Source organism: Dermacentor albipictus, chromosome 1 (assembly GCF_038994185.2).
Source record: "Dermacentor albipictus isolate Rhodes 1998 colony chromosome 1, USDA_Dalb.pri_finalv2, whole genome shotgun sequence".
NCBI classification, from domain to species: domain Eukaryota; kingdom Metazoa; phylum Arthropoda; class Arachnida; order Ixodida; family Ixodidae; genus Dermacentor; species Dermacentor albipictus.
In genome coordinates, this window is record NC_091821.1 from 422,281,110 (window position 1) to 422,393,151 (window position 112,042).

The 112,042-nt window shown below is 45.1% G+C and overlaps 3 protein-coding genes across 6 annotated transcripts; 1 reads left to right on the forward strand and 2 right to left on the reverse strand.

Annotated features, from left to right (window-relative positions):
* Nucleotides 1-7,859: 7,859 nt before the first annotated feature.
* On the reverse strand, nucleotides 7,860-34,667 carry gprs (speckle type BTB/POZ protein). The gene is made up of 8 exons (XM_065425309.1): nucleotides 33,445-34,667; nucleotides 32,360-32,691; nucleotides 31,845-31,998; nucleotides 29,498-29,609; nucleotides 25,034-25,191; nucleotides 23,455-23,586; nucleotides 22,680-22,933; nucleotides 7,860-13,562 (listed from the first exon to the last, which is right to left on the reverse strand). Exons 2-8 carry the CDS (start codon nucleotides 32,551-32,553, stop codon nucleotides 13,391-13,393), a joined length of 1,176 nt encoding a protein of 391 aa, XP_065281381.1. The 5' UTR covers nucleotides 32,554-32,691; nucleotides 33,445-34,667; the 3' UTR covers nucleotides 7,860-13,390.
* Nucleotides 34,668-35,206: 539 nt separating this feature from the next.
* LOC135896835 (corepressor interacting with RBPJ 1) lies at nucleotides 35,207-84,679 on the reverse strand. Of its 3 annotated transcripts, none has more exons than XM_065425319.1 (9): nucleotides 84,492-84,679; nucleotides 83,274-83,368; nucleotides 82,511-82,587; nucleotides 80,881-80,953; nucleotides 74,160-74,302; nucleotides 50,347-50,456; nucleotides 45,835-45,926; nucleotides 41,593-41,732; nucleotides 35,207-37,913 (listed from the first exon to the last, which is right to left on the reverse strand). In XM_065425319.1, exons 1-9 carry the CDS (start codon nucleotides 84,561-84,563, stop codon nucleotides 36,592-36,594), a joined length of 2,124 nt encoding a protein of 707 aa, XP_065281391.1. In that variant the 5' UTR covers nucleotides 84,564-84,679; the 3' UTR covers nucleotides 35,207-36,591. The 3 variants fall into 3 exon arrangements, with proteins under 3 accessions (XP_065281391.1, XP_065281401.1, XP_065281408.1); XM_065425329.2 differs by lacking the exon at nucleotides 84,492-84,679 and adding an exon at nucleotides 84,384-84,473; XM_065425336.1 differs by lacking the exon at nucleotides 84,492-84,679 and adding an exon at nucleotides 84,388-84,468.
* A 5,964-nt stretch (nucleotides 84,680-90,643) lies between these two features.
* On the forward strand, nucleotides 90,644-109,063 carry LOC135896851 (uncharacterized). Of its 2 annotated transcripts, none has more exons than XM_065425356.1 (6): nucleotides 90,644-91,014; nucleotides 92,584-92,709; nucleotides 95,896-96,004; nucleotides 105,362-105,534; nucleotides 106,726-106,891; nucleotides 108,419-109,063. In XM_065425356.1, the coding sequence occupies exons 1-6, from the start codon at nucleotides 90,780-90,782 to the stop codon at nucleotides 108,645-108,647; spliced, it is 1,038 nt and encodes a 345-aa protein (XP_065281428.1). In that variant the 5' UTR covers nucleotides 90,644-90,779; the 3' UTR covers nucleotides 108,648-109,063. The 2 variants fall into 2 exon arrangements, with proteins under 2 accessions (XP_065281428.1, XP_065281418.1); XM_065425346.1 differs by having other exon boundaries at nucleotides 90,645-91,014; nucleotides 92,563-92,709.
* Nucleotides 109,064-112,042: the final 2,979 nt, after the last annotated feature.

Genomic DNA, 112,042 nt, shown 5'->3' on the forward strand with positions numbered 1-112,042 from the left:
AACGACGAGGAACGCGGTGTGACGTCATACCAAACGGCGGAGGCGGAAAGGCGCGGCGCAGCGGCGGAAAGGTACGGACACACTAGCGTCAAAACGCGCGCGGCACGCCGCCGGCGGCGCGCCGCGTGCCGCGAAACCTGCCGCGGAACCGGTTTGGTCTGCCGCGCAGAGGATGGGTCGAGGAGCCATTTTCGGCGGCTTGCCGCGTGCCGCGAACCAATGAGAGACGTCCGGGCTTTCTCCTAAGCGCCACCTCTTGGCTACTGCCGAAGTTAACTTCCAGCGGCGGCGGCGGCGGAACCACGATTGACGACCGAGCGCTCCGAGCTAGCCGCAACAAACAGCACTAGTGCTTCGTCTGCGTGCCTTTTGCGCGCGCCGCCGTCGCAACAGCAGAGAACACACAAAGACCAAAACGCTCATCGTCGTCAGAACATCGTCGTCTGCATCTGCCATTGCAGGAATCAACGCGATCAACGCGCTGTCTGCTAACCGAGCAAGGAAAAAGCGCGCGACCACCGCGATATCGCGCCTATGCTCGCGCAGTTCGAAACAAGGCGAGATCAGCGCTGTCACGTGACTCCGCGGCGGCCGCCGCGCGCACAACCGATGTGGCCTCTCTGCCGCGCGGCGTTCTTGCCACCGGCGGCGTGCCGCGCGCGTCTTGCCGCTAGTGTGTCCGTACCTGAACACCTCTGGCTCGGTGCTACTAGTGGCGCATGCGCAGTAGTGACTAGGGAGCGAGATAAAGGGAAATATCCGCGGCGAGGCGCACGTTATGACGTCATGTGCCTCCTCGGAGCACCGCCACGGCGAAATCGCAAGTTCGCGGCCAGTAAAGCTTTCGCTTTAAAATGAAAAAAAGCTACGACGATTACAATACTTCCTAATGCGAAATTTGAGCGCAGCTCTATACGTGTTTTCATTTCGCTTGTCAATATTTTATGATTGCGCAGGCACACGGTTTATATCAGGAAGGGAACGCTCTGAGTAGCGTAGCTGGCGCGGACAACCTGTCTCATGCGGGACATTGTAAACGGAGCGAAGTGTGGCGCGACTGCTCTCTAATAGGGAGATCGCGAGAGGCAGCGCGTGGGTAACGCGTGAGCACGATTCAAAGCAGCCGCCGCGGACAGACCTCCGCTCAGGCAGCGCTTTGCTTATATACGCGCGCTAATCTGGTGCCATATCGCAGTCACTGCCATCACACAGCCCATCTTGCACGGCACTACGCTTTTCTTCTGACGCTTTACTTCCCCAAACGGCAAGAGCGACCCTTCGTCGCGGGGAAATCTTGCCACCGGGCCTCTTTGATTTTCCACTTCTGCCTACCCGCGGGCTGCCAGAGCCAGCCAGAGCGTCTTCGTTTTTCTCGGGTTGCTCCGCCCTCGCGCCACGCACTTTCGCCGGGCGCGAGAGGAAATGTGGGGACTTTTAACGCGATAGCGTTAAGGAGCTCGTGTCGCAGAAAAGCCGGTGTCGTCGGCGTCGGTGTCCGCGGCGTTGACAGTGAGCGATAAATCACGGCAGGCACTTCATAAATAAAAAGCAACTTCCAAGATAGGCTGGGTGGGAATCGAACCAGGGTCTCCGGAGTGTGAGACGGAGACGCTACCACTCAGCCACGAGTTCGATGCTTGAAAGCGGTACAAACGCGCGTCTAGTGAACGCGGTGTTGCCTTAAAAACGTGCCGTAGAAAGTTATACTGTGGTGTATATCGGTAATTATGAGCCTGTAACTTACAGAAGTCGCATTTACACAATAGCGAAGTTTCCGCTATATTTCTTTTGCGCTTACTGCACACGCAGAGCCATCTTGCGGCAAACACAGAAGACCCCCTCCTCTCAATGTACGGCGCTGCCCCGACAGGTGGCGCGCCATACGCGCATTGGGGCTGTGCGCGGTCCGGTTCCCTCTCCCCCGACTCCCTCTCCCCTGACGACGCTTCCATGTGCTCCCACGCGGGTTGCAGAATCAAGCACCGTTCCTTTCTTTAGATTACTATCTATCTATCTCTCTGCCCGTGCCGATCACGACGTTTGGCTGGCGTAGATCGTTTCCCCCTCCGAGACACCGAGTTCTGTGGTTCGTTCCGTTTGCTCAGGCGCACGTTTCGTTGCCGCGCCGAACGCTGCGTTGCTCGACGCTCTCCGTGTGATAGGTGGGCGCAAAGTCCGATGCGGGGCGCCTCGTAAGTGATCCCTGCGCCGTAGCGCATTGTCTTACACCCCTTGGCGGGTCGATGGGAACGCTGTCGCGTTCCACTCTTGAAGGCGAAGCTTAAGCGTCCTCCAATTTTTGACTCTGCCTAGGCACTACGGAGGAGTTTCTTAGCACATGTTGTATGCGCTTGTCCCTAGGCGTGCCGGCGGAAGTTGCCGGGCGCGGTAGTGCTGAACTTTGCATCGAAAGTTGGCGACTCTACGCAATTATATTTATTCAATCGTGTTTTTACTAATTAAAACAACGTGTCATTATTTCGCATTATTGGCGAGTATAAGATCGTCTGTCCGCTATCGCGGACAGCCAATTTTTTATGCGAACACCCCATGGCACGCTTCGGCCTCCGCGGCCCTAACCCACGGCCCGCCCTGCTTCCAGATTTGATCCCCTCGCTACCGCTTGGATGCCCCGGAGATACTGCGCCGCCTGCTTTAATATTGGCGACGAGGAGTTACGGAGTCGCCCTCTGTCGGAAGCGCCTCCCTTGCGTAGTATGAGGGATCACAGGGCGCGCGTATATGCCTGCGGGAGCATATACAGGAACACTAGTTTCGCTTACGGCGCTCAATAAAAACACCCCTCGCGGCAGCCCTCCTGGACATTTATGTAGGTACTCTCATAACGAGGGAAGTTTTTGACTGTCGATATAATAATGTTGGGCAAACTGAAAGCACATAATCGTTTACAGACGCCATGTCTTTAGCGAATACGTACAGTGAACGCCACTGCGCGTTGTCGCCGCGATGGAGTCTCCCGAACCGGTCTCTTGCGTGAAAGGTAGCCAAATGCTGAGAGTAAACTATGTGAAATATGTTCTTATAGTGGGCTGTCTGTATAACCAAATGGCGCATAACAGGACGAAGCGTGAGCACTGTGCCGTGAGCTTTAGGCCGCATCATATGAGCATATGAGCGTTTCACAGTACACTAGCAACCATTGTTGCGTGGACGCTATCAGAATTGTTCAAAAATAATTTCGTTATACAGACGTCGACACCTACGGCGACTGTGATGTGCCGTCGTGACGATTCAATCTTTTTTTGTCTTCTAAATTTTTCGACATTTCAATATTATTTCTCAAGTTGCGTCGCACTGTATGTTTATCGGTCTTCTCAGCACGCGATTTCCCTCTGCTTCTTTTTCGTAATCCAGTGCATTAATTCATAACGCAAAAATGACCATATGCCGTGCCTTTTCTTAATGTGCGTCTTACCGCTCCCTTTCCGTTCCAGTGAACTTGCGAGCATCTAGCATCAACAAGTTCATAGACCAAACAGTCATGATATTAGCCGGGCAGCGGGCGAGCGTCTCAGTGCGCGTTTTCTGCTACTCACCGAACATCGCGCAGTCCCGGCGCCGTAGCAGAAATGTTCCTCGCGTCTGTGCTTGCTGCATACCCAAGTTGTAGCCGATGGCTGTCTGCTGGTTCTAAGTTTCGCCAGCCAAGCTTCACGCAGCTCCTTGCCCTGCGGCTACGCGTGAATAAGGCTGCCACCGGGCTCCGTTGCGTACGTCCGGCACTGCGGCACCTAGCAGTAGCCTACCATGCTGCACGCGTCCAAAGGCAGCCACTACCTATTATAGTACTTTCAGATGTTGTCAAGGGGACACCCAAGCCCGTAAAGCTAGACCACTTAATCAGAACCGCGGCGCAGGTGGGACTAAACTCTCGTTTTCAGCTCGCTTGGGCGCTTCCGAAGCAGCCGCTGTGCCCACGTGATCCCTCATGCCACGTCACGCCGACGGTGGCGCTAGCTTTTCCAGTGGTGGAGCTCGCACCCAATAACCTCATGCGTCAGGTTACATGTGCCCTCCTAGAGCAGTGCTTGTAAAAAATGCAAACTATATATCGTCGCGACTAAAGAAAGCGACCCGCGACTTATACAACACCAGTCAGAACCTTGCCCCTTCAGACACAGGGATCACCAAATTGGGCGTCCGTGCCCACGGCCTGCCTCACCGCGCGGGCAGTCAGCGGCGGAGCGCAAACAAACAGAAACGCACTCCGCAATGCCGGCATGCCTCGGGGACAAACGCATACAACACGCGTCAAGAAACCTCCTCCGTTATGCCTAGGCAGACTCACGTATTCAAGGAGCAATTACGCCCCTAGATTTTCTCTATCGCACCCGCTAAATTCTCGTTCGCACTCGCGCCTGCGCAGAAACGTCAAGCGCCGTGAAAAGCACCACGCCCCGCTGTACGGTTCGGTACGGACGGTTCTGGCTACCGGCAGATTGCTAGAACCAGCCAGGACGATTTTGGTCTGGCTGCCTTCTGGAAGTTCTCTGGCTAGCAGACGACTAAAGAGGTCATGGGCGCTCGCCGCCATCTATGTGTAAAGCCCCTCTATGTGTGGATGACGGATATCAACGCGGGCGCTTGAGCACTTTAAATTTATCTCGTTCAGCCAACTGTCTACGGTCATCTTCGCATTTCCTTACTTCTAGCGTTATCTTGCTAATGCATTGTTACGCATTGCAAGGCGGTGCGATACGAGAGGCGGTGAACCGTTTGAAGCTTTTGAGTGTGTCCCATGAAGGCTTCTTCGCGGCGGTGATTGGTGCGCCGCGCGCGCGCCCCCAATGGGCATTAAACCTCCCTCGGACATCCGGATAAGATCCCGACGTCCAAGTCCAAGAGCAGTCGTCCTGGGGACATCCAGTGGATGTCATGATCGGATTGATTTTACCATCCAGGTGTGCCAATGTCCCGAGCCGGACTTTGTTCGAATTTTAGTAACAAACTGCTCCCTTGCCGAGCATTTCTGCGCTTGCAAATGGCAGCGTAAAACCGGCCTCGAGTTTATTCAAGCTATGCGAACCACATCTAGCTTCGTCTAATATAGACATCAACGTTTGTCAGCGAAATATCAACCAGTCCTCAAACATGCAGCATAAAATGAACCAAATTCGATATAATTTGGCTTATTTGGATATTTTTCCTATGGTGGAGTGCATGCAGGTACCCACGGAGGCAGATTTCTGGACTGGTTCTAAAACAAAGCGCGATTGTAAGCTACCACGCTTGTGAGACCGTTATTAGAATCGAAGGTCGTAGGGAGGAACTTGGGAGGAACGAGGCATACAGCATTTATTTACATATTTACATTAAAAGAAGAGATACCTTTCGACAGTCTAGCGTGACTCCCAAATGGAGCACGTAAGACGAAGCATACAGCACACGAGCACAAAGCTCCAAGCACACCGCTTGTCGAACACGAGCACCCTCTAGCAGCCGACAAACTGCTGCTTGAAAAGCCTCTGTCCTCCCTAGATCCCTAGGGGAGGGAAAACTGCTGTCCAACCTTTGTCCAATCGGACTGTCCAGTCGTTGGGGCATAGTCGACCCGCCTTTGAGGGGGAGGGCCCACACACACACACGTACGTACTTTGGATTCCCAGAACCCGCGTTGAGCGGGTTCTCGTAGCCAAGTGGTCACGCCTGACCCCAGCCGGCGCCTCTTAATTTCAGAGCTGACTTTTGCGTTTTACTTGTATTTGAATAGGCCGTGTCGGAGTTGGCCCGAGCTAAAGCTTCCTATTAAAAAAAAGGAAATGTTTCAAGGTGTGCCGACTGTGTTGTGCCATGTCCCGCTACAAGATCACTAACGTTTTCCAAAGGGGTTTGATCAGCCAACACCTCCTAGACTAAGTGGTGTTGGCTGAGTCCATGTGGAGTGTATGGGCATGTTTAGTTGAAGAGCTGGCCTGCGGAGGGACGAATGGAGGCAGTGCTGAGGTGGTTTAGCATGAACAGCGTAAAAGTCAGTTTACTTGCCCAGTATGTGACTTTGATGCTGCCACAAGTCAGCTGTCGCTTTGTCTTTCCACGTGTCCGCAAGACTTCCAGTTGAAGGTATACTGTACGAAATTTTGATGCTTCTTCCGCATCAATACATGCGGGAAAGCAATAGCGAGCTTTCTTTTCAAAATTTCAACTACTTTTTTATTTGCTCGATACGATTTTATGTGTGAAAAAAGAAAGCATAAAAGGCAAATTATTCTCACGGTACCGCAATGCCAACAAATGCCTTTAACTAGTCACATGCTGGTACATAGAACTGCGAATTCCACATTTTCGTCGATAGTTCTAAGCTACTTCTGCCAAAAATGTCTTTAATGCTCTAATAGAATGGTAAAGATGCAATTCACCTGCGGAAACTTTTCTCACCACAAAAGTTCTTCGGCAACTGTTGAGTGGAAGTGGCTCTTGCCTGGTAATGGTCACACACATGCACACCTCTCTCCAGCTTTGTGATGTGAACACACATACAAAGATTGTATTGAAGTCTTGCATCGGAACACTATCGTTCTAAACTTTTACTGGGCTTCAGCTGTTGAGACATATGCTTCAGGCACAGTCTTAACGTAAATTAAGGAAACCTTTCTGTGTTAACGCACCACAGACTAGCAGCATCATCTTATGATCTTCATGTCGCAGCACCTGCACACCGGGCCCTAGGATACACAGATGGAAAAGCACTATACTCAATGTACCTTAATTATGAAACATACCCTTTGTTTGACTTTTTTCTCAAAGTTCACTTATTCATTTGCCACCTGCACGCAGGGCGGGAAATTGGGGACGGGAGATGCCGTCCAGCTCTGCTCAGGCTGATACGGGTTGATGCCTTATTTTATTCATGTGTTTTCATAGGGCATTGTATATTGGAGGGTGCGTGTTGAACCTGCAAGTATCGGCACCATATTGAGAGTGTTTCGCATCCCATTGACACGTGCGAGCGCTTGTAGGCCACAGAAATACTTGTGGTGCAAGTGATAACTAGTGGGACACCGCACCCTATGCCTGATGCAGTCGATGTTTCTTAATTGTTGCATTCTTGTGTAATAGTTCAATGTTTCTTGTTCCATTTGCATGTAGGATTCAATTGCACTGTCATTATCACTTCACGCGGTCACTATAATGAAATTGATTAATGGGGATATTATAGATATTATAATGCACTTTAGTACACGGCATCACTTATAATGTTAAGCAGGCAATGTTGTTTCTACATGTAATAAGAGGTGGCTGCTGCTGAAAGCAGTGAAGGCAAAAATGAAAATATGTGCTACATAAAAGTGCTTTTTTGAGTGTGAAAGAGGCCTGCGAATACACACAAAATTGTAGCACAACTCGCTGCTCGAGGCACTTTGTGTGTATTTGCGGGCTTCTTTCAGGCTGGGAAAAACTTTTATGTAGCACGTATTAAGAAACAGAAAGCTGTATCAACAGTTTTTCATGTTGCGCTACAGTTTTCTCATTGGCGCTTTTCATCTAAATATACTAACTGAAAGTTGATTAATTAAGACTAATTATCTGCTTAGGCAACATGCAAGATATAATCGGAGTATCTCCAAGTGATGGCAAACATTACCTTGGTTCCGTCCAGCTACATAGCATTTACACATCATAAAGTGTGGCTCAAGTTGAGTGAAAGACCCTGTTTAGAATTCTGCATACATTTTCTGCCAGGTCAGCGAAGCAACCGGCAGTAACCACATGTCCGAAAATTGTCATTTTGTAAAAAAACAAAAAAACAACAATACTGCGCTACAGAAGGCTTCTCCTGAACATGAGTTACGTGTATGCAATGCTGCACTGTATCCAGGGGAAATTCACGACGTAGCTGGGACACTTCAATAGACACACTTTATTGTTACCCTCACATTTACAAAAATACATTTCTGAGGGACAGACCACGACAATTGGGCTACCACAAACATGTGCTCACACAGGAGAAATATGGTGGAGGATGTGGCCATAGGGCAGAACAATGAAGATATGTACTGCACCGTCACAACTTCTATGTGCATAGAGCTTGCGCTTTTTATATTAGCGGATAACATTTACATTCTGCTATGCTGTTTATTATAAAAGCACAGCAGCTCATAACATTACTTGACAAGCACTTGGTCGAACAGGGTATGCCCCACCACAATACAGTCCACCAGGAGTAAAATCATTAGCACAGCAATAACATGACGACAATTTTAACAACAAATGACAGAGCATGCTCTTCTGCAACAAGCTCTAAACTCTTTTCAACAAGATCCGAGTCCAGCAAATGCAACAACATCTGACAACAGCTGCCCTTGCCACTTTTCACAGTCCTCTCAAAATTTTGCTTGCTGGCAAATGGCTGTGGAGGGAGGGCTTATGTGATAACCAAGGTGTAGGAAGGTGCATACATATTCTGAAACACTTTGAAATAATTATCTCATAATACCTAGTGGACTTATATGTGCCACAGAAATAGTGCAGCGATTTTGCCAAACATTAAGCTATGGTTAGTTTTATCGTGCCTCATCACCAATTCATGGTTTTGGCACATAAAACCCCAGAATTCAATTTCGTTGGCTTTAACCATGATGCACAAAGAATTCTCGGTTAATATTCATGCTGCCAAATATATATTATAAGTGAACAAGATGCTTAAACACTCATGGCAAGAAAGTAGAAGCAAGTGCTGCCTTTCTGTTTTCTGTTTTCCAGTTGTGCTGTCAACAAGGGCAACTGCTATGTTAAAGTGCAAAGACATCTAACGGGGGCATTTCTAATGCAACTACTGTTTATCACTTTTGAGTCCTTGTCTGCGTGAACTGCTTCAGCAGCTCGCCAAACTAACAGAGCTACTTAAATGACAGCCACAACAGGGGTAGCATGAACAATGGCACACATGTATTCTACAGGAATGACGAATGAGGGCTGAACACTTGATGCTGGCAGGAAGACACCTCAACTATATTTAACTATATTTCTGTTTGCTTTTAAATAGTATTTCTTTCTGTAGAACTAGTCAGTGATAACGCATCTGCAGACATACCAAACACTGCAGAACATTACTGTATCACAGCATATTGAAGAGCTTCCGATTAAGGCAATGAACTACAACCAGTATAAATTATATTTATGTATATATTATATATATGCATATTTTCTCTGAATGACAAACCTGGATATATTATATGTATTTGAGGTATAACAGAGTTAAAAATAGATTTTTTTTTTCTTCAGAAACTATAGGGTTTGTTCTCAATGTGGCTGCAATACTTGCTGCAGTGTTTGCTGTTGATGTACAACTACTATACGAGTGATGATTAATGCTAGAACATTCCAAGCATCTTACTTCGTGGGGCACAGGGCACATAGATCAACATTGGCTTTTCACATGCTCTTCAAATGGTGACATGGTGTGGAATGTGTATGGTGAACTTTGAGCAATCTTTGTCTTTAGAAATGGGTGGGTTTCTGTGCCAGAACATATAAACCTCTGGCATTTTTAGCTTCAACACAGTGGGTTATCAACAATATCAGCGGAAATGTGGGAAAACATGCAGACTGTGCCGTACACCACTAATATAGAGGAACACACATAGAGGCCCAGTGAAACGTTATGGAACATATATTTCACGGACTGCACTGACAATAACTGCAGAGCAATGTCTTGTCACTGTGGCAAATCCCAAATCCATTGAACAAAAGACTGTGCTCAATATAGCTTTCCTGGCAACAAACTCTGTATCTTACATAGATTGATTTCTCGCTGCCTTATGGGAAGTTCTATGCTAAACAAAATTTGCCCTCGCTAATACTAACAGTGCTACAGTGACACGACTGTCAGTCACATTTTGACCAATGATAATAGCACTGCATGCAGGTCAATACCTTAGAGTGTATTTTAGGTGCATACATTTACAAATAATTAATTATAGAGCCATGAAACTGTACAAACGCAATCTACTTCTGACTAGGAACATTATAAAACAATGTGCACAGTTAAACACAAACAATATGTACTACCTGTCACAAAAGTTACCAGGCCAAAGCACTCACAATCAGACTGGACTTTAAGACAAGTGACGGCACTGTACCTTGCTAACATTGATATGCTTGTTGCGTACAGAGGCCCACAGCAACTTAAACCTTTCAATAACCTTACATTTCTATACTCCGCTTTCAAAAGGTTTCATCAATCCTTGGTACCTCTACAACCTAATGACCACAGTTTTCACAGGCTTTAGTGCTGTCCAGCAATGAGTGCTTCAGTCAGTAGAACTTTTGCAACAGATAGTATATCAGCTGCAAATAAGAGTAAAGTTAGAGGTCAGTTTTCCAGGGTTGTAAAAGCTCTATAATTACTGGTGATTAAATCAGTTCTATTATCAGTGGCTTCCACATTGTAGAAATAGCTAATGCAACAAACATTCTCTGCTTTCTGATACTGCTAAAGTTGAAAAATGCTGCCCAAAAAGTTTATATATATAAAAAAAATATATGTATATATAAGCTCCATAGTATAAACTTTTCATGTGTCAATAACAGAGAAAGGAAACAAAATGGATCCTACTGTTCTTGCATCACCCATCATAACACTTGTATTTGGCAGGAGCCGAGTAACTGCCCTATGCATATTCTCTTCTCTTTGTTGGTTAACTGTCCCCTAAATATTTCTAGAAGTGATTACAGTGCTTGAAACGAAGTGAATAGCTCACTTAACAATCTATTTATTACGACTGTGTTCATATAAGTGACATCACACTCACTTTGCCAATTTGGTTGCCACTACAGGTAACTAACTCTCTTGGCTGGGAAAGAAACCTAATTCTGCTGCACTGATTTCAGCACTTTAAATTACAGAAGTCTCTGTCTGCTGCTCCCAATACACTGCACTTTTTCACTATCGAGGCAGAATATATTATATAAGATTAAGTTATGGGGTTGAACGTTCCGAAACCGCACACTTGTTCATGGGAGACACTGTAATGAATGCTTCTGAATTAATCTTGACCTCCTTGGGTTCTTTAACATGCACCTAAATGAAAGTACACTCATTTACTGCCTGGGAATCATCATTCAGCATACATGATTCTGCAGTAAAATTTTTTGTATTTAACAATAACTGTCAAAATCTTTTTCAGTTTGGCAGAGCTTTCTAAGCATGCGAGATCCTTAGAAAGGCTTAGTGGCACCCCACTAAGCCTTTCTATAAGTAGACGCTGTAGGGCTTGAACTACAGTAAGATGGCAGACATAGCTGCACTCTCTTTACAGTTAACTTCCAACAAATGCAGAGTTTGCTACATTGAAGGGGCACACAACACAAACTGTTTATGACCTGGTGATGCATAGCAGAGCTACATAAGCAGCAGCAACAGCAAACTACAACATCCCAGGAAACAACATGGAGGAAGACAGCCCTATAAGAAAAATGCCATGACTTCTTAATGTTATACATAGCCCACACAAGCCACTCAGTTGTTTTGAACACTCATTTAATGAGTGGGCATATAAATGGTTGGTGGAGAGAATCTTTAGAACAGCTAACAGTCAAGGAAAGTTTCAAGCGACATTCCAAACACTAAAATTGACAGCTGGCGAAGTTTGGTCTTAATTCTATGCACTTAGTCTACTTAGGCACAAAAATGCACATTCCACTTTGAATGCAAATGCGAATTTACAAATATAAATATGTGACACTAATGCCATGGCTGCCAGTCATGTTGTGCTTTTATGGAACCCTAATGAAAATGATGATAGGAGGGACATGCTATCATCTGTTTCTACAGGAGGGTTCAAAACTACAGCTTTCTGGAAAAAGGGGTAGACCCCAAAGTGTTTCGTAGTAACATCAAATGCTCAGTTGCAAGCAGAAAGCACTTGTAGTGCTGTGAAATATTGCCAGCAACATAATGAAAACTACTGTACTTTGTGAAATGCAGAATTTGTGCTGCCAGAACCTGTTATTCTGCAAGAGACAGCTACTGAATGCATTCTTTGCATAAAGATATTGTGGCGCTGTATTGTGTTCATTAATGGCCACAAATACGCAGGCAACAAAATACTCCCGAACTGCAGTGGTTTGCGATTAAATATTAGGAGATCATGTAAGCTAAAAGAAAAATGTAATGGCGCTGACGATGAAAGTTCCCGTCTGTTATTTTAAAGGAACTTCAGTATGCCCATATGGCAGATGATATCGGTGTCCCCACAATGAGGCTTCATGAGTGCGATTTCTGCCAAATGCAACGATTACACATTTCCTAAAAAGAGGCAGGAGCTTCTTGCTCCGTGTCCCGCAAGTGCCAGCCATTGTGGGACATAGTGAACCAGTCCCCCCCCCCACCACAGTGGATGACAAGACAGCTCTGGTGTAAGATTTTCACTTCTTTGACCTCGGCTCACATTTCCTCATCACGTGCACAGAAACAAGCTTTGGGCATTGCTGTCTTCTCACGCAGTATCTTGCTCATTGATGCAAAACTGTGTGTAGAGCATGCAAAGGTGACGTCACGCTAAAGCAACAATTGTGAGGCACCCATGTGTTAACTTTGTTACTGTTGTCTCTGCTTGAGTGCACCAGATTCGCTAGTTTCTGCTTCCCTTCTGTCATACTGATGCTTGACCCAAATTCGTCAAAGAGGCAGTGTGCACTGCTGGGTAAGTCATGAAGTGTTCTGAATGAGCCATGCCCCTGTATCACAGCACCCTGTACATGCGATTAAGGCCCTAAGAGAATGAAAATATTTCGTTGTTAATAGACTTCCAAATATACTATTACAATGCATTCTGTATTCTCTCCAAGTGAAAAAAAAATAATAAAGTCAGAACGGGCATATGAGAATTAACTGGAGCAATGGATACTTTGTTACACTATACTAGCACAGGCTTTGCCTACAGTTATGGCTAGAAAGTAAAAATCCACAGAATTTGAATAAGACACATTTAACACAGCTTCTTTAAGAGCATCAAATATGTGCCTGAGCTTTTAAATTTAAGATAATGTGTATTACTCAGAACACTTGGCTTTCCTGTAATCGTAAATTGACCACTAGGTGGGCTGCTAGTGCAAGCTGCCTACAACTGGGAGTAGTCAAAAGTTAGCAGCTGGATCACCAGGAAACAGAAGGGAGCGTATTCAATGGCAGTGGGCCCACTACCATTTTGGCTACCACTAGCAAACTTGGCTTGCAGAGTCTGACACTGGTGAGAGGGCAGTGTGCCTGTAAGGAACAAGCGGCAAGGCACTGCTCAAGACTCCACGTGACCCATCAAGTTCTGAGCAATCCTGCGAGACCATGACAGTGCCAAGCATGAATGTGCACGGTCGTGAGTCAAGTGAGGGAGAAGGAGGAGGGAGACACTCCTCTGCTGGGAGATGGCCCTTAGCTCTCGGCCAGGGTCTTGCTGCGGCGGTAAGGCCGGGAGAAAGTGCTCTTGCTGCGGCCTCTGGTCTTGGTTTGAGCCTTGTCCACCTCAGCGTTGATCTGGTTGTCGCTTTCAGGTGGCTTCGCGGGAGACGGGTCGGCTATCGACATCGACCTGAGGGGCGACACGCTGCACTCCACAACCCCGACCCCATTTTCGCCTTTCAACAAACACCCTTGGTGCAGGTGCCATGCACGTGGTCGTACACGAACAGCAGGTGCATGGTGCAGAAGAGATTGCAGTTGACAGCAACACTAACAATATTTTGAGACTGAATAGTGGGTGCACTCACCTTCACAGAACATACTCGTGGTTCTGTGACTACTTCCTACTGCTAGCTAGCACGGTGTGAAATGGTGTGAAACTACAGTTATTGACTTCAGAATAGTGGCTAGCCGGGCTTGTTGGTACGAACACATTCTTTAGCAAACAGCGTGAATAACGGGACACAGAATAGAGGCACATGATACAGGTGCGGTGTCGTGTGCCTCTTTTCTGTGTCCCATTAGTCGCGCTGTTTGCTAAAGAATACAGTTATTGCTACAACTACAGCATCCAAGCCCAAATGTATAGTGCTAAGAGGGACATGGACAAGCCACGGCCTATGTTTCTCTGAATGCATATTTGCTGCAATGAATGTACAGACCTCACATCTGTTTGCAGCAATGCGCGAACACATGGCTGGCACTACTGTCTGCACTTTTGATAACAATTGCCAATGCTATTAGTAAGACCACATGCCACAACTGTTACGGCTCAGAGGGTGCCACTTCTATGCTTGGATGAAATGTACAGCAGCCGTTTGACCCGAACCATGAAGACACATTCATAGTGGCTTAATAACAGAAATGGGCTGTAAGGAGCTAATTCCGAGTGCTTTAAAAGGAAGACACATTAAGCTAGCACATTAAAGTGCCTAAATCAGAAATCTCAGGCACACTCTGCAGTAAATGCGAAAAGGTGCTTGAGAAATGTTCCAGTCAAGTATGACAGTGACTATACTGTGTCACTGGTGCTCATAATGCATCCATAATATGGTGATGCCAACAACGTAAGGTAAGCATGAATGATGTGACACATTTTTTTTCGAATATATGTACATGAAAAGTGCCCAAATCATGGCACTTGCCACGCATAACCTCACCAATGACACTCGTGGGTATCAGTAGAAGGCACAGACAATACTGCCAGGCATGTGTTCGATTGTTGTTCAAGGCATGCACAGTCGCATGCAATATGATCTGCAAAATGGTGCCCATGTTCAAAGGGGCCCCAAGACTGCGTGGCGGTGCCAACATACAAATAATTGGAGAACACCATTACAATTACTCTGGGATGGAAGCGGTGAAGGAAGTTTTGGAGTAGCTCTGGAAGCAGTAAATTTAGCACATTGGAGCAGCTCTGGAGCATGAATTGTCCATTTTGGAGCAGTAAATACATGTTTTGGAGCAGCTTGGTAAAGGTCAATATGAGTGAAATATAAGCATATGAAGCAAAGGTGTTCCTTTTTTGACTTTGCAGTACACATAGGTTATGGCAAGTCAGTTCTGTGGAAGCTCGTAAGACCAGTAAAATGCAATACAGGGAAAAACTATCATCCACCGAACTGTAGCATGAAGTTGCAAAAGAAACCTGCGCAGGTTTCTCAGAAACCTCCATTAAATTAGTACATACCAAAGGTTCCAACAAACTGTGGTCAAGAAATAACTAAATGAGGGCTTTCCATGAACAGTGACCACATCATGTTGATAGGCTTATGTTAATGCTAGTAGAGTTTCCTTTTTTTTTCGTTGAGAACAAGCAACTAATATTTTGAGAAACTAACATTTATTACCTTACTTATTCAATAAGATGCCAATGCAAAGGTTGCAAGTCGAGATGTGACCACTAACGGAGCAGATACTGACCTATCGTCATGTGTGGTCCTTATTTCCCGGGAAAAAGAAAAGGGAACAAATGTTGCAAACATTTTTTTTAAAATCCACATGATAGCGCATTTTCGCACCAGTAATATAAGTGGTCTCAGACGCAAACATTGTCATCAGTGCACTGTGTATATTACGAATGTGCAAACCTGGGGCATGGTCTTGCAACGGTTTGGAAAGCGAACCGCTACAATATTGCGCTACTTTGCAATGCTGGTGCTGCTGCGCAGTCTTGTGGCCCTTTTGAACACATGCATCGCGTTGCAGCTTATCCTGCACCTGACTGTACATTGTCACTCACTGTTAGAGGGTACACAAGTAAGCATGGCCGATAATCTGTGGAATGCTGCAAATGTGCGCTGTGGAAACCAATGTGCAGATGCAACAATGAGCACCTTTGGTATGCTGCCCCTACACAACTCATGCATACCTGCACTGCAGTGAGATGAGCTTTGTGTCGCGTACATGACTTATTCTTTACTTTGGAAGGCAGGTTTAAAGAAACATTAAACAGGAATGGTAAATACAGTCAACAGCCAATGTTCCAGACGCCCAATAACTCGGATGCCTTCGCAGCACCGCAACATACCCCACAGAGTCAAAGTATTAGAACGTCTAAAAATTTCTGACACATAAACTCTTCTCCGCCCGACTTTCTGGGATTTTTGCCATGACCGCAGGATCGGAACAGCATTATCGAAGCCACCACCGTTGCCATTTTGATTATGTCTCCGCTTCAAACAGGCGCTCTCGCACGCACATCCACTAGCAGCTGTAGCCACCACTACCGCGGCAACGCTAGGCCTACTTGCTTCGACGTTCGCTACCAAGCTTCTTGCTGTTCGGTTCCATGTTCTTGATTAAAAGAATTCGCCTCTGTCAACAATGGTGATGACTCCGCCTTTGTAATCCTCGCCAATGGCTTCGAAGCTCGGAAGGCAAGACGCATTACACAATGCCGGTTTCTGAAAGTCAGCTTCGCGTCGATACAGGAGTGTTACGCGGTGAAGTAAACTCAAAGTATTGCGGTGAAGCACATTAAGAGTGGGACGGAGGGACATGTCACGGTTCACAGCATGCATTCCTTAATTACACACGTGCGCACCCGCCGTATCCTGCCAAAGCATGAGCAGCGACACGCCTGATAAGTGTACGATACCTAATAAGTAGCAGGCCTTGAAAATTATTGTGACATATTTGTGGTGATTTGAGCCCTTGAGGGCAGTAAAAGGCATGCATTCATTTTTTTCGGGCTGCCTCATTTCTCGGACAAACGTTTTCGCGACCCCTAGGGAGTACGAAAAATCGGACACTGACTGTAAAACTGGATATGTCAGTTGTTCTTACAGAGAGAAGAGCTCTGCTAAGCCACGAAAAATATGAAAGCTAAAGAACTGTGTTGAGCGACATTCTTGAAGTTTGTGCCCCGGCTCCCTACAGCATCATGAATTTCAGCAGCGTGTGCTCCGGGTTTGCTTAGAGCTAAAATAGTACGCTGCATTCCAAAGTAATTAAAAATTCAACTTATCAACTTTTTTTAACCTTCAATTGCACGGATATGGCCTAATTATAGCAAGGTAAGGTAACATTGCTGTTGTCGTGCTGACAAGGAGTTGTGGTTTTCTCATCTAATAACACATCCTTTCTTTTGTGTGTGTTTAAAATCAACAAAATATTTGAAAGGACACTCTACCAGGCAAGGTAGAATTATGTTAATGGTGATCATTGGTGTGCCTTTAACCACTTGACCATTCTGGACGAGCTCAGCTCGTCAATGTAATTAATGTTGCTTTAGCTGAAGCTCAGCCCGTCAACGGCATTAATCCCATCTTCAATGCGATTTGGACGAGCTCAGCATGCCCAGTTAGTTTTTCTTCTACTACACAGATGGCGGCAGTGCCAGTGTTCAAAATCTGTAGTTATTCCGCACTTTTTTCTTTTACTACATGTATGTCAGCACTTTTCAGTGCCTCAAAGGCTGTCTTGATTCTGTCTTTGAGTTCTACAACATAAGTGGCAGCACTCTGTCACTGCCCAAACACTGGGTTTCTTGGAATTGCACACATTTTGCAACTATTTGCAAATTTGGAACAATGGTGTCTGCCACATATACAGGGTGTCCCACATAACTTAAGTCATGAATTTAAAAATGAAATAAGTATCGGAAGCGAATTAAATTGAATGCATACTATATGTAAAAGCCTATAGTAACTCGGACAATTTTTTGTTTTCCCCATAACTCACTAATTAATTAAGTTTATTTACCCAACTCTTTAATTATTGGCCGAGGACCTCTAGTATGATGTGCAAATTTGTAGAGCACCTTCAGAAACCACTGATCGAGTTGTTTCCATTACGATATGTTTTACGTAGTCCTTTATTCCAGGTTGTAAAGAAAGCCCAAGAAATATGAAAGAAGCCACGTGACGGAGCGTTTGCGCAGTGTGTTGTGCTGCTCTCAAGCATGCGTTCAGTGAACAAGGGCAGCTGCATCATGACTGGCGATGGGGAAGCAGCAGGCGTTCTTTATCTCATCGGAAGCGCTCGGCCAGCAGCATGCATTTTCGCCGTCACCCGACGGGAGCCGGCCTTGTTCACCAAACGCATGCTTGAGAGCAGCACGATACGACTGTGCAAGCACTTTGTCATGTGGCTTTTTTCAGATTTCACGGGCTTTCTTTGCAACCAAGAAAAAAGGACAATGTGAGACGTATCGTAAAGGAAATACTCGATCGGTGGTTTCGGACACCCCGTATACATATACAGGGTGTCCGAGCTAACTTTAGCCAGTTTAAAAATATGTGAATGCCACCTAGCTGGGCAGAACCAAGGTAAAGTTGTTTGCCGTTGCTTGGAGATACTCAAATTATTTTTTTTTCATTCTGCCTAATTAGATAATTAGTCTTAATCAAATTCTTGAATATTATAATTAGATGAAAAGTTTCAATGAGAATATTGTACAGCGACATGAAAAACTCCTGATACAGCTTTCTGTTGCTCAATACGTGCTACATAAAAGTGTTTTTCTGAGTGTGAAAGAAGCCTGAAAATGCACGCAAAATTGCTGTGTGACTGGCTGATCAAGGAACTTTGCAACATTACCTGTTTAGCTACGTGGCATTCACATACTTTTAAACTCTGGCTAAAGTTAGCTGGGACAACTTGTATATTGCATAGTGAAGTAAAATGAGGTTTTCACGCTTAAAACATGAAGCAAATTGGTTGAAAATGCTTTAGAAGGGTTTTCGATGAAGTGTGAAACTAAGCTAAAAAGAAGAAAGAGAAGGGGTCACTTTCGGTCAAAATAATAAAACATTTAGGGAGTGAAATGAATGAGGGCAAAAGAGCAAAACTCATGTCATGATAGTGCAAGTATGCTGTGGTAGGGCAGCAGATAGCGCAATGGGACTCTGGCCATTGCCGCACCTACGGACTCATTTTTATTAAGGCATTCATATATGGCACTCCACATATTGACTACCAGCCAAATGCTTCCGAGTTCCTTCAAACAATGGACCGTCAAAGCTCCATTGTCGTTCATGTAGCTTTCTTATCACTTCGACATTTTATTAAGTTTTATCTAAAGCTTTGTTTTTAATCATAAGCTTTCAGTGTTCAGATCTAGTGCAAAGAAAACAGTTGATGCCAAAAAGAAAGCAATATTAGGCATGAAGACTCATCTCTGCCCTTGCCAGGCAGAAATAAAAGAAAATGGCCAACTGCGTTATATCAGATTTTCATAAAAAGTAAGACTGTGTGCCATTAGAAGCACTGTATTGAGTTGCTGCATAAATATGTACCATTAGCAAAGTTTTTTATTCAAGTTAGTATAGACATAGCACAATGGGAAGACATTCACTGTGAAATATACGAAGGAAATAAGAAAATCAAAGTTGCTCTGCAATGTGAGCAATTCTTCCATGCAGAGGAAGCCAGCGAAGAGAACTGCCCAAATCAGTGCTGCAGTGTCACTCTTCAACATGAGAATGCATGTTCTCACTGTGCAGAAATGCCCAAGTCAGACATGGAGGACTAGAACAGGGAATTTTCTTCCCAACTGGCTTAGTCACTAGATTCTGTCCCTTCAGATTACCACTTCCTTGGTCTCTGTTAAGTGCACCATTGGAAGAGCTTTTAACAATGGAGAAGAGCTCCAAAGTTTCCTTGATGACTTTTTTGGTGTGAAGCATAAGCTAGCAGCGATATCAAAAATCTCTCAGTACATTAAGAGAGCATTGTGAAAATTTGAATGGAATAAGAAGTTGAATGATTCTGCGTGTATTTGTGATAGAATAAATTAATAAATAAATTAATAAATAGTGCGAGGGAGAGGAAAAAAAGAATTCAGGCACAAACTTATGCATCAACTTAGCAGATCTGTGCAATGAGTAAGGTAATTTCAAAAGTGTGCTGTTGGGAATGCAGTGTGTGACAGAAAGGCTATATATGCTATGTGTGCAAGATATGCTAAGTGCTGTTAGAAATATGGTAATGGGTATGTAATGTATACATGCACAGGGAAATCATTTCTACTGCTCAGAACTAAGCGCGAAAGTGGAGTTTAGGGATTGGCTCAATCACTAAATGCCAGTCATCTCGATCTTTCAGGTTTCAATATAATAATGGGTCACACATTGCTTAAATCACTAGGGAGACCTACTGACATACCGACTGGTGTTTACCCCAAATCTGAAGTGTCACTTTAGGGGAAGCTGCAGACATTTCTGATCTGCTAGTAGAATATACCGGGCTATTGCAACAAATGTTATCAGTTAGCCTGAGCTAGGTGATGTGCCCTGAGGTCAAATACAGCAGAACCTCGTTCATACGTTTCGGAAAAAAAAGAAACAAAATGTGACCAGAAACATACTAACCGGGAAAACATATGAGCTGAAGTCACTAAAAATATGGCAGACTCAACTTTAGCTGTCATCTCTATAATTCGAAGCATTGTGCCAAGCTGGTTGGGCCTGAGTGGCAGGAGAGGTGCACTGCCATTTTTGTGGCTTCAACAAGCTTGTGTTTACACTCCCCAAATTTGTCCTGGATCAGAAGCTGCTTCAGGTGGGGAATTTTGGCAGGAAGTTTTTATGTGCCCACTCAGCAAGAATCACCCAGGCATGAGACACCAACACGTCGAGTGTTTGGTGCCTGGGTGGTCGAAGACGCTCTTTGTTGTTTTCCTATTGCTTGGTGTTTTGAGACAGCAAAGAGAAACCAAAGCGAAATTTATGTGCAATGCTGGAATATAATGCTACCAGGGCGAAACATGACGCTCACTTCATGCCGCCAGCAGAGAACAACAGTAGCGTTTCGGTTATTGCCTATCAAAAGCGTGCAATACTTCCATCGGCACTAATTCACATGCGCTGCGAGGGTTGGCGGCAATAGCTGTGAATGTGATGCGAGATGACCCTAAATGCGAGCTCACTCTAAATTGCACATGCCTCATGGCTTTTCTTGTTCACATGGAATCTAGTGGGTGGAAAGTGCATCATATGATCACAGTTTGGTGATATACTGAACGTTGGTTTTGAAAGATCGTGTTTTCTGGGAATATTTTAACCAGTAAAGAAGCTAACCGTACTGGGTTATTTTTGTTTTTGTTCTCAATTGCAAGGGTTGGCAGTGAGTAATCGTACGAAATAGGACCGTATCAACGAGGTTCTGCTGCACACCAGCAGATGACAGAAGCCACATGCACAAGTGTGAGAGTCCTTGCAGTGCAATGGTGCGGTGCAGCTAATGTGAAAGTGTGTAGCCAGCCAGAGCTGTAAATTAGCATCTAATGTCTATAAGGTCCAGGGCATCTCCTCTTTTTTAGGTCCAACGTAGCTCATCTTTTCGTATAGTAATTAAACTGCGTGAAACTAGCTTTGAGTGGTCAACCTTAATGCTAGACCATAACTGAACAGCTTCCCTGTCGGTCAGATGCGATTGCTTTACTGCAAGTTGTGCTGGCTGGCATGGCCTAGCTGCAATGAAGTCTGCCAGAATGCTACATATAAATTTCATATCTTTCGTTAATGTTTGTACACACAGGTCAACAGAAGCTGTGTTCATTTAAATTTGTAGCAACTACAAATGTCAGCGACCTGCGACAATAAAATAGGTCTTTGGTTCACTTTTTACAACTGTCCAATATTGGTACTCTCTTTACAGTTTATTCCTACTAAACAGGCAAATTTAAAACAAATTTATGACAATTTTACTTGGAGGTACCTGCTCTACTGTACACATAGGACTGTAAACAGGTAGCTTCTGCAAAACATGCAAGTCTGCCGCAGAGGTGCATTGATCAGGCTTTTATGTAACATTCTGAGCCCGCAAATTCATTTATGCTACTAGAAACTGCATTCTATAAATAGAGTCTTTAAAAACAATCAGCCTACATTAGGTCACCTTAAAGGCCAACTGCAGCCTAATTTCAACTTCAGGTAAAATTGCAAAACCAATGTGGCTAAAATCGTTATAAGTGAGTAGTATGGTACAATGTTGAAGCAACCTCGACAAAGCTGCGTGGCTGGAAAATGCCTAATTTTCTGATTAACAGTCTTTAAATAGCACCTAAGCTGACAATGCACGCACATGGTGATTAGTGTATGTTACGCGATGCAAATCCAGCACATAGCCTCCGAGATCTTCAGCTACTGGCACCACTTCATCTGGGAGGTCACATTGGTCCTCAATGTTCTGGTACTATTTTCAGCAAGCAGTAATGGTGGCATATTTTTCTTCCTTTCTTTCTTTTTCTGTTTTTAGTTTTGATGTGAAAAATGTCTGCTTTTGTGAGCTGTTTGTGATGCATCCATTTGCATTTGAAATAGGAAATTTTGCACAGAGGCTGCTCTAGATATATGTTACGTGAAACAACGCATTTTATGCTATGTGAAGTTTTATTAGAGTTGGTCTTAAAGCTTTGCATTAAAAAAATGTTGGCCATTTTAAAATTGCCCTGAAGACTGGTCACAAACACTGGTCTTAAGGAAGGCAGTGCTTTCCGGGCCACGTCATATGCGTAATTCAATGCAAGAAGGTATCCTTACCAAGCTTGATTATGCTTGTAGCTCACTATAAAAATGCTAAGCACATTTTTACTAATATACTTGCTGTTCATGTTAACTGTTTTCTTTTATGTCTGCTGAAGATACCACACTTACACTATTTATATTGTTTACATTAGTGGTTTTCATTCATGATTACTACGCAGTATACCTTTCATGCATCGCACATCTTGTCTTTAGGGTATTTTTAAATAAATATAGATAAATTGCAGCATGCCAGCCACATGGTGCCCAATGAGACAAATAAGCGTACGCACCTGAATATGGTGGATCGGCGAAAGCGGTTGGGCGAGCTGATCTTGTTCATGTCGACGCTGGAGGGATCTGCCTGGAAGGCGAGTGCATTCATTATGACGTGGTCTGGCACCACGCCCAGTGGGTGCACCTCCCGCATGATCACACCCGCCGGAATCTTGTAGAACTCGATGCACTCAAGAAAGTTGCCCATCACCTCCCGGAGCTCCGCCTCCGGCATGGTGTCACAGTACCGCTTGCTCCAGTGCACAGCAGCCTGTTTCGTTTTTTGAACCCCAGCCAAAGGTAGAAGTGAGCAAATTTGACTGGACTGGATTGCATTACTTCATTTATGCATGATTACTGCAGAAGATTGCATGAAAAAATAGTTGAGTCAACAGTTGAAACTTGGGCAGGCTCATTATGTTTGTTAAAACAGCAGGAAGCAATTCTTACCAAGAGAACACACACACGCACACAGACTTCCCTACCAACCAATTTACAATAGACCTATTTTTATTCCCTGGCTAAAGGAATACTACAGAAACTATGCTTAATGCATTGTAGTGTGTAAGGTACTAACTACAACTGAAAATTGCTGCCTATCACATTTTTTTTTTTGCTTTGACAATATATGTATGAGTGTGAATGCTCCTCAGCATTTACAGCACGTTTCACATGGACTATAGCACAAACATGGGAACAAATGGCCGATGGTCTTCCTGAAACTCATGTGACACAGTTCAGATGTCTAAAAAAAGAGAGAGAGGGGGATGGAAGCAAACAGAGTTAACACACCTGAAATTTGGTGAGCTCATCAGCTGTGAGTTCCTCACGTGCCAATATGAGCCTCACAACATGCTCTGGCAGCAGGGCAAAAGAGCCAAGGCTCAATACCTCATTGCCATGGTTGTCCACAAACTCAAGCACCTGGAACAAAGGAAATACCTTCAGGCTTTCTGCAATAAAAGAACAACAAAGAATAACATTCTGGGTACAATATGTATTATTAAATCAATCTTGGCAAAGATGCATAACTGGTAATAGTCTAAATTGAATTTAAGCAGCACTTAAGTAGACAGCGCGTACACGTGGTAGTTAGTGCATATGAAATGCTAGCCCAGCCTCTGAGATGTTTGACGACTCCTGGGCGCTCCCCGGTATCTGAGGTCATGCGGAGGGAGGTGCCTCACCAGTCCTCTATAGTTTCTGGTCAATTTCTGGTGAGCAGTAATGGTGTAGTGGTTTTTGAAGTTTTGCTATCAAAAATGCCTATTATTGTGAGCTATTTAGGATGCATCCATTTGTACTTAAAATTGTGCAAGGGGGGCGTCCTATATCTACACTATCTGAAACTAGATTTTTTTTATGCGGCATGAAATTTTGTTACAGTTCGCCTTTTAACGAAATCTCACAAATAAGCAACGAATCTCGTGTGTGTTCCTCATATGACCAGAGTTTCCAGCAATCAAATGCTGCCCTTGCCAAGCCTGCATGGGTGTTCCCTTCTTTTCATCATTCCTACCACACTTAAATCTATGGAGCTGTCCATGACTGGAGCAGCACAATATGACCAGGACAAGAAAAAAAAATGCAAAAAAGAAAAAAGAATGCAGCAGATCGAACTAGTTGGAATCTACATACAGTGAAGCTTTGTGCGAGTGCATAAAGAGTCGAGTATGAGTACACGCACACACGCAGACACACACACATACGTACGCCTGCACGCCTGCGTGGGCACACACAAATTATACTGAGTTTTTTGTTAAGCGTAGTTGCTGACTACTAGTGAGTATGACGGATGCCTTGAACACTTTATGGTTTCAGAGGCAGGATGCGCATAAGCATGCAGTGCAATTTGAATCCATTCTATCCGCAAGAACCATTTGCTGATTACCACGCGGCCATGAATACGAGCTTTCTGGTTTTATATATTTTTCATCCTCCGTAAGGCTGGTGCTGCAAACGTGCTCTGCTGTGATTGGTTGGCCTATTCGGCAAGGGAACAGCCAGGCAGCAGTGCCCACAGTCATGAAACCTGGCGAGGTTCGCAAAGAGAGCTTCACTTTTAAAAAGTGACAACATATGCTGTTGCCTATTTTTCTGTGTTGTGGTGCCATTGCTACCATTATGAAAATGCACCGACTTGCCCGGTTCTACATTCTTTAGTGCAGGCGTTGAAAAGCAGTCAGGACAATCCTAATTAGCATGCATTAATGTAACGCAATATAAAGCTTGCTATAGCTAGAAACAAAGCTATGACACAGTCATTTTAGTATCATACTGTTTTGCTTGTAAACACTTTAGAAGTTTCTCCAATGTGAGTGCAATGTTTCAACTGGACCCTGCGTCTGGAAAGTGTGATCACTTAATATACCTTCTGGACAAGTGACTTTGTACACTTGTACTGGATGTAACGTTCTGCTGACGCCAGCAGGGCGCACACAGTGTCAACGCTAATGCAGCATTGGACAAAGCCCATGCAGCCCTTCCTCAATTCTTCCAGTCCATAGTAATCGGCAGCATTCATCAAACCTAAATGACAGAGAAGAAGCATTCAGTTGTGCTATGTAACTATGAGGAAGCCTCACAAGCTTTCAACCGAACAAAACTGGCTTCAGCCTATACAGGGTGCTCCACGTAACTTGATACAAGATTTTAAATATGAAAGGCGCGTTGGACGCGAATTGGACCGAACACATACTATTTGTACTGGCCTATAGTAACCCAGGCAATTTTTTGTTTTCACCATAACTCACTAATTAAGTAGGTTTAACTACTCAACTTTTTAATTATTCACTGAGGGCCGCAAGTATGATACGCAGATTTGTAGAGCACCTTCAGAAGCCACTGATTGAGTTGTTTGCTGTACAATATGTCTCACGCAGTTCTTTTTTTCGGGTTCCAAAGAAATCCCGCAAAATATGAAAAAAAAAAACCACGTGAAGGAGCACTTGCGCTGTGGTATCGTGCCGCTCTGAAGTGTGCGTTCGGTGAACAAGGTCGGCTGCATCGTGACTGGTGATGGGGAAGTGGCAGGGTGTTCTTTATCTCCTCGGCTGCACTCGGCCAGCAGCATGCATTTGCGCTGTCAACCGACGGGAACCGATTTTGTTCATTGAACGTACGCTTGAGAGCAGAACGATACCACTAGGCAAGTTCTCCGTCACGTGGCTTTTTTCATATTTCGTGGGCTTTCTTTGCAACCCAGAAAAAAGGACTATGTGAGACTTATTGTGCAGGAAACAACTCAATCGGTGGTTTCTGAAGCTGCTCTACAAACCTGTGTATCATACTTGGGGTTCACAGCCAATAATTAAAAAGCTGGGTAATTAAACTTAGATAGTTAGTTTAAGGGAAAAAATTGCCGCAGTTTCTATAGGCTATTGCAAATAGTATGCGTGGGGTTCAATTTGCTTCTGATGTGCCTTTCATTTTAAAATTCTTAGTTCAAGTTACGTGCGACACCCTGCATACTACAGTAAAACCTCGTTAAACTGTATTCGCTTTTGCTTAAACAGTAGTTTCGTTTTAAAAGTAGTAAAGTCAGATTCCCAACATGGCGGCCATTAAACATATAACGTGTTTTGTATCCGCATAAACCGTACCAACTTATTGCAAACATCTCAGTTAACACGTAGTGTTTCCACTTTTCGTTGTGCAATCACAGCGGTGCGTCATTCCCATTGGGCGGCCTGTCGAAATAACAAGCCTCAGAGATTGGAACAATGGCCTACAAGCGCCTTGTGTGTTTGCGCGTGAAGCCACATCAACATCATTTCGACATTATGCAAAGAAGGACTCGCGTCATGCCGAAGCTCCGCATAGAAGAAAAATTGGACATAGTGCTATCGAACGTGGCACAAAGAACTTGGCACTGGCATGTGACAGGGATCTACCATTGACTGTGGTGTGTGGCATTTGGAATGCGAAGTTGCTCGGCAGCGCTACTGTGACCCTGAAGAGACGTTGGCTACAAGGTTCGACTTTTCGCCATCGTTGCTTCTGTTGCAGAAGTGTCGCCTAACGACAGTGATGAGGACGACACGGAAAGCAACAGCACCGGCGATTCAGGCCCGACAGTGGCAGAAGCTACGCATTACGTCAGCCTCATTAATGCAATCATCACGACGAGAACAGCACCCCGCAATGAAAAACGTGCCCCACAACTTCTGCAGCGCTACCGTGAATGTGCACGGAGAATATTCAACGCCAACGAGGAATCTGCCATGCGAGTGTTTGCCGAAAAGAGGGGGCGGGCTGAAAAGCTGGCTCGCAGCTGCAGTAATACCGGTGTCACACACTTTTGATCGCGATCAAGCCCGATCCGGATCGGAATTCTCGAGTGAGATTGGCAGCCTCACGCACCTTGCGTAAATTAGCCAATCATGATTGAGCTGACGACAGGCCGCTGCTAGGTCACCGCAGCATCAAACGAAAATAATTAGACTTTTGTCATGCAAAGTGAATAAATAGTGCATTTTTTTGCCCTTTCATCACACTCCGAGTTCCGTTTTTGACAGGTGAGTGGGTGATCTCATGCTATTTCGGTTAAGCAGTAGTACCGTTTAGTACGTACTTTTTCCGAGCTACAGCCAACTATGGTTTAACAAGGTTTCACTGTACTTGATTCATAGATGGAAAGCAATGTTGAAGAAGCTACTCAAGTAGTGTAGTCGCAGAAATGTAACACTCTGTGTGCTTTTTCATAGTGAAGTGGTCTTTGAATTGAGCTTTCCATAGAATAATTTCTTAATATATTGAAAGCACTACATAACAATTGAAGTTAATGTTACGTAAAATCCCATACTGCTTGTATGCCTTCCAGTATGTAATGCACTATGTTTTCGTCACAAATGCAAGTGGCATGCTGTGGAAGCTGTGTGTTAAGTGTGGTTGTGAAAACAAACTGATGTGTCGCTCAGTTTGCCATTCTCTAGTTAATAGGTTAATAAGTGCCTTCTACATGACAACTGTTTCATACATTGTGACTAATGTATGAAGTCAACCTTGTGCCAAATTACTTTGCACAATATGATTTCTTGCTGTAATTTAGCATGCACAAATTTTTTGTCACAAAAGCAGATAGTGCGAAAGGTATTTTGCCCCAGCAAAACGAGGGTGTGCAAGTTCACAATCAATGCAATTAAAATGCCTCAAGTTCCATGCTAGAATAACAGTTTTAGTGTATAGTTACTTAAAATTTCACAGTTCGACAAGTCCGAGTTCAAACATGTTCAAGTGGACCCAAGGTCAGCACGAAGAAAAAAGAAAAATTGCACAATTAGTTTTGTAAATAACTGCTTGCTATTACTGCACTAAGTTATACTAGGTTTACACTTGTGCTGCTTTACAAATATATGTCTTCACACCACTACTTGTAGTGGTGCTCTTGCATTATTTCATTTACTTCCACTGAAGCTGTTGTGATTTTAAATGGTACTTTTTTTAAACAGTTTGCGCGACACTGGATAAAAACAGCCAATATCCAATATGTAGAGTGAATGCCCAAATGCCCTAAACATACAGGGGGAAGTAGGTATCCAAGGTGGTTCTACTCAATGAAACGCAGTGTATGTTGTGTGATTCCAAACAAACAGTGTGATATATGCTTGAATGAAATGTTAACTAGCAATGCATGGCTCAATCAGTCCAAGAATTTTCTCTCAAGAAGCTCTGCATCACAGACGTTTAGTGCAAATCGAGCTCGCACTGCTCAGGGTTGCTGCTGCAATGCCCCAGATTACCTTTTGATAAAGTGGGCATCAATACACTAATGCTGTAACAATGACATTGCATATGTCCTATGTGCTGAAATGCATGTCCCTGCTAGTCAGAGGGCCCCACAGATATAAAAACTAACGTGTGCACAGAGAGTACTATGTATATGTTGAAACATGCGCAGAATGCAAAAGTGGCACAAGAAATTCTAATTATTATAAAAGTGACAATAAGTGCAAACCAGGCATATCTATCAGTAAATTCTACAGTTTTTCTTTGAGTGAATAATGTGGCAACTGCTTGTAAAGCATCTGTGACTGACACACTAATAGTGTTGTGTCACCTGGTATTGGAGCATCCATGTTGCACTGCCACAACCATAATATTACTGAAAAAAATGAGTAACAGCGCAAGAAACGGGACATAGAGATAGACAGATGAAGTGCTTCGCCTACCTCAGTCTGCACGTCCCGTTCTTTGCACTGTTACTGGTTTTTTCAGACATGTACGAACTGGCCCAAGTGAGCCCTTTATTTCATGATATTACTACCGTGGCTGAAACATGTCAGCTGGGATATATCCGCTTTAATAGGTAACAACAGGGCACACAGTTTATATGGAAGCACATAGAACAGCGAAAAATGGACACACCGACACTGGCCGGCATCAAACTGACAATGCATTGTAAGCATGTTGTCACGGTCACATTTTCAAATTTAGCACTAGTACTGCAAGTAGAAACAGTCTTCACTTAACACCCATTAGGAACTAGAGAGCATAGGTGGATGTAGCCACGTTCCCGTGCATCGAACACAGTGCCCCAAATTAGAAAACAACTTGCAATGATTTCCACAGTTTCAGAGAACATTCACGTGCAAGACCTCACTGCGACTGTTTTCTGTGGAAACTTTTGTATTTTCAGTTATTCCATTGACACAGTTAAGAGAGCATGACTACTCCTGCTTTACTTTTAGTTAACATGAATATCAGAAGCTGACAAACAACACACTGAGAGATGCACAAGGTAGGCAAGGTCAAATGAGAGGACATATATATTCACTAGTGCAATCCATTACAATATACTAGAAGAAAGCACAAGAGCCATCACAAGAGCACTTACCCAGGAGTGTTCTGGCTTGCAAGGTAACGCAGCCAGTGTGTATGTACTCAATGAGTTGCCTGAATACATCAGGCTCAAACTCCTCTATGATCAGAGTCTGGTGTGTCTGTGGCTGTAAAAACTCCAATGGTCAGTACAAGGGTTGCACAGCACAAAGATAGTCGCTGCAATGTTCTAACTTCTGGTGTGCACAAGAACTGCACAGAAAGTCTGGAATGAATGTGCACAGGGAAAAGGAGAATAAGAAGAAACTAACTGCACCATGTATGTATTTTCTTTTGTACAATTGCCCATTAAACATTAACTTGACTCACAGATGCCAAATCACAGGGCTAGTGTGCATTAGGAGCAGGCTACTATAAAAGGGACCCTGAAACACATTTTATGAAAGTTGAGAAATGCATTCGAAGTTAAAATAGACTATTTTGCGAAATAGTTTGCAGCAAAAGGTATTTCAATGCATGCATTGGAAGCCTAGCTATTGACAATCAAAGATAGCCTTTAATCCCCTTCACAGTGCTCATGCTGCTTCTTCAATGCCTTGCACTGTGAAGACTATGTGTGGTGGAGCGGGGCAGTGCCCACACTGAATGTCGCTGTGATGTGCAGTTTAAATTTAATTTTGGATGCTCACGTAGGCGCCACTGCTTCCAATTTTGGTGCCTATGAGAAGCGAAACTCGGAGGCTATCCCTAAACTTACAGTAGAGTTGACGGCGTCTCCAAAGAGTCTTATTCCTTCGCACTGCTACAGTTTATGAGATAGCAATGCGCAGCTATGTTTTCTCACACCGAATGGTTTAAGTAGCACATTTTTTCTTGCACTGATTTCTGTGACAATCACACAATTTCTGAGGATTGCACGAAATGTCTTGATGTTCGCTCGTGTGAGTACTATGTCGGCAGCATGCACATTGGCTTAAATGTGCGGATATAGTCCGGCGTACTGTGGACACGAACTAAGTGCTTCTGGCGCAGGAATAGAAGATGTGCAATCTCACACCAGAGCTGCTAGACCAGAGTGCATTGTAAGCAAGCTCAGCTGGCTGGCAGCATGCTGGCCTACAGTTGGGGTGCTCTGAAGTGAGTGAGTGTGCAGAGTTTGCGTGTTCGCCAAACACAAAGTGCTTGCTCGCGACACCACTATTCAACGCACCGAACTATACAGGTGGCAAATTTTAGGTGATCCTAACATCGCCGTTGTGATGTATCGACTTCGCCAGCCGCTGCCTGGCACGCTGGAAATGCTGGACTATGCCTATGCATTAAGCAATTGATGCCGCACTCCGGACTTGCTTTGAAAGGATTCCCACAATGGTTGGGAAGCAGACGACCTGTTCCAGTCAGATGCGGACGCTTGCGATGGCTTACCACACGCCTGGAGTAGTACGTCTACCTGGAGCTACATCACCCACAGAGACCAATCAGGGCATACAGTTGTCCTCAGCATGCCGCAGCGAGTGGGCTCGTTGCCACAGCACCCTGTGGTGCTGCCGCGGGTTGTAGATTCCCCCTTTCCATGGGGAATCTTCTCTAATAAGGTAAAGATTACGTATATTTAAAATTCATGTCACTGAGTTAACAAAACTTCCATCATATTTCATGTTCTGAATTATTTCACAAAACAAGCATTACGAAAGTTACCCACTTTTTGGTACAGAAGTCGTCTGGTACCAGCTGCATCCAAAACCCTAACCTATGATCTGTACTTTGGCTGGAAGAGGGACAGAAAAGCAGTTCAGCTATTGTAACTGGATAAAAATTGCTAGTTCTGTTATAGACTTATTACGGTACAATTACCATATAGACTTGCATAAGGGCCGCACACAGAACTTGGCAGCCCAAATTGGGAAAAAAAAGAATTCCAACAGATACACAACTGCGTTCGGTGCCACGATGCTACGCGTGCGCATCGGCGAATTCTCTTGTGCTGCGAATTTTCATGTGCCACTATTAAATGGTGAGAGCTGCGTGTTGACCTCTGATGCAATGCTACGTCTGGGGTGAGCACAATTTTGTACAAGAGGTTCAGTCCCGCGCAAGGGCCGCATGTCATCAAAACAGAGAAAAAACAAGTGCGGCCCTTATGTGAGCCTATAGGGCAGTACTCCTTTCTAAACATACGATTTGCAATTAAATAAAAAGAAACATGGGTTTATCCACAGCAGCAATAAGCAATACAGGCTACACATTCTATACCGTGCTACAAACATCTATTCTGGAACAGTAGTAAAAAAAAGCGCACGAGCGCGCGCACGAGAGAGAGAGAGAGAGAGAGAGAGAGAGAGGGTTGGTTAAGCTGGTGGCATGGCGACACCTTCCAGTGACCAAAGGAGTGGAATATTTACCTGAGGAAACTGTATGTTCAGCATTGGCTCACTGCTTCTCTTCAAGAACAATTTCAATTTTGTCTCCTTGTTCAGATCTCGTTTTTTCGACGAAGCCTCGCGGTCACGATTTGGAACTCCTTGGAAGCCACCATACAGCATTTTGTGGAATACCCTAAAAGGGGGAGGAAAGAACATGCACAGTCACTACTGGCGAAAGCAAAGGGTGGCTGCTATGTTTTTCAATGAACAGAAAATGCCGACCAGTGCCCCCTAGGTCTGTAAACTAGACGGCAAGGGAGGGTGAATAATGGTTTGTTTTTGGTTGTTCCCAGACCAATGATTGTCAAGGCCTGGGGCAATGCGCAACACATGGCACAAGAGAATGGGGGAAAAAAAAAGAAAAAAGAAACAAAGCCTGAGACAAAAAAAAAGAAAAAGAAAAACAGCAGTCAAGGAAAGCCACAGTAGCAAGGATGCTTTTCACGCAAGCCTTCAACCACTGCAGCTTTTGTCGAAGAGTGTTGCGTGGTTACCTGCTCCGTGCGGCCAGCACGGCCTTGACGGCACAGACGGGCTCTCTCGTGTCTCCCACGAGAAAAGTTACATCACAAAGTTCAGGCATGCTTGCCAGAAACTTCATGTCTTCAGCCAGCCCGGTTTTGTTTTCAAAGACCGAGTAGTCGGGCTCTTCTTCGGAAGCCGCAAGGTCTTCCGCCATTCCACTCATGCTAGCAAGCACGTTAAGAGCCAATCACTTCTGTCTGCCTTTAAGGATGTTCCTTGATATCCTTTCTTTCTTGCCACTTTACTAAAGGTAGGAGAGGGTTTTTGACTAAGGTAATTCTACTAGGGTACAGAAGGTGCCCTGAAAAGAAAGAAAAACGGAGCTCATGTAAGAACGCAAATGCACAATTGGAAATATATGTAAAAACATGCACACACAGAACATTTGGTGCATTTTTTTTTCCTAAAGAGGTGACCTAGTGCACAAAGATGAGACTAAGTACAAATAATATCGCTCAACACTCACCACACAGAAACTGATTTGGGTACGCAAACATCATGATTGTTTCACAGTATTTGAAACTTTGATGTAAATATGGTAGGATAACAAAGAAAAACGTTCCGGGTTTATAGAAAGTTAATGAACGAACAAGCCCTTACATTAACACAGCTCTCCAAGCCTGCACCAGGTACATACAACTAGGCATGTTCTGAGGGCACCTTATGGAGTCCTACTGACACATTACACCCAACAATTCCCCTGTGAGAACATTTCACTTCAGCACAATCATAATAATTAAAAGCACCGAATTTTGCAACTAGCCAGAGGGCTTCAATATGCTACGTATGCTAGTTTCAATGGGAGTGAACCCATTCGAGCCTCCCTGGCCCCGGCCCACGCTCTTATCGCACCCGGGCCGCAGAACACAGCTTGGCCGCAGCACGTCGACTCATGCACGTATCGTCACTGCCGTTCGAACGTCGGGCGCGCTCAACACGCCCGCGGTCGCGACAGACCATTCGGCGACGGCGGCTGCGGCCACCTGATGCTGGAGCGCGGGCTGCGGCCAAAGCGACGGCAACGGGGCATTACGCCGTGCGGCAGGAGACTCACCGGGGAGTCCAGCAGCTGGGAGGCTACGGCATGGCGTCGCCCTCTCTTGCCGCCGACGTCCCGAGTAGTGGCGGGGCCCTAGAAGGAGGCTGCCTCCATGTCGTCATCATTCGTGCGGTCGTACGAGTGCGCGGCACAAGTCGTCGCCATCGCGGCGGCGGAGGGAGTGTCGATCGACTCGATGAGGACGACGTCACATCGATCGATGGGCGCGCGCGCGCGCAGCAACAGCGCGGTAGCCGACGGACTCAAGCGCGCGGAAGCAACTGCCGCGGGCGCTCGTCGCGGCTCGCTTCTCCGCAACGCACGCTCGAGCGCGATGGCCCATTTCGATGTCGATTCGAGTGGAAATCAGGATGATGAGCGCTGCCATGCGCGAGCGAGATTGTGCGCCAGCTGGTACGGCTGGCCGACGCGTCCGCTCACGAATCGGGCGCGGTTCGTGGCAGAAAATTATAATAAGAAGAATAAAAGTGAAACTTGAACGGCGTTCGGCTTGGGTGGATGGCTGAAACGGACGCGGCACTGAACGACTAAGCGGGCGCTAGAAAGCCATGTCTCACTTTCATCTGATCCCGGGCACCTGTACGAGTGATCCACATACGATGCCAGACGGACAGCTGGAAGTCCACGAAGATGCGCAACTTTAGGCAAGAGCATCGACGCACGTCGCTCCGCTTCACGTAGAGTTGCTAATTTACTCGGAACTCCATTTGCCCTTCCTCACACGGGTGTCACACGGTGCGCCTTCGATCTGCATAAGCTGCGAAAGGCAGCCAATCAGTCCAGTAATTACATTCGCAATTCCGGATCGCCCTCGATCACGATCGAAAGTGGGCCTGTGACGCCGCGTCACACGGAGCACTTGCGATAGCGATCGAGCCCGATCAAAATTTTCTCTGGTTATAGGCTCCCCAAAGCAAGCTGTGGAAGTGATCGAAGCAGTCGCGACCGAGAAATTCAATGCCGATCGAAAGTGCTCCTGTGCACCGCTATAATGTGCGCCTTCCGCAAAGAGAGCGTGAGGGTGATACAAAAAGCGAACGTGACAACATCAAGGTCGTCGATGGCATAGATGGTGCTACATGCTGAAAGAATCTGCTGGAATATTTCTTCTGGAGTATGATCATCCTCAGTTTGTATACTGGCTTGTGCATCCTGGCACAAAATGGAAGAAGCTATTGTATTGTGACCTGGATCACATGTTGAAAACATGCACTTGCCCGTCTCCTCCACATTGTAGTTATTATGAAGTAGAAAAACGATGCAACACCACCAGTTGATGCAGCTTACAGCAGTAGAAGAATATTGTGTGCCTAGAGTTTTTCAACAGATTGACTCTGAACACACTGCTCATCAGCTGAACACTGTGCTGTCCTGCACTGTTCTGTGCACTGCTAATCATGAACCAGTCCAAGAAAATCAAGAAGTGGCAACTGCACAGAACAGAGAGCAGATAATCATGCAATAAAAGAGAACATGTACCAATTGTGACCAAAAGAAGATGCCAACAGGCACACCACTGTATCATTTGTGGCTTGTAGATGTATCGGTGAAGCTCAATTAGTAAACTAACATATACAGTATTGCAAAAAAAGTATGTGCAGCCAATGCTGCATGTACCACAAAATATGAAACAGTGGTTTAACTTTGGTGCGAAAGGCCTTCTGCTACCACCTGCTCACCACGTTACACACAAGTGAATCAACAGCTGCCAATTGTAAGCAACTTCTTTCAGAACACTGGAGTGATGACAACACTGTTAATGTATTTTCGGGGAACACCCACTGTCTTTATTACTTCTTTAAGACAACAGCAAAAAGTTCTTTTTTCACATGCTTCCTCTAAAGAGTACCAGACACAGAGGGACATTGCCCTATTTAGATTGGGCATTAGCATAAGCTGTCACTACATACAAGAGATCTGGCAAGACATATCAATTTCATGTAAAGTAGATGAGAAAAAGCAAGCAAAGACGAATATTTATCGAGACAATGAGAGGAGGAAACAAAATGGCCAGTGTACACACATGCTGGCTGTGTGCAATAAGAGGGAAATTAGGGCAATGTGTACTTATCAGAGGTAAGCTTCAGTTATGCTTTAGGCAACACGCAGCGTCTGAAGGGTGAAATACATTTCAGGATTTAAAATAATCAACTGCACTACTGCATTATATAAAGACGACAGAACAGGGTGCAGAAGCAATGTTAATGTTGGGTTCACTATACAAAATGCATGCAAATTTTTAAACTGAGAGGCAATGTGCTAACTAAATTAAGGTGCAGGGACTTGCACTATACAAGTTAAAATTGAAACTTTTGGTTTCGTAGTGTGGTGGGAATAGCTACAGTGAAGATGTTCACACAAATTCTGTACCACTGCTTTTTACATTATGTTTTGAATGCTTTAACAATAGCTTGAACTTGAAGAGTGATTACCTCAAGACAAAGAAAAGTTCCTGCTAAGTACTTGTGATGAGCAAATATTGTGAAAATCTTCACAGCACTGCAGTCATTCTTAACTTTACCCAACAACACAAGCCTCGCACACCTACATTCCACTACACAACTGCATGTCTGCACTCACTAATGTAGACAAGCGGAAAGTGTTGGGAAACATCTGATGCTTGCCTACACAGTATCGATGCGTGCTTATTTGATGACAAGCATTGTACTACAGGCTGCGCACTGCAGTGAAGATGGCATTAAAAGTGGAACCCCAATTAAATGGAACAAGGCACCATGAAAACTGCACTAATGCTTGCCTACCAAACATTAACAGGCATAAAATGCTCATGCTTCGGCACTGCTAAGCATTGTAACTCTGCAATGGTGCAAACTTGCACACTTGGAACTCAGAAGCATGTTCCATTTACCTTTGGTTCCACCTGTTCACAAAGTGCTTCATGTGATACAATAAAAATGAACAGACTGCATCACCTCACCCCTGTATCTCTTCCTTAAACGTACACAGATGCATAAAGTGCTGGCATGCAATACATTACGTATGCAACAATGCAATTACACCAGGGCACAGGAGAGGATGGTAAAATAAGATGACAGTAATCTCCAGGCTGCATGGCAATAAAAAACTTATGTGTCTGTACAGCACTGGTTTCCCTTTTCATAAAAAGAAACACATGCACATCTACTGGTCCGGGCTTGACTTGGAGCTGCTGTTCCTGCGAGGTGGTGGTGGAGATGGATTCCTCAGCAGGGAGCCCAGCTTGTCGGGCTCGGGGTCTGAGCCGACCTCCTTCTTCACAGCTGAGGTTGGAGATGATGGTGAGTACTTCTCCCTAGCAGCGCTGGGTCCACTACTGCTTGCATCAAGGTTCTCGAAGTCAATGTCAAAGTGGATCAGCTGACTACTGCTTCCTGAAGTCGCTTTGGGGCCACTCTTGGTGCTGCCACCAAAGCCGTGCTCTTCGTCGAGTCCCTCCAAGTTGAAATCAAAATCAATCACCTTCTGTGGCTTGCCTAGTTCCTTTTTGATGACTGCCCTGGAAGGGGATGATGGCTTTCGCAACTCTTCGTCAGAGGAGTCATGCACTTTGGGCAGCAGCTCTTCGAGGTCTCCGCTAAATATTGAGACGCCGGAGGTGGCTCCACCACTGGGCTTAGGGACGAGCTCTTTGAAAGTGTCCTTGAACATTGGCTTCGACATAGGCACGTCCTTTGGAGGCTCAGCCACTAGCCTTGGTAGGTCATTCAAAGACTCCTCAAACAGTGCAGAGGTGTCTCTTGACTTTGAAAAGTCGCTCAGTGATTCACTAAACAGTGACGGGCCATTCTTTGATGACACGTCCCCAAATGAGTCAGCTAAGTGGTGTGAGGAAGACCGGTCTTTCTTGGAAATGGCTTCCTCCAAGGTATCATTCAAGAAAGATGAAGCCGGCTTCGGCAGCAGGTCTTTCATGGGGTCACTGAAAAGCAGCCCTGCAGGCTTCTGTCCTTTGCCTTCATCAAACAGTGATCCTGGGCCACCAGTCTTGGGGAGTAATTCCTTCAGCTCCTCCACAAGGCTGCTGGTGGCACTCTTAGTTATCTTCTCTTTGCTTGGAGCCTTTCCCTTGTGCTGCTTCTTGTCCTTGGACTTGTGCTTCTTCCTCTTCTTGTGGTGCTTGTCCCCTGTGGAACTGTCCTCGCTGTCGCTTGACCCAGAGGCTTTCTTGCCATGTCGGTGTCGCTTGGACTCCTTCTTCTTGCGGCTGTGCTTGGCCTTTTTGGAGGATGAGATGTCAGTTGTGGCTGTGCTGGGTTCCTCAGAAGCCCGGCGTTTGCGTGAGCGCTGGTCGTCGCTGCCGTCCGAAGAGGATGAGTGACTGCTAGAGTCACTTGAAGTGCTTGACTCATCGGAGCTGCTGCTCGATCCACTGCTCTCATGGCTGGAGCCCTTTTTGGATGTCTTTTTCTTGCTGCTTCCACCATGCTTCTTCCGTTTGCGATCTTTTCTTCGCTTAGCCACATCTGATGGATGAAACCAATGTAATTTTGCTCTTTCAGCTTAGTTATTCTTTCTTTTTGAAAAGAACAAAAAGTACTATGAAAAGTAAAGCATGCGCCACAACACAGCAAAAATCACATATAGAGAAAACAAGTGGGATAAAGGAATGCACAAACTTCAAGTGAACCAAACATTTACATGGTACAGCATATCTATCACACAAATGGCACAGACAGTGAACTGTACGAAAAACGTGCAACCAAGAAAGATGCCCAAAACTGCCCTTCTCTGATAAGTTAACTCCTAGGAATGAGTGCTTTGAAATGTGCACAACTGTAAATCACATGTAATGTTGAGATAATGCTGATATTGAATGTAAAAGCACAACAAATGCACAAAATTACAACTGATTTTGCAGTCTTAAATAGTGCAAATCATAAATAAAGTTCTTCAGAACTTTGCTATACAATGATATCAGCAGCGCACAAGGGAATCTTTTTTTGCCTCTTGAGAATGAGCACTGCCTGTGGACAAATGCAGCCGTACCTTAACATTTTGCTTGAATTTACAACAGGACAATATCAAGTGAACTGCGTTGCAAGGGAACAGCAGCGAGAATTATTGAAATGCTAAAGGATCAATATTACTGCAGTAGCTCAACTACCGATCTCTGCTTTCATTATATTTGAAATGTTGCATGATTCAGTTTGCGCTAACCTGCATTTTGACAACATTTGTTCCTGACGGGCTGTGTTCTACAATATGAAAAAAAAAAAAACACTTCGTGCCCTCCTTGCAACAACAGCCAAGCTTCAGGGTGGTTAACACTTGAATGATGTTAAAATGCTGTATCTACATTCTATAATGTGCTGTTCTCAATTACTCTGATCATGCCTTGGTGCTCTCACACTGTTCAAATTTTTTTACATCCAAGCTACCAATTTCAGCATACTCATGGTGTATGAGCACATTGTCACCTGTTCCATGACACTGGCAGTTCTTGCCACCACACCACTACGTGTAAATGCAAAAACAATTAGGATTGAGTGCCATGCGCTAGACCTGCCACAGCTTTTACTGGTGGATTGTGTGCATGCTATGTTTGTAGTTACGTGGTGCATATTATATGTAAATGATATTCTTGGGCGAGATCTATGCAAGTGACTACAGAAGTTGATTCATTTGCAGGTACTTATTCATGTGCCATTCTAAATAGGAGAAGTAGCGGAGCACATGGAGTGCAGAGCAACTCAAACGTGATAGTGACTGAATCGCTGGAGTGGTGCTGGCACCTAACCAAAATGGAGTGATGAAATACGTCTCTCTTCAATACCCTCATCCCTCTTCTAACTACTGTCCTTTTCTTCCAAACCTGTGAAATTCAAGTCGACAAGCTGCTACAGCATATACAGCCCTTGCATGCAAGTACCTGTGGAGGTGTGGAAGCGTGTCGAGAACATACATTAAGATGGCGCTCTCTACTTTTGTTTCTGATCCGCAAAGTCAGCGTGACTGATCCCAATGGCCTCACTTGCCAACTCCCATGGAGTTTCTTACAATTAATGATGTAATGTTTATGCAGTGTAGCTCCAAGAAAAAGTGATGTGACCAGTGCAGCAAGCCCAATGTGGTTACAGTGCTTGAGAGAGACCGTCAGCAGGGCAGTGAAAATTTCAAGACACTCTGTATCCCAAAGCCTGCTCAGAAGTCCGTCTGGTTTTATATAGGGTTATATACTGCCGCCTGCAAAGCTTGAAAAAAAGTTTCAGCAGCTGCTACCGCAACAAAGTGTATACAAAAGCTGAATGATAAGAAATGATAGTACAAGAACATGGTACATGATCGGAGGCTAGCGTAAGTGGAAATCATGACTGCACTGACCATGCTGCATGGCCTTTATTTGTTACCAAAAGCACTAACCAAAATTGACTTAACTAACCTTCACAAAACATTATATAAAACACGGGTCACTTTTGCACAAAATGAAACCTTTTATATTCCACTCTGAGAGTAGCTTTAGGACAAGCACAGCATACTACTAGGAATGCCCCCTGCCCCCTTCGCTGCAATATTCCACTGAAGAGCCAGTCCAGTTCTCAATGACTACTGCAGCTTAAAATGGTACTGAAAGCATGTAGGCTTTCCGATGTGTGTGACCATCCCTTTGTTAGTTTTAAAATAAGGGCACTAAATATGGCTCAATATTCTGCAACCCATGATGAATACACATCAGTGTGATGTTAGTGCAACATGACCGTTTTGCTTAACCATAGCAAAAGGCAAAGCAGCGAAAAAATTAATTGATGGTTAGGTTAAACTCCGGAGTTTCAGATGTCCACCTCTGTCATGAGACACTTGTAGCTATGTGAAATACAGAAATATCCCAATAGCGTCGAACTCCTGCAGTTCGAAAGGTCACAGTGGCCATCACAAGCATGGTTGTCTGTATGTCTTCACTTGAGGAAAACTTGAAACTCATTAGGAGACAGCAGTAGATTTGGTCATAAAGAGGGCACGAAGCAGTTGACATTGTGAAAGCACAAGTGCCACATTATCTCACGCAAAAAAAAATCTTCAACCAGATACGCAAAATCTTGGTATTGTGAGGATAAATGAATATACATAGCTTGAAGGCATAAACTAATTGTACAATTAAAACTGTGGTATAGGCTTCACAAATTAAAAAATTTTAATGTAGGCACCGGATGAACTGACTTGGTACCTATTTTAAGCATCATGACCCAGGCCTAATACCTCATTCTTTGCACCTAGTTTCCTTGGTAACAGTAGCTTTCATATACAAAAGACTTCACGCATGCTGTTGAACAATACAGACCTAGCACACTGCCTTGTGTGTCTGCAAAACTAAGTGTTAGTACTAAATATAGCATGGCCAATTACAAGTAGGGAGGGGAAAAAAAAAACACAAGCTTACATGACATGGGAAATGCTCACACAAGCTCAAACTCAAATGCTGGCGTTTGACGTTCCTTACCGCCCTAGCTGCAACTTCCTTTGTGATGTTTACTATAACAGGATTTTGGATTTGAAGCTACAAGATTGCTTATTGCACACCAAAATTTCAGCACTTGGCTGTGAGCAATGCATGCAACCACTCTACATTGCCTGCCACGTGGTGGGGAGCACGGTGGTGTTTTACCTACCAGTCAGTGCGGACATTAAAAGCCATGCCTCACATGGCCTTAGTTCGTTGCCTGCCATGTGGCAGTATGCAAAGTGGCATTGGTCGGGCAATGCTCCAAGGAGGAGATTGAGAACTGATCAAGCAATCTAGCAATAATAATTGACCCCGTGCCTAGCAGCACAATACAACAGCGACCCAGATGGGTCCCGAAATTTGCTCTCAAATATTGACGCAAATGCACATATACAATGCAGTGTCAAAACAACTGTGAAAATCAAAGCTGGGGTTACCTTGTACAAGGGACAAGATCCACAATGTTTGACAGCCAGAACACTTCCACAAAATTTCCAGGACGGCCTTGACATGCCAAACATATTTTTGGGTGGTGCGCACAGTTTCGAGGTACCAATTGTTTAAAAGAATGGACTGCTGATTGGCAGTATCGCACATCCACCTCAGCTAAAGTCCTCCTCTCATGCTTATGGCATAAATTTCAGTGTGTTGTTGCCTCTGCTCTTCTAAACGAAGAGAAAAAAAAAAAAGCACAATCTACTCACCAGAGTCGGAGCTCTCACTACTGGAACTTCCCTTTTTGCCACTGTGCTTGTGCTTCCTCTTCTTGGACTTCTTCTTGTCCTTGCTCCGTTTCTTCTTCTCAGCCCTCGGGTCCTGTTTCTTGGCCATCTTGTTCAGTTTCCTGTTTGATAAATGAGATTGCTGCTCAGACGAGGCGAGTAAAAAGAAAAAGGATGTGTTGTTTAAGATGTGAATAGTCGAGTGTTTTGTTACATAACATGAGGCAAGGTGAAATAAAACATGCCCTTGCCAAAAAAAAAAAAAAATTAAGAAAGCTCTTATGTTGACACTTGGGTGGTCCACGTGGGTTCCACATTTGGCACGTCGATGAAAACTAATGGTGGCAGCTTACACATATGAAAATGGTGCTGTAGGCATACACAGATGTCAGGTACATTGCCTCATGTCCAATTAATCTTCTTGCTGACTACATGTGAAGGAAGTTAGCTGACATGCCCGTAGACACTCTTCAATGGCAATCACTCATGCCAAAGCCCAGTTGGTATTGATATAATCTCGACCGGGTGAGGTGGGCCTTCACTGCAGGAATCAAGAAATGACGACGAAGCTGGCCATAGTCAAGATGAAGAGCAGAAAGGTTGTATTCACTTCACTGGTGCATGGATGTGACTATCATCCGAGTCTCAAGCGGCCTTATTAACAAATGGGCCAGCACAGCCTTAAATAACCACAGGCGGTCCTGTCGTCATTGCCGTCTTCCTCCAGAGTCTGTCTTTCCCTTTTGCCCATCCTTGGTGTCAGCTCGGGTAAAAACATTTGGTTTCTGCTTCTATCCTTTTTTGTCAGCTGTGTAAAAGCAAGACATTGTTCCGACGCTTGGTCTCTACTTTTATCCTTTTCTGTCAGCTAGTGGAGAACGAGGTGGCGTCGATTCGGAGAAGAGGGCAATTATGTTGACGTGACCTGTTTGAATGCTTCTCACACCTGACAGGTCGACCATAACAGTATGATGATGGTGTGGCGATTTTTCATGATGTTCGAAAGAGCCCCAGGGATAGTGAGCCATCTTGCAACATCATTTTCATGTTGCTTGACATGTCCTTGAAGTTCCCAGACTCACTGATATATGCAACTATACGCGTCAAAAGTCTTTGGTCAAATTCTTGAACACGTAAAAAGAATAACAGAGTGCCTGAATTTCTTTATTTTTTAAAAATTTTGGCCAGCTGCATGTGTTAACCTATAGGCAGTCAAAAGTCACAGGAAAGGCTCCTTCAACAAATGTTTGCTGCACCTGTTCAAAGTCCCTCTATGCCATTGAAAAGCAGTTCCTTTACGGACTGTACAGATTGATTCAATGTCTAACTCTAATGTTCATTTAAATATGCATTCAGACTCAAATGTACCATATAAATTGGAATATAAGTCGGCCTGAAATACAGGCCTGCCTTTTGACCATGAAGGGAAAACATGAGGGAAAAAATTCTTAAATGAAAAGTGCCAAAATATTTATTTTTATTTACATATAAACAGCACAAGTCTCATTCATCGAACTATTTACTTTCATTGGATGATGGCTGCTTCTTGCTCTCTGCTTCCCACAGAACACCATCATCAGTTCCGTCAAGGGCATTGATGATCCAGCACTTTTCCAAAATGCCAAACTAGCACTGAGGATTCATGTTGCCGTGGGCTTCAGCGAACTCCAGAACTTTCACTCTGAAGGCCGCTGAAGATTGTCAATGCATTCAGCTACTCCTCTTGAATGAAACACCTCGGAATACAAAGTCCACACCGGCATAACAACACAGAAATGGCGACAGAACACGACACTGAGACAAACAGTGGTTACAACGCGATCGGATGTGGATATGGCTGGGGCTATGCATTGTGGGAATGATGTGGTCCCTCAGTCCACGTCAGCAGGCCCCAGTCCTGGCCGGCTGCGCCCAAGAGCACTCAGCCAAACCTCGAACCACCGCTCTCGCTCACGAGTCACTTTTTCATCCACTTCTTCGACTGCTGGCTCCATTGCCGGAGTTCCGATGCAGGAGTTTCCAGCGTTCACGAATGTGCACACCACTGGTTGCCAGATGAAGACTTACAATGTGCTTAAGGGGGAACACGGATCAGACAAAAAAAAAAAAGAAATCAAGAAAAAACGACTTTTTTTGAAAACATTTTTGGATTCTACAGTGTCTGATGCCTTATCTCGGAAGTTTTCACGCATCTTGGACCAATATTTTGATTTTTGATCGTAATGGCATTTTACATTGCATCGGTGAGCTGTATTTCTATTGACGAATGCACAAAAAAGGATCTTTTTCCGTGACGCGCAGTTGCCGTTCTAAGTTCCTGAGTGCAGCCATCTTGGTCTTGTTTGAAAGAGCAACTCTTCTTGTTTAGTTTTCGCGCCACCGTTACTTTGTGCGCTGAATGGCTATGAAGAAAAAGCCTGTGAAAAAGTGGTTCCAATGCACAATTCCATTCGTCGACCGAGGCATGTGACCGTAATAACGCCATGCCATTGGCTGATTTTTGCCGTCGTCGGCTCGGGCGTGCGAAACTCGGCATGAAACAATGTTGAATTAAGTTTCTAAATCCATAAATTCAGTGAACAGAAAAAGAAAAGAGGAGTTTTAAACTCCTCTTTGAATGTGCGCAGTAGCTTTGGAAGATGCCGGCAATGGTTTGCTACCCATGCCGAGCACTGCCGGAGTCTCCTCCCTGTGACTGCTGAATAGGCTTAGCAGATGAAAGTGCCTTTGGCAGCGGCCAGTGCTCATGTGGCCTTCCAGCACTACTAATGCAGCCAGATGATTTGGAGAAGGTGAAGAAGGCAGAAGAAAAATAGCAAGACTTTGTTTCAACGCCAGCTACCATGCGAAAATCGGATTTTCTTGCTCACGCTGATGCAACCGCGGCTGGCTCGTATCATAATCGTAAGCCACAATTCTATAAATGCTCTGCTGTCTTGTGTAATATGCAAGTTGGGGTGTGGCAGCGGGATAAGGTGAACGTGACTGTGGTCTCCCCACAGAGACAAGTCATCTCGTGTGCAATCTGTGGTGGTGCCGCATCCACCAAACATGCAACCCATTCCTCGTGAACAATCTCGCTGCGCGCAAAATCCAGAGGACCAGTAATCGGCAGACGACACTTTTTTTTTTTTTCGATAACAAACATTTCACCCTAGGGCATGCATGCTGGGCACGTGCTAGGGGCACACTAGCCTGTTACAACTGGTAACATGTACTAAATACTTCATAATATTCCTGAATAAATAGAGCTGTCTGTTTTTCCAACAAAAGCTATTTGCTCAGCCTGCCTGTTTGTGGCAACATTAATATAGCTGCATCTTTTTATATATATATATATACATATGAAGCTAAATGCATTAAGCTTGAAGTGCTGCAGGCAGATTACTATGGGGCTTACTAACCAATTCTGAATGCAAATATGCAAATAGTTTTTGCAGTATAGCACTGAGCAATGTCTTGGCATTGCACTGAGCAAAGTTTTTCTTTCTCATTTTTCTCAAAACATGGTTTTTGGTCACTTTGCTTGTTTGCTGTATCAATATCTTTGAATCTAGGACAGCTAGAGCTATTTCTTTTTCAGAATGCAATGCTTAGAGCAGATTTTTATAATTATCAGCTTCAATTTTTTTTTTACATTTATATTTGCTCTAATTATTCATACTGTGAACAAAGAACTTCAGTGGGCTGTAACATGACAAATAATTGTTCAATTTCGAATCTGTTTCCAGTGTTCCTATCCTTATGCACCCTAGTGTCCAACCATATGTTGTGTGCAACTTTCCCCTTAGCAGGTAAATTTTAATTTTTTGAGCAAACAACAGAAGGTAATTATTAATGATCTCAGCAACTACTATGTATATGCAAAATATAATTAGATATTTAAAATAAATGCAAAACACTGAATGAGCATATACAGTTTTAGCGGAATTGATCAAGAAATATCAAAGTTATCTCAACAACTTGTGTCTCCCCTTAAGGCCACTATATAAAATGACGAGAGACTTCAGCTGGTTTTCTTTCAGGGAGAAATCTAGGCATATATTTCGGTTTACACAGCATACAGTTTTTGAACATAAACTGGGGAGTATAGGAAGGTTTCTATGGTGCCATGATATCCAAGTGTCGCACGAGTTTTAATCAAACACTTGAATATTGACTAAGAGAAACTGCAATGAAATATAGAATGTTATATCACAAAGTATGAATCACAAAGTGCCTTACAGCAGGAGTTTTTTCTTTTGCTTGGTGCTCAGAGACTTCAAAAATGCCACCTCCAGGTCATCGGCATCTTCGTCATCACTTGGGACAAGCAGCTACCATGAGAAACGGGGGAAAAAAAAAAGGAACACTATGGCAACTTATAAAAAATGCAGCAGAGAAAAGCTCATGCATGTAAACAGACACACAGGCAAATGAAGGCTTGTTGCTACTTAGCATATAGCATTTAGAAAGCACTTAATCTATTACTGGCTGAGGAGCAAAACAATGTAGCTAATCTAGGCACCAAACTGGCAGTGGTCTAAGGGTTGGCTTTTATTGTTATTTAATATAAATGCTCTCATATCTGTCTCTCTCTCGATCAGAATCACTACAATTCTTAGCTTTCTGATTACTACACGAAAGAGTTCTTGTAACAAGGCTAACAAAGTAGTAGCCTTATTGTAGTACAGTGCAGTCCACTTATAATGATATCGAGAAAGATGAAAAATATGATCGTTATAACCGATGATCGCTATATCTGGAAAGCAGTTATTAAAAAAAAAAAAAACACACACACACAAAACATACCTGTGCAGCTTCAAATGCACTGCTTACTCTAAAGAATAGATGATGTAGAAATTAGGCCGTGAAAAACAAACTTTATTTCTAGCGCCAATGACCGTGTCAAGGGTTAGGTGCGCCGAAATTGTCCGAAATCTGCACTTGCGTTTGCAGCAGCTGCAGCTTCACAATCGCGGTGTGCATATATTCCAGCTGCTGCGCGAACACTGGCGGCAATCCTTCAGCATGCACAAAATTAAGGAGTCGATCGAGGACAGTGCACTCTGCGTGGACATCGAGGTCGGGGTCAAGGAGCCACTGTCAATCTCGTTGTCACTGTCGCTGCTGCCGTCGCCACTGTTGCACAACTTTGCCGTCTGTCGAGACAGCACATCTTCGGCAATCGCCTCGTCGGTGACCTCATCGCAGAACGAGGCAGCACTGTCTGCAGTCAAAAACTCCTCCTTCGACGCATCACCTGTGTCACCAGTAGGAACGAGCACCCAGAGCTCGGTTATGTCAACGGCTTCCACCATGTTGGTCTCAGTGGGTTGAGGAAGTTTGTCCTTGCGCACAAAGCCCGCCTTTTTGAAGCAATTGGTGATGAACCACTGGTAAAGAGCCTTTTCAACATCGGCGTACAAAGGGTCTCTAACCCTTTTCCGCTGATCGGCATGGCCGCTGATAGCTCCTGCCTTCACAATCGTGGTGCTCCTGGTTTTCAATATGGTCGATATCATTAACTGGGCGAGCTCATACTTCTTCACAAGGGCGCTCACCTTGAAGCCGCATCGAGAGTCCTGCAAAATATCCATCTTCGTGTCAAGCGACACAGCTTTGCGCTTTGTCGGCGCCATCTTCGAACTGGGTTGATGGTTGAACTGTTGAACCGTTGGTTGCACGCTACTTCGGTGGCGTCAGCCCGCTATCACGAGAGAGAGAGAGACGCGTGACGGGCGCCACCGCGCCGCTTTGCTTGTCGCTTTTTTTTCTCTCTCTTTCGGAGCAACTGTGGCCGATGCGCATGAAGAAGCCAGCGCCATCTTGTGGCGCACTGCGCCTACTCAGCTATTCTCCGGTGCGCGGGCGGGGCAGGATGGTGGGGCGGGACGCGCTGCGCGGTAATGGTGGCAGATACGAACTTACGGAGGTAAACATCGCCTCGTCTCGACATCGTTCGTTTCAGGGAACTAAGCAATGCAAATGTTACGATTATTTAGCACGTAAAACGCCATCCAGACGGCAAAATTTTGATCGTTATATCCAATATGCGGTGAATAACCTATCGTTATAAATGTTTTTTTCCCCATAGACCTAATGCATAAGATGACACTCTCAGGTCAACCCATCGTTATAACCGATATATCGTTATATGTGGTATCGTTATAAGTTGACTGCACTGTAGTAGTGGTGCAGTCAAACCTTGTTATAATGAAACAGGATATAAAGAAATAATGGATATAATGAAGTAATGGATATAACAGAGTAATTCTGGCTTCCCCTTCAACTTCGCTATAATGAGGTTTTACTGTAGTAGTGTCGCCATCATTCTCACTTTTTCAATGTATACCACAAGATCATTCAATAGAAAGCCACTCAAATATCCTAATGTCATATCCACTGGTCAGCTTGTCTTGCTAAAGTTTGAAAAGCCTACAACCTTCTAGTTTCTGTAGTTTATTTCGATGTAATGGCTCGTCCCCTCTTAATGGGAACAGCTCATTGCATACAAGCATTCACATAGGCTTCAATTTGCAATGGGAGCTAAATATCAAGCTGCGTTGTGTGTTTACATGCTTGAAATTGCGAGGTAACGTTTACCGAAAGTAAATATTTAAAACACTGGAAAATAAGGCAAAAGTTAAAAGACAAGTGGAGCGGTAGCACAGCTTTCAATTTCCTGAATGAGCTCCCTGCGATGCCATATATTAAAATGGCAAGTGTTTAGTCACTAGTACAGTACGCTATATGCACCCTCCTTTCTAGCAGGTGTATAAAAGGGCAGTCAGTGTTTTGGTGTAAAAGCTTGAAAACTGTACCAAGTGTATCGATAAAAAGTGCTCAGGAAATGTTGCCAGGAAACCTGCGCTTCATGAAAACCGACAAAATACCACCTATGGCAGTTACAAGCTATCTCTGATGTGCATGGGTAAGCTGCAGGAGTCTGTGGTCGGTTGTGCTTTCGTAAAGGTGGGTGATATCTCAATGTGGGCAGAGAAATTTACATTGTTATTGCAACAGCAATTATATGGTGCGGCTGAACACGGCCATGCGGGCCCTGTCTTGAAAGCGACCTGCAATGGGTACACAGACCAGGTGTGCCAAGCGCTGATAGCTTCGTGTGTGCTGTGTTCTCGCCGCTTAACTCACGTTGAAGCGAGAGGCAGCATGAAGGTCAAGCCACCCGCTACTGCTGCCGCTGTGCCTCACGCCAGCATTTCGGCAGCGAGTGTCTGTAGCCATTGGCTGCGACATATTTATGTTTACCTGTGCGCGCGTGTCATCATGCTTGTTAATTTATTTTGTAGAAGAATGTTTACAAGTTTATACGGCCAATAAAACTACTATCCTTACTTCATATAGCTGCCCAATAAATTGTTATCGTAATCAATGCTTTGCTTTTTGGGCAAAACTATTTCTTTTTTTTTTTGCAACAATATGGGGTAGGCGATAGCTTGGGATATTGAAGCATAGCTAAACCTCAATACAGTGAAACCCTGTTGATACATTTCTCCCTGCTGTCGCATTTTTCCAGTTGCTACATCGCTTCTTCACGGTCCTGACCTAAATACCGATGACTCCCTTTGTGTTATGGTCTCATTTGATATGTTGCCATTTTGTAATGCTTCTGCATCTTATGTAGTGTTTGAACCCAGAATTCACATAAATTTAGCGGTGCAGAAGGGAATTTGCTCTCACATGATGCAACAAGCAATCGGTACTTTGCAGCAAGCCTGTGGTACAACAAGCGTGTGGTACGTTACAACAAGTTAGTGAAGTTTGCAATAAGCGACCTAAGTTAAACAAGTCAGGCACTGCATAAGCATAGGGACAAAATGAACACAGAGCAGTTGGGAAAAGCACCTGAAATGTTTACACCACTTAAAACCTACCAGGAACCACACTTACTGGGCCTAATCCACCAAGTGCAGGGTTACATTCGCTAAGGGGCCTGCAAGGGCCTTGAGTGGCATAATTGCAGTCTCTTCAATCAGCTTTGCCACAATGAAGCTGTGTTATGCGGTGAAGCATATCAAGAGTGGCAAGAGGCCACTGCCACCGAATATCATACGTCTCTCTTAATTATACACACATGCGCATGCCATCCCCGGTCTGAGCATGAGCTGCCGAGACACGTAATAACTGTGCTGGCAGCCATTCAGAGCCATTTCTGAAGTTGCTGTGGTGATTTGCGTCCTTTCTCACTGTTACATTTTCCCAGCTATTATGTCTTTTTTTTTTCGCAGCCCCTTGGAAAACATACCAATGGGATTCTACTCTATAATGAACACAGATATAGAATTATTCGGTAAAACCAAGTAAGTCTAAAAGGTATCTCACTGATATCTGCGCGCAATGAATGTGTGCTTACAGTGCATATCGGTTACTATAATGAAGGTATTCTCGTGTGGGATGGGACTTTGCTATAATAAGGTTCAATCACAGTTAATTGTTGAAAGGATTTCCCCTACCTTTGTAAATATATAAAAAAACTGACACACCTGTACAGAAAAACAGCGCAAGTCTTGCAAAAACCTGAAACATCAGCTAAAGCGAAAATTGCTGCTACAGTCTGGGGCTGTAGCAGCAATTAACTTTAACTGTAACATAACTGTAACATAGTTATGTTGACGAAAATAAGGTTCGTCTTCAATGGCAGCTTTGGCTTCTTTGACGAGTCACCTCTTACAACAAAACAAACACTCATAAGGATTTTAAAGAAGAATGACAGTTTAAATAGCCCTCACTCACCTGATTTGCCTGGTTCGCATTGAAGCGGTGTCCCAAAGCGTTGGCCTTCAGTTGGAGCCCATCATCCCTCATTTGTTTCATCAATTCCAAAGGGTCCATGCTTACGCCACCTGAACAGAGACAAAGACAGCCATTCTGTGATTTTACACCACAAAGTAACAATAAACCCAGCGGAAGTGGGGATGGGACAATGATTCATTCATCTTTCAGAGATGCCGACTATTGTCACAGTCATACAGACTTGTGCATAACGAATAGCACATAGTTAATTACTTGTAATCAATTACATTTTTGGTAGTGTAATTTAATGATTAATTTGTTTACTTGGTAACACTTACTGTAATTTAACCATTTTTTTCAGTAACCAATTACATGTAACTAGTTACTTTATTGATGAAACAAGCTGTAATAGGCGACACAGCTTTGATAATCTGAATTTGGCCGGAACTACAGTAGAATGCCCGAGATTGTGCCACACAGCAGCCTCGCAGATGAGCATGCTTAGACTGGCAAACTCGGGAGCTCAGTATTTGTTACCTCATTTTAAAGCTCCACCATATGTTGCCCAGTGCTGGTATGTCTGTCTCGTACACATGTTGGTATGTCTGTCTTGTACATATGTGACTGGTGCTGATACGTCTCAATAGAGATGGCCACTTAGGATCGCATAAAAACAGCTTTTTTTTTTCTCAGATTTTGACTGGCCTAACTGGGAGCATCTTCTCCAAGTCCCAGCAACAATCAAGTGCTGCGCTTCACAGAGTACCGAGATGTTGAGTAATGACAATCTTGCGCACAAGATATCCGTACAACACCACCCTGCCACCCAGCGTGCAGATCAAGCGAGTTTTCAGTGTCTCTGCTGACGTCTTCACAAAAACGAGGGAAGAAGGCCAACAAAATTTTTGAAAAGCAATTGTTAGTGAACATAAGCAATGTGTGAAGGGATGCAGAGAATGCAGTGAAAGTATCAGGCCAGCTTGTTCTGTTTACTGTATTTGTGGAATGTTAAAAAGGTTTGGAATAAAGTAACAAATAAGTAGTAGGTTACTTTTGAGGAATTCTTCAAATACTTTTGTGGGGCGATAATTAGTTACAGTAATCAATAACATTTTTGAATGAAGTAATTGTAATCAGTTACTTTTTTTCTATAATGCATGCAAATCTGTAGTAATCACATCAGCATCTATCAAACACTTTTCAACAACAATATGTTACATGAAAACTGACGGTCCTTCTCGTGCTATACAATTTTTTACTGAGTAAACTCGCCCTTTATGAAATGAATGCAAGAATATTTTCTATCCCTCACATTTGAGATTTCCCAGTAAGCATCCACATCCACAAGCTCCATGGCAGCTTTGAGTGTGACAAGAGTCAAGTGTACACTCAAAGTTCGTCAGATGATGTTAACATTATTTACAATGACAGACATGCTAATGGATGGATCTGGTACGACACCCTAGGGCAACACAGGGGGCAATGAGAAATGCGATAGTGGGAGGGTCCAGATTAATTTTGAACCGCTTGGAGCTCTTTGTTGTGAACCCAGAGAAGGGTACGTGAGGGTATTTGCATTTAAGCCCCGCACAGAAATGTGGCTACTGTTCTCGGGAACTGAACTTACAACCTTGCACTCGTCATAAGAATGGAATAGCCCCCAAGCCGTCGCAGTATGCCCGATAAAAAAACTGCCTATCCTTTTGATACAAGTGCTCCTGCAGCCAGTCCATCTATGCGAGAACTGCTGTGCACAATGCCACAAAATATTACAAAGACATCTACAAAATAGTGAGTGCACTGGAAATTTTAGCCAACAATAATGTATAACGTAAAAGAGTACGAGTGCATGCACTAAAATGAAGGTTCTTTGTTCATGTTCTGGCCTAGTTATGCATTCAGTTATATCAATCTTATAAAATGACTTAATATACACATATTTGAAGTAGTAGCTTAGCGTGAATAAAACCACGGACACATGAAAGACGGACAAGGACAAGCGCTACTCACAACTCACAAAGCTACTACTTCAAATATGGACGACCAACTAGCCCAACAGTCAACTCTTCTAATATACACATGCAGTGACAAAAAGGAAAATTTCACCAGACCACACCTTCCACCAACACAACTGCTTCCCAACAATCACTGTTGACCAAAATAGCTGGGAAATAGAAAAAAATATGAAAGTTGCCTTGAAAGTGGTAATGAGACATACAGAAAGTTAGACTGCCATATCCAAACAAGACAAACTGACCATTTAACTATCAGGCACCACATCTTAAAACAGTTTCCTAGAGCCCATGCATGCTGCCTCGGCCCAAAAAGAGTTTTAGAAAAAGAAGGCAGGAGTGCTGTGCCAGCTTACCAGCCCATTTTGATGAATATTACGGCAAATCACCAGACGCCTGTTAGTGCATGAAATTTTAAACAAAACAAAAACGCAACTTCCATGCAGCAGACTTATTCCTCATTTCTGAGCATATATATATGCATATTTTTTTTTCTTTTGGAGCAGTAGACCAATGCACCATTCTGTATGCACAAAGAAGCTATTGTGGGTCACACAGGCAGCCCTTTTAATAGGATATTAAACAAAGGTTTTTAAAGAATTAGTGCTCTGCAAAGTAAAAAGATTGCATGCTGTTATTTGTGTTATATGGCCTTATCAAATAATTCACATCTGAGGATGCTAAACATAGAAGCAGCTGGTTACAGTAAATATATTTTTGCAAACTGCACTGGCACCTGTTAGTAAGAATGTTATTTCCGAGTAGACCTAGGATCTTCACATAGCAGCCCCCTTTTTACATTCAAAGCTTGGCTGAAAAGCACAGCATCAAGAAATAGAACTAAATGAACAAAAAAAAAAAAGAAGTCAGGTGTTAGTGTACTATCTACCTACCAGCTTGAACCCTAGGAAGAAAAGTGATAAGTGTGACTCAGACGACAATAAATCTCACCAAAGAATTGCATTTTCCCAAGCAAGTAGGGCATGAACTTTATTTTGTTTGAAATCATGAATATAATTTAGTTCCATTGGCCACACCAACCAGAAGAAAAGTCCTTAAATTAAGACCAGACTGTGGTTCTGTTCTGTGCAAGTTTATTTGTGCATCTTTCCTTTTTATTTAATCTATAGGGACATTTAACTCCTCCCCTCCTGACAGGCTTCTATAAACAAATCAATTTGATAGATTTTAAACATGTTAAACATTTCCTTTGGAATACTTTTTTTAGCAATGCCATGCGGCATCTGAAATGACAAGTGAACTATTGCGCAGATTTTACAATTTTTGGCAGATTGGGAGTCAGTAAAACTAAAACTTCGACTAAAGGTATCGTCAAAACTAGCTTCCAGTGCTCCAGTACTTCCTCAATAAAACAAATGTGAAATTTGCGCTTTGGGCAACTCGGCAATATTATTTTTAAATGACAGCAGCAGTGAACACACAGAAGCTTTTGTCGGGTTGTCTAATTTTCTGATCCAATGTTTCAAATGATGTCTCAAACAACAGTAGATGCTCATGAGTGCGTGTTATTTTGCTAATTGTGTTCAACTAATATCAAGTGCAATATTATTTTCTCACAATGGGTTGTTTTTATCCACCAGTGTTAAGGCTTATTAACAGCAATCCTTCCCATTGCGTAAAGTTTTCACTTACACACAGTTGATTTCAGACCAACCTTAGACCGAAGCTTGACTAGGCCTAATCGCTTACGTTTTGAATACTGCCTGTGCAAGAACCCTTATTTATTACTGTAAAATATTTTGCAACACTCCATATCATTGTACAGTACTGTAGAGGAACTGAACAAAGCATGTTGAAGCTCCAGCGCCAGTTGAATGCGCACTATACCAGCCTGCTTGCACAGGAAAGCTGATTGAATGCAATAATCAAGTATGAGAAGGCTTCTGCATGCTCCCTGACCAGATAACTATTGCTTCACGAGCCTAAAGAATGCAGTAAAAAGACAAACCAAGTGCCTGCTGCAATAAATACACACAAATGCTTTGTGCACCATAGAAACTTGCCCGTTTTCAGATTTGCGAACCTACTGCTAGCCTGCATAGCATAGGCATACCTATGGCTATCATTGACGTCAATAAACCTGCATAATTTTTTTTCTGTGCGGTCTGACTAACAAAAGTTGGGAGCCAAGAGCCAAGTGGATATTTTGTACATTCCAGGTTTTTACTCTCAGTACTTATATCAAAAATATCAAATTATTACTTTCAAAGTAAAATTGAATTGTGGGGTTTTAGGTGTCCAAAACCACAATCTGATTATGAGGCACAATGCTTACATGTGTATAGAAGGAACTTGTATGGTGAAAACTAATCTGCCGCACTCCACTATAGCATCTCTCATTCCCACCATGCTCTTTCTGGTCATTAAATATTTCAGAGAAAACAATGCAATGCAGTGAGTAACATGAGCAGACAATGTCCTGCAGATCGCTTATCCTGAAGAGTGCATGCATGCACGATAATTGTAGATTTTGAATTAGCAGGAAGCAAATATTCACGCGAGACCTCCAACAGGTAACATGAAGTATGAGCATCCGCCCTTCTGATATTCTGGTGCTGATAATTAGATGAGATCTTTTTTCAATATGTGAGAGAAAACTAGAGTACAGGAGAGAAAAGTCCAAACAAAATTATAACAAAGAACATATAATAACATTTAAAGATTGTGCAAGTTTTCAGCGCATATAATTACTAACCTGCACGCTTACAAACACTTCTAATGTTACTACAGGTAGATGAGACTACGGTCTAACCCACTTATAACTAATGAAGTGCCAAGAAAATCCCATTGTTATAACTGGGTCGCACACACACAAAAAAAAACATTCATACATTTTATTCAGATAGAAAGAAGCACAGTGGAGCCCACTTATAGCATTACCAGTTTTAACAAAACTCCAATGTAATAATGAGCAGCTGGACTGTCCCGAACTTTCCTGAACTGTCCTGAATAAAATGCTTACTACAATGTTCCCAGGGTGCATTATTAGCTATAACAACAATTAAATATGATACTTTGTGTCTTTGGCCAAAAGAAAAAGTAGGCAAAATCTAGGAAATGAAAAAGAGAATATGCGAGTCGCATTGCTAACCCCACCTTTCTGCCCTGTGGTACGCCTTAGTCACCCTTCTCTCATCTCGTTTTCGTTCGTTGCAACATCGGAGAGAGGGTGGAAGAGAGATGGGAGAAGGGCATGAGGAAGACATGTGCCAGGTGGGGTGCGTGGCACAAAGGCAGATGTGACAAAGGGGCTCGCATTTGTTTCTTCTCCAAGAATTTTGCACTCTTTATCCTTTTGGAGCACACACCCCATAGCCAGATTTAATCGTTATAACTGGTAACTCAGCATGGAGCATTGTAGTAAGCGGTTTGTTTTAATATTGTTAAATCCAACACATTGTTAAAACCAGTATCATTATTAGTGGGTTTGACTGTATAGTCAGCAGCAGGCCAAGAATGCAGGGGCAAATGTCAATCAAAGGAAACATGTATACATACGAGAGAATCAGCATATGTAAATAAATAGACCCCCTCCTCCTTTTGCTTACCCTGTGTATTCATCCATGTCCCTAACTTACCCTTCCTCAAACACCACACAGCCCCTTGCGGCTCGCCCTGCTAGGTGAGCTCTTTGAACATCAAATCAAATGTTAATTATAGGTCCGAGAATAAATCGGCTCATCAATCTTTCCAGGTAAAAGTAAAGAACAGAGGAGGAGAGTGTTGGCGAGAAGGTACTGTGTGCATAAGGTCGGTGAAATAATTATTTTAATCCCCTTTTACAGCAAAGCTGTTTATGTGGACCCTGTGCCGTCATTGTTGGCACAGGGTCTTCACTAAAAGGGGCCACAGGGCCTACCGGAAGAGGAAAAGAAGAGCTCAATAAAGGGAAAAAGGTTGGTACGACCCCTTTCCCCCTGTGAGAATGCTACCTTCAGGGTGTCTACCAAGTTCGACATTTTCAAATTCCCTGAGTTTTCCTGGTTTTCCTTGAGTGCCTTTGCAAAATTTTCTGAGTGACACAGAACTTTGTTTTATGCTAAGGCGGGCTAACAACATGTGGACCGATGCTGTCTCTCTCTAGTGAGCATTTAAAAAAATAAAAAGACTACTTAATCCAGTTTGAATAGTAAGAAGTAGTGTTTATTTTATTAGAAATAGAAAACTCAAGGGAGGGGGTTAGTAAAATGCACAGCAAATAAAATATATTCAAAATAAAATTTATAAAGCCCAATGATAATCAAGTGGAACACATTCAAATACAAATAGAAAGAGATGCATACAGAAGCAAATATTTTCAAAAATTAGCTATTTCTATCAACTAATACCAAGCTCATTGGTATTAGGCCAAACTGTGTCACAAATGACTCTCTCTCAGTAGCTGGAAAGTCAACCTCAACTGTCCTGACATACTCTCAGCTCACGCACAATGCATCATTGTTGTGTTTCATTGCTTTAAAGAGTTTATTTTGGTTTGGACGAGGGTCGCCTGCATCTTGGTGTCAGCCAACACTGCTTTTTGAGATCAAGCTCCTTCAAAAAAGAGGCGGCACAGTTCCTTTCTTGATCATTCCTCAATGCGACAGTCCTTTCTGTTCTTGACCTCGTTCTGCAGCGCGTTCGCCCCGCGGACCATTTGAAGCATCCTCTTGGTCAGTTGTGCAGTCAACGTCCAATCTTTCAGTCCCCCTAGGGGCCACAGAAACACCCGAAAAATAGGGAAGTCCGAAAAAATGACTGCATGTCTTTTACTGCCCTTAGGGGCTCAAATCGCCACCAGGCACATCTAAAAAAGCTCTAAGACCTGCCAGTACACTTATTAGGCCTATCACTGCTCATACTGTGACAGGAGATGGTGGGTGCGTGCGTGTATAATTAGAGAATACATACCGTGTCCTGTGACAATTGACCTTTCTCACGCTTGTTAAGCTTCACCGCAATATGTATGCTTCACCGCGTATCATTGCTGTGCCGAGGCAGGGCTGCCTTTCGAGAATCGGCATTCTGAAACGCATTGTGCTTTCTAAGCTTCCAAGCCAATCGGGAGGATTACAGAGATGAAGTCGGTGCCATTGCTGACAGCGGCAAATTATTTCAATGAAATACACGGCACCAAATGGCACAAACCTTAAAGGGACACTAAAGTCAAATATTAAGTGAAGATAAAATGATAAAGGAGTGCTCTAGAATCTAGAATCTCTAAGGCGTCAATATTATCGCGAACAGAGCCTTAATAGTAGAGAAATTGAGGTAAATACAGGACATGATTAGAGAATCCCCCTGGGAAATTCAAGTACTTGCCCAATGATGAAAGCATGCCTCAGTTAATTCTGCAAATAGTAGAGAACCACTCGTTGCAAAAAACATAATTAAAAGACGAAATAAAATGCTACTTGTCCTATTCTATATTTTATGAAAAAAGAACTAATTGAAATTACCATGATAATGGCACAGGCAGTCGAAAGGTTTCATTTCCGCTCGGATCTGTGCCACCCATGCTTTCACGTTTCAGTAGTTTTGTTATCGCGTAGTGCTGCGCTGGCCTTGCTGGCTCACAAAAATCGCACAAACTGCTAGTATCAGCGAAAATCAACTTCCAAGTGATGTTGCGGGATACCAGATAGGTCTACGCCACTTGACCAAAAAGCAGCTGCAGTGGCGATTTCGCCGCCCTGTCTTGGCTCTGTTACAGTGACTCGGTACCGCTACGGTGTACCACAAGGCTTTGAAGTGGGCTCACTGGCCTATCCTTCCAATGCTCTCCACTGCAGCAGCCACTGTCGCCTGCCAGCGCGCACACTAGAGGTGCCGCAGGAGCTTCCTCCTGAACTCGCCAGTCTACCCGCCAGTTTCTGACTCGTGTGCGTGGGATTCTTTGTGCTATACTGCAGTGGCAGTCAGATGTCTGCGACTTCGTTGTTTGCTGCCGGCTTCTTTTCCGTGTAGTGTCTGGCTCTGCATGTCACCCACGTTACAGCTGTGTGTCCCAGGTAGGGCGAAAATGCCTAACCATCGCTGCAACTATTGTTTCGCATCCAGGTGCCATACGGGGTACAGCCGCGTGAAAGGCACACCAAAGCTGTCCTTGCCAGTGCGCTTGCTAGAGGTGCTGCAGGAGCTTCCTCCTGAACTCGCCAGCGAGTTCAGGAGGAACTGAATGTTCATGCTGTGAACGGTTAAATGTTCTGCGAGATGAAGAATGAAGAAAGCAGTGGGAACGGAATTTGCACCATGCAGATAAAGTATTGGATGAGACATGTGCGGTCTGCGAGCTACATTTCGAGCCGCGATACATAATCAGAGAACATGTACATAATCAAACACTATGTGCATGTAATTGATGGCAAGGAAACACCTATTCCTTACGGAAGGCCCCGGCATCGGAAGACACCATCCCCACGATTTTCCCAAACCTGCCCGACATCTTCCCATGACCATAACCAGCACATAGAGAAGAGCAACTCGCGGTTAACATATTATGCCACTGGTTATGTCGCTGGTTATGCCGCAAGAAAATATGTGTTAAAGACTAAGTGTGAAGTTTGCAAGCAAACTTTAAGAATGCTAGCCAATGAGGAGTGCTCAGAAGTTGCAGACTTCACACGGCTCAGGGCTACGTTGGGCACTGTTTTGCTTTGTTGAAACACTTGAGAACTTGTTCCCGGAATGTTTTTTTAACAAAACCAAGCTGCACTCTGAAAGCATCCTGGTTGTACAGAGTTTGGCAAAGGCCAAGTGCATGAACACGATTGGTTGCAGCGAACACGCGGCTGAACTAACTTCAACGAAGGTGGTCAGTTTCTGACTACTCGGCTGCACTTCTTCGTGAAAGGAGAATGCAGAGAAGCGAGGCAACAAGGAGACAATGAAACATCGAAACATGAGTAGGTGCGCCTAAGCTAAATATGCAACATGGGAGGGCGGAGGGAATGGTCGTTTGGGACAGCCTGCTTGGCTTCTGCAGGATGTTCTGCTACGTTCTTGCAAGATGTGCCTGACCAATGTGTTGTATTTATTGTTGTAAATAAAGTGTTGATACATGCTCTGAAAAATGCTTCTTTGTTTCGGCGAATTTACTCATGCTTTGTATTGTAAGGAAATAGTCTTGTAAAGGCGAGCATGCAAGAGTGCCATAGACAAACCGTTTGAGATTGCATATCCATATTTACTGAACAAATTGGTCTCCGAGCCTATGCGAGCGCATGGCAAGTTTACTTTCATGCAGCTACATAATGTGCTACGGCAGTTTAACAATCAAACTAGATGCGGTTAGAGCAAACGACATGACAAAGGTAACAGGTCAACCCTTTACGTATGATTAGGCTGTGGCAGTGACCTAGGCAATTTAAACTTCCCGTGGAAGTGTAATGATTGTGAGAACAAACTGGGTAGACGTTCAACATCATGGTGGGAACAACGTACAATCTTCCCCGAGCTGTCTGCGGCGGTCCGGAGAATCGCACTTTTTTATTCCTGACAAAGTGTCGGTGTACCCTACAAATAGCTGCCCAGTCGGCAGCGCAGAAACTGGCAGTTTGCTTCGAAATCAAATAATGCTGCCTGCTAGGCAGTCACCATGTCCTGGAGCTACCGGAGTGAAGCTTTAGGAGGAACTTCTTGCTGCGCTCCCTCTCGGCGGCAACATGCAACACATGAGGCCACGCCCTTCCCTGAGCCCACTACAAAGCCTTCTAGTATACTGTAGTACTAGAAGGCTGTAGTCTGTTGAGTACCATTTTACTCACTGATGGCAGTAAAGGGTGGTGATGGCGTCTGCAACGTCACCACTCCTCCGGTTGATGGCAGGAGATTTGAATTTCAAAAAGGTATTTGGACCCTTCAGGTCAAATTTTCTCTTAAAATAAGTATTTTCTTGGAACGAAACAAGCGTTTTATTTTCTTGGAACGAAACAAGCGTTTTGAGGTTTCTGGAATGGTATTTAAGCAGTCCACGTCGACTTAGTATTTGCCGTTAGTGTCCCTTTAATAGCGAACGTCGAAGCAGCTAGGCCTCGCGCTGTCGCAGTGGTGGCTACGGCTGCCAGCAGATCAGCGTGCGACAGCACCGGTTCGAGGCGGTGAGATAATCAAAACAATAGTGTTGGCTTTGATTAATGCCGTTTTGGAACTGCGGTCGGAACAAAATGTCCGGAAAACTGGACAGCGAAGGGTTCTTACGTCCGAAATTTCAGGCGTTCTTATACATTGACTCTATGGTGTCTATTGACTCTATAGAGCCTACAGTGACTCTATGGTGACTCTATGATGGTGGTTCCGCGAAGCAGTCCGCATTTTTGGGCATGTCCCAAAAATTGGGCATCCGGAAAATCGGTCGTTGACTGTACACTGGCAACTCCTCCAGCCGACGAAACAGGGTCAAAGACAATTTGTTACGATTTCGCTCCTCTTTTACTCGAGCCAGCATAGGGCGACTTTCGTCTGCTTTCAACAAAATGACAGCTAATTTTTTCTGATAGAAGCACGAATTTCCTGAATTTTCCCCGAGTATTTCCAGACTATTCTATATACTTGAGAATTCCCGGTTTTCCTGGTTGGTAGACACCCTGTATCTTATTCACGCATCTTATGTGGTTGTCACACGGTGCATTTTCGGTGAGTGAGCCTGATCGGCATCGACTTTATCGACGATTGATTCTACCCTGCCGCGGAAGAAACAAATGTTATGCCGACGGTTTGCGGCCAAAGAACAGTGCCCAGCGATTGAAACACGATACTAAGAGTTCTGGCAGCCACGTCAATCGTCAAACCATTCCAACCAATCGTCAAAACGATTGGAGCGCCTGCATCTCCAGTGGTGGGCCTTGCACCTAATATAACGAGCTTTGGCTTAGTGGTTCCACACAATCCATCCCACCTACAACTATGGGAAGACCACGAGTAGTGCATACTTCTAAGAATGAAGCTGCCTACTGCGAGCGTCAGTGAAAGTTGGCTCATGAACGGGCTTGTCATCGTAGTGCTGACCCTGAACTACATGCCAGAGATGCCGAGTTTAAATGGCAGTGCCGGGAGACCAATCCCGAAGGGCATGCCCAAGACGCGGAAACCTATCGGCAGCGCTGGGAGGCTGACCCCGAGATGTGCGCCCGAGAAGCCAAAGCTCAATAGTAACGGCGACAGGCCGACCCTGAGCTGCGCGCCTGAGACATGGAAACACACCGGTGGCGTTATAATGAAGAACCCGACAGATAGACTGCTTGTGAAGTTTGACTTGCCTGGTGTAACACTTAGTGTAACTAACACAGCCTCGCTGTTCGACCATCTTCATGAATTGGAAGCTGTGGCGATTTTTTTTCAAATGACCCGTCTTCTTTGTTCCACACTCAGGCTGTTTGTGCATGCAGTTTGAGACCACAGAAAGCTCATTGTTTTTGAACCGCTGGAGCTCCTCCTTATCACGACGGTTACACTTCTAAAGAAGCTATTCCTTGAAGTATAAGGGTACTATAATTTTGCATGTATAACCAAATCACACTAAAAAATTTTGCCTAGGGCATGCACTGCCATGAAGCCACACTTCATGCTTACGTGAATGAAAACAGTTTTCGAGAAGATCCGAGTGCTGTTGTATGCAGCTATTTCCAGGTGTTATACATGTGGATTTCTTTTTCATTCCAGGCTGTTGTAACTGGGGGTGCGGTTTATTCTCAGTGATGGGTTGCAGACGAAAAAATACATATAAATGGAAGGTGCAATAAATTTTCTTTTTCTGGGGGGCGAGCCTTTCTGCATTCTTGACTTGTCACCGACTATACTGTGGCTAAAATGAGGCCAGGCAAGAACATGCCTTTCTGTCTTCAAAGGCACACAGTGAGAACTTTGTTGAAGGCACACCTTTCTTTTGCATCACAGCTAGATGATCTCTGCGACTTCAAGCACTGCATGTGGCATATGACAAGGTTTGATGGAACGACTCAAACTGTTTGAAAGACTTGTGGGGCATATTGTGGCGCACGATGGTACCCCTGCCAAACACAACATTAAAGGCACTGTCGTTGCATGTTCTACCTGCTGGAAAACGTTTTCTCTGTGCATTATGTTTCCCGAATTACAGCAGAAACTATGCTAACAATGTGCACTCCTTAAAGGGCCCCTCACCAGGTCTTGCCATATTGAGTTGACAAGCACAGAGCATACAAGGCGCGATAACAATAGTGTCTGCAAAATATTAATGAGCTACGTGCCGCGGAAAGATCTGAAACTTCAAACTGAACGGCGTTTTTCCTTCTCCTCACGACTGCCGCACTCCACGCCAGAGGATGACGTACACATGCTAGTGCGCCTACATACACGTGTTTGCGCTGCGACGTCGCTCATAGTGACACGTGACCTTGAGAATTATACAAGGCAACATCTCTTATTTCAGTAATCTGTTGCTTGAATAGACTAATCAAAGTTTAGAGAAACAATAAAACGCACAAACTGAATGTCTGCATGTTTTTGTTTTGCTTCGCACCTCAGCAAGAGAGATATACTGCATCTACTCGAATCTGGGCCAGCCCCGATTATAAGCCGACTGCCAAATGTCCGAAGCCAGAAAAAATTAAAAAACTTACCTCGAATGTAGGCCGAACCAAAAAGTGAGGGCAGCTTTCACAAAATGAAAACAGCATTTATTTAACATGAACATGCCAAGCTTACTCTACATTAGCATCGCTGCTAGCTTCGTTGCTATAGCTCAGACCACACGCATGCTTGCGAACATGCGCAAGCTTGCGCCCGCACGCCCATGCATGCGCAGGCAGTGCGGCACAGCTCGCACGCATTGAAACACGGCATGATCTCGGTGAACAGCTACTCCCTGTTATCATGCGCTTATTTTCCTTATTGCTGTCACCCTCTCATTGCTGCACATGCAAAAAGCGTCTCACGCTGCCCCCCTCCGACGGTACATTTTTCTCATCGATGCTGAAGTCTGGCCCGGTTTCAACGTTTGACGATGCCTCTGTGTCTAGCACAACTTTTAGCTTGAAAGCAGTACTATAGTAGCATCGCCTGTTTGGTGCCCTCACGATAACCCCACGCTATGGGCCACGTCACACGCCGATACGACACTGGGCTAAATAGAGGCCGCGATGCTGACTTTTCTAGATGACATTAGCTATTATAATGAACTAGAAATATTCTAGTTCACGATACTAGCTATGCACCATATTTATCATTTTAAATTACAACCCAGTGTGCTTTTTAATATCGTCGAATCTAAGCTGACCCTGTAGTCTGGTATATGGTTAATTGAAAAAAAAAAAAAATATCGATAAATATGGTACTTCTGTTTCACCTGCTTGTTTCCATGTCGTGCAGTCGCACACACAGACAACAAAACTATGTCATGTTCTACCGTGTTCCAAAGAGGGATCATTCTCTGTGATCCGCTTATGTCTGCGTCAGTATTCGTGTACCACTGACTTATACCGCTAGTCAGGTGTCCTTGTGCGTAGCGCGACACCGTCAGCGGAAGTGCGCCGCGCCATAAAAAAATGAGGAGAAAAAAAAAATGAAGGCGGGGCCCGTGATGTATGCATCATACAATCCTCAAGGTCCAGTATAGGAGAACGCAGGGAAGAAATTTCACTTGCGGAGGTTAGATGGGGCAAGTGGAGAGAGTGTATAGCTTCACAGTGGAGCTTGCCTCCTCAATTCATGGCTTCGTGGCACTGAAATATTGCTATCTTGGCTGTTAATGAGCCAATTACAAAAATTTTTGCGACAGAACGCTCCCTAGAGGACACCTAACTTCCTCTGTATAACCAAAATTCGCTATAGGGCTTGGTGAGGGGCCCTTTAAAGAGACACTAGAGAAAAATGATTTCTTCTGTATCAGTAAATTACTCTTCCACAATACCAAAAACACCAGTCTTGACACAAGATGATGCTTGGCAAGCCAGAAAAAACAAGAAAAACACAAAAGACGGGTGGCACTGTTGCCTTGAAGCTCCCGCACCAGCTTACCATGACATTATGAATTTTGATGCCACCTACTAGGGCCATATTTCATGCCTTAGCAGTATAAATTGACCTAACAGTGGTCTAAAGGAGCCAAGGACTGAATATGGCATGTTTCGCAAACTTTTACCGAGCCAACACGGCCCAAGTACAAGAACTACTTTGAAATTTGTGATGTCGCACTGACGTTCCGGGAGCGAGGCTTCAATGCAAAATTGAACAACTGAAACTTTGAGATCAATCTTTCTCTTTTATAATTGGTCTATTATCGCCTAGTTATTGATAACAGAGTTTTCAAACAATACTTTAGCAGTCTAAATTACTTTATTGTTTTACTTTAGTGCCTCTTTAAATATCTCTGCTTGACCAGTTTCATGGGAGAAATAAGAGGACGCGAGACACTCACGCGCGTAGGACACTTTTGCACCTTTAAAATCACTTATGGCTGAAATAAAGTAAACAATGATAACAATAATGTAATATAAAATGAGAAAAAATGTAAAATGAGCAAGAATGTAATTAGACTTACTTTAAATGATAATTGTTTGGATGCAAGAAATCTGCTGCTTGTTCAGTGGTTTAGGGGCACTTTTCTCTTGCCGTCCTTAAACGACAAACCCCTTACAGCAAGTAAACAAGTGATGTACAAAGACACATTACAGAAAGGCTTGAAAACAAAAATACTAGATATTAGGAAAAAATGTTATGCAATCTGGGATTCATTGAAAAATTAAAATGGACTTGATTGCAATACTGCTGAAGAATTAAAAAAGATATGCTTTACAGAGTGTCTGTCCTTCAATGAGCTGAAGAACAAGCAGTTAACCATAAGCACGGCTAAGCAATTTTGGTTATAACTTAAAAATAGCAGAAAACATGCCAGTGTATTTTCAAAGATTCAGTTTCAACGGAGAAATGTTTGTTTCTACCTTAAAAAAATTTGGCATAGGGATAAGAGAAAGGTTATAATTTTGCCTGAAAGGCAAAGCACTGATAGCGTGATAGCGAAGTATTAAAGAACTAGACAAAGTAGTGTTGGCAGTTTCATTGGCCTTATAAATTGCAGTACGTAGATATTCACTCAATAATCAAATTTACAACCATGGTGTCACGTGCAAATTGGCAAACACGAACAGGTCTCCCTCAAGATGTATGCCCAAAGAAGCTGCTGACTCAGGCTGAATTCGAGGAGCATGAACCAAAGCTTGCTGAAGCCGCAAAAAGGACAACATGCATTTTGGCCCACTCGGGCCCCAGCAGATCGGTGTGCGTCAACGTCTCATGGTGCAAAACTTTGCAGATGTCCACTACAGTTGAGTCTGTTGAATTACTTAGTAACACTGGATTGTACGTTTTCCCATTTAGCACGTTACTTCGTTGCATTTTACTCCAGAACGTGTGAACGAGGTTCTACTGTACAGTGCTCAATTAATGAAATGCAACAGCATGAACAGGCGGTAGTACTTGGTGAAATGAAGTTGGAAGGGGAGCAAATTTTGTTACATCCATTATAGCGCTTTGCTGAACTATATGCCGAACAAGGTGCACAACTTAGAAAATGCAAGGAAGGCTACTTTGTGGCCCGCTGGACCACTACACAGCCACATTTGTGATTAAGTTGTAATACAACAGCAAAAAATGTTTGGCAAGTGCAACACATGACTTCGCAACACGTGATGCAGCAGCCTTTATGATAGCCACCTTTTGATCCAATGTGATGGTCTTTCGCTTGTTTTTAATTCGGCTTGTTCACATTGTCATGAAATTGGTGAAACGGCAATGTGGTAGGAGAAACGTCAAGCTGCACGGCAAAACAAATCTGTCAAAGCCAAGCAGCTCGGGACACACAACATACTGCGTGACAACTGAACAGCAGCTGATTCACTGCCCTCAAGCCATGCCGGCTTGGCTTAGCCTGCTATGCCTAGCTGTACCAGGCTGCAAGGTGCACCGCCATAAAGTGCACTATATATAGTTACGGTGTGAGGGAGAAGCCACATGATAGTGAGCTTTTGCTTGAGTGTGACAGTAAGAAAGACCAGTGTTGTTTGACGGCCTATTTGATGCAGGAGTTATTGAACTGCAGCGTCGAAATAGTGTCAATCACCATGACGTAGTACTCCGTGCATGACGGTCCGGTATTTGTTGGTTTGAGAGACGAATCAATTTTGTTGTATTTAATGGGAGGGCAATTTTAGTTTGTTAAAGCGAGATTTTAAACACGTGGATCTCTATGGGGACTTCAAGGGAAATTGCACTTAGTACTTCATTCTAGCTACAAATTTGATTATTCCAGTTTTGTTATAACGAGGTTTGAGTGTGTTGTAGAGGGCACCTCTCCACTTGTGGCTAGAACACAACAAGGGGAGTGCAGCCTAGTTGATACCTTGCATGTTTTTCATTAGCTCCTGAAGCACATGCACCTCACACTGTCCCAACCAAGTGATAAAAGTGTCCAAGTTATTGCATTTGTTCATAAAAGACTGCACCAGTCTGGCCTGAATGCCAGATTTCCGTGCATATAACCTGCACAAATAACTGCATAAGACCATCTTTAAATCTTGGTTAGAGCATCCCTGCCAGAATGAACTCAAGGCAAAGCTCCAGAAGCAACTTTGCTTTGCCCCGTTTGGTTAACGCTGCTTCTGCTCTCCTGCTCTATGGGGGTACTGCATGGCAGCACAGCAGGTTCATTATCTTCGTGAAGCCGCACCAGAACCTCTTTGTAGACAAATTTCCTGAACTGCTTGTGCAGGCTATATGCACGGAAATACGGTGAGCGTGTACCTTTAGCAACCTTTTAACATAGTACGGAAACTTGCTAGTGATGAACGCCCCTTGGTAGAAGCGAAGCAATGGCATGAAAACATTTCCTGGGTTGGAGCTGGGGATGAGGCCGAAGAAAATTTTGTGCATGCAGGCACAAGACAGGCAGCCAACTGCAAAATCTTGCAACAACATGAAACAGGATGAGCTGGCTGCTTCACCGGCAAGCTTGGCCTGGGATGTACTACAACCATCTGCTTTGGCAAGTTGTTTCCTGCCATTGGGAGTGGAGGGGCGGTCTGTTCAAAAACTGTGGAAACCAACTGCCGTGGCGGGGACGATGGCACACATTTATCCGAATGAGAAATGCTTGGTCTGCAAGGTATTCTTGATACAGTTTCGCTAATGCCCCATGAGTCTTCCCCGGAGGATGAATCACAAGCCAGCGCTAGGGAGAAGAGAAGGAGATGTGCGCAAAATAGTGCCAATCAAAAATGTTTGTCGACTTTTGCATTTCTGCATGTGCACGGCACAGCAGTGCAATATGCAAGTTGATGAGATGAGAGTGGTGGCAGGTACTGTGCAATAATAATATTAACACAGGTGGCTGCTACCAACAACACCTGCTCATGGCTTACAAAAGATAGAGCAACTGACCCATTTCTTTTTTCTTTGCGATGCACAAATCTTATTAAGTATGCAATGGCTTCAGTGGAAGCTTTCTACAATTAACAAACTATATGCTGCATAAATGTCAGCACTGAAATGTTGGTCATATGCTGTCTTTGATCCCTTACTTTGTTGTAAAATGTTCAGTGCTCTACAAGCAGGACACCACTTAGTTTGATGCTATGGGCATAATATTTCAAGGTGAAACATTCCCAATGACTGAAACATTAACAGAGGGCCCTATTCATGGGCCTGACTTGGTCAGTCATCAGGATAGGGATCACCTGGGAGTGTCAAGTGCTGATGCCTCTATTCAAGGTGTGAAATTGATTAATAAGAGGTGGGCTGTAGTATGCACAGATTATCGCTTTACAATACCAGAAAAAAAAAAAGGCCTCTCGTATCACGAGAGGAAGGAGGCTTGGTAAGTGAAAACAATAAATGCAAGAACAAAAAGACGGGCTCTGCGACGCTGCTTGAAGTTCTCGCATGAGCCTAGCCATGACGTCATGCACAGTCAATGACCGATTATTTGGATACTGATAATAAGATATGCACGATTGTTCAGACAGCTTGGTGGCACTGCAACTAGCCAGCAGACTTAATCTATAATGACGACCAAAATGTTTGACACCTTACTGCATATCGTGCGATAATTCGGACTCCCACAACATGACTATGTGCTAATTTCGCCACCAAGACTAGCAGAAATAGCTATACTTTTGTTCCTTAGACGTTGCCGGCATGGCCATCGGCTATGTCGCCAACACTCTGCAAAACAGAAACTAGCGATGCACTTGTCGGTCTAGTAGCATATGTGCGCAAAGAAATAGTTTCCAGAGATAGCCATCGAAAGATAGTTTCCTTTTCACGATATTTTGCATTACTAGCACAGGACGCATCAACGGGCAACAGCGTTTTCGCACTGTGATTGCGCACTTACTACAATGTTCCCATGCCGCATTATCAGTTATAACGATGAAGTCTGGCTGCTGGGCATCCGTGTCAAAAGGTAATGGAATGCGAAATTCTTGAAAAGAAAAAAGAAAAAGTGAAATGTGAGCCGCTGCATGATTGCCCATCACCCCAACTGCCGCTGCATGCTTCTCTCCACGAGAGATGCACGCCAGCCTTGCGCGCATCTCTCCCGTCGCCCTTCACCCCTCCGAACACGAATGGGCTGCGCCCGTAGCTTTGTGTCGCACCACCCTCCGAAACAGGAATGGACTGCGATAACAACACTGCCGGTGCTGCTTTCAGATACAGTGATGTTCCTTGCAGAGAATTTTCCCTTTTTCGTGGAATTTTCGGCCACAAATTTGGAGGAAAAGGAAGGAGGGAGTCTGAGATATTGCAGGGAATTTTAAGATTGTTGAAGTAAATATTAGAATGATGCCTTTGAGCGAGCAATCACTAACAAACCGCAACTCACCCTTTTCATTGGACAGGCCAAACTTGGAGCTGGTCGGCTTCAAGTTCTAGTACAGTAAAACCTCGTTAAGCTGTACCTCCTTAAACAATAGTTTCGTTTCAAAAGTAGTAAAGTCAAATCCCCAACACAGCGGCCATTAAACATAATGCGTTTTTGTATCCGCATAAACCATATCAGCTTATTGCGTATGTATCAGTAAACACGCGGTGTTTCTACTTTTTGTCGCGAAATCACGGTGGTACGTCGGCTCGACAGAACAACGAGCCTCAGAGATCAGAATGGCCTCCAAGCGCAAACACAGAGGGCACTTGGAAGGGTGAAGTCACATCAACATCAACATCATTTCGGCGCCGTGCCAGAGTCGGAGCGTTGTGGCTCATGTTGTGGTGTTGTGCAAGCTAGGATAAAAACCGGGTGCTCAGCATAGAAGAAAGCAATAGCACGAGCGATTCAGGCCTGACAGTGGCAGATGCTGCGTGTTACGTCAGCCTCATGCAGGTGTCTGCCGAGAAGAGGGGGCTGGCGGAAAAGCTGGCTTGTAGCTTGAGTGAGTTTGAGGCCGCCGCCGTCGCTGCTAACCCACCACGGCATCAAATGACAATAACATACTTTTGTCGAGCGAAGTGAATAAATACTGGATGTCTTCTGCCCTTTTATTGCACTCCCTCATTTCGTTTTTGACAGGTAAGTGGGCGATATCACGCTATTTTGGGTAAACAGTGCTGCCGTTTAGTACATACCATAAAATCCTGTGTATAATATGAGATTTTTTTCCTATTATTAGCATCCCAAATTTTCACCTCATACTATATGCGGATCTGAACAAAAATTTCAGTCAGAAATTTGAGCTAGAAGTTTTGGTTTTGTTATTGCTGCGTGGTTATGGCTTGACTTCATTACTGCTGCGTGGCTACAGCTTGGCTTCGTTATTGCTGCATGGCTACGGCTTGGTTTGGTTATTGCTGAGCGACTACAGCATCGCTTCTTTATTGTTGAGTGCGTACCCTGGCAGCACACATGCAAACCACGCTTCGCGAAGTGCATCTTTTGTACTCCGCATTGAAGTACCAAGATGTCCGGACCACGAAAACATTACTCGGCTACTTTCAAGAGAAAGGTTATTGTAGCCACAAAGGACATCGGCAACAGTGCGGCTGGGAGGCAGTTTGGCGTCAACGAGGAAAGCATTCGCAGATCGATCGATCGCAGTGTCGATTGAAGGAAGCCCTTTTCGCGTGCAGAGGAACACGAAGAAGCTTTCGCGGCCCGAAGAGTGGGACATTCCCGGAAATCGAACTCGCCCTGACGGAGTTCGTACGCCAACAGTGAGCCACGCATCTAGCTGTGAGCATGGAGCTTATGCAAGCAAAAGTTAAGGAGCTTGAAGAGAAAAAGGGCTACCGAGCTTTGCTTTCAAAGTGAGCAAGCACTGGATTTATCGCTACATGTGCCGTGCTGGATTTTCCTTATGCCGCCGAACTTAGATTTCGCAAAAGCTGCCAGAATCCTTCAAAGAGCTGCTTGTGGCTTTCCAACACCATGTTATTTCGCTGTGCAAGTCCAAGAACTTCCAGCTAGGGCAAATAGGCAATGCTGACCAAACGTCGGTTTATCTGGACATGCCATCGCCCCTCACCGTGCATGAAAAGGGCTCTAACCGAGCTTATGTCTGGTCCAATGGCAATGAGCAAACACGAGTTACCGTCATGTTGTCGTGTGTGGCAGACGGACGCAAGCTCCCACCCTATGTCATCTTCAAGTGCAAGACAGCGCCTAAAGGTGATGTGCTGCCAAAAAATGTGGTCATGAGATGCCATGAGAAAGGCTGGATGAATGAGAATATTGTGCTTGACCGGATAAAGTCCGCCTGGTGTTGGCGGCCCAGTGCACTGTTGTCGTTCCCGTCCATCCTTGTGCTGTACGCATTTCGTTGCCATTTGGCCGACTCAGTGAAGAGGCTGTTGCGCGAATCCGGCACTGAACTTGTCGTTATCCCAGGTGGGATGACGTCTCAGCTGCAGCCTTTAGATCTTTGTGCGAACAAGCCATTCAAGGAAGCGGTCAAGGGGTGTTACGCTGATTGGATGCGCTCAGGTGAGCCTGCAGTGACTCTGACAGGGTGGCTAAAGCGAGCTTCGCCAGCCAAGCTATGCAAGTGGACTGTGGATGCATGGGCCAGCATGCCAGAGGACCTCATGCGTCGCACATTCATGAAGTGTGGCATCTCCAACGCGCTCGATGGCACGGAGGATATCCAACAAGGAACTACCTGAAGAGAGTGCAGCTAAGGAAGACAGCAATTCAAGTGCGGAGTGCAATTTAAATAAATGTTTTCCTCGAGAGTTTTCTAACTCATATTATATGCGGATAAAACTTTTTTTTCCATTTCACGTCCCAAAAATTTAACCTCGTACTATATACGGGTTCGTATTATACACGGGTTTTTACAATACTTTTTCTGAGCTCCGGACAACCACAGTTTAACGAGGCTTCACTGTAGCCATTGTTGAAAAGCTGGTGTGCTGTTTCGGTACAAAACGCGAATTGCTGTTTGTTACACCAATATTCGATAAGGTAACCTACTCAGAACTGCTAAAATGCGGCTAGCCACCAGTGTTAGTTCATGCTATACAACTCTGTCTATTTGGAAGGTATGTCAGGAACTGACATTAGAAAGTGCCAAATTATACATTAAGTTCTCATGTTGCTGTTTGGCCAAGATATTGAATAAACTAATGTTTTTTTCTTTTTTTTAGAAGACACACACATGCATATGAATGAATTAATTCTGGAGTTTTACCTGCCAAAATCCCGATTTGATTATGAGGCACACCGTAGTGGGGTCTCCGGATTAATTGTGACCACCAGGGAATCTTTAAACATTCCCCCAATGTATGGGACACGAGGGCAATTGAATTTTGCCCCACCAAAATGCAGCTGCCGCGGCCGGGATTCAATACCGCGACGTCGTGCTTAGCAGCGCAACACCATAGATGCCAAGCAATCATGCTGGCCCTGTAGGAATAACTCCAATAGAGAAAATAGTATGACATACATTGTTATTGCAAAGTATATTGCTGAGGTTTCAGCTGGTGGACCAGCCTATGTGAAGGTTGTGCACTGAAATAACATTTCAGTGCATTCCTAAGTATATATATGTGCAAGGAGATTTGCGGAGATTTTTTTTAAAAAAAGCAGGGAAAATTGTCACAAATAGGGAATTTTCGTGCATAGAAATGGAAATTCTGCTGCAAGGTACAGAACACCACTACCCAGATTAGGGCACCCTACCCAGATTACTCGCTGGGTCAGGCCCTCACAGTTGGTTCTTTATTCTATGGCCTTCGTTCTGCACAATTCTGCTAACAGATTAAGTCACTCATGCTTGTCTTTGTTCGTTGGGACTCATCGATGAAACGGAAGATGGCTGATCTGCCTTATGATCATCAGCAATGCACGACGTTGCCAGTGAAAAGAAAGCGTACTGCTCTCGATTTGGAAATGAAGTGCTTGTAACCAATGACGCAATCGTTGCGAACGTGCTTGCATCGGATAGCGACAGTGACGGCCACGAAGGTAGCGCTGACACAGTAGGGAAGGCTGCCTCAACACTGTCCCTGCCGAAGATCCTGTAGATAATTCAGTCTCTCATGGGCTTGTTTTTGTGAAGGACCTTCCGCTTCACTACGTGGAGCACTTGGATGCCTTGGAGAAGGGTGTTGGCAAGCTTCGTGTAAAGCGAGCAAGGCTGACGGACATGCGGTTTTCTTGTGCAACTCAGTGGGAAGCGCGGGGCGAGATGCTTGCAGTGATCATGTCCCGGCGTTTCTTTAGGATTTCTCAAGCTGAGATGCTGCCGTGGCAACCTTCCCGCATTGTTTAAAAGGGGCCTTTTGAGGCCACCAAAGCAATGCCTTGACAGAGCTCGTATGTAACTTGCCGCCCGTGACTTCTCTTTGCACTTGTTATAGAAGTGTCATTCTTGAACGCTGACAGCCACACCTTGTTAACAACATATGATCGAAGCACACGGGAAGTAGAGTTAAACGAGTCAACACAATCAAAAGTCGGATGGAGGAAGGTAGTGGGGAGGAGAACTGGCCTCCCCGCCATCATATCTTTCTCGGAACAGCCAGGCTATCCACCATTTCAATTTTTTTTTCATGCAACCCGATTACAACAATTATTGGTTATGACAACGGAATTTTCGTGGCACTTGAATATTGTTATAAGTGGGATCGACAGTAGTGTGCTTGGCATTGTGCCAAAAATGCTGTCGCTCCTAGACGTCGATGCTTATTGCGCTAGTCATGCGAAATTGAAGGTACCTCAAAAAGTGATGACCTGAGAATAGGGCACACATTTTTTGGCCACTTGTGGAATAAAGTCACTTATGTTTAGGCAAATCCGGTATTTAGGACTCTCGATGATTCAGATGTTGTGGCAGTCCCCGATGAGTGCAAATTATCGGTTGGCAACTGTAGTATCTTGACACTGTCTGCCTAGTTAACATGTTGTGGAAAAGATGGGCTATGCTGTACCTTAACAAGTTAGCTAAAGACTGAACATAGCAAGATTCAAGAACCTTTACAGAGGCCCAAAGACCCAAATGCTCTATAATCAACCTATTAGTGCAAAATGAACAAGAACAGCTTTTAAATAATATTTTGTCCATCTAAACTCATTTAGCATTTCCCTTTAGTATCCCTATAAGGACACCTTGTGGTGCCTGTGGAGGGGAATGGCGCCCTCCTCAACATGAAGCGAGGACCACCATTTCTCATTAGGTATGCAAAGGTAACTACTAGGAGTGTTGAAATGGTGAAAATTACTAATCACAAATATGATTATTCACGGAAATACGGAAAAACAGATATACGAATATTCAAGAAAACAACCTTTGAATATTGAGCAGAACACAGAACAGTTTTTATTCAAAGGCTCACCTGAAGAAGTAGAAGCCTGGTTGAACATAGGGCACTCTCGGTCGGTGTTGATGTGGCCCCAGTTGTGGCATTTAATGCAACGAACATTGCGCACAGGGATACCAAACGGCTGATCCCGAATCTCCTTGTTGTCCTTGGCAAAGCTGCAATGGTAACAGATCCCTCTTCAGTTTATGGAGCACCAAGGCAAATTGTGAAGCCACTTCTTTTCCTGCCTACCTTTTCTATAATCCTACACCATGAAAGAGCAGCTTATTTTCTATGATCCACACTTATCAGGCCCTTTGGAAATTTTAGTTATACACTGGAAGTTGTTAGGCGCAGTCTCACCAGTGTCCTACCGCAAAATTTTTTCACCTGGTTCATTATTAGAGGAAATAGGAGAAGAAATTGAAACATTGCATTGCTATGCTGGAACGAGGTGAGCTTCGCTGCCCAGTCTCTTCCTTTGCCTTGACTAGCATCTGCAAGCAACATTCCTCCCCTGGCATCTCCCATACAGGAGCCGAGGGACCACTTCAAGTTTACGTCACGAGCCATGCCACCCTTTTTCCTCATCTTCACTTTTTGCTGTGGTGGTTTTGCTCATTCTGCACTGGATGACTTACTGAAGTCACATACAACAATCGCTGAAACTGCAGGCAGTAGATCTTATGAACAGGTGTCTGTGCATCTGAAATTACGATTCTGTGGCAGCAAGCGAGGCTCCTTTGAGAGGAAGTACGCACGAGCTTTTGGTTCAAATTTCAACTATTTTCGGGCAATGCAGGGGTTTGCTGCTTTGCAGACACATTCATAAGTGCACTTCAAGGTTGGTACCTAATATTTGGCTCAAAATTCAAGGAGAGAGAAACAAACCTTATTCACATTCTAACTTGAGTTTTCAGTTGTTGTGATGCCAACACATTCTGGCAAGATGGTTTGCAGAGTCAGACTTCATCCAAAAATACACAATGTGTTAAAGCCAAATGATCAAAACTTACTTTCTGACAGGCATTTCTAGAGCCTAGGGCTCGAAAATGCAGCCATAACGTATGCAGTGTGAACAAACTATTTTTTTTTTATACAAATGAACAAACTGATGCCATGGCTTGGTTACTTGGCCCAGCTTTGTCTAGCTCCATGATGGCAATGTCGATTTAAACAAGCCTGCCACTGTTGGCTGTGGTCAAGCCCCACTACAGTTGTTTCCTAGCACTTTCAAAAGAAAATACCTTATGAAGATATCTACACGCATAATCACACTTTTTGTAAAAAAAATTGCCGCAAGTTCAGGTGTGCGATCATTATGCAGGTTATATGTCCCACGAAAAAAACATTTTTTTTTCATCCTGCATTTGCTGCAGGATGACAATAGGTTGACAAGCAGGTGGCTGCCGCTGTAACAGTGCGGGACACAAAAACAAACATGGCGGCTGGCAGAGCATGCCGAACATACCTGGTGAGATTAATTACGTGCATTGAAACAGTTTCTTCCATATCAGTAATGAATAATATTGTTAATATCGGCAAGTCTGTGGCAATAACATTGCCATGTCCACTTTGAGAGGATAGAAAAAGAGATGGGCATGCTTAGCTGCCAGTGACATAGAAACACATGGCGGGTATGCTGTGGAAATTGCGGCATTTGTCTTCACTACAATCCTAATACGGCATGTTCCCGCTAAGGGTGGGCGAATATCTTAGCTTTGTCACAAGCATCGATGTATGAATAGGGTACGCTGCTAACGTATCAGTGTAGATGTGGCTACTATCGTTGCCGCTTGGGATTTGTTGTGTGCCCACGAGTGCAGATGAGAAGAATTGAAAGGTGCCTTTTTTGTTGTTATTGACCACAACCATTATAAAGCCTACAAATAATAAAGCCAAGGCAAGTTTGGTTGTAGCTTTTTTTTTTTTTTCCATGGAAGTATGGAAAGTGATGAAAGGAATAAAATGGGGCATCTATATAAGAATGCTTGGTCTGTGCAGACCGCTTGGTATGTCTTGAAGAGTCGTTCGCGTAGCATTCGACATCATTCGACAGACGGTAAGCGCAATCATCATTAGCTAGACTTGGCACACGACATATCGCTGTGGCAAGTTTGGGGTGCGATCATTATGCAAGTAAATACGGTACCTAGGATTGGTCTCCAATAGACAGTGTCCATGGCATAGCCCTGATGTAGAGTTTCTTACTTGGAATGTTCAAATAGTTACAACCAAACCCAAGTTTTCAAGGAATTCAAGAGTTTTCAAGGAGGTGTACGAATCCTGGCATGATCTATGCACTGTGCTTGTCTGTTTACGATGCCCAAACCTGGTAAGGAGTCCTTTAAGGCTGTTTGAATGCATGTCGGAATGTCATATGAGGGCATGTCACAAATAATGCCAGTAAGTAAGGCTATGGCCGGTCACAAAAAAAGCCTCAACAGCAAAAGACATAAATGAGCATCAAGCAAAAAACAGACAAGACTGTTCTATTAATGCATATCATTCTACCATTATATCCGCACAGTTTTGTGAAACGTGGACCTTTCAGAAAAAAGCGCTTCAGTTATATTAACACTACTTTGTGTTTATTTTTCAGTGACAAGTGGAAGGGTGTTCAAATAGTGAAATTTCCCAATCAAATATGAACACCTCAGCACTGGTACATCAGTAGGACGTCATAAATTTCGAAGTATTTCCTTTTACCTGGGCCATTTTAGAATGGGAACATGCCATGAAGAAAAAAATTAACAAGGTAGTTAGTCTCAGTTTAGCTCACTACACATGTAACTGGCTAGTGCAAATTGCAGCCGCTCATTACTGGCAAGAGCAGATTGCCGCTCTGCCTCAACAACGCAAAAGCTTCCCGATCTACCGTAATATGCGTTCTGGAAGAAAGCGTGGATGACATTCAATGTTTTCACTGAGTGGTGCGGGGCATGGGATGTAGAAGTTGGAGATACTACGCACTGCCGGGCATGTCTTCTTGTAGACAAGAGCTTACCATGAACAGCCTTTTAACTTGTTTCAATGAGCCACCTGAACGAATCTGACCCAAACCACCACTTGGACGGATCTTTAAATTACCTTTTAAATTTACAAGGGTTGATCTAAAGATAAGGTTCCCGAAGAGCACCAGCCACACGGGAAGGTGCGAAGCAAAATCTGGCAACACTGCTGCGCACGGCTGTTCCCCAACTTTCAATTCCCCCCTGCTGCGCTTTGCTGCACCGCTCATTTCTGGTTCAGCAGCCATCTGATATGCAAGTTCCCACTGTTGATCCTGCCAAGTGCGAGATACGTTCCATAATTCGTTTTTTGCATGCCAAAGGGACTCCACCCATGGATATTCGTCGTCAGTTAACAGAGGTGTATGGCGACAAATGCATGTCCGTTCAACACGCCCGAAAGTGGTGCAGGGAGTTTAGTGCCGGTCAGAAGGAAGTCCACGATAAGGAACGGAGTGGAATACCATCAGTTTCGGAGGCGGTTATTGAGATGGTTCAATGTGAAGTGCTTCAACACAGGCGGATCACCGTCCTTGAACTTGTTGCTCAGATTCCTGGGTGTTCTTACGGTACAGTGGAAAGAGCTTTGACTGAAAAAATTGGGGTATTGCAAGTGTTGTGCTCGATGGGTACCGCAGCTTTTGACATCAGACCACAAGGAGAAACGCCTTGACTGTGCTCACCAGTTTCTTCAAAAGTGTCAAGAAGATAAGGAAGGATTGTTGGACTCCATTGTTACGGGAGACGAAACGTGGGTGTTCCATTTCACTCCCGAAACGAAACAAAAATCCGAACAGTGGCATCACCCAGAGTCCCGAGTCGCAAAGAAGTTCAAACTCCTTCTGCTGGCAAAGTCATGGCCAGTGTTTTTTGTGATCGTAAGGGGATACTGGTGATCAATTTCTTGGAACGTGGGACAAAAATAAACTTGGACAGTTATTGTGAAACACTAAGAAAACTCAGGCGAGCTATCTGGAACTGCTGGCGAGGACAACTGGCAGCCATTGTAATGCTGCTTCACGACAACGCCCGGCCTCATGTCTCCCGTTAAACCCAGGAACATTTGACAAACTTTGGGTGCACTGTCATGCCCCGCCCACCCTACAGTCTAGACCTCGCACCTAGTGATTATCACTTGTTCCCCAAGTTAAAGGAACATTTGAGTGGCCAACACTTCCGGAGCAACGATGAAGTCAAAGAAAAGGTGAAACGCTTCCTCAGCAGCTTGGCGGTGGAGTTCTATGACATTGGGAGACAGAAATTGGAGCACCATCTCCAAGAATGCGTAGAAAAAATGACGATTATGCAGAAAAATAGAGCAAAGTCTCATCTTTCCAATGATGTAATGGGAACCTTACCGTATTTACTTGCATAATGATCGCACTTTTTTTGTCAGAAAAATTGAAGCAAATTCAGGGGTGCGATCATTACGCGGGTTAAATTTCCCGGGAAAAAAAAATTTTTTTTTCGTCCGCGTTTGCTGCGGGATGCGAGATTGCGGGTGCGGGACACCAAAACAAAAATGGCGGCTAGCGGAGCGAGCCGAACGCGATTTTTTTTTTCTTCTCGTGAGTACATTGCGTGCATTGAAACAGTTTCTTCCGTATTAGTGATGAATATTATCGTTAATATCGGCAAGTTTGCGGCAATAACGTAGCCATGTCCACTTTGAGGGGACAGAAATAGGTGGGCGCGCTTAGCTGCCAGTGACAAACACATGACGGGCATGCTGCGGAAACTGCGGCATCTGTCTTCACTACTTTCCGCTAAGGGTGGGCGAATATCTTAGCTGTGTTACAAGCGTCGGCGTATGAATCGGGTACACTTTTAACGTATCAGAGTAAACGTGGCTACTATCATTGCCGCGCCCGATTTGTTGCGTGCTCACGAGTGCAAAAGCAGATGAAAATAATCGAAATGCGCCTTTATTGTTTTTGTTGACATCAGCCATTATAAAGCCAACCCATAATAAAGGCAAGTTTGGTTGTACCTCATTTTGTCATGGAAGTGCGGAAAGTGATGAAAGTAATGAAATGAGGCATTTACTTAAGAATGTTTAGTGCGTGCAGGCCGCTTGGCTTGTCTTGAAGAGTCGTTCGCGTAGCATTCGACAGGTGGTAAGCGCGATCATTATTCGCTAGACTTAGCACACGACATATCGCTGCGGCAAGTTCGGGGTGCGATCAATACGCGGGAAATAAAAAAAATCGAATTTTGACGACAAATTTTAGGGGTGCGATCATTACGCGAGTGCGATCATTATGCGAGTAAATACGGTATTTCTGGATCAACCCTCGTAATAAAACCACTGCACACCACATCTGCACTTCAAGGGAAAAAAAACAAAACATTATGGCAGCAGCCCACAAGACACATCGCTGTGCGATTTGCCACTTGCAGGTCCATGCTGAAAGCATTTCATTCAGGTTCGCGTGGTTGGAACGCTCGTACTCGGACAGTGGGAATGGACTCGGATGTTCCGCAAGCTGAAGGCCACTTTCGAAACTAACAGCGCGTGTGCAGTGTGTCGGCAGTCATTGATGCAGGCTCCGGAGGAGAAGGGCCAAGAACGAAAAGACATACCAGCCGTGAGGTGTCGGAGTGGTGCGTGGCATGCAAGATATACGCAGACTTTTTAGGGGGGTCGAGTAGCGAGAACGACTGGTTCCAACAGGAAGTCGATCCCGAAACCTGACAACAGCCCACCTGGCTCCTTGCCCATGTATGACAATGAACCGTTTAAACAGTGTATTGTTGGCACTGTAACAGACACGTGGCTGGGCGCAGGCATGTGATTAGCAGAACAAGTGCGCTGATAGCAGCACAGTGCGTCCATTTTTACCTTGGCTTTAGTAAAACCACACAACAAGCACCTTGACGCATGCGAGGCACACATTGGTTACGCATCCAGGTGGCACAGGCTTTTAAGGGTTTGCGTTGCAATCAGTATGTCAGTGACTATTTTGCAGCGTGAGCGACTTTCAATGTTTGAGAGCAAAAACTAAGTCAACTTTTGAGCATTTGACAGGGCCGTGGGGAAGCAAACTGGTAAGTTTGTGCTTTTCACGATCTCAGGAAACTGTCCAAGACTTGCAGAGATCTCAAATAAGCTTCTGATCGGTATATTCTATACATTAAATTAGCAATATGTCAAACTATTTTGCAATTCCCTTTGAGTTTGATATATACGGGATCGACTTAAGTAGGCAGAGCTACGTCACATATGGTACGTAATGCTGTAGATGTTCAGCATAACTCACAGCTTGCCATAGGCCCACGGGCATGGCAGTGAGAGACCGAGGTTATGTAGGACATCAAAGGGCCGAATGCAAAGAAGCAGGCTGTGCTTTAATGCATGGAGGTAAATGAAGTTCAGCTTAAGTGCCATCTCGAACTGTGCAGACCATCTGCTGGAGCACTGGTATCGCAATTGCAGTAGCAGCGAGCTGAATTCGGGCTCCGGCCAGTTAGTCATGACAGTGTGTCACTTGACTGAAGGTGCAATTCCTGGGTCATCATTACAGGACAGCATGACGGCGGACAATGTGGTGTGCCTTGTCCTTACTTCTATTGGGGAAGACTGAAGGGTGAGCAGAGCAGCCGCTGTGATATCCAGCCTTGCCAAGAGCAAGTACCGCTTACCCGCGAACTTATCTACAAAGATTTGCAGCTGTGATTATGAAGCGTCAAGATGATGGACGGTGATAACGACTACAGTAATGAGATAAAAAAAGTGGGCTTACTCTTCTCGTGGTGCATTGTACTTGCGCTGCCACTCGAACTTGAATTCAGGTTCATCATCTTCCTTCTGGTGCTCTGAAAGACAAAATAGCAGCAGTTTGAAAACTATTTTTGATTTCACCCAAAGGGCGAATCACTGACACCAATAACAATTATTACACTATGCTTGAGCTCCTTGGATGGCGTTCTAGCAATATACAAGGGTGACACGTTCGCGTGATGCAGCATGCAAGGTAATGGCTGCTGTGCGGCAGAAACGGTGCCCTGGCAGCTACCAGCCATGTCAAAACACTGGCATGATAAGGAGCGCTGCCAGCAGCATTGCAAGCATCTCATGCCCCATTGTTATGGTGCATGAGATGAACGTTGCCCTGGCTTCACCACTGATTGAGTGTGTTCACTTGGCCTTATCATTTTTTCAGCCAAATGCACTTTGTGTCACTCGTGTCCCAAGGGTCCTCTTAACATTCCACATGTGGGCTGCACAAGTGTTGCTAATACTGAGACATCACGTGGCATCTACAACGTAAACGTGCCTTGAGTATCGGTATATTCACTATTGAAATAAAAAATGTGCATGTTCTCAGAAGTGTTGGCTAAAGGTTGACGGCACACTATAAAGTGTCTCGATTCTGCCTATAGCTGCAACAGTGACAAATTAATGACACACACATTTTGTCAATATGTGCAATAGATATTGAAGTATGCTTCTGACATGCCATAGTTATTCATTCTCAAAGCTGTCTGCATAAAAATAGTGCTCAAAACAAACAATTGTAAGGAAATAAACATCAATTAATGAATAACTGGTGCTGTTTCTTGAATCAATGGAGGTTAAATCTGATATTATTTCTGGAAAACAAACTAGAATAATGAAAAGGATTCGAGCTGCAAACTAAAGCGTGTTTTCATAATCATCCCAATAGGTGTAATATGGAAGGAGGAGCTCCAGATATCGAAGTTGCACTGTTCAATTTCTCCAAGTTGAAGAGCTCGAATGTATACTAAGGCCTAAGAGAACACAGTCAAACTTTTTTATAATAACAAAACAGGATATAATCAAGCAAGTGAAATTCCCCTTTAAATCTTCAAAGGGTTCATACTGCAGTACATACAATAATGGATACAACTAAGTAATGGGTATAATGAAGTAATTCTGGCTCCCGCTTCAACTACGCTATAACAAGGTTTTACCTCGTACTCATCCTCAAATTGCCAAACTTGTGCAATAAAAAAGCAACCATCGGGCACTAATGAAGCACTTCTATTTACTCAATTCTATTTATTTCCTATAATCCGACATTCACAGCTGGCTGAACTCCATGATAACATGAGTGGGCCGCCACACAGACCACTGACGAAGTGCGAAAAAGAATAGCTTGGGAATGTAACTTTTACATCATCCTGCCCTTTTCACCTTTTAGATAAAAGTTGGTTTTACTAGAATGACACCGTTTTCTGTAACTGCGTTGTTTAGTTCACTACATCGATACTAATTTGGACCTGCAGAAACTCAATCAAGTGTTAGAAAAAAAATCAGTAAATGCACCACTCCAAAGTCTGTTAGATTGTGAAGTTATCCTTGCTGACCAGTGATGACAAAAGTAAAGCCACTACAAATGTAAGGCCTACCTCTTTTGACACCTGGTGGGGCTTCATACATAAAATTCAGAGACAGTTTTTCCTTGCTTTCCTTACTGACCAGAGACCTGAAAAGACGCATAAGAAATTTCATCAACAAAATGTGAAATATATTGAGAGGGTGAAACATACTTTTAGACTTTACACACAATCTATGCAATGCATGATCGTAATATGAAATGTCCTCACAGCCAATACTTCCAGCTTAGACCCAAGAGCTGCAAATTTTACTAAGTGCGTGATAACCATACTTCATCCCTCAATTCGTTGCTCTGAAGACATGAAAAATTTTTACATGTCTTTGCAGCCTGAAATTAGCAGTTTGTGGATTGTATTCACACAACACAGAACACTTCCTTCAGGTTCAGTGACTAAGCCAAGTAGCTATTCTGCTGCTATGCATGAGGTCACAGTTTAATTCTTGGCCACGGTGGTGTCGCAGTGAAGGCCAAATGCTCAATGGTTGTGTACTGAGCTTTATGGGTATGTTTCAGAACTTACCCTGGCTGAATAAGATTTGGAGCCACTTAATGTTTCTAATAGTATATGTGGTTGGGAGATGCACACACATTAAGTGTTCACATTGTTACCTGCCAAAGTGCAGTAATTTAGTAAAACTATCAAGTTTCTCTTCTAAAGGAACAGTGTGGTATCACGTGCATGGTGACTCGAGGTCTGGAAGCTCTAAAGTCATGCAAAATAGAAGCAGCAACCTACTATTTCACCAAATCTCAGCAAATCTTAACAATGTTACCTGTTGTTATAAAGGTCTTGCTCTTTCTCATACTGCAATTTCAGCTCTTCCTGCTTTCTTTTTTCGTTCTCAGTCCTCTGCTCTGCCATCCATGCCTACAACGATGCAAAAACCAAGCACGCATCACAAAATTAACAGGTTGCCGACAGACACTCGCAGATAGAAGGACTGCACATAAAAAACGGTAATGTTCTGTATGGTGTTGTACAAGTCGCGGACCGCTTTTTCTCGTTGCGACGATAGATTGTATTTTATACAGGTACTACTCCAGGAGGGCACATGTAAACGGCAAACGGAGGCCTCAGGAGAGCACCTGAGATTATAATAAAGGAGGCGGCGCAGGATCTCCAGGGCACCCAAGGGGTAGCGGGGGGATCAAAGGTGGAAGCCGGGCGGGGTGTATAAAATCGGCTGTCGGATGCGAATACCCCCTGGCACGCTTCAGCCTCCGCGGCCCCAACCCACGGACCAGTCCGGGTTCTAGCTTTGATGTCTCCGTTGCCGCTTTGGTGTGCTGGGGGCGCCGCCAATAATGCGAAATAATGACACGTTGTTACAACTAGCAAACAACACGACTGAATAAATATAATTACGTCCAGCCGCCAACTTGTGAAGCTAAGTTCAGCACTATCGCGCCCCACGACTTCTGCAACACCAGTCAGAACTTTGCCCATAAGAACAGCCGCACAAAATTTATGAACAACTAGCTCTGAAAATCCGTTGTTGCTCCCCTTTGCTTGACATGCATTGTTAGACAACAATGACACACAATAAATGGCTCCGGCGTACAAGTTACAAGCACTCAAAACGTAAAGCGCTAATGGCCGAGACATACCATTGAGTAGATTAATATTTCGCCGATCACCGTGCACGCACTGAACTCGAAATCAGGCAATTCGTTTACGTGGTTAAGCAACAAAGGTAATGAGAAAGCCACTCCGCACGACAAGATCTTGTCACATAAAACACAGAATGATCTCTCTCCGCCGTAGAGGGCTCGCTCTGCCGTTGCTAAGATGGGCAAATAGGCCAGCCGACGGTAAACAGAACACCGAAAAATGATGACGAGAAGCAAAACGAAAGAAATGGGAATCTTCCGGCGGATTTCACCTACAAATTCGCGTAACTAAGCAGTGAACAGAAGCGGCGTAAGGCACCAAGGCTGCACAACAGCTATCTGCACCACTGCGCCATCACCGCAAACAGCAGCGTTCTCACCCTTTTGATGTTGTCCCGTGACGCAGGGTGAAACGGTTTTTTGCACATGTAATTGTTGTACCCTTTCCCCATGGTGATGGCTTTAAAGTGTCAAGTAGAACGCAATATACACCAGTGAACTAACCACGCATATCCGACGCCATTAACGTAACTCACTTTACAATGTGGACAAATGAAAGCAAAGCACATTTTCGCTTGCTTTGTAATGATGATGGCATCGTGGTGCCGGCTCCGCAGCAGAGTAGTCGCGAGCGTCCTCTAGCATCGGTTGGTGCAACATTCACATAAAACTTGGCAAACATTTTGTTAAACATTTGGTAAACATTTGGCTGTAGCATTACGCTTCGTGCTAGTCTTCTCCGTTAGCATCTTTGCTTTTCGGTATAACTATAGTCAGGGTATTGAAACTGAACCTAAAGGCCAACTGCAACGAAATTATGGACCACGTAAACAGCCCAATTTACCATAATTTAGACATACAGTAGCTACTGTGGAAATTTCACGCTTGAAATACGAGTGAGCGCTTCACAATACGCTCGCAAAAATATATTTTTTTTATGTATCGAAACTAACAAAAAAAAAACACTGCATTATTAGTTGCCGGAAGTGACGTTCTTTGGAAGCTCTAGAGAACAGCGTCCGGGTCGTCTGCTTCCCTTGCTTGCGCCGTTACGTCCATATTTCGCTTTTACACGCGCGATTCTAGCTCTCGCGTGCACCGCGGTACCCCAGCTCATCAATTCAAGGCATACGAGTGTGCCACTTTCGCTATTTCCGCGCAAAAGTTCGCCGAGCGCGTACGGTATGCTCTTCGCCCCGGCTGACGTGGCTTTGGACTTGTTCGAGCGCTCGCCGCATCGTCGGGTCCATCGCCGACGTCTCCACGGTTCTTCCACGATTCTCAGCCTGCTAGAATGCAGCGGTCTATAGGCGGACACCGACTCAGGTCTCGCATGTCTGCCAGCCACAACGTTAATATACTTTGCGAGCTGCTTCGTGCGCTGTGCCAACGTCGTTGCGCGCCCGCGATGTTCTATTAATACGAAGTATTTAACTACGAGTCCAGCCGGTTACCTCCATCTGGTAGTCTACGTTCAACAGCCGAGGCTCGGCAGCCTCGGTGCGCTCTGCCCCTGCTCGAAGAAGAGCGCATTAGGGTGGCCAAGCTAAAGGCGCGGATATAATCGGGCTCGCTGCATCGACGAAAAAAGAAATTCAAGAGGGAGAATTAACATTTTTATTTGGTAGATGCAGCTTTGGAGAGGCGTCCTCATTCCAGAATGCCTCGAGCTCGGGCCGCGTCCTAGAACCACGCAATCAGCCGTTGCTGATCTTCGAGGTCGCAGCTGGCAAGGGTCTCTCCCAAAGCTCATTGGTGTGGTAAGGGTTCGGAGGATTTAATGATGCCGCTCTGCAACCCCCTACTATGTGCCTGAGGGACACGGGCTCTGCGCAAAAGCGGCATTGCGGAGAGAATGATGTAGGGGCTATGAAGTGATTTCTGGTTGTGTGGGGGAACGTATTAACCTGTAGAGCTCGGATCAGGAATCGTTCCTGCTCTCTAGGTAGTGATCGACTTGTGTGGGGGTGCATATATGTTCTGCGGGTTAGCTTGTAGTGTTGTGTGATGTCATGGTACGAGACTAACGGGTGCGTGCGCTCGGGTTCCGATTCCTCGGCGTCGGCTCGGTGGGTCAAATCTCGAGCCACGTGGTTGGCGACCTCGTTGCCAGGAATGCCGTGATGAGCTGGCGCCCAGATGATCATGACTGATCTCGTTGGCGGCTTTTGATTGATGATCTGGAGCGTAGTGGTATGAATCCTGCCGCTAGCAAAGTTGCGGCACGCCTGTTGGGAGTCGGTCACTATATACTTCAACCTCTGTTTCGGAGAGGGCTATGGCCGCTTCCTCGGCTTGAAGGGGATTGTTTCGAGTGAGCGAAATGCTGCTCCGATGTTCTGTGTTGACGACTACGGTAACTGTTGTGGCTGCGCATCTGGGGAAAGACCCCGCATCCGCGTGTAGGCTGTAGAGGGTTAAGTCCCGTATTGCTTGCGTAGGGCCAGGGCCCGGGCCTCCCTTCACTGTGCGTGGTGCACTGGGTGCATGTTGCGAGGTAGCTAGAGGGTGTACGGTGATGTTGCTCCGGATGGCATGGGGTAAGCTCAGAGTCTGAGGCGGCGGATTGCTGAGAGGGGCAGAGAGCCCCAGGCGTAAGGGATAGGCCTCCCCTCTTCCGTAACCGCCAGCCTTGTTCGCTGACTGGATAAATGTGCCTCGATCAGCTCCTCCGCCGTGTTGTGCCCTCCTAGTCGTAGTAGGCGTTCTGTGGACGTACTGACGGGCAGGCTCATCGCCTGCTTGTGCGCCTTTCTGATCATTGTGTTGATATTCTTGAATTCCGTCGCATTGAGTAGTGCGTATGGAATAGCGTAAATTATTCGAGACTCGACGAAGGCTTGGACAAGCCGAAGCGTGTCCGCCTCCTCCATGCCTCTTGCCTTGGTTGTTATTCGCCGGATCATGTGGGTAACTTGGGCTGTTGTATTCTTAACCTTGTGAATTAATTTGGTACGATCCGACTGGAAAACCATTCCCAATATCTTTACGCTCTGAGACGGAACAATGGTGTGTCCCACCATTTGTATGTTGATAGTGGGCGAGTCGGATGAGTGCTTCTTTCGCGGTAAGACCAGGAGTAGCTCCGACTTTTTTTTTGGGGGGGGGGGGGGGGCGCAGCTGAGGCCGCATGACTTAGCATAGTTGCTCACCACGTCTGCCGCTTCCTGCAAGCGGCTATCCATTGCCCCGATGGACCCTGCGGACGACCAGATGGTAATGTCGTCGGCATATAGGCCATGCCGGAACACCGGAATGTTATCGAGGAGGGGCGGAAGGCCTATTAAGGTGATATTGAAAAGGAGAGGGGATAACACTGCGCCCTGTGGTGTGCCGCGCCTGCCCAGTAGGAAGGAGTTTGTGGCTTTTGGTCCCCGACCTTTAGGATGGCTGTTCTATGTGAGAGGAAATCTCTGATATAGAAATACGTCCTGGCCCCACAGCTCAGCGTGTTTAGCCTCTGTAAGATTGCTGTATGCTTGACGTTATCGAACGCCCATACATTTTCTTTTTCTTGCTTTTACTGCTCAACCGCGTGCGGTCTTCGTACGCAATCAGTTTATTATTAAATAAAAATGATTGCGAACGAACTTTACAAGCCTCCATCAAATCTGTGCGACGTGCAATTTCATAAAGTAGACGCAGGACGGCTTGTGAAATAAGGAAATGAGGAAAAAGGCCGACGTCCGCGTGCCTTTGTAAAGTAATATAGGGGGTTTCTAAATAATACAGTGTACCCGAGGTATTTATTCCCAAGCTTGTTGTGCGCTTCTTCGTTGCACACTATCCCGAGGCAGTTTTTTTTTTTCCGTTTAGCAATAATGCGCACTTCTTTTGACATAAGAAAAACGGTGTTATACTTAAAGACTAAAATTTGCGCTTTTTAAGGCTGTGTGTTTAGCCGTGGAATAATATACAGCGTCTATTAAACTGCTACATTACTCAAGAAACAAATTATACTTGCACGTGATGACACTTTAGCCAACAGAAATGGCGTTTGAGCTTTGAAATTTCGGTGAGAAATGCTGCTCATTCGATCAAAATTTACGATCTCCTTACTGAGTTTTTTTCATTAATTCTTGTTTGCGACGAATCGTTTTCGCGGCATATGATGTTTAGTTTGTGTAGGGGAAGCTTATTGTCTTTTGTTGAATTTTCAGGATCATTTTTCGGACGACCAGTTTGAGCTATGACTGCATCGCAAGAGCTCATTGTGGACCACATTACTGGGGTAATGGCGTGTTCCTCGTTTACCTACTTAACTATAATTTCAGCATCTGCAAGCTCAGCACTAAGGTCTTCAAAACAACACTTGCATTATGAGAAAATAATCGGACGGTACAAGTAAGTGTAAACATTTAAGGCAATGTTAGTGTATAAATGACGCTCTGGCCCTTACACGTGAGCCCCATTCGTAATCTGGCTAACCAAAATAGGAAGTCCCTTTTATTCTGAAGGTAAGCGAAATAAATAAATAAATAAATAAATAAATAAATAAATAAATAAATAATGTAACCCCTCAGTGCAAGCGCCCGTGAACACACCGAATTCTCCAAGGTTTTCAACCAGAGCGCACAGTCAGTGCCAACGTAATAAATTTGAATGTTTATTGTCATGCCGGAATAAGCGATGCGTCTTCAGTCACCGCCTCCGTTCGCCTGACTTGCATCTTAATAGTTATTTTTGCGACGCAACATATATGCATGGTAGGAACTTGGGTGCAAGCCAAGGGGTGGACTGTGACGCGCCCGAGGGGCGCGATGACTGAAGGTCAGCCAGCGTGGCAGGAAATTAAGGACGTAGGAATAGAAAAATGAAGAAAAGGAAAGTACTAATCGGATACCAAATTAATTATCCAAATATTCGACCTCTTTCTGTGGGAGAAAGACTGCAGCTTGCTCACACACGGAGGTTCACTCACGGCTATAACACAAAACGGGGGTTCGAAGGCATACATGTATACATAGAAGTCGATTCAGAGTCTCAAATTCAGACCACTTTAGCACAGGAGTGCGATGGTACGATGGTATAGCATTTGGAACATCCCGCCAATGTCGACGACCCGGCCGAGGTTCCATGAGCGCTCTTGGCTCTGTTACGATAAGGGAAACGAGGTAATATTCATGTGTAAGCGGCCTGGGCAGAACACGGTGCTCACCGCTATACCACTGCAAGCGGTCGCTTAATCTTTCGGTCTGCATAGTATATCGGTCTCGTGGCTTTCCACGCTGTCGATAGGCGAGCCCATGCATCAAGAATTCGTTTTTTTTTTCATCTTCGAGGCTTACGGTCATGTGAGCGCGAGGGAAGTGCTGCTGAATGCAAGGTGCTTACAGTAACTTCTTCGCTGCCACAGGCGTTGATGTCGATACTGTCCAGTATGCGCACGTATATATGTTCGTGTTCTTAAAACATGTGTTGTAACGGTATATGCATGGTCGTGTACGCAGCCTTTGGGCAAGAAGTACAATGATCGCGCTACTTTTGAGGCGCCAATCATCATCAAGGGGTGTCTACTGGAGAAGGAGAACATGTAAGAAATCGATCGCTTGTGAACTATGCGTCCTTCAATGTGGCCGCGACAGCAGATAACGTGCAAGAAGTCAATGTGCTAGCGTTGCTTGTAAGTGTTCGTCAAACATCTACCCGAGACCACCGGCGGCGACTTGCAATAAAGCACCTCCGTGGTCAGAAAACTTGCAGTGGCAATTCCCGCCCCTTAATATACCTCACGGCGATGCCGTAACATCGGCGGGCGCTTTGGTATATACCCACCGTGTTGATCCTACACTTAGAAGTCCATGGTGACGGCGGCGCAGCGCCCGGTCCCTTTGTTGGTAACTCGCATTTTTCTACTCATATGCGTCCATATGCGCTGCGGCAGAGAAAGGATGGTAGTTAGGGCCGATTTACGCTCGAGCCGCCCATCGCCGCAAGCCGCACCGCACGCTTGCGGTCGCGCGAAAAATTGCACGTATCCAGCACTTGTGCACAAATTACCATTTACACTGTGTGCACAGTGTATACTTTACACATTGAAAGCCGAAGTTTGTGCACAAGTGTTTGATACGTGCGATCTTTCGCGCGACCGCACGCGTGAGGTGAGGCTTGCGGCGATGGGCGGCTCGAGCGTAAATCGGCCCTTAAGGGAGGCACGACGCAGCTAGCGCAGCATTCTTGAGCGGTCTCGAAAGCAGCAAGTGTAGCGTCGATCCGATCGAGCACCCCGTCTTCCTCAGAGGCGCCACGCAGTCGGTCTCCCGTGCACGCACCGGTGGTACACCGCCGGGCCCCGGAGTGGCGGCAGGAGGGCCCGCCACAGTTCCGAGCCGTGTTCTGGCGGTGATGTTTGCTCGCATCTTTGTTTATACCCAACGACCCGTAAGCGCTATAGACGCACCCACGCGCGGAGTTATGTTGGCAACGGACCCTGCCGTTGGTCGTAGAGTGATTCGCTCCGTACCGCGCTGTACCGCGCTGCACGGTGCCGGAGCAGCCAATCCAGAGCATGCCAGCCGAAGAAGAGGGCGACGAAGAGGCGTCCGTGCACTCGCAGGTGGCGGCGCCGTGAGAGCACGGGCGCGCGTTCGTGCGCGCGCGACGGCACGAGACCTGCCGTTCGCGACCAGTGCGCCCCGAAAAAACGACGAACTGCCGCCTCCGCCGTCATGCCCATCCTCTACACGGACGGCAGCAACAGCGCAGACGCCGGAGCCGCCACGTCATCCGCCGCATCGACGTCGCAGCCGCGCGACGACCGGTCGGACAAGAAGCGCCGCAAGAAGAGCGCCATCGGCCGCTTCGGCCGGGCGGTGGTCAAGTCCTTCAAGAGCAGCGACAAGAACTGCTCGCGCCACAAGGATGTCGAGATCGCCAACGAGAAACTCCGGCAGATCAACCGCGGTGAGTGCGCCCTCTTCGCTTCTGACCGTTCGCGGCGGGATCCAGGCGTCGTGAGCGCACGCCCGCGGTCCGCGTCCAATACCTACGACGCGACAGGCGTAGGTATAAGGCATTTCCGGTCCATTTTCGGCGTTGGCGCGCGCGTTCGCTTCGCGTCGCTTGATAGCCACGCCATTATCGTGATTGCTGTGAGTTCCGTGTGGTAATCGCTTTAGTGGAGGATCGCATGGAGCATTTTAGGATAAAAACTACGATGTCGTTATCGCGAGTTCTAAAAAGAAACGCGCCAGCGTCTTATGTTGTTTTGTAGCTTCCGTGGGAACAGCCGTGGCGGGAGGGTTCCTATATACTCGCGGGCAACTTCCTGTGGCAATGAAGGGAAAGGTATGCGGGCGCGTGGCTGCTGCACATGTGTTACGGCGCCAAGTAGTCCGCCAGCGTTTGACAGTGCTTTTGGTTGCTCGGAACAGACGCTGAATCGACGCAGCTTCCACATGCAACGGTTTCGCGTTTGCCCAGATGCGGAAGGGAAAAGCGGCAAAATAAGTAAACTTTTGCGTTCAGTGGTGTGTGTTATGTTACCTAACTGTTGCTAATAAGGTGTCTGTTTTCTCTTCCCCAGCTTAAACTAACGGGGATGAAAACACGGGACACTATTCAGAAGCGCTCTCACTTGTGCGCTCTTTGCCTCCGTAGCTTTCCTAATTCCTTGCCACAGAAAGTTGTCCGCGAGTATAGACCTTTATTGAATTAGCTGCTAAAACATAGATAAACGCAGATAGAAACGCCTTGGTAAATGGCTAGGCACATATGAACGAGACGATGCTGCGTACTGTCGTGATGCACACACGTTGGTCTGTGTGGGTGTCTTCGCGTTCGCTCTACCGAGAGCTGGAGTGAATGTTTGCGCGTGCCATGAGGTACCTCAGCTCTACCCAGTAAAAAAAAAAAAGTCAATGGGTCCAACTGGTCACACCACTTCTTGGCAATTACATCCAAATGGAATGAACTGGAAGCCAGTTGGAATGTAGCACTTCAACGGGAGAGCCCAATTAGACTTGACAGTTTCGAATCGTCATAACAATTTTCCATTCGGTCTCATAATTGGAATTTGCTCGTTGTTCCAATTGGTTATACACATTCTATTTGGGGACCAATTAGGACGACACCTTTACAATTTAAATGATCGGTAGTTCCACTGGTCGCACAATTCGAATTGGGGTCAACCCTCTGGAGCATTGCTCTTCCAATTGGAATCGTTCGACGACGTTGTGAGCCCAGTTTATATGAAGCATTCCGATTAGACATCTTCTGATAACGCTTGCGCCACCGCGGGTGGAAGGGAAAGATTAAAAAAAAAATATTATGGGACACTTTACTTATGGGACACTTATGAGACACTTTACTTCAACAACTCAATGAGGCGTCAGGAAAGACTTGAGTGGAAGTTTCGCGACTCACACTTACGAGTTCTAGCTCTAGCGCCATAGGATTAGGTGAGAACGTAGGAGCAGCGAGACAAGCCGCGTCTGCTTTGCTGCGCTACAGGCCCTGCTTGTTACTGTACAGCCGACCAGCTCCGGAAGACAACAAGGAGTACCAACGCCTACACGAAACGATCCGCACCAACACTGGGCGAGCAGAATCACCACGATCTCGCAGGCAGACTGGGAGATGGGATGAAGACCAGTTCAGGTAAGCCGGACGCTCCCTGTACTTGTTGTTCTTACACATCGAAACTGAAGCAGGAAATGAGAGGCAATACATTAGTGTGCAACGTACACGAAAGTTTCAAGTTAGTTAGTGTCCATTGTTCTTCCAGTGTGAGTTAATCTTAGTGCGGTCGCGTTTTTCATCGCTGGTTAATTTTGCTGCTTACCGAACTGTGCAGACATACCGTGTCTCACGAACCCCAGGAAACTGCAACTCGGCATTTAAGCTGCTTTCGGAGCATTTTTTCTTCGTTGTGGTAGTCTCTTGGGTGCAGGCGGCCCCTCTGGTGGAGCTAACCCATTCAAGACAAATTGGTTCTGGATTTGTTTCCGCCGTTTCCTGCGCTTTTGGTTTATTTGTACTTCGAGACTTAACAATATAGGTCTTGGGTGGTGCGGCTAAAGGCAATCAAATTGCCTGCCAAAGACCATTGCAATAAAAGTAGCAGAATGTCAAGGTGTAACAAGACTTTATTGCACAAAATGTAAATCAGATGTAATCAGAACAGTAATTCTTTAACTCAACACAACACATTAAAAGTTCCTACATACGTGGTGATAATATCGCACAATCCAACACAACTCGACATCCCCAAACCACACATGAAGGTGAATCACCGGCTGTCGAAATTTAAGAAGGAAATAAGAAAAACAATGAAATGGTGCAAATTTTACCGGGAACTTAACTTTTTTTTATTTGTCTCTTTAGTTGATGCATGAGAATGGACTGAAGTTTATTGCTGAGTAGTGTTGCGATTACTTAAAGGCAAGGTATCCATGCTAAGCGAAAGAAACTGCATCAGTCACGTGGCTCCAAAGCGAAACCCTGCCATATCGCCGCGCATCCTCCATCGGCCTCTGCCTGCTAAATTCGTGGTACAAACTGCAAGTGGCCATGCTCAGTTATTTACCTGTCAAGACACTCCGAAGCAAGCTGTGTTGAAATGTGCAGCATGTGCCTCTTATAGCATCTTAGTGTCTATGAGACATTAAGCATTATCAACCAATCATGCACGGTAGACAGAGCGATACTTTCTTGGGACGCCACTCCTGCCTCCTAGGGAAGTGTTTCTGAAGCTTTATAATAGTTAGACTATAGAAAGGGCGAAGAGAGAGAAGATAAGAGATCGGTTGACGGGAACGAGGAAGGCCTGCTGACCGCACCATCCGAATAGACATTGCACGAATAAGCATAAAGGGGAACTAAATACCAGGCTTAGCTTACAGAGAAGGATGTGTACCGCGTGAGCTAACGTCATTACACTGACTATTCGCAATGGCTGAACTGCAAGAAGTGGCACTTTCGACGGAAAGGGGCAGCATTGATTGCGTTAGCAAATTAGTAGACAGCTATACGAAGTAAGGATAGCAGTTTTATCGGCCGTATAAACTTGGAAACATTCGCTTACTAACTTCATCAACAGGCATGATGTCAGCGCGCACAAGCAAACGTGACACATTACGTTCGATGAGCGTGGACACTCTCTATCAAAGCGCTCTTGTGAGCAAGCGCGGCAGCAGCAGCGAGCGAAGTGACCTTCTTGCCGTCTATCTGCTTCAACCCAAGAGCGGCTTGAACACACCGCGCACAAAGGTATCAGCCGTCTGCAGATCCCTTTCAAGATACGGCGCACGCGACCGCGCGGGGCCGTGCAAAGTGCGCACTTGTTTGCAGAATCGAAGCCCCCCCCTCCCTCTTCCCAGGCTGCCTCCCCGCTTTCCTCCACATATGGCGCGCGAGATTGAGCCGCGATCGTCAGTTCCCCATGCGCCCGGTCGCAAGATGCGCATTTGCTGCGGGAGCACGACCACCCCTCCCCCCCCCCCCCCTCCTTCCCATCCCCCCCGGCCTTTTGCGCGACGGCAGACTGCGCGTTTGCTCTCCGCTTTCTTCTCCGCGCGCGCCAGATTGAGCAGCGATTATCGGCTTCCCTCGCGTGCTTTCACTCGAACATGCAGCACAGGACGTGCGGCGACGGTGTTATCGCCCTTGGACTTTACAAGGAACATCACGGCGACGGCAAAAATGCGCCTGGAGTGTCCGTATTTATGCTATCGTAATAATAGATAAGTGCGCCAAAACTGCTCTTGCGAGATAGCTTTAACCACACGTGCCTCTGACCACTTGCTCATTCATGGCCAGCAGGAACGGGCGCTCCGTGCAGTTGAAAGCTCACTTTGAACTAAAAGTTCCAATCAGGCATATAAAAGGATTATAGCCAACCGTATAATATTTCTTATAATAAAGACAGAATATGGATTTGAATAAAGTACATAGTTGCGCACAATGCCCACAACTTTCGGCATGCCCATTATGAGGTTTTACGTGCCAAAACCACTTTCTGATTATGAGGCACGCCGTAGTGGGGGACTCCGGAAGTTTTGACCACATGGGGTTCTTTAACGTGCGCCTAAATCTAAGAACACGGGTGTTTTCGCCCCCATCGAAATGCGGCCGCCGTGGCCGGGATTCGATCCCGCGGCCTCGTGCTCAGCAGCCTAACGCCATACCTATTATCAAGCTGACAGATTGCGGACGAAATATGGTATATAAAAGCTAAACAGACGTTAAACGATCTGCCAGTAATTCCTGAGCTCATACGGTATAACTACACTACGCATTGATTTACGAGAAGTGCGCCGACATTCTATCTAAGAACCTGAGTTTCTAAAAAGAGGGTTTGTCTACGTTTCTTTGATATTTTCTTCATATGTCCATGTCTTACTTTTGTGTCTTGTTTGTATGTCAATTCCAACATATAGTTAACCTATTTTTGCCCTGCATTGCTTTAGCGGGCTGTAGCGCAGTTAGCCATATTTTGAAATCGCAGCGGGCAACATATCAACGCGAAGTGTCCATCTACTTTTTTCTTTTTTTTTTACACTGGAAGGGTAGATGGTGCATGGAACGTGTAATCTTTCTTGGTTTGTAGCCAATGAACCAGAATAACATTATTAAGTTCCTGGAGAAAAAAAAAAAGATCCAGCCGGAATCGCTGGTGACTTTGAACCTGTTGGATGGCAGGCGAAAGCACTTTTTGAGCACTCCAAAAGTGTCCCTGTTTATCCACTGCAACGCGTCCTATAAAAGTGTTTACACGTATACAAGCTACCAGAGTGGCTACCATGATTGCATTCTCGTACTTGCTTGCTTTTTCTTTTTTGGCAGAAACCTCCAAGGACGTTATGAGGTACCACGACGTGTCACCAGTTCCTACAAGACACCCGCATGGCATCAGCATGGCCGGTGTCAGAACGAGAGCCTATTCGGACTCCAAGTGAGCAGTTTATTTCGTTAAATGAACGTACAAACACTTTAACCATAGAACAAAACACTGACGAGCTTCGTAAGGCTCCAAATATTTTGCTCTAAGATTTTCTCTTACTAAGAGGTTTCGCTACCCCGTAGACGGATGTGCCATGACGTCACGAAAATTTGGCTCCTGTTTCTGCTGTTGCGACCGATGAGCGAAGCCAGACGAAACGCTCGCAGTACTTTTGTTCATTTTATCTTGACGGGCAACCTAGTTATACCTAGCCTTATTGTTGAACGATGACCCGCCGTGGTTGCTCAGTGTTGGGCTGCTGAGCACGAGGTCGCGGGATCGAATCCCTACCACGGCGGCTGCATTTCGATGGAGGCGAATTGCGAAAACACCCGTGTATTTAGATTTAGGTGCAGGTTAAAGAACCCCAGGTGGTTGAAATTTCCAGAGTCCTCCACTACGGCGTGCCTCATAATCAGAAAGTGGTTTTGGCACGTAAAACCCCATAATTTATTTTTTTTAAACGACGTCAGTAAATTTAGCTCTCTGTCACGACGTCACGAAAATGTCAATGACGTCGAGGCGGGCATTTTCGGATCAAAGCTTCAGTGCTCAAACTGTTTCCCAACCTTCATATTCCTCAAATGCCATCCTTTTATGTGCGGCGGTTGTCAGTGTACAGTTTCTACAACTTCAAAAATATGATTGCGCCAGTTTGCTTTATGGCTATGGTGTCAGCACTTGTCCATCGTTCGAGTCTGCAGTCGCGAGAGCGTTTCACTCACCGGTGATAGCTCCCTAACTTGGACGTTTATCTGCTGAGCACGAGGTCCTAGGTTGTCCGAGGTCCGAGGTGGAACTTGCATTCCGACGGGAGCGGAACGCAAACACGTTCGCACTGAGCTTCGGGTGCTCGTTGTGGGTACACTATACGCAAGGATATTCAGTTGAGCTGTACTAGTAGATTACGCTTCTGCAAGAACAAAACAGCTACCCTGCACGAGGCAAGTGGTTTGGTGAGTCGGGGGAAAAATATGTGCAGGTGGGAGACGCCACTTGGAAGTTTCTGTAAGATTTTCACGTCTACTCGGCTCTATCCGGTCTTTTATATTAAGGTTAACGTAATTTTTAATAATCACTTGTGATATGTAGCACAAATGTGCTTATTTAGCTGTAATACCGGAAGAGGTATGTATTACTTGCACTGGAAATCAATTAACATAATGGTCTAATTAAGGAAATGTCGCAAATTCACATTTACACTAATTACTATTAGCGCCCATATGACAATGCACGGATTGAAGCCAGTGATTTCACAAGGCACATCAACTTGGAACGAATTTTGAAACCGGCACCAGTTTTGAGATAAGCGCAGTCAAAGCTCGGAAAGTTACCCTGGTATGGCATAAGAGGTGTAGCATATACTTTAATCAAGAACTATCTCAGCTCCCGTAAGCAGTTTGTTTGCCTAAATGATTCTAAGTCCCAACTTCTTGATTTAAACTGCGGTGTTCCTCAGGGCACAATCCTAGGCCCAACTTTGTTTCTTCTCTATATCAATGATATTGTCAACATCCCAAACACACAGTGCATAACTTTGTATGCAGATGACACCAGCGTTTTCTTCTCTGATCACAACATTCAAGAAGCATTTACCGCAGCCAATAGATGGATGGGGGACCTCAACTGTTGGCTAAATTCAAATAAAATACAACTGAACTGCGAAAAAACAAAGTACGTCATATTTAGACCTAAAGGAAAGCAGCTGACGGGTCACTACGAGTTAAATTTTGGGGGGCGCATTATAGAAAATACGAAGTGCGTAAAATTTTTTAGGCGTATGGTTTAACGAAAACCTGTATTGGTCCATTCATGTGGAGACCCTCAGAGCCGACATTCGTAGAGCGACGGGAATGATTAACATGTTAAAGCATCTTATTCCAATGAATTTAAAGAAACAGCTATATTACACACTAATACACTCTCGTCTACACTATTCCCTTCTGGTCTGGGGAACTACTACCAAAACTAACCTTATGTCACTATATAGGCTGCAAAAAAGAGCCGTAAGGGCAGTTTGTAACCTACCTGTTCTTGCACACACTAAACTGTTTTTTGATAAGCTTGGCATACTCCATATAGATCGCCTATTTTTGCACAAACTATCGCTCGAGGCGTTCCGTCTCCGTCAAGCTGACCACTGTTTCGTGTTGTTCACGTAAAGAATACGATCGAGCCAAGTGCCAGTCAACAAAGAACGCCTTTGCTTTATTTGCGCAACTATATATACGTTGTGGGTAGGAGAGGGAACACGTTTAAGATAGCTTTCGAGGGCATGTTCGTTGGTTCGATCGTTAGTGAGCATGCGCAGTAATGCCGTGTTGAACATGATGTGCATGTCTTTATAAAACACGATACAATTTAATCAGACCTTCGCCACCAAAGAAACTCCGTATAATATCAGACATGACCCAATCTCTATACCGCTTACTCGCACGAACTACGGGAAACAGGCATTACACTTTCAAATATCAACCTTACTAAACAATAATCCCACAATCCTGGAACAATTACAAACCTTGAAATCAAGCTTGAGGTTCAAGAAATCTGTTAAAACGTATTTTCTTCACTACTTTATTGTATAACTTCCTTATGTACCACAATATCATTGTTTTATTTTCCTTGTTAACATGTACTGATTGAGATTCGAATTGTTAATCGCTTTTGATATGTTATCATATTTCGAAAATTGTAACTTGTTGTGCTGTTGTTTGCTTCAGAGTGTCAACATGCTTTGGGTGCTGCAGCCTTTGTCAGGCAAGAATACTGCCTTTTGCTGCAACACCTGAGACAGCTGTATGTCTCAAACAACAAATAAATGAAATGAAACTTCAAAAAGCATTGGTGTGGCACTTAATTCTTCAACAAAACACCCTTTTTATGCATGAAATTTCAAAAGTTACTGGGACATCAATGCATTCCGTATTTCATAGGGCCGCCACATTTGTTTTTGTTAAAGAAACCAGTAAAGTCTCAATTAGTATTTTTCAAGCTCTTCCAGTACGTGACCGCTTGTATTAGTACCAAATCGACAATGACCACGACACTTCATCTTTATAAGCCTTCTGAAAATTTACTTTTTTTTCGATGACGCGGATACATTTGCATTGTAATTTATTTAAAAGACATTAATCACAGGAGAGACAGCTACCAGAAATGCTTGTTATTGTATTTTTAACAAGGATTGAATTAATCGTGTGTTTTTTTGAGAAAGATGTATTGGCTTTTTTGATACAACGAATCATATGTAGGTCTGTGTGGCTAAAGGCACATCGCATATGTGCTTCAGGGTTACAACCTGTTTCTGGCCTTTGCTTTGATTATTAGGAGAGTCGAGAAATCACGTTCACAGTGTTAAATTGAAGAGAAAGGAGTGAGAACTTTCAGGGCAATTTTCCTGATCTTGTGAAAGCGGGAAGCATTTTGGCCTAGCATTTGAAGTTGTTTAACTGTAGTGGTTCCTGGAACTCCTCTTTGGCTGCGGTTAAGTTCCAAGAATTCATCTTGTATGTCATCAGGAAGATCGTCCACAGTGCATCAGAAAGGAACGCGGGGAAGTTTCAGTTGCACATTCTCATCGGCATCAATATCATGAAAATAGCTTGAACTTGTAAGCTTGAAAGATGTTCCTTGATATTTTGTTGTAGCTCCTTTGCAAGTGGTTTCTCAGCGAAGACTTTATTCAGACGCTGGAATGGAGCAACATTTCCCCTTTCAACTTTTCTTTCCCAAAAAGCTAGCTCGTCCAGAAAAGCGTTGATGGCATCTGTGTGCCTTATAATGTGGGCCTGTGGGCCTTGTAGTTAGCGGTTCCATTCATTCAAAGCTTCGGGCACATCTACTAAATAGACAAGATAACTCTTAAACTAATCTCGAATGTCATTTAACAACAACTCTGTCTTGTTCTCTTGAGTTGCCATAAATACCTGAAATTCATCGAATAGCTCAAAATACACGCGCAAGAACATTGACCTTTAACAACCAGCAATCAGATGTGTAGAAGAGGAGATCCGGGTGGCCATAATTCATGTAACGAAAAAAAATCTTTTTGGGTATCGCGTGCCAAAACTACAATATGGTTATAAGGCACGCCGTAGTGAGGGACAACGGAATAATTTTGTCCATCTCAGGTTCTTTAACGTGCACCCAAATGCACGGTACACGGATATTTCTGCATTTCACCCCCATCGAAATGCGGCCGCCGTGGCCAGGATTTGATCCCGCGCCCTCGGGCTTAGCAGCGCAACGCCAAAGCCACCACGTCACCACGGCAGGTAATTAATCTCCTGGCACAACGGAAGAAACAGCCATAATGCCGGTCCCTTCTTCGATGCGGTTGTCGATGAGGAGCGTAGTTTCTGAGGTGATTTTGCGAGCAGTTGGTAGCGTCTTGGGCGCGAAAGCCTCACGGTTGAACAGGCGGCGTGTTGTATTTACAGCCGGGTTCTTTTTCTTGACCAGAGTCACAAATGCAGACTTGGAGCCCAGCATGCATGCTGGGAGCTGCATCCGTGAAAACACCAACCAACTTTCCCACGAGAGCTTTTCCTCTTGAAGAAGTTGGGCAGTATGTTAATGACGTCTCTAATCTTTGTAGCTAATTTCAGTGGCTTGCAGAAGAAAAACTTCTCCTTCAGCTGATTTTCTCAGACAATTAGAGCATAAACCAAAAGTGGTGGAAGCTGTGCGACGTCTGTTGTCTCATCAAATTGGATGGCAAAGAACCGTGAGATAGTTGGATTTTCTCCGTCACGTTAAGTCTGATATCCTAAGACATGGCACTGACGCACTGCTTAACTGTGCTGTCCGATCTGACACATCTTGTTGACACGCTTCTGATCGACAAGACGAGCAGAAGGGAGATCTTGCACGAGGCCTCGATGATATTGCTGTGCTAAAGAAGAACTGCTCTCCCATGATTCAATCTCGACCGCTTGGGCTCGTGTTCGTTGATACTGAAATAGGCGAAATCTTTGCTGGCCGGTTCCAGAGGAGGCTTCGTGAGGTACTCCTTCAGCTTGAAGGGCTTCACACTTTCGTTAGCAAGTGTCTTCTTGCAGATGCCACACTGTGGTAACTGCGCGCCATTGTCCACGATATAGGAGAAGCCAAAGCTGAGAAAACTCGTTGTATGTGGGGTGCCCGGATGTTCAAGGAGAAGACATTCAGACAGCTTAGTGTGCAATCAGGGTTCTTTCGACTAAGGCGGCGACTTGTCGCCTTGGTGGAAAGGAGATTTAAAGCCTAGAAGTGAGCATCACGTGAAAATATTGAAGCACAGTCGTAAAATTTTAAGGCAGACCTCGCGGGAACGGTAACAAGACATGTGACACTAGCGTGATTCCTAGCGGCCGCATCGATTTATTCGTTTCTTCCGTCTGGTGCGCTACCAAGATGCTGATGGTGCCGACGTTCCGGGGTGATTTTCTGTAAAAATCGTTGCTCCGCTTCGTTAGGCAAGATGACTGTGCGCGCCGCCCCTGCGTGGGCTGGCCGATTTACGCTCGAGCCGCCCATCGCCGCAAGCCGCACCGCACGCTTGCGGTCGCGCGAAAAATTGCACGTATCCAGCACTTGTGCACAAATTACCATTTACACTGTGTGCACAGTGTATACCTTACACATTGTAAACCGAAATTTGTGCACAAGTGTTTGATACGTGCAATCTCTCGCGCGACCGCACGCGTGCGGTGCGGCTTGCGGCGATGGGCGGCTCGAGCGTAAATCGGCCCTAAACTCAAGCTCGAGAGCACGGCAGCTGCGGGTGCTCCGTAGCGAATGTCTGTTGCAATCGAGAACTGCAGGTGCGCTTCACGCTGTGAGATGCGCCTTCCAGGTACCGGAGTGAGAACTAGAAGCCTAAAATGCAGATAGGAAAAAGAAAAAATATAGCGGCTACTCCCGCGGCCGGGTTGCTTTCCTCCATGGTCATCGCCTTGCTTCAGCCCTTGAGGCCCGGACTTTACATGCGATAGAGTTTCTTTGGGTACTTCCCAGAATAAACTTTGGCCGTCTCGCACGTATAAACGGAGTGTGAAGAGGCAAAAGTTTGAAGTGAAAGATTGGTAAGAGGCATTGACGCCATTCATAATATGACCCCCACAAAGAGGCTCGTTACGCATTTGGGGGTCGTCACCCGCAATTTGAGAAACACTTGAGCCCGACAAAACTGGCGCCTCGTGTCAGCACTGTTTTTTTTTTTTTTGCTTTCGTCCCTTAAGAGGAAGCTTCAGCTCGAGTGCTCCTATCTAAATACATGTAAAAGGAGAATTTGTTTTTTTCGGCAACCACTGCACCAAATTTGGCGAGGTTTGTTGCATTTAAAAGAAAACTTAAAATCTAGTGACTGTTGGTTTCGAATTTTTGAGTTAGGTCGTCAATTTTTCATTAAAAATTGGCGAAAATCGAAAAATTTCAAAAAACAAAACTATCAAGTTTACAACTCTGTAACTCAACTACTAAATATGATAATACAATTCTGTGAATTGCATCTAGTAGTACATCCAAAGCGGACTAAATTGATATGTTGCACATGAATATAAAAGAAATTTAATCATACAGAAATACAATTTTTGCAAAACCGTTGTAACCAACGTAACAAGTTCACGTAAGATGTAAAATGACATATTGAATTTGTCCGCTTTGAATGATCTAATGGATGCCGTTTACAGAACCGCGATATCAATTCTTTATGCAGAGCTATGAATTTGTAAACTTTGTGCTTCTATTTTTTTCAAACGGTCAAATATTTGAAAATCGTTTTAAGAAAATTCAAGCTATAAATCGAAATTCCGCTTCCAACAGTCACTAGAATTTAACTTTCTCTTTCAAATGCAACAAATTTCATCAAAATCGGTCCAGGGGTTATCTCATAAAAACGTTTTTGCCTTTTACATGTATTTGAATAGGCCGCGTCGGAGTTGGGCCCGAGCTAAAGCTTCCTCTTAAGTGAAACCATATTCAGCGGCATAGTTCTGAAACCAAGCTTTATACATCTTCTACACGCAAGAGCAATAAAAAAAATATGTCACTGGTCATTTGCGATACATAGTGTCCTCAACCTCTACACATTTTATATTATTAATTGAGGAGGTTTAATTTGAGTGCCAAAGCCACAGATAGCCTCCGTTGGCTCCCTATTAATTTGGATTGGACGCTCGCTAACGTAGGCCCATGTGACTTGAGGTATCTGATATCTCCTTTCTACTGAAATCTCATCGCACCATGCAACGTTATCATTGGGCCTGGAGCAGACAGCAGAATCGAATGACAGTCATGAAGTAAGCGGTGACCCCCCGCGGCAGCTTAATGGCTTTGAGGTTGCACTGCTAAGTACGAGGTCACGGGATCAAATCCCGGCCGCTGCGGCCGCACCCCGATGGGGGTGAAATACAAAAACATCCGTGTACACCGTGCATTGGGCACACGTTAAAGAGCCCCAGCTGGTAAAAATTAATCAGGAATGCCCCACTACAGTGTGCCTCGTAATCATATCGATATTTTGGCACGTAAAACCTCAGAAATTAATTTTCTTTAAGTGAGCGGTGATCTAAAGGCTTGAAGCTAGCGGAAGTATCCTTTCATGGGCCACCCGCTTTGACCTCTGATGTTGCGTGCACCACAGAGTTCACGTACTGCATAGTCTGCTACTGAAGGGAACACCCAGTCAGTGTACTGTCATCATTTGCATCTCAAGTATGACACCCTCATAGGTAATTTTCTACGCATAGGTTTCCGAACACGTCATGTCAGCCAAGTTTTCTCGGTCCACGGTTAAAGAGACATTAAGAGGCAGCACTAAATTAGTTTAGGCTGACCACATATTTTGTTAAAACTTTGTTGTCAGTTTCGCGATAATAGGTTGATTATTAGTTGAAGAAATGAAGGACAAATTTCTATATATTTCGTTTATTTCGCGACGAAACTCCAACGTTGCGTCAGTGCGACGTCCTAGATTTTAAAAAGTATTTGTTTTCGTGTTTAGACCAGCGGTGGCTCAGTAAAGGTTCCAGAAACTTGTCATAATTAGTCTTTGGCTCCTTTACGACACAATGTAGTAAATATTTTCCCATAAAAATTACTAAGGTCCTACCAGACGCTGTCAGAATCCGTGACGTTATAGTGGCGAACTGGTGCGGGAACTTCAAGGTGGCGTCGCCAACAGTCTTGTGTTTTTCGTTTTTTCTGGCTTACCAAGCGTCTTCTCGTGGTAAAAGTGGCGTTTTTTTTTTTTGCTATTGTAGAAGGGTAATTTAGTGATACAGAAAAGAAATTCTCTTTAGTGTCCTTTCAGGGAAATTACGCGGCTGGCTTTATAACTGAAGGCAAGTGTTCTTTTTAACTTGAATTGGCTAATATACGTCATTCCGCTCTCTGCCCCAAAGAAGCGCCGATCACAGAAACATGAGGAACACTCATCGGTGATTGCTTCATGGACGGAATACCTTCCCGCCTGGCTTTGCGAACTGTTCACGGACGGCCTTATCTCACCACATAGCCTTGGATTGGAGTTCTCAAAGCTGTAATCTTTTCGCCGAAATCAGTGTTGGACATATGCGTCCTTTATAAGCCAAGTGTGATAACATAGGCCGCCATCGACCGAGGCATGGTATGCGTATTTGAACTCGCTTGTATCTGTCAATAGGTCTATAAGCTGTTTAGGCTGTTTCCACTTGCTTTCGTTATTCACGCTCGAATCGCCCGTTATCGCGTATTCGAGAGCGTTTGCGCGGCGACACATACTTTTGGAGGTTATATAAACACGCAAACACACAATCGCGGTGACCTTTCTCTGGCTAAAAACGAAAACCGCCTCACAAGGCCCGGTCCCAGTCGACGTGAGGATAGTCAGAACACGACAGATAATAATTTCCCGCCAACAGCAACACAAAAAAAAGGAGGTTCTTGCAGCGAAATTATTTTAAATGTGTCACGAACACCAGTTGACCTCCAGTGACATTGTTTAATATTACTACGACACAATCAGCAGATGCTGAACAGACCGGTCACCGCGAAGAAGACGACGCAGTGCCTCTGGGTTTTTGACAAATATGAATGCGAATGTGTTTATATAGTGCTTTGGCATTTCCGTCGTTTGTTAGCCACGTGTTCTTGTATGGAGATCGAAATTTAAAAAGAAGATTCCTGCCTCTCTTGGAAACGCCCGGCGACGACAGCGATAGGTCCACATTTTCGCGCTGGCGGCAGCAGTCGAAGGGCCGGCCTCAGTTGTGCGAGAGCGCACTCGTGCACCAGAGCGATGTGACCGCGTGGTCTCCTCCTGTGCGCGACCTGCTGGCTTCGCTGCAGGAGCCTGCAGGAGGACACGGGCAGCCTGAGCATGCACATGCAGCACAGCGAGACAACCCCGCGCGTCAACGTGGCCGTGCTTCGGCAAGAGGTGGAAGAGTCGTTCGCGGTCATAGAGGCTGAGAGTCCTGTCCCGTCGTCGTCAATGTCCACGGCGAACCTCAGCGTTTCTGGTGAGCGGACAGCGCGCGGAAAAGCGCGCAGGAGAAAGCACTCATCACCATCTGGTGCTGAATCTTAACGGTTTGTCGCGGTAGCTCGCTTGCTCACTCACTGTATGGTGGAATCAAAGAATTGCTAATTAGCTTGTGAGCTTACGCGCGAGTTGATGATCTAGTTGGTTCGACATGCTAAGGCGACATTCACGAGCGCTCGTGGCGTGTTTTACCTTCTTTCGTGCTTTGACCTTCTTGCACTGCTGCCTTAGTATTGGCCAGCTCACCTTTCAGGTTTTGAGGAATCAATCAATCAATCAATCAATCAATCAATCAATCAATCAATCAATCAATCAATCAATCAATCAATCAATCAATCAATCAATCAATCAATCAATCAATCAATCAATCAATCAATCAAATGCCGATTGCTTGTGATACGATCATGAACGTACCAAAATTGAATAGACGAGGTACAGAAGAAAAATAAAACATGATCAGGTTAGGGACGTCAGGTGTAAGCCTTGAACAAATTAGTCTGGTACTTGAGCTTTTACTCATGGTTAAACCACCTGGTGCTGTCCAGGTCTGTTTTATGAGGCAGGAATTCATGCAGCGCGTATAACGGAGGTTTGAGTTTATAACTGAGCAGCAGAAGCAGCGCGAGTGCAAGCGTGTATTGAAACGGGGTGCTACTTCGTAGTGGTGTCGTAGTGATGCGTAAAGAGCGCTGCAGTATTCGCGTGCACGTAATTTTCGCAAATCGTTAGCTGTGTCACGCCGACGCCTAGTGCCTGGAAAGGGAATGATATATGCTAGCAGTGAGACGCGTGCCATGGGTATCGCCGATCGACGTCCAGATAAGATACTTCAGATACCACATCGGTGGCGTTTCCAGTGATACAAGCCACGGGAAGTGATAAAAAGGACGCGGCAGCGCAAAAACTGCACCGATACCGCGTTAGCCGGCTTTTCCTCGGTGTTATCGTTACAGACGAGCAAGGCAAACTTGTAGCGCCCAGTATACCGTCGATGGCCTGTCATAACACGTGCTACTGATAGCTTCTCACAAGCGGTATAGCTGCTCCTGCTGGAGTGAAAAAACGAGCATTCATCTACTGTGCTTCGCATCTATAGTAACGACGTGACCGCAATTCTTTTTATGAAAGCCGGCCGCGCTCATGGCCACCTCTACTATCTCCCGAGCAGCAGAAGACCTTGCATCGCTGAACACTCAGCAGCTACCACCACCGGCTGGGCCCGCCGTGCTGGAGTGCGGCCAGATGCAAGAGATCAAGCTCCACAAAGCGGCGGGCGGGGACGACTGCAGTCATCAGCGGTCAGTCAGCAAGAACACCACGTTGTCTGACCTCAGGTATCACGTTCCGTCACGACGTCTCCGTATATATGGAGACGCAACTTGCGTTTGGACATTCCGATTAGTGGCAACAGGGAAACAACAACAACATGAACATCGCGCAGCATGTAAACGTAAAACAGTGCTAACGCAAAACAATAACACAAGTCACTTTGGTGCGGAAAGTACTGCAAAACAATTCTGCTTTAGGTGGCTCACTGGCGAGAATAGGTGTTTAAGAGGTGTCTGGCGAGAAGTTCGACGTGTTGCGCCGTATCGCTGCTGTTAGTTTTCTTGCAGCTGAAGGCCTGCCACTCAGTAGTAAGCAGCGCATATCATCCGTTGGCGTGATGTGATGACTGGCCTGAGGTGAAGCAAATATTCATGCTATAGATCCTGAATATCTTTCTGCAAAGCGTGTTTTCAGAAAGGTATATCAATTTGGGGGCCTTGAGATTAAACTATAGCTCGAAGCCAACCCCCATTTTCCTCTGCAAAACAGTCACATAAAACGAAGGAGATGTTATCTGTGCGATAAAGCGCCCAATCAACGCAGTATCGAAGAAACTAAATATATCAGAAGCTCTAGCTTTCACACTACTTTAGTGCGCGTAACGGCGCACTAAGCCATGTCGGAGTGTATGCACTGATGTCATGTGTCAATGCACCCATACTTACATTCAATTAGGAGGCACTGGCACTTGACAAAACCTTGAGACATCACAGCTGAAGAGGTGGTGGTGGTAACAACTTTATTAACAAGTGTCTCTTTCTTATTTTGACTCGTTGAGAGCCATAAATGCAGGTTTCTCGCACAGCACATGTCCCTTTCACGGCTGCAATCGCGAACAAATTGCGACGAAAATTGTATGCAGCTTGGCAAAGACTTGTAGGTCGGAATCACTTGCCTGAAGGTGTGATAGCTATTATTTATTCTTTGCATTTTGATTCGAAGACACAAGTGCTCTTCAGAGGCGCAAGTGCCCTTGTGTGGAAGGTGGAACTTCTCATTAATTCTTAAGTTAACTGCAGTGTTTGTAGCCCAACTGCACTTCTCAGAAATTGCAGCCATGCCAGAAACGCAAGTGCCCTCAATTGAGAGGCGGAAGTGTCCTTGATTCTTAAATGAAATGTGGCGTTTGCAGGCCACTGCCTTGCGATGGCCCTGCACAGTGTGTACAGCTATGCCAGAGATGCAAGTACCCTTAATTGGTTGGCGCGAGTGTCTTTCGATTATTAGGTTAACGGAAACCACAGCCTTCGTGAGTCAGTGCGCCCTACAGAATGCACGAGCAGATATGTAGAGCGCACGAGAAAACGAGCGCACGGGAAACGCGAGCTCGTTTTATCGCCCCAGGCCGCTAGAAGCAACCTGTGCTGAGTCTAAATTCACGGGTGCATTGAGGCAACCACGAAAAAAACTTCTGCTGTTCGATAAAATTCGCCGGGGTGCCTTGCAAGAGGTAATCATTGCCAGTAGCGCGGAGAGCCGCCACCTGTTCACGCACACCTTTTCTACTCGCGCGCGTCTCTGTGTCTCGGCAGGACGGCAAGCGTGGCGGCGGCCGCCAGTGCGGAGTTTTGCGCCCAGGTGGCCCGGCAGTTGAAGGACGTCTCGGTGCAGACCGACATGACGCTGATGCCCGAGGTGCCGCCCGAGCAGCAGCACAAGAACTCGCGCCTCTGGGAGGCACTCCGGAACTTCTTCAGCGCGCTCCGAGACTTCTTCCTCTGTGCCGCGCTCGCCCACAAGGAAGCCGCCGCATCCGACTGACGCCGACTCCCTCCTCATCACCTCTGTGTTGACGTTTGCGTGCCCGCACACCGAGAGAACAACAACAACAAAAAAAGATACACGTCACACCTCCGCCTGCTGTGCGTGCCAGTTTCCCCGTGTTTCTCCCCAGACTCTCTTGACTGCTCCCCCACGGTTAGGTCAAGAGCACGGCCAGTCGTGCGTCCTGTTGAAAACTGTCACCCCCGCCCCCCCAAAAAAAGAAGAAGAAAAAAGTGTCGAAGTTGAACAAGACGAGAGTAAAGGAGAAAAAAAAAAGAACTTGCAACATCGGGACGATCACCGCGAAATTCGCCCCACCGTTCCTTGTCCTTCACCCCAAGCTCCCCCCGCGTCGTATGCGCTCTGTTGCAGTTCATGTACATGTAAAATAAACTTGAGAGTGAACGTCTGAACATTCGTTGTCGGATGCAAGTGTCGGAGTGAGGCTTTTTGTAAGCCTGGCCGCAAATACTATGAAAAAGAAGGGTCACGACGTACGAGTTTGGCTGTAGTCGGTCCGTGACGCTTTATAGTAGCGGGCGAACTGGAGCATGCAAAACTGCCGAACAAGCGCTGCCATGAGGGGCCATTCTGCCTTCGGAGGTGCAACCGAGACAAACGCGTACCCTCGCAAGAGCAGTTTACGATCAATTCTCGGTGCTCCCGTGAACCTAGAGTATTTATTTGGCTGCGTTCACCAACTGAACAGCGAAAAACAAAAGGGAGAATTGTAGGCGACCCTAACCTTTCTCTCTCAGTGTCGCTCGCACCTCGGCGTTTGTGTTTTTTTAGGTTAAAGGGCCCTTCACTAGGCCCCATTGCAAACTTTGTTTATACGCTGGAAGTTGTTACGTGTCCTCTAGGGAGCGTTCTGCCGCAAAAAGTTAGGAATCTGCTCATTAATAGTCGAGATAGAAATATTTCAGTGCCGTGAACCCATGATTTCAGCAGGCGGGCTCCACTGCCAAGCAAGGCGCTCTCCATTCACCTCGTCTAGCCCTCGCAAGCGAAGTTCCTTCCCGGCATTCTCACATACCGGATCTCGAGGATCGCGTGACGCATACGTCACAGACGCGCCTTCATTTTTTTATCCGCTTTTCTTTTTTCGGTGCTACGCACTTCCGCTGTTGGCGTCGCGCGCGAGCTGTTATCGTTTCGCGCAGCGTTCGATTTTGCGCGCTGTGCACAAGAAAACACGACTAGCGGTATAATTCAGTGCTACACGAATACTGAGGCAGAACAAGCGGATCCCAGAGCATGATCACGCGCTTGAACACGCTAGAAAATGGCAGTTTCGATACCTAGGCACGTGACCGCACGACCGTGGAAACAAGCAGACGAAGCGGAATTACATATCTCTTTCTTTGATGCGAAGTAAAGCAAAAAACACGCAGACATTCCGTTTGTGTGTTTTATTATTTCTCTAAACTTCAATTCGTCAATTCAAGCAACAGATCGCACAGGTAACAGATGTCTTCACTAATTCTCGAAGTGACGTGTCACCACGAGCGACGTCACACTGCGGACCACGTAGGCACCGGCACACGAGTACGTCATCCTCCGGCTTGGAGCGCGGCGGCCGCAAGCAGAAGGAAAAACGGCGTTCGGTTTGAAATTTCACATCTTTCCGGGGCGCGTAGCGATGTAATACTCTGCAGACGCGTTCGTTATGGCGCAGTGTATGCTCTGCATTTGTCAGTTCAAAATGGCCAGACCTGCTGAGGGGCCCTTTAAGCGAGCGGACGTCTTTCCCCTGGCACGATATGCGGGCGAGAAGCGAGGAAGGACGATGAGGAAGAGCGGCAAGCGCCACCTGACGAGTGGCGCACCAAGCGCACCTTACGCGCCCTCTCCGGTGCTGACGTCAGAGCATGTAACGAGCGCGAGCTCGCGCGCAGCTGTTGCGAGCGAGCGAGTAGGTGAGCGCCGGTAGAGGAGAAGCGAGAAAGCACAGACTGACGTCACATCCGTTCTGCCAAACAGATGTTCAGTCTATGCCAGGCAATTGTTTCCCATTAATTAGCCGGTTAAATATCATGCCACCTTCTTGTGTGTGACGTCATTAGCGACATCATTAGTTCCGCTTTCTACTTCCGGGTTTCCAGGAATTTCGACAAAGTCGTGCGCACGTGGCGGGTCTATAAAGTCTACAATTCTGTGCTTTGGTGTGCGGAAACCAGTGATTTCTAATTCTAATTATTCCAGACAATTCAGTAACTTCACATGTAACTAAACTTAAGCTCGGATATCGTGTATCTAATGAAACCCATGAATTTTGTACTTTACAATTTTTTCGCTGTTTTCTTATTTATCCTGTATTTCATCGCCGGTCGTCCCAGGAGGTGAACCGGAAGTACTACGCAAGAAACGACAGTGTTACTTGATGCTCATGCCACTAAATGCGGTGATGAGGCAGGAGGTCGAGGTGTACGACAAAGCCGTTGGTCGAGAAACTACCTTTGTCATGGCGCGAGGCTAGTTCGGCTTTTGAAGCTAGGTCTCGCCAGGTTTTAAGCACTGCAAACAAGGAATATTGAAGTGAGATCATGTAGTGGTGATCTTGCAGTGTCTACGCAATGCACCTATGTGCTTAGGCAAACTACGGCGTCATTGGTCTTGTTTACCATGTCCCTGATCCCACCTGCAGCCTGCAGACAGCAGCAACGCGAAATACACAGAGATTCCAGCGAAACACTGGGCGTGCTAAACTGCCGCTGGAAGCAGTGAGAAAGGGAGAGAGAGAGAGACGAATACTATACGGGGCTCATGACGTCAAGTGACGTTGATATCTGCTCTGATACGGGTGAACGCAGGGAAGGAATTTCGACTGCGGATGCTGGTAGAAAACGCGATAGAGATTATTTTAGTTTGTTGTGGTTCCTTGAACAACCCAATTTCCGATATAAAGGTAAAGCGTTATAAACAATGCCGCATGACACTTGAAGCCACAAACACGAAGATTATAGAAATCTATGTAAAATCCATGTACTACCCTTTATTGATGTGGTTTCTGAACAATCTCAGTGCCAGGAATTTCTTCTACAGCAATTTTTTGTGGGAAAACTTATGGGCCGCACATCGATGTCATGTCTAAAAATCCCCCTCCTCCTCGATCACCACCAAATCAGCACTACCACTAACATAATTATCATGAGAGCAACTGCCGTTGGCAGTTGCTCGCTTTTTTTAGTTGTCCCCTCGATACAATTAATGTGCTTTTGTGTCCGCTATTACAAAGTACTTAAAAAAATTCTTTGATAAAATGCTGTTCCGCGGACGGTGCTTTACATCTACCAGTGCGTAACAATAAAAATATGCCGGGAAATGGTGAGGAGTTCTTTAAGAGTCACAGAAATCGTCGAAGAATGGCTATCGTCATTTTCTACATTGCG

Excerpts from the sequence above, each read along its gene's own strand:
- LOC135896851 (XM_065425346.1), top strand. The coding sequence starts at position 90,780 with ATGCCCATCCTCTACACGGACGGCAGCAACAGCGCAGACGCCGGAGCC. Across the intron at positions 91,015-92,562 it reads ACTCCGGCAGATCAACCGCG|GCCCTGCTTGTTACTGTACA; the intron begins GTGAGTGCGCCC and ends GCTGCGCTACAG. Across the intron at positions 92,710-95,895 it reads TGGGATGAAGACCAGTTCAG|AAACCTCCAAGGACGTTATG; the intron begins GTAAGCCGGACG and ends CTTTTTTGGCAG.
- LOC135896835 (XM_065425319.1), bottom strand. The coding sequence starts at position 84,563 with ATGGGGAAAGGGTACAACAATTACATGTGCAAAAAACCGTTTCACCCT. Across the intron at positions 82,588-83,273 it reads CAAGACCTTTATAACAACAG|GTCTCTGGTCAGTAAGGAAA; the intron begins GTAACATTGTTA and ends GCGTCTTTTCAG. Across the intron at positions 45,927-50,346 it reads ATGCGAACCAGGCAAATCAG|CTGCTTGTCCCAAGTGATGA; the intron begins GTGAGTGAGGGC and ends TTCTCATGGTAG.
- gprs (XM_065425309.1), bottom strand. The coding sequence starts at position 32,553 with ATGAGTGGAATGGCGGAAGACCTTGCGGCTTCCGAAGAAGAGCCCGAC. Across the intron at positions 25,192-29,497 it reads GCAAGCCAGAACACTCCTGG|GTTTGATGAATGCTGCCGAT; the intron begins GTAAGTGCTCTT and ends TCTGTCATTTAG. Across the intron at positions 13,563-22,679 it reads CGCCGATCCACCATATTCAG|CGTGTCGCCCCTCAGGTCGA; the intron begins GTGCGTACGCTT and ends TGTGGAGTGCAG.